We start from the raw sequence: 125074 nt of genomic DNA, 5'->3' as shown, positions 1-125074 counted from the left end.
TATTATCTGTTCAGTGTAACAGTGATCCCACCATCAGAGGTCAGTTTTTATGGTCCTGCTGAGGTCCTGCTTTGACTTAACCTCCTTGGGTGTGCTTCCTCCAACAGTCTTGAAAACCCTGTTGCTGCTGCTGGAGCCCAGTAAGTTGATTGATTACTAAGGCCTGGAATTTGAGGGGTTGAAAAGAAGGTCCCAGATTCTTCATGAAGCCCATAGAGTGACATTAAAGCATTTGCAGTTTGACCTTCAGGTGCCCTTTAGCGTGCTAACTGCAGGACAAAGTTCCCCTTTACAATATGTGTGTGACAAAAACCAATAAATAAGTGGCACTGAGGATTACACAACAATGGGTTTGTTGTAAATTAGGCCAAAGGGCTTTTGTGTCAAAGGCTGGCAGCAAAATGGCACAGGAAGGCACCCAGCCTCTAGTCTTAACACATACTTGGCCCTTGTAATTGAAAGGTAAAGAAATCTGTGAAGCACTGTTTATCTTTTCCAAGGGAAGTGCTTTTCTCTCCTAGTGGCCAGAGGCCATTTTAAATAGAGCCAGGGACACTTGGGTGGCTCAAGAGTTGAGCGTCTGCCTTTGGTTCAGGGTGTGATCCTGGGGTCCTGGGATTAAGTCCCACATCAGGCTCCCTGTGAGGAGCCTGCTTCTCCCTCTGCCTGGGTCTCTGTCTCTCATGAATAAATTAATAAAATCTTTAAAATACATACATACATACCTACAGAGCCAGGGTCTTTGGGCTGAGTAAACTAAGTATTGAGATAGCTTATTCACCCAGGACTTCCACTATTAGTATTCAAGTATGAACAAAAGGAAGAATGAGAGACATCTGAGCATATTGGCTTGCCTTCCATTTACTTCATATTGTTTTATCTTTTTCTTGCTGACCTACAATATTTCCTCTTGGGAATTATTTTCATTCTCCTTTCTTGACAGTATTTAGAACATAGCTAGTCCTTAGTGTATATTTGTCAAACGAGTGAATCTGTGTTCAGTGAGACAAATGAGTGGTCTGTGTTCAGTGAGACTGAGGAAACATACTTGACGCCTTCTAAAGGCAAACATATGGTTTGGTTGCACGTGGTGTTTGTAGAGTCTTCAGGCTGAGCCAAAAATGGCTTCCATTTTACTGCTTTTCCCGTCTTCTCTCAAATTGATGATTGCTTGTCTTCATCTGTCATTGTGTTAGATCCTGAGTAGTTCATTGTCAGTTCCTACAGGCATCACTGCGGTCCTTTCCTCCTGTGCTCCCTCCTCATATTATTGTTGGCCTCTTCATCTTCCTTTCCTTTTCAGTCATACACGGTTTCCATAGTGCCCTTTCTTTCCCATAGTTAATCTCAAGTTGCGTTTTCTTTTGTGACCTCTTTTAAACTCTTAACTTTTGATGTTTGTTTGGGGTGTTCTGTTTGTGTGTGTGTGTGTGTGTGTGTGTGTGTTTTAAATATAGCTGTTTTTATTAATTCAGAGACCTGTGTATTTATGATGGGCCAGGCAAAGAACTGGGTGACAGATCTGGATGATAGGGTTTCTACCCTTGGTTGGCTTACAGTGTCCTTGGGGAGTTAGAGTAAGAACACCTATAACTGCAGAAGAAAGTAGGTGTAGTCTAGGGCAAGTGCTAGTGGAATGGTACCCACACTGCTGCAGGTGGTCAGATGGAGTAATCAAGGTGGTGTGTTTGGGCTGAGTCTTTGACAATAAAAATGAGAAATAGCCTAAACGTTCATCAGTAGGTATGGTATAGATCAGTAGAGTATAATCTATAAAAAATCATATAAAAAGATATTTGGAGGGATGCCTGGGTAGCTCAGCGGTTGAGTGACTGCTTTTGGCTCAGGGCGTGATCCTGGGGTCCCAGGATCGAGTTCCACATCAGGCTACTTGCTCAGCAGAGAGCTTCTCTCTGTCCCTGTGCAGCTCCCCCTGCTTGTGCTCTCTTTTTGTCAAATAAATTAAATCTTCAAAAAAATAACCATCTTAAGTATTTTCTTACTTTTCTAATACCTTGTAATACTTTATTTTTTTTTTGTAAAGATTATTCATTTATTAATGAGAGAGAGAGAGAGGCAGAGACACAGGCAGAGGGAGAAGCAGACTCCATGCAGGGAGTGCGACGCGGGACTCGATCCTGGGACTCCAGGATCACGCCCTGGGCCGAAGGCAGGTGCTAAACCGCTGAGCCACCCAGGTGTCCCCCTTGTAATACTTTAAAGCATTATAACAGTGAAGTAATCTTTGTGAAAAAGTTCATGATAAATGTTAATGTAAAAGTGGATTATATCAGGGTGCTCTGGCTGTGAGTAATAGAAACCCTACCTAATGGCTCAAATGATAGAGAAATTATGTCACAGGTGAAGTCCAGAGTTAGGACGTTTCTAGGTATGGTACAATCAGGCCTTCAGTCTTCTTTCTCTGAAGGTCTCCTTTGTAGGTTGGCTTTGTCCTCAAACTGAAACTAGCTGGCTTCAGCAGTTCTGTGTGTCTCCTCCAGATTTTTCAAGGAGAGAAGACATTGTCTCTTCCAGTGTATCATCTTTAGCAGGGTTTCTTAACCTCAGTACTCTTGATATTTTGGGCCAGATAATTTTGTTGTTGTTATGGGAGACTGTCCTCTGCATTGTAGCATGTTTAGCAGTATAGCAGTATCCCTGGACTTTTGCTTCTAGATACTAGGAGCGCTCCTCAACCACCACCAGTTTTAACAACCAAGAATGTCTCTAGACATTGTCAGATATCCCATGTGGGATAGTATTGCCCTTGATTGAGAATCAAAAGTTCTTTAGGAGTGAAGAAACCTTTATCAGAAACTGCTGCAAGATCTGTCCTCTGCCCCCGCCCCCCGCCACCCCATCTTGTCTTCTTGACCAGTATTTTTCTCGTACCCATGCTTAAATCAGTTGTTGGCATGATTGATTCAGAAATTAACCCACTCCTTCGCCTTAGAGGAGAGTGTAGTATCTTGTCTGAACAAAAATGGATTTATTATTTATTTGTTTGTTGCTTTATTTATTTATTTATTTATTTATTTATTTATTTATTTATTTGAGAGAGAGAGAGAGAGAGAGAGGCAGAGACACAGGCAGAGGGAGAAGCAGGCTCCATGCAGGGAGTCCGACACAGGACTCGATCCCGGGTCTCCAGGATCACACCTTGGGCTGATGGCAGGCATTAAACCACTGAGCCACCCAGGGATCCCTTTTTTAAATTTTATTTTATTTTATTTATTTATTTTTTAAATGGATTTTATTCTGAGGGTAGAGAGGTCTGGATGTTGGATAGGCAATAACATAGTCTGCTTATAGGGCAAAGAACTCTAAAATTGCTTATCTGTGGCAAGGGCCTGTTGAAAGTGCCATGGTGGAAGATGTAGGCAATTTGACTTATTGGGTTGGCAGAAGTGATTGAGAGTGTTAGTAAAGGGGAGGGTGAGCATAATATTAGATGAGGACTGGGGTTATGTTATATTGTTCACCGTTGACTCTCTAGCACTTAGCACTGATCCCAGTGGATAGCAGATGCTTAATGAACATTTTTGAACGAATTTAGAAAAAAATGCTGATCAGAATTCTCTCCTGAGTGAAATGTGTTTTGGATTCAGTAAGCAGTGATGTGATTATAGGTGCAGTTGGCTGAAATAAAGATACTCTTGGAGACCACTCCATTCATTTCTCTCAGATAAACTATATTTAGCTTTTTTTTTGAGTAGCATGTCTCGGTTATATACTGTATTCCTAGAATCTAACTGTGGCACACAACATGCTTTCACTAAAATTTTTTGTCAGGGATCCCTGGGTGGCTCAGCAGTTTGGCACCTGCCTTTGGCACAGGGCGCCATCCTGGAGACCCGGGATCGAATCCCACGTCGGGCTCCTGGTGCATGGAGCCTGCTTCTCCCTCTGCCTGTGTCTCTGCCTCTCTCTCTCTCTCTCTCTGTGTGACTATCATAAATAAATTAAAAAAAAATAAAAATAATTTTTTTTGTCAGATTATTGGAACCCAGATTTTGACAACTTTGTCATTGTTTCATAGTTGAAGCTGTTTATGGTGGCTCAGCTAGATCTTTCTCTCCTCCTTTATAATTTTGGTCAGCCTTATTAGTTTTTTCAGAGGCTAAATATCATCTTCCAGCTTAGCCCTTTTCCTTACTAATATTTGGCATTAGGAAGCTTTGGACAAGGGTGCCTAGGTGGCTCAAACTTCTACCTTTGGCTCAGGTCATGATCCCAGAGTCCCAGGATTGAGTTCCACATTGGGCTCCCTGCTCAGCCAGGTGTCTGCTTCTCCCTCTTCTCTTATCCCTTTCCCTGTTTGCGCTCCATCTCTCAAAAATAAAATCTTCCAAAAAACAAAGACTTGGGATACGAAGTCTGTTTGATCTTTTTCTTTTCTTTTCTCTTTTCTCTTCTTTTCTCTTCTTTCTCCTCTCCCTCTCCCTCTCCCTCTCCCTCTCCCTCTCCCTCTCCCTCTCCCTCTCCCTCTCCCTCTCCTCCTCTTCTTCTTTTTTGAAAGATTTTATTTATTTGACAGAGAGAGTACAAGCAGGGGAGTGGCAGGCAAAGAAGGAGACTCCCTGCTGAGCAGGGAGCCTGATGCAAGGTTCAGTTCCAGGCCCTTGGGATCATAACCTGAGCTGAAGTCAGACACTTAACCGACTGAGCAACCCCGGTGCCCAGTACATACCTTTCAAAGTAATTATTGTAATTGATCTTGCCAGTATTGAAGAGTTTGTTACACAAATGTTTATTGACTGCCTGCTATGTGCTAGGAACTATGCTGGGGTTACAACAGTGAGCATTTTAATTTTTTTTTTTTTTTTTTTAATTTATGATAGAGGGAGAGAGGCAGAGACACAGGACACAGGCAGAGGGAGAAGCAGGCTCCTGTGCACCGGGAGCCTGACGTGGGATTCAATCCCGGATATCCGGGATCGCGCCCTGGGCCAAAGGCAGGCGCTAAACCGCTGCGCCACCCAGGGATCCCGTGAGCATTTTATATACAGGGAAATTGAGAAGTTGGATGACAGGTGTAAGATTATATAACATGTTAAGAAGAACTGCAGCTAGGTCCTAAGTCTCCTGGCTGGTCCATAGGGTAGAAAGGAGTTGCTGTGAGAAGTTAGAGTAGTATAGCTCGAATGGAAATGTGTGAGGGGATTTGTTTGTGATCTTTCTAACCTCTACCTGGGTTTTTTTTTTTTTTTTAATTTTTATTTATGATAGGCACACAGTGAGAGAGAGAGAAGGCAGAGACCTAGGCAGAGGGAGAAGCAGGCTCCATGCACCGGGAGCCGGATGTGGGACTCGATCCTAGGTCTCCAGGATCGCGCCCTGGACCAAAGGCAGGCGCCAAACCGCTGCGCCACCCAGGGATCCCCTCTACCTGAGTATTTTTAATAATTGAGGAGCTTTTAGTCTTTCAAAAGGAAGTACATTACCATATTAGATATTTAAACCATATTGGAGGTTGCATTTGGCATACCAATAACCTGAGATCACCAATAACCTAAGATCAAATAAAAATTAGACAGTAGCTTGCTTGGTAAGCATTGAATTAAAAGCCAGTTGGGTATTCTCTTCTTATGAGCTTCAGGTTACAAAGAGTTGGCCCTGTTTCGCTGTGGGGGTATTTCTCTGTTAACTGCTAGACATTGGCGATCAAACTACCCAGACCTGTGGGAAGAAACGATTCTACTCTTGCTCTTCCACATTTTTGATATTCATTTGTCAAAAAAGCCTCTGTTGACTAATTTCTTCATGAAGGATAGAACTGGTTAAGATTTCCAGGAGTTGTACTTATTTTATATTCACTATTATTAGGTAATATATGAAATCTGTTATTCCATGAAATTTGTGGTGGTTTGTGCTACTTTAATGTGATCTAGAAATAGCTTTTACCATCTTTACTTTGATTCCTATAATGCTCTCTATAAAGGACTAATGTATTTTCCACTTCCCTTGAGTATTTCCTGTGGGCACACTGACCTTAGTCCTTTTTTTTTCTCTAGGGTCATCTAGTAGCAGACATCCAAATCAGGCAACTCCAAAGAAAAGTGGCTTAAAGAATGGCCAAATGAAGAATAAAGATGACGAGTGCTTCGGGGATGATATTGAAGAGATCCCAGATACAGATTTTGATTTTGAAGGGAACCTGGCCCTTTTTGATAAGGCAGCTGTGTTTGAGGAGATTGATACCTACGAGAGGAGAAGTGGTACCCGTTCCCGGGGCATCCCAAATGAAAGACCAACTCGGTACCGCCATGATGAGAACATCTTGGAGTCGGAACCCATTGTCTATCGGCGGATCACAGTGCCCCACAATGTGAGCAAGGAGTTCTGCACGGGTGAGTTGCACCAGGTCTCCATCCTACTGGCTGCTCTCCTGTTTTTGTTTTGCTTGAAAGAGAATGATGTAGATTCTGAATCAGACTCTTGCAGTAGGAATTAACTAAGTGGCTTTGTGGTTGGCACATTCTTATCGTCTCTTGGGAATGGTGGTTAATATGGCATCCTACCTACCATGGTGATGTGGAGGTGTGGGGTAGGGGGCTGATTTCATGTCCATTGGTGTCCTGCATCTGACAGGATCTGGTCTGCTCTTTATTTAGTGTATCATGATTAACAACTAAAGGCATAGGAGCCAACTATGTAGATTCACATAATCAGATCTCTCACTTTTCACTTTGGCTTGCCTCCTACTGCCTATACATTTTACGGGAAGTTCACCTGTTTTACTAGTTATTTATTGGTGTAAAAAACATTCGAAGATAGATGGTTGAAACCACTGGCTAAAATTGGGGTTTCAATAAATCAACATTTGTTACTACATTGTTCTCATCTCCTGCTAGCCCTGGTCGTGGGAGGTTTGGCTGGTCCTGTTTCTCACTTAACAAAGTAGTGTCTTGGTAGTTATGTAGGTCACTGTATAGGATAGTCTGTTACCTCAGTGGTTTTAAGTTTCTTTTTTTGTGACATAAGGATCTTTTCTTCAAACGTGGCAGTTGAGGCACATAAAACCAGCTATAGGAGAGGTGATCTACCTCACCCCTGGCCTTGTCCCTTCCCAGAGTTTCTTCGAATACAATTTGAAAACCATTCTTATTGAATGATCTTAAAGAGCTGAAGGAGGAATCATAATCATTTTAATTAAGTAGAGAAGGAACTAAGTATAATACTCATTTTGGTTTGAGGGTTTGAGTATAAGGAATATAAATTTAGAACAGTAGTAGCAGTTATAGAAAGTATTATGGAAATTTGGAGGAAAATCAGATACAGCATGGCTTTTTTGTAGACAGTAGTAAGGCCGTGTTGTATTTTATTTAGTTTGCTGAGTATAGAAGTTTGCATGCATTTTCCACGTGGGGGGAGAAAAAAGCAGGCTGCCAGACTAAGAGAGACTGCCAGATTATTTTCTGTTGTTCACTGGCGGACTCTGATGGGCATGCCTCTTTACTAAGGTGGTTTCCCTAAGTGGCACTGACAGTGTGACTTACTGAACTCTTGATTTTTACCACTTGTGTGTGGGCAGACAGCCTAGCTCAGAATCAGGCTTCATTTCATTTGCTAGGTGTGAAGCTTTTCAGAGGCAGCCATCATCCTGCAGGTCTGAAAATACAGTCAGCTCTTGCCATTCAGCTGCCCCTACCTGTAGCTTTTCTTTCAGTGCCCACAGCAAAATAAGCTGCCTCTACCTGTAGCTCACTGAGCTGAGGTGATCAGGTCATGCAGCAGGTCCTTTCCCTGAAATTCCTGAGCTTGGGGAGATATGGCCTGCCTTGGAATGAAGTGGCTAAAAGGAAGAAAATAGTAAACTCAGGAAAGATTCTCAGATCTAAAAGAGCCTGAGAAAACATTGCTAAAGTAGGCAAAGGGGAGTGTGAGAATTTTTTACTACTACACACTCAACCTCCCCCAACTTGATTTTCACTCACACTTTAATTTTTTTAATTTTTATTTTTTTGAAGATTCTATTTATTTATTCAGGAGAGACACAGGGAGAGGCAGAGACATAGGCAGAGGGAGAAGCAGGCTCCCCACGGAGAACGCAATGTGGGACTCTATCCCAGGATCCCAGGGTCACACCCTGAGCTGGAGGCAGACGCTCAACCACTGAGCCCACCCAGATGCCGTGTTTAATTTAATGACAAGTAGAAAGTTCTATTCTCTCACATGAAACTATTTTCCAGAATTGCCATTAACAAACCTAAAAGCAAACTATATGAGCTGGTCCTCAGCCAGGAACTCAGATATGGTGGCTGACCAGTTGGACTTCACTGAGGCATGACAGTGAAGGGGCTAAGAAGGCCCACAGCTTCATGCCATCTGGTTTTTCTCTTTGTCCTCAGTAGTGATAAGAGTGGAAATGAAGGGATCCCTGGGTGGCGCAGCGGTTTGGCGCCTGCCTTTGGCTCAGGGCGCGATCCTGGAGACCTGGGATCGAGTCCCGCGTCGGGCTCCCGGTGCATGGAGCCTGCTTCTCCCTCTGCCTGTGTCTCTGCCTCTCTCTCTCTCTGTGTGTGACTATCATAAATAAATAAAAAAATTAAAAAAAAAAAAAAAAGAGTGGAAATGAAGCCCTTTTGCCAAGCCGGGTCTATGCTGGAAATAGCGAGCAAACAAACCGTTGCCTTGTTGAGCAGCTTCTCCTACAGGTGGTTTTTATCTCTGTTCCATCAACAAGGCACAAGTTGGTTTCAGATGGTACCTGGCTGGGGACACTTTTCCACTTGGATCTCTTATGCAGATGTTATGGTCAGAATAAGGCAAACTATCTAGAACATGTGGAGAAACAACAACATAAGACTGTCAAATGTTAGCGTTAGGTTACTTCATCACTTAGTATGATTTTCTTGTTTTACAGATGAGGACATTGAGGTCCAGAGAGATAAAGACTCTAACAAACCTTACATTTTCTTTTCTTTCTTTTTTTTTTTTAAATTTTTATTTATTTATGATAGTCACAGAGAGAGAGAGAGAGAGGCAGAGACATAGGCAGAGGGAGAAGCAGGCTCCATGCACCAGGAGCCCGACATGGGATTCGATCCTGGGTCTCCAGGATCACGCCCTGGGCCAAAGGCAGGTGCCAAACCGCTGCGCCACTCAGGGATCCCACATTTTATTTTCTTTTCGGAAGGTCGCTAAGTTAAAGAGGAGGAAGGATATAGTATCAGAGGAGAAGGGCCGTGTAATGGCGGAATAGACTATAGTCGTTTTTCTTTAGAGTCCGCAGAAGCAGATCAACTTAGATCGGTAGTTGTGGAAGGTGGCTTGGATAGCTCCCCAGCTAGCCTTCTGGCATGTCCTAGATCCCCAAATGCCTTATTTTCTACTAATCTCCAGGGTACAAAAGAACAATGACATGTTACTACCCATTGGTGTGATGGCTTGGGTCTTAGGATTCTGACAGCTTGCTGCTGGTATCCAGCACGTTGACTGTGTGCTGAGTGGTGTCAACAGTTTCTAAGCCATTTTCTGTAATTGCCACACTCCTCTTGGCAGTACAATACCAGCTGTGTGTATGTGTGTGATGGGGTAGTATTATAAAAGGTCTGTCAATTGGAAAAACACATTAAGGAAGCAGCTAAATTTAGCTCTTTGTTCAACCCAGATTTTTTCTCTGGAAAGCCTTTTTGAGTCCTTTGACAGTGTGCCCAGCAGTTGTGGGTGGTCAGACATTTCTCTAGCGTGGACTTAGGCCTGCTAAATAATGATATCTAGTGGTCACATACTTGTGTATTAAGTTTGGCTGTAAAGTGTGAGATGTGTGTGAGCACTCTTCAGTTGTGAGAGGTCCTCAAAGAATACTGGGTAGGAGAGAGGTAAGGCTTTACGGAAGAATATTTGCTCAACATTCATACTGTTCGAAAAGAAATACTGATGACCTTTTGTTCGTCTAAATACTATGCTTATTTTGTGTAAGTCACTCTTAAGACCTTGCATTTGTTATTAAGATGTATTAGGAAGGGGCACTCAGGTGGCTCAGTCGAGTGAGCACTCAGGTGGCTCAAGTGTCCAGCTCTTGATTTTGGCTCAGGTCATGATCTCAGGGTCTTGGGATCAAGCTCTGTGCTCAGTGGGGGGGTGAGGTCTGCTTGAGATCCCTATCCCCACTCCAGCACACGTGCACTCTCTCTCAAATACATCTTTTTTTTTTTTTCCTAAGATTTATTAGGAAATGGAAGGATACCACAAAAAAAAAAAAAAAAAAAGAAATGGAAGGATACCATATTTGCCTGGAGTCCAGTGAGTGTGGACATTAGTTGCGCTGGATGTTGAGAGGCAGGAGAGGTTCTGAAAGGTGGGCTGATCAGGAATAGCCTTACAAAGGGAGCAGGACAGAAGCCTTGAAGCATGGGCAGGATTTCAGCAGGCAGAGAGGAAGAGGAGTATGTGGGTAGGCCTATAGGTGCTGGTGAATAGTGTGAATAAAGGGCCCTGTAGGAGGTTTGGCCAGGGCAGACAGTGTTGGGGAACAAGCAGGAATTAAAAATAGCTTTGGATCACAAGAGCACAGAGCCTTATGTGCATATGCTATCCTTGTCCTATGCCATAGGGAACAACTGAAGGATTCTGAAGAATGAAAGAGATATGATCCCAGATCTCTTTTAGAAAGACTTACAGTCTTGAAGACTGGTCTCATGATAGATTTCAGAGTAGAGTGAGAGGAGAGAGAGCAGAACCAGGAAGACTAGTTAGGCTCATGATGTAACTAATGTACCAGAGGTTTGGACCACTGAATGGGATGGAAGACAAAGGTGTGAGAGAAGTGACAGAGCAGAACTTGATGGCTGAAAGCAGGTGAAAAAGGGTTGAGTGAGCGGGAGGTTTCAAAGGCATTGCACCTGTGGGGCAGGAAGAATGGCAATGAGTGTCTAGCTGTCGTTAGTTTGCCAAGTCTGCGTGGTTATGTGATTTCCCTCCTGTGGTGCTTTGTGGCTGAGCTCAGAAAAAGCAGATAGTAGAGTTATCACACTGAGAGGTCAGGGAGTTATTAAAAGCTTCAATGAGGAGGCTTCTGTAGAGTCGGAGAATGGAGTTATGTAGCCAAATGGGGGATGCTGAGCCTTGCCTTTTCTGTAAAGTGGGATAAAATTGTCAATTAAATGAGATCATGTGGAAAAGCAGCTAGTACAACGCCCAACTTATGATTGTTGGTATTTGACTTCAAATATGAATGTGAAGGCTGCCTCAGGAAGGTAATTTCAAAGCACCTACATTTATACAATTTCTACTATGTGAGAGGTGCCATTCTAGATTCTCTGGGTATTGTTGGTCACCTTATGGAGTAACTAAATGTTACGGATTGATTAGGTTATCGAGTAACCAAATAATAGAAGTGTGTACAAGGTTTGGAGGTGGGAGCCTGGCTCAGGAGAAGCAGCAGCATTATGATCAGTGTCATAGTATTGAAAGTTCATTGGATGTTTACTGTGTCACGGGCACCATTCTAAGCACTTCACATGTTTGTCACAATTTTCATGGAGTGCAATTATGAGATTACACTGTTCTCCCCATTTAAAAAAATTTTTTTTTTAATTTTTATTTATTTATGATAGAGAGAGAGAGAGAGGCAGAGACATAGGCAGAGGGAGAAGCAGGCTCCATGCACCGGGAGCCTGACGTGGGACTCGATCCTGGGTCTCCAGGATCGCGCCCTGGGCCAAAGGCAGGCGCTAAACCGCTGTGCCACCCAGGGATCCCTATTCTCCCCATTTTTGTTATTATCCCCATTTTGTTGGCATTAAGTAATCTGGTAAACCTTTCAAATCAGGAAAGACTAAACTGTCTCGAATTCATTTCCTGAGTGCTAATAAATTCTTCTTTGGCATATTTATTCAAGAACTCTTCCTGTTGGGTAGAATTCTTACTAACTTGTGCCGTTTGTTTTCCACTGTGTAGTCTCCTTCTGCCCTCGAATGTTTAGAAACCCAGATGAGAGGCAGTGGGGTGCTATTGGTGCACACACTGAATCTCTGCAGTTGTCCCATCTGCTTTTCCTGAAGGATGTTCCTGTGCCTCCTTACTATCTGCCTGCTGAGATTTGGTGAGCAGCAAGTGTATGAGGAGGATGACCTGAAGTAGGGTTACTGTTTACTGCAAAAGTCGAAGTTTGAGTGAGGCACTCTGGTCTGGGTTCCCTTTGAGTCCAGCACCACTTACACGTGCCCATTTCTCTTGGTAAAAGCAGTTCTGGTTCCTACTCTGAAGGGGAGCTGCTGGTGAAGCCACAATTAGTTGGTTCTGTTGCTTTATGGCTTGTCTCTTTATACTTCCCACCTCGGCTAGCTAAATCTTTGAGCTTCAGTGGGGATGTGTCTTGCTCTCAGGACAAGCTTGACCTTCACATTTGAGGCTGGCAGTTGTCTTCCACAGCTAGTGTTGCATTTCTGTCTCTGAGCTCTGGCTGCCTTCTTTTGCTTCTTGTCACCAAGAAGTATGCTAATGTTTTCAAGACCAGCAGTGTTCTTATCTCTTGAAGAACAGATAATCAGGAAATCTGTTTTGGGTTTGTATGTATGTTCAACAGGAATTCAGGAAGAAATAAATCTTTGAGTTTAGAAGTGGCCATTGAAGAATTTTACTCTAAGGGTATAGTGAGATCTCCTTCAGCAGTTGTGCTCCTGAGAACCACAGGGACACATCTGGAAGTAGATTCTAGGAGATGTTCTGGATTGGAATGCTGCACTAACACGCTTGTGCTGTAGCAGATGCCACTATGACTCACTGAACAGAGTTAATGAAACTGGTTTTTGGAATTGTGTCTCTGCAAGTGGACTTCCTTGGCAGTGACTTGGTTGGTTTTGGGAACCTCAGGTTCTAAGCAGATCCTCTAGTTGAGAGAGTAGTCAGTCCCCTTAATGTTGTGTCCTTCAGAGTTTCTGGGCCTGGATAAGATGGTGGATACTTGTCATAGACTTGAAGGGCTTGGTTGTAGTCATCGGCAGTCTCATGAAGTTATAGGCCAGTATTGTTAAGACTCGTCCCCCAGCCTGGAGTCCCAGGATCGAGTCCATGTCGGGCTCCTTGCGTGGAGCCTCCTTCTCCCTCTGCCTGTGTCTCTGCCTCTCTCTCTGGGTCTCTCATTAATAAATAAATAAAAACTTAAAAAAAAAAAAAAAGACTCGTCTCCCAGTATCGAACATTTGTGCTTCCTACAGTCTTTGCATGGGACAAGGTCTCATGGCAACTTGTTGCCAGAGTTTTAATTTAAGAATATAAATTCAAACTAAGAGCTGGAGGGTCTGGGGCCTTGGCACATTATAGCCCAGCACTTGAGTTTTTAAATTTTTTTAGAGAGCACTTGAAGGGCAGGGGGAAGGGCAGAGGGAGGGAGAGAGAATCGTAAGCTGGTTCCTCGCTCAGCACCACTGAGCCTGATGCAGGGCTTAATCTCATGACCCTAAGATCATGCATGACCTGAGACAAAAATCAAGAGTCACACACTTAACCAAGTGAGCCACCAGGCGCCCCCTTCCCCTGACACTTGAGTTTTTGCTAAAGCTGCTAGTTGTTTTGTTTTGTTTTATTTTATTTTATTTTATTTTATTTTATTTTATTTATTTTATTCTATTCTATTTATTTATTTATTTATTTATTTATTTATTTATTTATTTATTTATTTATGATAGTCACACAGAGAGAGAGAGAGAGAGAGGCAGAGACATAGGCAGAGGGAGAAGCAGGCTCCATGCACCAGGAGCCCGACGTGGGATTCGATCCCGGGTCTCCAGGATCGCACCCTGGGCCAAAGGCAGGCGCTAAACCACAGCGTCACCCAGGGATCCCTTTATTTATTTTTTAGAGAATGAATTGGTCTCTAAATATGATCACTCTGCCAATATGTATCCTCTTGCCACCATCCAGAGCCACAGGTGTCTAGCCAGTGAGGATGGAGCTTGATTTCATTGTATGCATTATCCACCATCTTCCTTAAATTTGACACACTAATATTCAGGAGTCCTATTCTCCTCCTGCCCAATGTTCTTGCCTCCTTTGCATTCCTGTTTCTTTCACTGCAATCACCATTCTTAAGGTATCTGGCATAAAACTTTGTAACTTACCTTCACCTTTTCCTTCTCATAAAAATTCATGCCATGTGCAGCCCCTCATTTGGATGTGTCCAGAGCCTTGGAAGCTTGACTACCCTGTGTCCTCCTACAACTGGACCTTGAGAGCTTGTTTGGAGGTTCTAGTAGGGGAGCGCAGCTACCTTGACCGAAGAATGGTCTTCCATTGGGGAAGGTCGTCCTCTTTGACCAGTGCATTGCTTTAGGAGGAACACACATAGAGCAGTGAGGAAGGGGACACTCGCCTAGTCAGCCAGACCAGCCAGATGAACCCTGGCGACTAGAGGGGTAACAGATGCCGCACCCAGATTGCCCTTACAGCCCTTTTTCTTATTCAATAGCAGATGTAGTGATTCCTTCTGTAGCAGCCCTGGCAAGGAATTTTCCTTTATCTGCAGTATTCATTCTGGCTTCAGGTTCTCTTCTTATTCATTCAGAATTGCCATTGAAGTGCTCATGACTTTTCAGTTTCTTGTGCTACTCCACGAGTTCCCTGTGTCCCTTGACATCAGTTCTGCTTAGTCTTTCTGTTCATTTTCTAGCCCAGTTACCTTTCCCTGCATAAAACAACTTGGCCTTTAGAGCCTTCAAAAATCTGGGCCTGCCCACTACTCTGAGTCTAAGCCAGCCTTTGTATCAGCCTCTGGGCTCCAGGCAGGGAAGTTTGCATCTGCATGTGTCATGCAGATTCCAGTTTTGGAACTTTGTTCTCGGTTCCTCCCCACTGGAACCTGGAGTGCTCTCTCCCTCCTGTCGTTCTGACTACAGTCTTGCCTGTCTTTTAAGGCAGAGTTCAGTTTGAGAATTTGACACTTCCTGCCTGCAGCTCCTGGTTTGAAATCAATACTTTACACTTGGGGGATCCCTGGGTGGCGCAGCGGTTTGGCGCCTGCCTTTGGCCCAGGGCGCGATCCTGGAGACCTGGGATCAAGTCCCACGTCTGGCTCCCGGTGCATGGAGCCTGCTTCTCCTTCTGCCTGCGTCTCTGCCTCTCTCTCTCCTCTCTGTGCATTCTCATGAATAAATAAATAAAATCTTAAAAAAAAAAAAAAAAAAAACTTTACACTTGTGCTCAGGATAATAGTTTAGTGTGTGTATTCTCTGGTATTTGCACGTCTATTTTCTGTTTTCAGCTAGATTGTAAGACTGGGAACAGGGTCTGTTTATGTATTCTTTTTATTTACTATCTCCTGCCACTCACCACTCCACCACTGGCTTGATGTGTTACTGCTCTGCAAAGATTTACTGATCATCTTTACTCTCTTCCTCTTTTCTCCCAACTAATTATTTAAAAAAACATTTTAGCATTCTTTTTTTTTTTTTTTTTTCCTTTAAAGATTTTATTTGAGAGAGACAGGAGCAGTGGGGAGGGGCAGGAGGGATGGAGAAGTAGATTCCCCATTGAGCAGTGAGCCCTGCCCCGGGGCTGGATCCCAGGACCATGAGATCATGACTTAGATGATGACCTAAGCTGAAGGAAGACGCTCAACCAACTGAGCCACCCAGGCCCTCCCCTTCTAACTTTTAAATAAATACAGCTTCACACGTTAAGTTGCTAGAATAGTATAATGAACGCCATGCACTCTTCATTTAGATTCATCTTTTGGGGCGCCGGAGTGGCTCAGCAGTTGAGCATCTGCCTTTGGCTCAGGTTGTCATTCTGGGGTCCTGGGATCCCAGTCCCGCGTCGGGCTCCCTGCATGGAGCCTGTTCTCCCTCTGCCTGTGTCTCTGCCTCTCTGTGTCTTTCATGAATAAAATCTTTAGATTCACCTCTTAACATTTTGCCACATTTACTTTATAAAAGCAAGAACACACCCAAACCACTTGAGATTTAGTTGCTATCGTTACATTACCCCTACCTACTTCCCTGTACTTTCAGTAGAATGTTGCTCTCTGCAACCAGGTTGTAAGAGTGCTCTCAGGAAACTTAGAGTTAACACAGAAGTATTCTCTAATGTATACTCCATATCCACAGCTTTTTGATTATCCCGGTCATGTCCTTTATAGCTGTATTTTTAGTCAGTGGTTGTGCATTACATTTAGTTGTTGTATCTCTTTTGTTTCCTTTAATAAAACAGGAGACTTCCCACAACTTTTGTTGTCTGTTAGGATACTGTCATTTATGAAGAGTCTAGGCCACTTGATTTGCAGAAATACCCCTTAGTTTAGTTTTTTTTTTTTTTAATGATTTTTATTTATTCATGAGAGACCACACAGAGAGAGGCAGAGACACAGGCAGAGGGAGAAGCAGGCTCCACGCAGGGAGCTGGACACGGGACTCGATCCCGGGATCCCAGGGTCATGCCCTTGGTCGAAGGCAGACACTCAACCGCTGAGCCACCCGGGCGTCCCAGTTTTATAGATTGATTGTTCCTTTGGATTCATGTTCCATGTGATTCATGTTAAACATTTTTTCCAAGATTTTGGTAAGGCCCTGTCTCTCTCAATGGTGAGACAAACCGACATTGGGGCGAGTTAATCACTTGGCAAGGTATTGGCATTTGGGTTTCTTCTTTGTAAAGATACTTCTCTCTTCATAATTAATAAGTCATCTTGTTCAGGAGGTCCTTTACCCCTTTAGTCCAAAGCTTATTCCAGTGGAGCTTTAACCTGAAGGAATGAGGTCCAGGATGGATAGAGTTTGGTCTAGTTTGTTGTAAATGGCGGGAAGGAAAGGGTAGGGAGAGTCAGAAACATGTCACCCACATTTACCTTTGGTTACAGCTGGGCTCTTACCGAGTTGCAGAATGGAAAGTGCTGAGGCTTTTATAGATCTCCTTCCCATTTGTTCATTAGTTGCACACATATTTATGTAGCCCCAGCCAGACCCTGTGCTCACACTGAAGGGACCGTGAAGAACAGGATACAGTAGTGAGCAAGATGAACATGGTCATTGCCTTCATGGAGCTTACAGTCCGACAAAGTAGATGGTCCAGAAAGAAAGAACAGCTAGTACGTGATGTATTCAGTACGGTAAAGGAAATAAACAGAGGCTGAGAGTTATTTAAGCTGAGACCCGAAGAATGAGGAACCAGCCATGAGTGCAGTAGAGCACTGGAAGAGAGAAGAGAGTGAGTCCCAGGAAAGGGGATGTGCTTCCTCCAGCCAGAAGGGACTAGGTGTGTTTAGGAACCAGAAAGCAGCTGAGGTGCCTTGGAGCATGGTGGCCAAGGTAAAGGGGGTGAAGTAAAACAGGGGCGAGATCATGGGAGGCCTGGTGGGCCCTAATAAAGGGCCTTAAGAGTTTTTAGGCTTCTTGTAACAGATCCTTCTTTCAGAGGTACACTTGACACCAAATTTCATTTTGTGTAGCTTTAATGTAAATCTACAGGGGCTCTCTTGTACAGTGTGGGTCTGTGGGTATGAATTTACTGGTTTATACTCCCAAGAAGAACCACTGTGTTTATCTAGAGAATATAAACCAGAGGTCACCAGAGGGGAAGAGGGGGGAATGGGTGAAATAGGTGATGGGGATTAAGAAGTGGCACTTGTTCTGATGAGCACTAGGTGATTAAAATAAAGACTGAAAAAAGAAAAAGAACGAGTATGATGCCGCCCCACGGTTATGTGACCCCCACAGAATGGAATCTGAATTGACAGCTCTGGAGAAATCACCATGCCCTCACTGAGGCATTGAGCATTCAGTGAGCTGTGCTCCTCATTGATAAGACATGGGATGTACATGGCCTTTCTAATTGAAGGGCCATGTCAGCGTGAAGATTGAGTTTTAGCTCTGAGCTGACAACTTTATCGTGGGAGCCTTGTCACACAACCAGAAGGCCGGGAGATTTTGAAGGACAAGGAGGGATGTTCATGCAGAGGCTGCTAGAGAAGGTTTGGACTTGGTGCTTAAGGGTGTGAGAATGTGTAAGTATGTCCCTAGGAGGGGCAGAGGCCGAAAGTCCTATGTACTGGAAGGAGCCATGTGGAAGTGAGGAAGACCTGAAGAGGGGAGGCCACAGCACGCACTGTGGTGGCTGGCCTGTGAGGTTGCGTGGCTCTAGCCTCATGCTGCTGAGTGAGCTGTGTGGAGAGGAGTCATCCGTTTTCCGGGATACCCTAAGGTTAATCAGGCCCTTAGATGTGCTCTGCTTGTCACGAACTGGCTGTAATTACATCTCCCTTTCTTGTTTTACCGACAGCTGTAAAATACATACTGAGAGAAACCCTACCAACTGATTTTACTGCCTTCGTTCCAGAACAATAAGATCCACCTTCCAGCCCAAACATAATTAGGCTTGGCTCATGTTCAGGCTTTGGCAGTGTTATTGTTTGCAGTTTACACGCTATGTTCTTGGTTCCCTTCCTTTGGAGTTTATCTTATTCCCTCTGCCTGTTTCTGATAAGCCAGTCTGACGAGGTTGGCCTGGTTGGCCTTTGTGTGTAAATGTTGAAAAGGAACATTTTGTGGTGCCTGCACATTCCTTTCAGAGAAACTGAGTATGCAAGGTACATTGGAAACCTAGGCCCTGTAACTAGCAGCCTGAGCAGAAAGGATTCCTGGCTTCGTTTTGCCCTAGGCTACAAAGTGTGCCAGTTCATCAACAGTGCTCCCACCACCAGTGAGGGCATGAGCTGTAGCCGCCAGCCAGCCAGGCTGCGGGGTCAGCTCTCCTCTCCCTGTACTGTGCATTTTGTACCCTCCAGAACTGAGGAGAAAGGTAGCAGAAAGTACTTACCTGCCTTCAGAGAGCCCTCAGGAAGGGAGAGGGGGTGCCTGTACACACAGTACAAAATGTAGGTCCAGAAAGCAAGCTTGATTTGTAGGGTGGGCATGCTCAGGACTAGTGAGTCTCGATCTGTTTCAGATTCAACAGAAAGCCGATAAATGGGAAATGGGTGAAGAAATGCACAGGGTTGAGGGAAAGCGCTCTCTTGCGTGACTTCGCAGGTAAAGAGGGTGTTTGAAGTAAGCATGACGTGTCTGACAGGTTTAGGGTTGTTAGTGGCTTAGGACTCCTGAGAATTCATTTGACCTTTTCACACTGCTATCAACGATTCCTAATTAGTTCTGATAATATGTGCGTGTCTGGAGCAGGCTATAAAAATGGCTCTTTTAATCAGCTGCTGACACGCAAGGTCAGGCTGCAGCCTCCAGCATTGGCACCTAGGACTGACATTTCAGAAAGAGTGAGAGAAGAGACAGTGTTCCTAATGGCACTGTTTGTGCCAAGGCAGGAATAGGACTCAGGCAAGTAGAGAGTTCAGTTAACCAACAGGATAGTGTTAATTTTGATGAGTAGACATCTTTTGTTGTCCTCGCTACGTTAAATTATTATTTTGCCTGCCTTTAAGAGGGATATATATATACCTTGGTGCTTGAGGTTCAGTCTTTGTGCTTGGATTCCTGTTTTTCCAATGTACCACCATAGCCTCGTTCTGTGTGGTTTTAAGAATCGATGTAGGCAGGACTGGATATCTCATAGAACTTCAAGAAATTATTCCTGAAATGATCAAGGAGGAAGACGTTTTTGTATACAGGGCTTTGGAACCAATATGGTAATGATGAGCTTCATGAAAAGTTCTACTAGACTTAGGCCAGACCAGAAATAGCACTGGGTTTGCATCATTCTGTGTTTGAGTACTTGATAAAAACTCACCTTTGTTGTTAAATGTGTCTGAGACCAGTTGAGATGGGGGCAAAGAAGTTTATTTCCCTGCTTTGAGGAGTTAATAGTCTAGTATAGATGAAGACCCAGGATCTAAAAATGCGTCTGGCTGGCCAGACAAAGCAAATTATGTGGGATTCCATGATGACTTGCTATTGGGATTTGTGTGTGTTGATCTATCAGCCAGTGAGGCCAAATGGGGCTCTTTGTTTTTTTTTTTTTTTTTTTTAAATGTTTATTTATTTATGATAGTCACAGAGAGAGAAAGAGAGAGAGGCAGAGACACAGGCAGAGGGAGAAGCAGGCTCCATGCACCGGAAGCCCGATGTGGGATTCGATCCCGGGTCTCCAGGATCGCGCCCTGGGCCAAAGGCAGGCGCCAAACCCCTGCGCCACCCAGGGATCCCCAAATGGGGCTCTTTGGCAAAGGTCTGCTCCCTTGGGGGAGCTAGTCCAGTGGCTTCTGGTATTTGTTAAGATGGCATTGGTTGTCAAGACAAGCTGCACATTACAGATCACAATTACTTATTTTGGCATTTATTTCCTGTCCTGGTTTTCTGGGCCCTGAGATGATATCTGATATGTTGGTATTGATGCATGTAAGACTCTTGCAAGTGTACCAGCTGCTGCAGACTTTGGCCTTATAAAACTAAGTATTTTCCATGGTGTACTTTCTTTTTTCTTTTTTTTAATTTTTATTTATTTATGATAGTCACACACACACAGAGAGAGAGGCAGAGACATAGGCAGAGGGAGAAGCAGGCTCCATGCACCGGGAGCCCGACGTGGGATTCGATCCCGGGTCTCCAGGATCGCGCCCTCGGCCAAAGGCAGGCGCTAAACCACTGTGCCACCCAGGGATCCCCCATGGTGTACTTTCAATGACTGATTCTCCCTAACCTTTATAGAGTTCCTTTCTTTATGGCAAATAAAATGTTCAAGATTCTTTGGAGTAGGTTGCTTTCCATGTACTCTTTCCCTGAGATTTGAGTATTAGGTTATATTCACCCCAAATAAGGGGAGAAAATGACAAATTATTTGAGAAAACAAATTGCTCATTGAATTTCTTTTTTTTTTTTTAAGATTCTACTTATTCATGAGAAACAGAGATTGAGAGAGAGAGAGAGAGAGAAGCAGAGACACAGGCAGAGGGAGAAGCAGGCTCCATGTAGGGAGCCCGATGTGGGACTGGATCCCTGGACTCCAGGATCACGCCCTGATGCTCAACTGCTGAGCCACCTAGCATTCCACTCATTGAATTTCTTAAGCAAAGAGGAAGGACTAAGAATAGAGGAGAAAGAAGAGGAAGTGGGGAGCAAATGGAATGGGCAAATCATCCAGCCTAGACCTTGAACACTGGGGAACAGAGGGTCGGGAGGCTTAGCATCCCTTCCATTTGTGGGGAAGGAGGAGGGGTCCATGAGGACAGCCCCACTGCCAGGAACAGCATTTCCCCCATTTTCGGAAAAACATGTTCTCTTCTGCAATGGCCCACAGGTTGCTGTTACATGCTGTGCCAGCCTTTTCTCTGCAATAACCAAGTAGGTCTTGAGAGACTTGGCTTTTGTGGTCTAAAGCTAAACTGTTAAAGGAAGGGCGCCTGCGTGGCTCAGCTGGTTAAGCCTCCGACTTTGGCTCAGGTCATGATCTCAGGGACCTGGGATTTGGGATTGAGCTCTGTGGCTCCTGGCTCAGTGAGGAGTCTGCTCATCCCTCTCCCTCTGCTCTGCCCTCTGCTTCCCTACCTTGGGTGCTTGCGCCTGCCCTCTTGCTCTCAAATAAATAAAAAAAAATTTTTTTTTAAGATTTTTATTTATTTATTTAGGAGAGGCACAGAGGCAGAGACATAGGCAGAGGTAGAAGTAGGCTCCATGCAAGGAGCCCTATGTAGAACTCGATCCCGGAGCCCCAGGATCACGCCCTGAAGGTTTTGCCCGAAGGCAAACCTCAACTGCTGAGCCACTCAGGCACCCCTCAAATAAATTAAGTCTAAAAAATAATAAACTGCTAAGAGTGCTTAAGCTTACACCTGCTCTTTGGTAACATGCACATGTTGTTACTCACTTCTCCATCTGCTACTCTGGAGGGCTGCATACTACACCTCCATCCCAGATCAGGAGGATGGGCCAGCGGAGGGCCAGTCTTAGAGTCTTGGCTTTCCCAGAATCCTGGATCGAGTACACTTATTTGTGGCTCTGGTTTCCTGTCCTCACTTTCCCTTTCTCTGCTCACCTCCTTTTGAACTGCAGACTCTGGCCTGGTTGTCCCAAGTGTTTCCTACGAACTGCATAAAAAGCTGTTGTCTGTGGCTGAGAAGCACGGGTTGACTCTGGAGCGGAGACTGGAGATGACAGGAGTGTGTGCCAGTCAGATGGCCCTGACCCTGCTTGGAGGACCCAACAGGTAAATGCCTCTACACTGGTGAGGGCTGAGGGTGGGGAGGTTCTGCTCTGCTGAGGCACCACCAGTGCGCCACACAGAGTTCATCAGACAGTGTGAGTCCCTCTGTGAAGTCCCTTTCCTGGAGCTCTGAAGGTTTTGTTTGCCCATCTTACCCACCTCCCGGAAATCCTTATTCTTCTCTCAGCAGGCTGCTCTTTGACCCTTTCTTTCCCAATAACAGCTGGCTTTGACACTGCTTGCTGGCTACCAGAGGCCTGCTAGCTAGCTAGCTAGCTATTTATTTATTTATTTATTTATTTATTTATTAATTATTTATTTATTTATTTATTTATGTCACAGACAGAGAAAGAGAGAGAGGCAGAGACATAGGCAGAGGGAGAAGCAGGCTCCATGCACCGGGAGCCCGATGTGGGATTCGATCCCGGGTCTCCAGGATCGCACCCTGGGCCAAAGGCAGGCGCCAAACCGCTGCGCCACCCAGGGATCCCAAGAGGCCTGCTTTTTAAGAACCTTCAGAGACTCAGCCTTTGGCACTTGTATTTCATTTGGAGGGGCTAGGATACAGATCAGCCCCTGAGTTCCATATCTGAGAACTTCTAGAACCACCCTGACAGCTGGGTGGGAGAGCTGGAGTTTGGTGCCTTCCTACCTGCCCTTTGGGCCCTTATGTCAAGAGAAGTGCTTAATTGTATTTGTGTCATTTACTGATCTCCTGTGCCAATCCTTGTGCTGGGGACACACAGGAGAATAAAACCCTGAGCCTGCCATCTGGAAGGCTGTGAGGTCTCCAGAAAATACATTGCCGTGGTTGTCTGGGAAGCTGTGGTAGCCTTCAAGCTGAGTCCTGCAGGGGGTGCGGGGAATCAACAGGCAAGCTGGCCGGGCGAGAAGTCCAGGTCTGGGGAGGAGCCTACGCTGAGGGCAAACAGAAGGGACAGTGTGGATGTGGCAGGGATCTGCGGAGTCATTCTGTGTGGCTGGGAAGTAGGGCTTTGCGACAGCTGCGTGGTAGGGAGCTGCCAAAGGGCTTTCAGAAACAGCAGTGTCGGGGCAGCATATGAACATCCTCACCGAGTCACTTTGCTCTCTAGCCAGCTTCTTGGGGCTGGTTGTCCTTGGGCCTCTTTTCTCGCCACATCTGACCTCTCAGAAGGGCTGTCTCCTGCAGCGCCTTTGAGAAGGATCGCCACGGCTAGTAATCTTTTTCATGTGTGTCCAGTACCATGCAGTTTTTCACTGTGCTTTCACAGCTGTGTTTAATTTGATCCTCATGACTTAGCCTCGAAGGTAAGTCTGGTGTTTGAGGATGAGCCAGCTAAGGCGCAGAGAGCTGAAAGGCTTGCCCACGTTGACTCTGCTGGTACTTGGTAGAGCCAGGTCTCCCATCCAGATAGGTCTGTTTCCAGTGGCTGGACCCTGCCGCCTGCTGTGGGCTGTATGGTACCAGGGTCTGCTTTGGGTCCTCTGATGGGGGGTAGTTCTGAGAGGAAGAGTCTGTTTTAGCAGCAGACATGGGTGAGTCAGATACTATAGCTCAGCGATGTCTGTCTGAAGGAAGAAGTGCTCATCACATTTCCCTAAGATGCAAACATAGTGGGGGTTTGAAATGAATGCTTTGGTATATATGCAGGGTACATTGCTAAATTCCCCCACATTTATTTGGAGCACAGGGGCTTCCTCTCAGACATGAATAGCATCTGTCATCGTCCCCTCTTTGGGAGACTAGTAAGTGACTGTCACTGCTAAGAAGGGACCTAAGCCTGTTTCTTGCTGTCCATCTCCCCCCCCCCCCCCCCCCGCCTTCTGTCCTGGAGACAGACCATACTGGTCTGGAGTTGGGAACAGCTCCAGAGTTATCCCGCACACCTCCTTACTTGTGGCTCGGCTTTGAATGGCAGGAGCTGGAAATGACTTCATTAGGAAGGTGGGTATCCAAGGGAACTGCCAGGGTAGATCAGGAAACCCCTAGCCTGCTGCCTTCTCTGTGACCAATGCTCTAATGTATCGGCCCCGTTCTAGATGCTGTACATGCATTGATCCACACAACATCCTGTGAGTGGAAGAGGTACTATTAGTATCTAGCGTTGCCCTTCTTTTGCTTACTGGCAGCTCAGTAAAGAGAACTTGGTCTGGTAACTGATTGAGGACGATTTAAAACTGCCCCGTTTGGTACTTGCTGTGAGTTTCTTAGGAGGTAAGCTGAGTGATCCTGGAAGAGGTGAGCCTTGAGCTCACCCAAAGGAAAGGTGGGTCAGAGTTTGACAGGTGAGGGGCTTTCTGGGCAGGGGACAGTGTTTGAGGAAAAGCAAGAAAGAGCTTTATAATACAGGAGAGAGAAAAAAAAAATACAGGAGAGAGTGAGGCCAGCCTTACTGCAGTGGAGCAATATGTTGGGGAAGAAGAACAAAGAAGGCTGTAGAGATGGAGAAGTCTCTTTGCTAGTCAGTTTGGACCTCACAGGTCCCACAGAACAGTTAGGTGTTTCCTTTTTTTTTTTTTTAAACTTTTTAAAAATTTTTTATTTATTTATGATAGTCACACACAGAGAGAGAGAGAGAGAGAGAGAGAGAGGCAGAGACACAGGCAGAGGGAGAAGCAGGCTCCATGCAGGGAGCCCGACGTGGGATTCCATCCCGGGTCTCCAGGATCACGCCCTGGGCCAAAGGCAGGTGCCAGACCGCTGCGCCACCCAGGGATCCCAGTTAGGTGTTTCTAGTCAGAGAGCAGTCTTCTTTTTTAAAAATTATTATTAAAGTGTTTAAAAATTTTTATTTATTCATGAGATATAGGGAGAGAGAGAGGCAGAGACACAGGCAGAAGGAAAAGCAGGCTCCCCACAGGGTGCCCAATGTGGGACTCGATCCCAGGACCTCAGGATCATGCCCTAAGCCAGAGGCAGACGCTCAACCATTGAGCCCCTGGGCATCCCAGAGAGCAGTGTTCTGGCAACAGTGTTCTATGGAACAAGATCTGGGTGATCTGCCTAGTGAAAGGACCCAGCAGATGAAGTGATGTGGGCGTGGGACTGCGGGAATGCCACCCGTAGTCTTGGAATGCGGTGGATTTTCACTCTGGGACCTGGGACTGTGGAGAACTCTGAGAGCAACAGGTCCTGAGAGGTACTCGCCTGGTTAGGGTGCAAGACAGATCTGCAGCTGATAAAGCTTATTTACCTTCTGTTCCAGGTTGAACCCCAAAAATGTTCACCAGAGGCCCACGGTGGCCCTGCTGTGTGGCCCCCATGTGAAAGGGGCCCAGGGGATCAGCTGTGGAAGGCACCTGGCCAACCATGATGTCCAGGTCATCCTCTTCCTGCCCAACTTTGTCAAGATGCTGGAGTCCATCACCAACGAGCTGTCTCTCTTCAGCAAGACCCAAGGCCAACAAGTATCTAACCTCAAAGGTGAGCCCTTGCTTGGGGCTGGCCCGGGGCCTCTGGCCACCTCCCTCCTCACAGAATTTGATGGTCTGGTGCTGCCACCCAGTGGCAACAGGTGGAACATCACCACAGATGTAAAGCCTGCTCTGCCTATTAGGAGTCTTGGTACACAAAGGAAATACTTCGGCGGCGTTGACTTGCTTACTTCCCATCCCTTCGCTGTCCTCACTCTCCAGCACAGTCATATAGAGCGGGGGGCCCATTTGTTTATTTTACAAACATTACAGAACAGACACTATTCTTGACACAGGTTGTGACAGTAGTTTTTTTTTTTTTTAATACATTCTTCCATGGATTGTACATTCTACTTAGGACAAAGAGACAAATAAGTAACCTTTCTATTAGGCCAGATGGTGGTGTTATGGAGAAAAGTAGGGGAGGGAGCTAGAAAGGGTTGGAGGGTTGGGTAGGGAGTAGCTAACTTAGGCGTTGAGGGTCAAGTTGTATAGGGCCTGCAGGTCAATGTTAAGGGTTTGAACTTTACCGTGGCTGAGATGGTGGGTCACTGGAGGAATAAGTAGAAGGAAGATAGAATCCAGCTCAGGTCCCAGTGATCATGGGTTGCTGTTTGAGAAGAGACTAGAGGTTTACAAAGAGAAGTGTTGAGAGGCTATTGTGATAAACTGGGAGGAGATGCTGGGGACTGAGACAGTGGTAGTGGTAGAAGAGGTGAAGCAGGGTTAGTTTCTAAGTTTTGGAGCTAGAGGCTGCAGCCTCGTTGTAAGGTATATGACACGGGAGGATTATATGACACTCCAAGGTGTTTGGCCTGAGTCACCAGAAGGATGGAAGTGCCATCCTGAAATGGGAAGATTTGTGGGAGGAGGAGCAGAAAGTCGGAGGTACCTGTTGGATAAGCAGGTATAACTGTTGCCTGATACAGAGAAGTCCACAGGTACGTGAAGGGGTCTGGTCTGGAGTACCGGGTGTGTAGGCAGGAATGAGCCCTAGTGAGCCTGGGTAGGCTATCTCCTAGGAAGGGGTAGGGAAGTTGTTTTTTTTTTTTTTTTTTTTTTTTTTTTTTTAATTTTTATTTATTTATGATAGTCACAGAGAGAGAGAGAGGCACAGAGACACAGGCAGAGGGAGAAGCAGGCTCCATGCACCGGGAGCCCGACGTGGGATTCGATCCCGGGTCTCCAGGATCGCGCCCTGGGCCAAAGGCAGGCGCCAAACCGCTGCGCCACCCAGGGATCCCTGGGTAGGGAAGTTGTGAGACTCAGTTCTTTGTTTAGAAGTCAGGGAGTTGAGAGAGCAACTCAGGAGATGGGGAAGGAAGTGGTCAGTGAGGGAGAAGGAAAAGCAGGAGAGCCGGATACCTGAAGGCAAGTGAAGAGGGTGCGGTCGGCTCTGCCAGCAAGCCGCTCTAGGTTAGGCTTAGGTGAAGTCTGGGAATCGACCACTGGATCTAACTGTGTGGAAGCCCCTGATAATCTGGACCAGAGCAGTTTCAAGGGCCGGCGGGGAAGGGAGGGTAGGGACAACAAAGTGATTGGAATGGGTTTTAGTGAGAGCAGGGCAGGAGGAGAAGAGAGAAGAAATAATGAAGAAGGCCCTTGCTGGGGTTCAGATGGCAGGTTGAGGCCAGACCCTGGGCCATAACTTCTGTCTCCTTCCAGCCAGCCTCCTGTGTGCACGTGGAAGGTAAGACCCTCTCTTACTGTTGAAAGCCTCCTGGCCCCCAGGGACATCCCTGCCCCCTTCTTCATGGTACTCTAAGTAAGGAAGCCATGAGTCCCTAATTAAGAAATCTCATTACTTTAGCCAGGAAGGGGGTCTGGCGTGGGTTCCGTAGCTTGAGATCTGTAACACGATACCGTGTTATAGGCAGTTCATCCTCTGGCTACCCAAAAGCCTTCCTATTTCAATTCCAGGAGCCAAGTCTGAAGATGCTGATCTTGAGTTGGTCTGATTTCTCCTCTTCTCCAATTACCCTCTTAAGCTGGTCAAGACTTACATAGTTGTTGAGACATCTGTTCTTATGCCGCCTGAGAGGCGTGGTTTGATCAGAGAAACTTTTTTAAATGCCTGGAGAAGTGGTCGATTCCTTCCCTATCCCTCAGAGTGGGCTGCAAGGAGAGCCCATTTTCATGAGGTGGGGCGGGGTGCAGCAAAGCCGGGCTGGCTCCTGTCCGGTGAGGCGGCTAGCTCGAGGTAGAGTAAATAGGTGCGTTCTGGCCTGCTTCCAGTTCTTGGGCCAGCCAGCAAATGACAGTCAGCCCATTTCTTCTGGGCTCTGGGCAGGGCTCCCTGTGAGGGCTGATTTGGCAGTCAGCGCCCCATTCTCAGAGCTCATAGTGTACCAGGGAGTTAGTTGGATGTGCATCTGCTGTTCCTGGAGATGGCCTGCATGGCCAGCAGGATGCTACTTCAGCCTGGGGACTCCGTGAGGACAATGGTCCACTGGGCTGACATGCCCTCAGTCTCTGGTGCCTAGGCCAACCGGGCCGCAGAGGTCCAGAGGCCTGGCCCAGCCTTGAGAAAGCCAGCCTGTGGCAAGTCCTTGGAGTGGTGTCAGGACAAGACACCCTTGGGGCCATCTGGGTTCCAGTCCCCACCTGGGCTGCTCTCTGCTTATAGCGATTCCCATATAGTGCTCTTTTCTCCCGCAGATCTGCCCACTAGCCCTGTGGATCTAGTGATCAACTGCCTGGACTGCCCCGAAAATGCCTTCCTGCGGGACCAGCCCTGGTACAAGGCAGCTGTGGCCTGGGCCAACCGGAACCGGGCGCCAGTGCTCAGCATAGACCCTCCTGTGCATGAAGGCGAACAGGGCATCGACGCCAAGTGGTCACTGGCCCTGGGCCTGCCTCTGCCACTGGGGGAGCGTGCAGGCCGCATCTACTTGTGCGACATCGGCCTCCCCCAGCAGGTATTCCAGGAGGTGGGCATCAGCTACCACTCCCCCTTTGGCTGCAAGTTTGTCATTCCATTGCACTCGGCCTAGAGGGGCTCTGGGCAAATTAGACCCTGCGGTCCCCTGCTGCTCCGGACACACTGAACTTGACAACGAACGCCTTAAGGATGTGAAGCTTCATGGACCTTGTTAAATTTTTTCGCTTTTGGATTTGTTACTTCTGTGAGAGAACAGATCATATTTAAAAATGACCTGTCACCTGCCTGTAGCCAGGGCAGGTGTGTGGGTGTGCTGGGTGGGCAGCAGGCTGAGTGGTTCTAGGCATCTCGACCCTTGGCCCCCTGCGTGGCTGGATGGGGCTTTGTTTACAGACTTAGGCAGCTCACTCACGGACTGTGTTTCAGGTTTACAGTCACTGGGGCCTGAGCAAGCACCTTGAGGGGTGGGGCGGGTCCTGTTTGGGGCCCTGTACTTGCTTTGGCTCCGTGTCCCCTGCTTCTGCACCCCCCCACCCCCTTCTGATCATGTCAAACTGGCTGTGCTGCAGCTGCCCCGCTAGAGGGCAGACTCGCACTCCGTTCCTGGCGAGGGCTTGGAGGCGGCCTTCCCAGAGTCCTGTCGCAAGTTGATTTAGGGGCTGATTTGGAGGCTTTTGACCCTTTCTCCTGAGCTGATGCAAGTTTTATGCTGGGATTTTTTTCAAGGGTCTTTCTTCCTTTCCACTCCATCACGCTGAGAGGCAGGAAAGGGGGTGGCATCAGGATGGTTTTACTGTATTGGGATTTTATACTGTTTTTCTGTTTTCTGCATACGTAGTATGAGGTTATGTTACTGTAGAACCACAGTGCCCATCTTGCCAGCAGTGCCCCCCAGCCCCATACCCTCTCTAGCTGGGGCCAGAGCCCTCAGGGTGCAGCTTTAATGTTCAGTATTGGGGAGGTCCCTGGGGGAGCCTGGTGCTGAGCCAGAAGAGGCTCCCTGGTGCTTCTGTGTCTTAGGCCACCACTACCTTGCCCCTACCTCCTTGCCTGCACATATGCCCCCCCTTTCTTCTGCCCCCATTTTCCCCTGAAATGGTCCTCTGCAGCTATTGTCCCAGAGCAGGACACAAGTCCCTCCCATCTAGGCTCTGAACCCTTTTTGATTGTCCACTCTAGATGAGTAGGCTTGGGGCCAGCGCCCTCTCAAAGATGCCAAAATGAGGCTAGTTCTAGATGAGCTAGCTGGTGGGTCTCAGCCATAGGAACACATTGCTGCTCAGATCCTAAGGCAGGAAAGCCCTTGGACCTCACATGATTAGGCCTTGGAGGCTGGTTTCAGAACACGAGCCATACCCTAGAGTACCTGCCAGGGGCCCTTGCAAAAAGCTCATGCTCTAAAGCCGTTTTCAGGGCTTCAGGCTTCTGCTTTCTGCCCACTCACTCTGGTTAAGGGGGTGAGTGGGAGGGCTCGCCAAGGAATATGGACACAGGGTAGGCCCTGGTACCATGGATTGTCGCAGGCTACTTCCCACTTCTCATAGGAGCATAGCCAGGAGCAGATGAGGCAGGGCAGAGGGCTGGTCCCTCTTTTCCTCCCATTCTTCCTCAAATGTTAATTGTCTCCAGCAGTGGGAGGCAGCCAGAGACTGTGAGCTTTGTGTGTATCCTCCCTGAACCTCTGCTCACTCTCAGGGCCAAGAAGCTCCAAGATGGAGCCCTCTCTGTAGAGGCAGGGCCACAGTCTGAGGAGCAGTGCTGGGTTACGGGCATTTTCAGTAAGCAGCCAGTAGACTGTGGGTGCCTGCCTGTTGGTAAGCCTCCCCGCGCTGGGTACAGCGGAAGAGGAGCCTGAGGAGCCTGGCCCAGCGGACTCTGCGCTGCAGTGGGTAAGTTGCAGCAGCCCTGGGAGCGAGGGCCTGGTCAGGGGCCACGGGGAGCTTGTTCCTGGGCCTGTCTTCTCCCTGTGGGAGGCTCTGGAGCCTCCTCCTGCCCCCAGCCTGGGCCTTTCCTGGTGGTCTTAAAGATCAGCATGGTTCCTCTGCCTTCAGCTTTTTTCAGAGGCGTCCCGTCCTGTCCCCCAGTCCCCAGCCAGGTGGTCAGGACTACCACTCCTGCAGCTCTTGGGGAACCAAAAACCAGCACTTAAAATAAAGCTGAATGACGGAGGCCTGGGCTCTGGTAAATTGCTGTGCAGGCTGTGGCCTGGAGCTGCCGCCTGGGCCCAGGAGCCCAGCTGGTCAGGCCCCGTCCGCCAGCCTTCAGTCAGCCACGGCTCTTGGGCAGATACGCCCTGAAGTGCCGGCTGGCGACGGGGCCAGGAGGAGGGGAGACTGGCTACTGCCCAGCCAGGCCCCAGCGGGCCCAGCACCTCAGGGCACTTCCCCAGGGCCTGGGGCGTGGGCGGGGGGGCACCCCGCTCCTCTGGGCAGCCCAGTTCACACTTACTTAGCTCTCCACAAGCTGAACTGCTAAGAAAGACTTTATTAAGAAGGCCGGGAGTGGGGATGGCAAGGAGCCTGGAGACGGACACACTGGTACCAGGGGTTACAAACAGTAAGAAACACTTTATTATAACTTTACAACATATAAATAGCTTGGGGCAAATCTGTGCTTTCTGGCAGCTGGGCGGGCGTCAAGTCTCGTCCCCTGCAGGCTCCTGCCTTCCTTCACATTGCACTGTTCGTTGGGTGGCTCTGGCCCCGGGGCCCGGTGGTGGGGGTTGGAGAAAAGGCCGGGTGGCCCCGTCCCACTCTCCGGCTCCTGCGGTGGCCTACGCCTGTCATCTGCTCGGGTTGCGGCTGGTGTGGAAGGACCGCTCCTCAGGGGTCAGGCCAGCAAAGAAGGGGTGCAGCAGGGCCTCCGCCAGTGTGATGCGCTGGGCAGGGTCAAATTCTAACATCCTCCTCATCAGGTCAAACAGCTGCACGTGCTCCAAGGAGTCCTGGAGCATGTAACTCTGCTCAGGGACACAAGGCGCCTCAGTGTGACGGCAGGCTCGTGGGAAGCCTTGCTGCACGGGTTGAGGCGGCAGTGCCGCCTCCCTGGAGGACGACTATGCCCTCCTGACAGCAAGCGGCTCCTTTCTTTTCACGCCTGTGTAGAGCGTTTGGCGCGGTGCCTCTGCCCCCGCATGCAAAGTCCTGACAGGTGGGTAGAGATCACCTCTGCAGAATTCACAGGTCCGAGCACCGAATGCCGTTGATAGAGGCTTCCGGGCCATGTCTAGGTCCTCCCTCCCCCTCAGCCCCGCCTAGTTCTTCCCAAAACTGAGAGGAGAGAGGGCAGGAGGCAGCAGGTCTCTGACATCTGGCTCTTCTGGTGGTTCCCCAATTACATCCAGAGCCACCCTGTGGGGAGGGGCCCCTCGGCCAGCCCCCGGCAGCCTTTAGCTGCCCGGCCTGTCTCTGCTGTGTCTGCCCAGGGCCTGGGGTCTCCTCGGCAGGAGTTGAGCTGGGGGAAGCCAGGAACTGACCTTCAGAGGTTTGCAGTTCTCCTTCACATACCGGCCATCAGAGCTGTTCTCATCCCAAACCAGGCCCCCTTTGTAGAAATACTTCTGTTTCCTGAAAGTGAAAGAAAAGAAGGGGTTGATGTGGCAGGGCGACAAGTCATGGGTGGAGGTCGCAGAAGACAGTGGCAGTCGGGAGTGGCCGCGAAGCGAGGTGCAGGATCCTAGCTGGCCTGACCGAGCAGGGCGGGAATGTGTGCGCGGGTGGTTTCCCAGGTCACGCAGTGTGGTGCTCGGGAGGGAAGGCTGCTAGGAGTCTGGGGGAGCCACGACGTCCCAGGAAGACTGGCCAGTGGCCTACGGCCAGCCCGGAGGCTGCCACCAGGGCCTTACCTGGTGCGGTGGATCATGTGTGACGGGATGGGCCCTAGGATCTTCTCCATCATCACCAAGTGTTCACGGTTTTCATGGGTCTGTTGGGGTTTCGGGAATAGAGCAAGCAAGGCTCAGTGCGAGCCTCAGCCCCTCACAGGAGGTAAGGGACGGACCAAAAAAAAAAAAAAAAAAGATGGGCAAGTGTCTTCTTGCCCCCCGAGATGGGAACCCATCAGTGAGCAGTAGTCCTGGCCTCTGACCCGGTGGCAGCCGCCAGCCCCTTCTCTCAGGGTCAAGTTCGTGCCCCAGGGCCTCTCAGACCCGTCCATCAGCGAGCACCTGTCTCCAGTTCCCTTGCTCACTCCTCCCGGAACGTGCCCTGCCCTTCTCTGCACCCTCACACAGGCTGTGCCCCCCCGCCCCGTCCTCCATCTGGAGGCCAAGCGCTCCACTACGCCGACCTCAGGAGCCCGGGCATCCCACCTGTGCCGATGGGTGGGTGGTCGCGGGGCTGCCCAACCCAGCCCCTGCAGCCTGCCCAAGCAGGGCCCACGTGCTGCACCAGGGGGGGGGGCCTCACCTGAAAGAGCGTGAAGCCCCGGTAGTACTCAAAGAGAATGCAGCCGATGCTCCAGACGTCACAGGGCTGTGCCCAGCCCAGCTCTGAAAGCCAGCGTGGGGAGAGAACAGGAGACTCCGGTCACAGGTCAGCTGCCCTCCGGCTGGCAGGACTCTTGCCCAAACCCAGAGAAGACCCTTTCCCGGTGAGGTCCAGTCAGCGCCCACAGGGACACAGGCCGCTGGTGGCGGGCACCTCCCTGTCTCCAGTCCTAACCCTCCCAACAAGCCTCCGCGTGGTCAGAGTTGGGGCCACACGGTCACTCACCAAGAATCACCTCAGGTGGGCGATAGTGACGGGTGGCCACGATGGTCGTGTGGTGCTCGTGGTCAAAGGTAGCACTGCCGAAGTCAGCCACTCGGATGCTGGTGTTCTTCACCGACTTCTCCTCGCAGCTCTGAGGCAAGGGAGTCGGGTCAGGAGTCTGACCAGCGGGTGACCCACCCCAGAGCAGGTCTTGCCTCTCCCGACCCGTACCTTGTGCTCATTGTAGAGGGTTTCAAACTCCGAATTCACAAACAAGATGTTCTCTGGCTTCAAGTCTGTGTGGGTCAGTTGGTTTTCGTGTAGAACTGGGGAGGCAAGGGCGGAAGGAGCCGGGCCTTGAGAACCTGGCTGCCCTCGGGCCCCCGCCAGCCGCAGACCAGGCCGGCCGGGCTTCCCTGACTTCTCTGTGCTTGCGGCCCTGCCTGGCTCCGAGTCTTACCAGAGGGGCAGGCACGGACACCCTCCCTTTAGAGAACCTCCCTCCACCTCCTGGGTGGAGGCCCGGCCTCCTCGGCCCGTCTCCCCGAAGCTGCAGCGTCAGCTGGTGGGGGGGGGGGGGCTTCTCTCCCCAGCACCAGCTGCGGTACTGGCGGCGGGCCAGGGGCAAATTGGGAAAAAGTCACTAAGTATCAAGATGACAGAGACAGAACACTCCAGCAACCACCCCAGGGCCAGCCCTGGAGCTGCTCCTCATCCCTCAGCCCGGGGGAGACATCCACCTCTTTCCTCCAGCCCCCGCCCCACCAGTGGTGGCACCTGCCACTTCGTGCTCCTGTCTCCTCCCCGACATCACGTGCCAGGTCCCCTCGGCCAGCTCGGGTGTGCGTCCTGTGCCCTCTGCCTGAGCCGACCCCGTGCAGCCTAGCTCTGAGGCCCGCCCTCCACCTGTGCAGGAGCCCGGCCCGTGCCGACCACCACGTCCTGCAGCGTGGTGTGCGTGGGGCCTACGAGTCGGGCCGCGGCCTTTCCATCCTCCACAGGCATGAGCGGGGCCTAGTGGCTGGGCTGGTTCTGGAGCTGCGCCCCCTTCTGCCTGAGAGCCCAGGGCATGGGAGGGCTCAGGAGCCCCCTACCCCAGAGTCCTACCCGAAGGCCTTTCAGCCCTCGGGGCCCCGCAGGTCGGCTGGCGGGCGCACGTGGCTGGCGCGTGGAGCGTGGACGCTTACATCTGAGGGCGTGGCAGAGCTGGTAGGCCATGTGGCGGACGTGCGGCAGGGGGTAAGGCTGGAAGTTGTTCTCCTTCAGGAACTCGAAGGTGTTCTTGCCCAGGAGCTCGAAGGCGATGCACATGTGACCGTGGAAGTTGAACCAGTCCGACATCAAGACACACAGGCTGGAGGAGAATGGTGCGCGGGGCTCAGCCTCGGTGGCGCTGGCTCCCCGGCCCTCGCTCAAGCTGGTCGCTGCCCCTGGGGCAGCTATGGGCGGGGGGGTCTGACTCGAGCTGTCCTGCCCCAGCCACCATCCCCGCACCTCAGGAAGAGATGGAATGGCGCATCCCTTCTCCAGCCCCCCTGAGCTTCCCGAGTCTGCAGGAAAGGGACTACCCAGCGTGCGTGTGCCAGAGCGGCTCTTGGCTCTCCTTTGGAGCTCTCTGACCATGTGGGGGCCCAACAGTTTGGGGGCGCATCTTGCCTGACCCCTGCCGTGACCCACGGGCCCCTATTTATGGAAGCGGGCCTGGGAGGCCTGCCTCAGTGCACAGGATGGATGGGGGGACCTGGATGGCAACCCCAAGCTCCACCAGCAGGACTCGCTGGCCCAGCTGCCCCGGCTCCATGGGTAGGGAGAGGACACAGCTGGGGGGGTCCAGGCCACGGGGCTGAGGACGCCATCCCCACTGGAAGCTTCCCCCTTGTTCCCTCCTGACACTCACAATTTGTTCTCTTTGTCCTTCTCCTTGATTTTTTTGAGAACGTTGATTTCTAGCCGGGCGGCCTCCCGGTACTTGCCCACGTTGCGGATGATCTTCAGGGCAACCTGAGACTTCCCTCTGGGAGCCGGGAAGGAAGCAGGGGTTCTCACGAGAAGGTCCCTAGCCCCTCCCCCCACCCTCCACCCCAATCCGGCAACTGCTGGCAAACAGCTTTCACAGCTTTCGGGACGGGACTCCAGGAACAGGACCCGCTCAGAAGAGCGCAGACACCCGACACCCGGCCTGCCCGCAGGCAACGCCACACCTCGCTCTCCCAGCAGCAAGGTCCCCTGGCGTCTGTTAGTCCCTGCCAGCCTGGGCTTATCCGATGGCAGCCACCTCGGGCTCCCAGAGGAGAGCGAGAGTGGAGTAGAGGCCTAGCCCGCTCGGTGACCCAGCCTGTATGTAGGCCAGTCACCCTGACCTGGCCAGGCCACCCCAGCCACAACCTCCTTGCGGCACCCCTTGACCTTCCTAAGTGCCTCTCCATGGCTGGGCAAACAGCTCCCCCTGGAGTGGGGGTTCCAGGATGGGATGAAGCCTTGGCCAGAGGGTAAGGGTGCCAGCAGCAGGGTCCTCTCACCGCAAGTCCCCGGGGCCCTTTGCTACACTCCAGCCCCCACCCCAGCCTGCCTACCAACCAGCCACAGCATTTACCCGAGACCACAGAGCGCCAGGAGGCCTCTTCAGTGTCTAGTGAGGACTTTTAAGAATTCCTGCTCCGGGCGTCCCAGCCCCAGCCCCGCCCGGCAGGCCACCGCAGAATGCCAGCAGAGCAGGGGACGACAGCTATCCGTAAGGGACACCCCGGTTTCAGAAGCCCATGGGGAACTAGAGTGAGACAGCTCTGGCTCATAAGGACGTGGCCCCCTGAGGCCTCTGGAAGGCTGGCCCTGGTGCCTAAGAGAAGGCTCACAGGTCCCAGGGCAGAGGCATCTTCTGGAGAACACACTGGTTTTCTCTCCCTATCCCATTTCCCCAGATCCTGAGGGTAGGCAAAGGCCACTTGCTGCAGGCTCCTAGAGCAGGATCCCTCAATGGCAGTCTGATGCTCAACACCGGGAGCGCATCACGTCCCCAGGCAGCCACTGCCAGGGTTCCATGGCTCGGAGGATCCCCCCTTTCCTCTCCGGAAGAATTTACCTCCTCCTCACAACCCCACAGCCAATTCCCTTTGGACCCCCCAGGAACTCCGGGAGCCTTGTGCCTGCCCCTTAGTGACTTCAGACTCTTACCTCCCCTCTATCTACTCAGGGTGGCACAGCCCAGAGAGCTTAGCTGCCCCCATGTGCCCAGCTCGCAGATCTGGCACGTATCTGGTCACAGTATGGCCTACGTGTCCCTATGCCCTCTGGCTCCAGTCCTAACCTGGGCCCACTGGGTCTGAGGGGTTTGTAAACTGGAACTGGGAGCCCAGGAGATTTCCTGTTAGTCGCTGTCACCACCTTATGTGGAGGCCACAGGGTGGCCGTCCTTTCTGAGCCCCGTCTGGGGGTACTCAGCACCACCACTCGACAATCGGGGGATATAGGTAAACCCTGAGCCTCTCTCTTCACCTCTACTACAGCGGAAAGGTCACAACAGGCAGCGTGCAGCTCCAATGAGACAGCACGGTCACACGCGCTTGGGAGCCAGAGCACCAAACCAATGACATTGCCATTAAGGGAGGGAGACGGGGCGCCCAGGAGGCGGTCTCCCAGACTAAGGTGGAGGGGCATGAAATCTGGAAGGCAGCAAGGTTCCCCAGAGGTCCCCAAACACACACAGGTATCACCCCGTTCCACCCAAACACATTCAGAGGACCCACGGTCAACGCTGGCCACCCCGAGGCGGCAGTGGCCGCAAGGTGAGAGCCCAAGTCTTGTTTCTCCCAATAGGGACGGGCCCAGCCTCTCAGGCAGGCCCCAGAGGGCGGGCTCGCGCTTGCTCTCAGCCCAGCAGTGTCCTCAGGCCCCGCAGGGACGGCAGGAAGCCGACCCCGACCACAGAAGAGCCAGGGCCCCAGCCCCGTGCAGATGTCACGGCCACCACAGCAGCGCCCCTGGGCGGGGATGCCGCGTGCCTGTGGAGCCCCGGAACTTCTCCCCATTCCAGGGGAGCAGCAGAAGCCCGACACGCGCGGTCCAGCACCCTGCTATGGCGCCGCCCTTCGGAAAGCACACGGGGGCTCGGACTGCCGCCACCCTCAGGAACCGCAGGCTAGCTCTTCCCAGGACGACCGCTCACCTGGCGTGGTCCAAGCACTCCACCACTTTGCCGAACGTGCCTTCGCCCAGGTTCCCCACGATCTCATCTAGGAGAGAAAAGAAGCAGGGCATGAGGGCCTGGAGGGCAGAGGGCCGGCAGCTCCTGCAAGTTCACAGCATTCAAATTCTCAAAAACAAAAAAGGTTTGTCTCTCACTGCTACACTCTTAAAAACAGAAGTTGCTAGCGTCTGTGTCATTCAGGCAATTACTGGTGGCCCCGCAAAGGCGCCACGCGCACTAGAGGCCCCTCCGGGCAGGAGAGGTCTCGTCTAACAAGGGGGTAGAAAGTAGAGAGGTAAAGTTTTACGAAAGGTGGCTGTACATCGCTCTTGGAGCCAATCGCCGATCCGGCACACCAGGTGGCCCTCCTTGTCATCTTCCACACTCCGGCTGCTGCGCTTACTGCTCTGTTGGCTTCTCTGCATGCACCGCCCCCCGAAACGCCATCCGACCAATCGCATGGTAGGCGGTTCCGATTGACAGATTGAGGTGTCAGTCAAAGGCAGAGGTGGAGACGGTGAGGAGCCGGTGGGTTGGTTGGTTGGATTTTCCAGATCCCAGCATTTCATAAGGCACACAGCATATATAACGATAGGGATATTGCAAGGGACACGTCAAGACACAAACTGACTTCAAAAACAGAAAAGTAAAAACAGCTACAGGTATGTAAAGAAAACTCGGACATTATCTAAGAGAAGGGCGCCGCCAACGCTCAGAAAGACCACCAGCCTCTGCTGCGGAGGGGCCAGGCCACGCGCAGAGCCACGGTCCCAACTCCCTTCTCGCCGAGTGTCCCCCTCCCGGGCCCTCCCGTGATGGATCCAGCCGGGGTGAAGACGCAGTGAGAACGGCGCAAGAAGGTGGCCGGCTCAGCCCAGGCCCGATCGTCCGGAATGGTCAGAGGCCGCTCTGGCTTCCACCGCAGAACGCCCAGCCTGTCGCTGCCTGCCTCCGCTCGCACACGCAGCCCTGCACATGCCCGACAGCTGCCACACAGAGCCAAGCTGCTACCTGCCCCCGACGGCATCCGTGGCCAGACTTCACATCGCCACCAGCAACGGCCTTCCGTCGGCAGCCCTCGTGCCACCGGCCTCGAGCAGGGAAGGAGCTCGGGATCCTCTGGGCCGGTCGCCCTCCTACCACGATGGCCCACACAGGCCCCACACCAGCTCCTGCCCTGGCCTTGGCACTCACCATACTCACAAGCCAGGCCATCCTGAGCCTCGTGATGACACGGGGCACCAAAAAGAGAAGCAGCAGAGCTGCAGACCTGCACCGCCATCCTGCAGCAGAACGTGGCAATGTGCACAGAGGCCACTGGGCCACGCGGGCTGCCCGCAGTCAACTCTCAACCCGTGGCCACTCAAGGAAGTCACAGGAAAGCTGAGCAGAAGAGATGCCTGGCCCCTGCACCGGTTGCACCACTACTCCTCGGGGGGGCCTCCTGGCCGGCGGGAGGGAAGAGGGATGGGGAGGAGAAGAGAAGACAGCACATAACCTGACAGACACACAAGTGGCCTTCCTCGCAGGGGCCCGAGGGCCGTGTGCACTCCCGGGCTCGGCAGAGATCTAGATGACCTGGGCGCTACCACCACTGGCAGGCCCTGCTCCTGGCAGGTGGCCTGCAACTGGACAAGGCCTGGGCCGCAGGCCGCTCAGCCGCCTGGTCAGGTGGCCCGTCGTATGGGGAGCACGTCCTCCTGGTCTCAACCGCCCCTCCCGGGAAGAGGCGAGGCTGAAGAGGGCCTGGCTGCAGGTCAGAGGGCAACTCGCAGTCTGAGCTGCCAGGCAGACCTCCCTACCCGTGTGCGCTCCAGCCTTCAGGCCCCCGGGAAGGGGTGTGGAGAAGAGAGACCTCGGAGGTGGGTGCTGTCCATACCCGAGAGAGCTCGTTGTGCGTGGGCCACGCCGGGGTGGGGAAGGACCAGGCCGCGCAGCTCCAAACCACATACCAGCAGCCCTATCAGGTTCCCTAAGTGTCCCTGGCCACTCGCACCACGTGGCCTGTGCCCAGAGCAGCGTGTAGACAGAGACAGGCCGGGGGCCAGCCAGCGCCGGAACCAGAGCCCCCCGCTGCCACTGCCGACGGGCCAGCAGACGGAGCGGCCGGGCCTCCTACTCAGCCCTGCACCTGGACCAGACGACACAGACACACACACATGAACGCACACCCGATGCGCGTGCGTGGGGCTGGCAGTACTCACCCGGACCAGCCAGCCTGAGAGAAGGCTAGAGAGACAGGAGGCCTTTAAGCCCCAGCCAGCACACTCTGGCCACCACTCACCGAGGAGGCGCTGCTACAAGACCTGGTGCGGCGTTTGTGGCAGTGGTGGGCGTGCTTGCGTGTCCGGTACGGCTCCCTCTCTCGGGACCTCCGACGATGGTGGGAACGTGAAGATCCATAGCAGTCCTCTCCAAAGGATGGGCTCCGCTCTTCACACCGGTACGTGTCACTGTCACGGCGCTCCCGGTATCTCCTCTGGTAGGGCAGGCGGTCGTGGCTGCCAGAGGGAGACGGGAACACTGGTAAGATGGGAGCTTTCCTCCCACGGGCCCGGGGTTTGCTTCTGGGCAAAAGATGTGTGGTGAGGCTCCCAAAAAGAGCTCACAAGGCTTGGAGCAGAGGCATGTAGACCTGGGGGGAGGGGAGGGCGTGTGCATGAGGCCCAACGCTGCCGGCAGGAGGCAGAGCTCCGGGGAAGGTGAGTGGCATGAAGGGCCTCGGGGGTCCCCACGCCCACTGAGACAGGACCAGGGACCCAGCTCTGGAAGGGATGGAGGCTACGTTCTTAACCCCACTGAGGGAAGCTCAGAAGCCAGCAGGGGACATGCTGGCCTAGAAAATGGGGAACACGTCTGGGAAGGAAGGCTCAAGGACAGGGAAACGGGCAGCAGGACAGCAGTGAGCCCCAGGCCCAGGAACACAGCTGAGATGGGGGGCGTGTGTGGCGGGGGACAGGGGCAGAGGCGGCCGGCCCCAAAGCAGCCTCCAGGCTGTCTCCCCAGCCCGCCGAGGGACGGGGCCCCTTCCTCCCACCTAGGCCCCTGTCACCTTCTGGACCGAGATCTCCGGGGCGGAGGCTCCCTTCGAGACGGGTACCGCAGTCTCCCTTCGTGCTCCCGACTGTAAGACCTCCTCCTCTTCCATCGGTAGCTCAGGTACGGGTCTGGCTCAGGGGAGCGGTATCGCTTACAGTGATGCATCTAGGCCACGAGAAAGAGAGCCCTGCTCAGTGGGCAGCAAGGTGTGGGGCTGCTCGGCCGAGGCGCTCCTGGAGAAGAGGCCCATTGTTGTGTTTGGGGGCAGCCCCTCCCAGGGGTTTATGAAGCCAAAAAGAGCTCTGAGGTCACACTGGTCAGACAGCACACAACGGGCAACACCCTTCTCTGCCAGCGAACAAACAGCTGCCTCCCCAGCGCAGCATCGCGGGCCTGGGGGCCTGAGTGCCCGGGGACACCCGGAGGACCGGCACAGGTGCCGAGACAGAAGGGGGGCTGGGGAGCACCTCCCCGGCGACCAAGGCCAAGGGGAGGAGAGCCTCCCGTCGGTGCGGCTCTAAGAAGGGACTGGTCTGTCAAGCCAGAGGCCAGAGTCACAGGCCGGTTGGCAGGGAGCCAACACTCGGGAGCAAAGGGTGAAAGCCCTCAAGTCTGAGGCCAAGTTGCCTGGCCGAGGCCTTGAACTGGACCTCACTCAAGGGAGCAAAGACCACATGTCAGTGTGAGGAGCCACGGGCAGAAACGAGACCTGCCCTTGGAGCAGGCGACGCAAAGGGTCTCACAAACCGGCCCTAGCCCGCGCCGACTGGGGGCCGTCCAGCCCCTGCTACTCCGTACTCCGTCTCAGCACTGGTAAACCGACGCCAGCATCCTCAGAGCCCAAGACCCCCTGGAACCCTCTGACCCGCTGCGGTGCCGCGGCAGGCCGTGCCTCGCCTCTCTGGACGTGCCCCTTGTCTAGACGCCCTGCTCCTGTCCCCTCTCCTGTGCTCCTCTCGGGAGCAGCCGGGGGCGCTGAGCGTGTGGCAAGCTTGTGCGCTTGGAGGCAGGCCAAAAGGGCCCTTACCTCGCCATCCCTGTTCAGTGGGACTTAGACCTGCCACAGAAGATCGCCAGGCTGGATCAGACAGCAGCTGAGGAAGACGGCTGTGAGGCCAACTCCCTGTTCCACCCACACCCAAAACCTAGCCCTGCCTGCGTCGGGAGGCTGGGCCAGAGACTGTCGCCGGCCTTCCTCCCAACCCCTTCCTGGGCCTTAGCCAACCTCCAGTGGTGGTCAGTCCCGGGCTTGCCTGGTCAAGCACATTTGGACAAAGCCACCAGAGCTGCCCCATCTCATGAGAAGGGTCTGAACAAGCTCCTCGTGGGTGAGCAGGGCAACCAGGCGTGTCTGACTAAATCCCTGGGAACTTCTCCAGGACCCTGAGAAAATCGCTGCTTTCGTCTCCCCACCAGCAGGCTCTTCCCCTATCTACCTGGAGGCCCAGGCCCCAGCAACCCCTGGAGGTAAACACTATGTGAAATCACCAACAACTCCCCAAGAGCTTAAATTGCTTTTCTGTTTTGATGACCAGCTGACTAATGTTTCACTGTTTTCCTGCAATTACCCTAGGCCAAGCGCCCAAGTTATGGGGTGAGGGCAGGATCTCACGTCTCCCTGAGTGACGTGGAGCATGCTCTGGTGGCCAGGCGGACAGAAGCACCAGAGCTGGAGGACGCGATCCTCCACACCTGCACCCCGTGGTTACTTTTGGCTGATGCTGCCCCAGCGCTGCGACCTCAAACCTCACCCCCAAGACTGCCTCCTGGGACCTGGAGGATTCGTGTGTCCACCCATGTTCACCACAGTGAACCGAACACAAGTTCAGATCTGCCGGAATCCCAACACTGCCCCTGCCAGCTGTGCGCCTGCCGTCGGGCAAGCTATTCAACTACCCTGACCTTCGACTTCCTCTGGCAACGAGGGAACAGCCATCCCTCCTGGGGCTCTGCGAGGATTTAATTATGCCACTTCGACAATACCTGCTTTTATGTCAAATGGCTTTACTGAAGTCAGCCTTTCATTAGCAAGATTAAAAAAGATTCCAGGTAACACCTCCGAGTCTATGTTAGGACAGAAACAATATATTTTTTAAGCCTCTTCCAAGAGGAGAAAGAGCCCTGGGTAGAAAAACCCCAACTAAATCCTAGTGCTGCCACTCTGTGGCCTCGGGACCTGACACAAGTCACGCTAGGCCTTGGTCACCACACCTGAACCCTGGAGACAACGCCGGCCGGCCCACCTGGCAGGAGGTGACAAGGAGGAGCGCTCCCCGCACCGCACAAGGGATCCAGGGCAGGTGGCCTCTCCTTCAACGCATGCTAGACCCAAGCGCTGGGAGCAAGATGCCCCCGTCTACCGTCCTCATCCACGACCTCGGATGCTCTGAGACCCCAGCAAGCCGGCTACTTAGGGGTCACAGTCAGGTCCAGGAGGCTCTGCTCTTGCAGCGAAGAGGGAGACCACGTAAAGGAAGCCAGGCCGGGCTGGCAAGCGGAGCAGCGGCGGGCGCCTCTGCGCTCCCGGGCCCGCCGCACCAGCGCCCCGGTTGCTTCTGGCCGCCGCCGCCGCACCGCCGCGGCCTCAAACCCGCCGCCTTCCGAGCCGCTGCCACCGAGGGAAACGCTCCTCCTTTTCAAGGGCACGGAGGAGGGAAGCTGGAAGGCCGCCAGCCCCGCCTCGACGGGGGCCCGGCGCAGGCAGCTCCCTCCCCGGCTCCGCAACGGGGCGCCCGCGCCCGGAACCAGCGCGCCCCGAGCCCCCGAGCGCCCCGGCCCGGCCCCTCCCCCGGCCGGAGCGGCTCCCCCCGCGGCTCCCCCGGCGGCTGCATCCGCGGCTCCCCCCGCCGCCGGGCCCCGCTCGCGTCCCTTCCTGGCGCCCCTGCGGCCCCGGGCCCCGGGCCCCTTCCCCGTAACCGCCGCACCGGGCGGGGGGCCGGCCTCAACCGCGATCCAACTCCGGGCGGCGCGGGGAGGAGCCTGCGGGCCTCGCGCAGGGGCCGCGGGAGGGTCCGAGGCCCGCGCAGGCCCCGGGGGGACCCCGCTCCCGGCCGCCCGGCGCTCAGACGCCGCGGCCCGACACCCGCACCGGCTCCGCGGGGCCCGGAGGTCGCGGTCTGCGGCGGCCGCCCCTCCGGAGAAGCCGCGGGTCAGGGGTGAGAGGTCGGGGCCGCGGCCAGGGGCGGGCCGAGGAGGAGGAGGAGGAGGGGCCGGGACCCACCCGGGGCCAGAGGCCCGCGCCCGGCGCGCCCGCCTCACCCCCCGCCGCCGCCGCGGGCCCGCACTCACCGTGGCCCAGGATCCGGCTGCGGCTAGGCCCCACTCCCCGCTCCGAGCGCCTCTTCCGCTTCCGGCTCGGCCTCCGCCGCGCGGCCCCGCCCCTCGCGTGACGCGGCGCTCGGCGGGCCCCGCCCGGCGGCCCGGCCTCTCTAGCCCGTCCGTCGGAGGCTCGGGGGGCGGGGACCGGCCTCTCTAGCCCGTCTCTCGGAGGCTCTGGGGGGCGGGGACGGGCCTCTCTAGCCCTTCTCTCGGAGGCTCTGGGGGACCGGCCTCTCTAGCCCGTCCCTCGAAGGCTCGGAGGAACCGGCCTCTCTAGTCCATCCCTCGGAGGCTCGGGGGGCGGGGACCGGCCTCTCTAGCCCGTCCCTCGGAGGCTCGGAGGAACCGGCCTCTCTAGTCCATCCCTCGGAGGCTCGGGGGGCGGGGACCGGCCTCTCTAGCCCGTCCCTCGGAGGCTCTGGCGGGGGGAACCGGCCTCTCTAGCCCGTCCCTCGGAGGCTCTGGGGGACCGGCCCCGCCGCCGTGCGCACTGGTTCCGGGGGACCGAGAGGCCGCCCCTGGCCGCGGTCCGCCGTCCGCGTGTCGCGACGCACGTAGGCCCCGAGCCTCGACCGGGGAGCCGGCCCGGCGGCGGGCGCTGGGGGCCGGGAGGTGGGGCCCGCCGCGGAGCCCACCCCGCCCCGCCCCGCCCCGCCCGGTTTCGCGGCGGCCCCGGGCCCGAGGGCGCGGACCGGCCCGGCTCTGCGTGTGCCGCGGCACCGGGTGCGGCGGGGCCCTGGGTTCAGGAGGCCGCGGCCGGGCCCTCGACGCCCCCCGTGCCCAGGCCGCGCGGTCGGCCCCGCCGTGAGAGCCTCTTTGCTACGGGGGATGAAGCGTCGCGGGTGCGGGCGAAGGCGGAGTGGGGGGACGTGGCGGGGCGAAGCGCACGGCCCCTCCCGCAGGACGGGCTCCAGCAGCGCCTCTGCGGCCCGCGCCCACCAAGCCTTCTCTGGGTGCGAGAGTGCGGCCTGGCTCAGGGGCTGCGGGGGGACCCGCAGCGGCTCCCGCCCCCGGCTCGGCCCCTGCCTGCCGGGCTGCAGCTCCCGGCCTCCCGCCCCGCCCCCTCGACTCTCCACGGCCGCCTTTGCCTTCCCTGGGCAGTGAATTCCCCTTTGAGCCTGGGCGCGGGGAGCCCGGGAAGCCTCCGTGGGCGCTGCAGGGACAGCCAGGCCCCCTCCCCGTGTCCGGGCCCTGGGCGCTGTGCCTTCGTCCGCTCCGGCTGCACCGGCTCCACCCGGCCGCCGCCACCCGCAGCAAGCAGGCAGGTGCGGGTTCCCAGTAAGCGCTGGGGGCCGTCCTTGGGGCCCGCCTGGTTTTAGCGGGAAGACCGAGCCCACAGCCGTGGTGCAGTGGGTGCTGCCCGCCCCCCCTCCCCGGTGCCAGGGGCCGTCGTCAGGCCCTGCAAGGTGCTGAAACGTGGAGAGAGCGCGGAGGGGCTGCAAGGATGTGGCCTGGCGTCAGGGTGACAGCAGGGAGAGGGCTGGCGGGTGGCGGCGATCCTGAGCCCCAGTCTGGGAACAGGAGCGAGGAGCGAGCAAGTCAGGGGGCGGGGGAGCTCGGCCCGGAGCCTCTCCTCAGTGGGCGCCCTCTCCCGGGCCCACGCAGCTGGGGCAGGGGCTGTGGGTGGAAGGACAGTGGTAGGAACCCGAGGCTCCGGCCCAGAGGTGAAGCGAGGCTGAGCGGTCCCGTTGCCAAGCTGGTGGCTGGTGGCGCCCGGGGCCCCCATCGTACAGCCAAAGCTGTGGAAGCCTGGGGCGTGCCGAGGCGCTAAGCTGGTTTAAGGCCTTCTGACCCCCACGTTAGAGCTAAATCATGGGTCCCGGACACCCGTACTGGGGGGGGCGAGCAGCAGGGCCCAGTTTGCAGCGGTCCCGCTTCCTGACCTGGGGCAACTGGCATCCCCTGCTGAGCTTCGGTTCCGCTGCCCCAGCCGGGGAGGCCCGATGAGCTTGGTGGTCAGCAAGTGGCCGGGCCAGTCAGCCCCACGGCGTTTGGAAGCCGTTGGACGAGAGATCTGCTTAGTGGGCTCGAGGCTGATGTTGGTTTGAAATCTGAAAACGCTGGGCCCCGGGGCCGCCAGGGTTATAGGGGGCCATCAGGGTTATAGGGGGCCGTCAGGGTTATAGGGGGCCATCAGGGTTATAGGAGGCCGCCAGGGTTATAGGGGGCCGCCAGGGTTATAGGGGGCCGTCAGGGCTATAGGGGGCCGCCAGGGTTATAGGGGGCCGTCAGGGTTAGGTGCGCGCTCAGCCCCGGGGCCTCGGAGCCGCTGCTCGGAGGGCAGGACTGCCCCACCCCGGGGCGCACACAGAGGCAGAGCCCGTGGCCCTGGAGGCTGCCCCATGTCCCCCTGGCACGCCTGCTCCTGGAGGCCCACCGAAGGGTGCAGGGGCATCGGGGCCGGGTCGAAGCCTGACCCCCCCCTTTCCTGGCAGGTGCTCAGCCCAGGAGCCAGCCAGAGGCTGTCAGAAGGACCGTGGGTGTGGCCGGCAGGGGCGGCCGTGCAGGCAGCACAGGTGCTGCAGAGGCGGGATGCGAGCTGGGACTCCGCGGGGCCCTGGGGGGCTCCTGGCCCAGCCGTCTCCCGCCCCCCCCCCTGCAGTCTTCCTTGCTTATCCACAGCCCCGGTACGTCCCCTGAGCTAGCAGGGTCCTCTTCCCAGGCTGAGGGCTCCAGAATGCTCAGGGCTGGGGCCCACATCTGGGTCGTGTTCTCACCATGGAAGAAGGCTTGTCAAGGTCTGGGCTTCCAAAGGAGACAGATGGGAATCAGGTCCCCAGCAGGGCTGCTGTGCTGCATGTCGCCTCCGCGAATGGCGCCCCCTGGAGGTGTGTGGTGCACTACCTGGTGTGACTGGGGGCACCCTGGAGGCAAAGGAAGGGCTGGGGTCCCTGCCTTGGGAGACTTGGAGGGAGCAAGGGAGGTGGCTGGCTTTGGCCCAGTGGACAGAAGGATTCCCTTCAAGGCCCAGTTGCCCCTGGTGAAAGCTACGGTCCCCAGGGGAGAGGAGGGTGAAGGTTCATGCAAGCTGAAGGTCCTAGGGGAGGTACCCAGCACCCGTGCCACATGGGAGGGTGTGGGCAGTGCTACCCTGTGACAGCCTAGTGACCTGGGGGTCTCAGCCCGCAGCTGACCCCTCCTAGAGCTCCTGCTCCCTCCCGTGCCTGGGGTCACCCTGGGGAGCCACCTGGCAGCCTGTCTGCTCCTGCCTCCCAGCCCTTATTCCACGACAGCGTCCTGTTGCTGGAGCTCCAAAGCCATCAGCGGCCCGTCCGCCTCAGGTCCGGCTGGCAGTGGAGGGCCACACATCTGGGGCCCGTAGCGATAATAGTTGGGCACCCCCTCCGCACTGTGTCCCTTGTGTGTGAGCCAGGGCACAGGTCCATGCTGGGCTGGCGGCGGGCCCTGGCTGGGCTCATCACAGCAGAGCCAGCCTGCTCCATCGGGGTCCGCAGGCGCGGCTGCGCCCGGGGGCAGGGACGGCCCTCACCAGCGCCCTGGGCAGCACCCCACTCCCGCCCCTGGCCCACCTGGAGCCGGAGAGGCACAGTGGCCAGGGGGCCCAGGGACAGGAGTAGAGGAGGCCAGACCAGGACGCGAAAGACAAGCCAGGGCACCCAGTCCTGGGGCAGATCCTGCTGCTGTGGGCGGGGTGGAGAAGGCGCAGCTGTGTTTGGAGCAGAGGAGCCAACAGCCCCCCCTTGGCCCGGGGCCTCTTCTAAGTGGACGCGGGCACGGCCCTGAACGTGGCCCTGCCTTATACTCTATTCTCTGGCCTTCGTTCTTGGAGCAGCAGCAGGGAAGGAAGAAGGCAAGAAAGAGGCTTCCGTGCAGCCCAGAGAGGGACCCCCTTCCCCCCCCGCCCCCGCCAAGCATTTGGGAAGTCACCCCCGCTCTTCAGGGCCTGGATGGAGTCTGAGTCCCCACCCAGGCTCAGGACGCAACCTTCCTATAGGAGCAGCTGCTCGTGCTTGCCCAGGTTGCCCAAGAGCCCTGGCAGGGCTGGCCCCACAGGGTGTGCAGGGCGCCGACCGAGCAAGCCTGTGCCCACCTGTGCCAGGGGGCAGAGAAGCAGGGGAGTCTAGGCCCCGCCCTTGGGGGATTCCGAAGCCGGGTGACCGTGAGGAAGAGAGAACATCCAGGAGGGACGGACCGGAGCAGGACGTCCCCACAGCACGCTCCAGCACCGCCGCACTCGGGGTCCCACGAAGAGCATCCTTTGTTGACAGCGTGCAGCCTGGTGCCGCCCGGTCCAGAGCCGAGGCCTGGAGCTCGGAGCAGCGTCCGTGGGCTGCGGTCAGGGGGGGCCTCCTGGAGGAGTTGGGTGCTGGGGAGGAGGGAAGCAGGGGCTGCGGTAGGGGCGGGCTGCCCGAGCGCAGGCCTGGCACACGGAGCCACAGCCCTGGTGGAGGTGCAGCTGTTGACTGGGTGGAGTGGGGGGTCCCCCCAGGTGAGCGGGAGGCTGGGGGGAGGCGCCGGTGGCCGCTGCAGTGACTGCCTCGGAGGCGGTGCTGGCAGAGGGCCCTGTGCAGGCCCCAGGGGCTGCGGGGGTGGGGGTGCTGCTCGGTCCCACCCTCCTATTGTCCCCGCTGGACTGGGGGCCCGGCTCTCACGCTGGGCGAGGTGGCCCTGTGGGCAGGAGGTGGGCCAGCCCCGTCTCCTCCGGCTGGAACAGCCCTGAGCCCCAAACCCTGACTCACGTGGCCGAAGCCAGGCTCCCTTCCCCAGGGATCAGTCCCCCTGGTTGTCCCGGTTTGGGCCCTTTCGGGGCAGCGTGTGGGAAATCTTTCAGCTTCAGCAAGTCCTGCCTCTGCCACACGTGGCCAAAGCCCTGCTGCCGGCCCAGGGCCAGGCTGGGGGCAGAGGGGAGAGGACCCTAGCTGCGGGGCTCAAGTCGGGGTGCTCAGCGGTGGAAGTGCCTGGGACCGAGGCTCCCGTGTGTGTAGGGGACCGCAGAGGAGGCATCTCCACCCTAGTCCCCTCCCCAGCCGGTGAGACCTAGCGAGCACATCTGTGCCACTTGGAAAGAAGCCACCGGAAGTGGGTTGGGGTGACCTGGGGCCCCCGCAGTGCCCGGACAGCTCCATTTCTACTAGCACACCCCAGGCCTCGGAGGTACCGCGCCCCCTCACGGGCAGCTGGGGGGCTGAGCACAAGAAGGCTCGGGGCGCCAGGTGGCGGTTGCCCCGACTCCTGCAGGAGAGCTGCAGAGCGGCCGCAGGTGCAGGAGCCCCGGCCTCCCCGGCCTCCCTCCCTGCACGCCCCTCCACCCGCTCTTCCCCGCTGCCCAGTCTCTCCCACTGCAAGCCAGTTAGGCGCCTCCAGCTCTTAGGACGCCCCCTAGCTTGATGCTACACCCCCTCATTCTGCTTCTAACTCCTGTGCCCCGGCGCCCGCCCACCCTTCCTTGCCTGCACCCAACACGACCGCCCGTCGGGCCCCCTGCTGTGCGCCGGAGGACCAAGGTCAGATCAGACCACCCCTCGTCCCCAGAGCTCGTGGTTTGGGGCCACACACCCACTGAGTGGGTAGAAGTTGCCACTGACAATGCCTGGCGCGGGTGCGGGGGGGGAGCCGGTGGGGGAGAGCTGGTGGGGGAGTCCTCCGCATGGGGCGTGTTCCGGAGCCCCGGGCTGGTGCAGCTGGAGATCGGGCTCCACAGGCCAGGCTCCGCACAGACCCAGGAACCTGTACTTACGGGTGTGAGAGGACGGTGTGGGGACCCCCTCCGTGGCCAGCGACAGAGCGAGACACGGGCTTTGGGGAAGGAAAACCCCTGGATGGCTGCCGGGATCCAGAGGCGGGGCGGGGGCTGGAGGCTGCCTGGGGGGCGGTACGGAGCCCACCTGGGATCAGGGCCCTCAAGGAGCCCTTCCTGGTGACCCGAGTCTTTCCCAGACCTGAAATCAGGGGCCTGGTGCAAGAGTGGGGTGCCCGGGCTCTGCCGCAGTCAGCAGCCACTTTTCCTCGACGGCCCAGGCTCTCGGTCTGTGTGGTGAGCCCCGCACGCCCTGCCTGCCCCTCCGTGGGGCTTCAGGGCTCAGGTGCCGCCGTGGGGCGTGGGCAGCCCACGTGTCCAAGTGGACGAGCGCCTTGCACTCGGGGCTGAGCTGGATGCCGGGGAGCAGGGCACGGCTGGCGCTGAGATTGGGTCAGGAACCCCCAGGTCAGCGTGGCCCGGGCCTGCCCACAGCCCCGAATGAGAACGAGAAGCCGGACGGGAGGCGGGTGTCCCTGAGTCCCAGCCCTGGCCCCGTCCCACAGGCGCAGGCCGTGGCAAAGCTCCCCCGCCCCTGAGTCTGCGCAGGGATGAGCTCCCTGCCACACTCCCCCCCTGCGGAGGCCTGGGGCCAGACAAGCCCGCTCCCCTCAGCTCCGGCCACAGTCCCGAGGGACTAGCACCGCGGGGTCTCCTGGGCGCCTCGGGCAGCGGGGGACGGCCCTACGGGGAGTAAAAGTGCCCGGAGTCCTGGCTGTGCTCCCTCAGGTCCGGGTGGGGGCAGAGCTCGAGGTGGGGCCTCCCAGGCAGAGGATGAGGCTCGGATCCGCCTTGGCGGTGTGGACCGGACCCTCTAAGAACACACTGGGCCCTGGTGACCAGGGACCGGAGAGCTAAGACCAAGGCCACTGGGGAGGTGAGGCAGGGGTTGGGTGGGGTGCCTGGCTGTTGGAAGTGGGGAGTTGGGACCATCGGGATGATCCACTGACCCATCCCAGGCTGGAGCCCCAGGCAGCCTCCCCTTTGCCCTGGTGTAGAGGGGCCCGGGCACACGGGCTGGGCTCACCCATCAGTGCAAAGCAAGTGCATCAGGACGAAGGCTTTGCAGGCCGGGCCTGGCACACGGTGGGGGACGGTGGGGGGTCTGGAGATGAGGGCTCGGAGCCCTGGCCTGCTCCCGAGAGCAGTGTAGCGGACGGGGAGCCTGAGGGGTACCTCCATTCTGTTTTAGGATTCAGCGGCCTCTGTGGTCCCGCACGCGTGGAGAGGAGCCGACAGGCCTCCCGCTCGCTCCGCGGGTGCTGTCCTCGCGGCCTCTCCCAGCGTCTCCCAGCCACCAGCCCCACGTTTGGTCAAGGCAGTCCCAGGCGGGCCCCCCATGAGAATGGGCTGCGGGGACCGGGTGGGTGACAGCCTGAAGAGCCAGATGAGGTTAGGAGCCAGTGACCCCCTCCCCGCCTCCCACGCGCACACTTCTCTGCAGGAGCAGCTGGGCCCGGAGGGTGCCCAGAACCCGGCGTTCAGCGCCTCTGCCGGGCCTGCGTGTCCAGGGGCCACGCGGTCCCCTGTGCCAGCCCCTGTGCCCCAGCCTGCCCTTCCCCAGACTCTGTCCTTGCTCCTGGGAGGCCCAGGCCCTGGATAGCGCTCACTGCCCCGGGCCTGCACCCCAGGTGACGGGGAGCCTTGCCAAGAAGCTGGGGTGGGAAAGTGGGGACCGAGGAGTGAGGGGCTCCACGGGAGAAGCCCCCTCTGTCACAGAGGCGCCCCGAGCTCTTCCCCTTCCCCTGAGGCTTTGGGGTAGACAGGAGAGGGCCCTGGAGGACACGCTGGGCGGGGAGACACACTGCCAGGCTGCACCCTGGGGTACTCCCCCGCCTGCCTTGGCCTCTGGGGGACTGGGGACGGAGCAGGAAGGGCGTGGCCAGGTGGCTTTGGGTGGGAGAGGCCTGCAGAGCCAAGGAGGCTGGTGCCCCCGGGCAGCTCGGGCTCCCAGCGGTGAAGCGGGGTACCGGCTGACCTACCTCAGAGGGGCTCACATGAGACGTGCACCTGGTTCCCAGTTCCCAGGCCTGGGGCCGGGGGGCACCCGTGCTAAGGTCGGAAATCCACGGAGGCTCCAGAGCTCCGCCACAGCGTTGTGGGCAAGTGACAGAGTCAGGAAGCCAGATGCTGTCACCGGGAGCTGCCAGGGACCGATAAGGTGGCCGGGCCACCACCCGGGGCGACAGGACCCCTAGCCTTCGCCTCGGCTGCAATCTGGGGACCCCTAAGGGGTGAGGTCGCCTGCCGGTGGGACCTGGGGGACTCAGGGGTTCCGACCCTCAGGCTGAGACAGTGTCCCCAGGGGGCAGAGCCCATGTGGCCCGAGCACCAGGCTCCTGGCGCCCCGCAGGGTACAGCCGGGGACCCTCTGGGGAACGGAGCAACCCCTGCCTCTGCGCAAGCTGAGGGCGGGCGGGCGGGCGCCCGAGGGCCCTTCCCTGGGGAGAGCCGGGTCACCCCCGCCGGCCTGCCATTCGGACAGCTGGTGGCGGGCACTGCCCCAGGCGGGGCGCGGGTCACAGCCTCCTTCTGCCACAGACTGACCGGGACAGTGACTGCGGACCGGGACGGCCAGAAACCAAGACGCAGCCAGGGCTCCCTGGGGAGGGGGAGCCCCGAAGCTCTGAGCCCCCACGCCGGGCGGTGCAGTGGAGGCCTCCCGGTCCCCTGCCCGCCACAGGGCCCGAGGTGCCAAGGTGGCACCAGCTTCCTGCCTTTCGGCGGAGGAGGTCACCTGCCCTTTCCCGGCGGGCCCCGCTGGCTCGGAACGGAGCTGGGCCGGGAGCGGCTGGGGTGCCGGGGTCCTGCTGGGGCCGGTCGGTCCACCCGCTGCTCTGGGGCCAGCCGAACGGTGGCCACGGACATTCCGCTGGACTTGAGCGCCGGGCACCGGGCTTCAGGCTTCAGAGGGAGTTCTGATTCACTTCCGGCCCGGGTCACTCGAGGCCCCGCTCCACAGACCGGGAGGCTGCCCAGAGGACAGTAACGCGCCCGCAGCCACACAGCAAGCCGGCAGCTAAGCCCCGGGGCCCCCCAACCTGTCCCGGAAAGGGGGCTTCTCGCGGTTTCTGAGCTGGACAGATTGGCCATCTCCGCGGCCACGGGCAAGGCCGGCTTGGCGGTGACCCGCAGGAGGCCACCTGGCCAGCTCCCCCTTTCCGACCCCCCCAGCCCGCTGTGCTTCCTGCCCCACAGGGCTCTGCAGCTGGGCCCGACGCCTCTAGAGCTGGAACCCCCGCCCCGCCGGCGAGGACTTCACCGAGGCAGAGTTTTGCAGAGGACAGAACGCGGCTCACGCTGCTCCCCCCGAGTCTCCTGCGGAGGGTTCTCCGCCCGGCGCGGGGCTCTGCGGGGGGGGGGGCTGCGGGGGGCCGAGTTCCGGGGGGTCGAGCCCACCTGGGCTGCGGCTGAAGTCTCCCCAGGGCTGAGACTGGACTCAGAGCGAACCTGGTGGCCGTCAACTGCCCTGTTTCTCATGGTGCAAAAGGCTGCATTTCGGTGACCGCAGGCGCAGCCGACGATTCCCGGGCGGTGCAACCGGATGGGGCGGTTCGGGTCACCCGGGAGGTCCCCGGGAGGACACGCAGACCCGACCTGTCGGGTCCCCCCGTTGCTCGCTGGCCTCAGGCGCCGAGAACCTTCCGCGGAGGCCGCCCCCGCCCGCGTGCCCCTGCACCCCACGCAGGTAAGTCGCTGCCCGGGGCCCCTCCTCCCGCCGCCCCCGCCGCCCCCTCGGCCTTCCCCGCCGTCCCTGGGCCCCCCGGGAGCCCCGCCGGCTTCGGGCTTCCCGCGCGGCGCCCGGCCGCCCCGCCCCCTCGCCCCAATTGGCTGCGTGGAGGGCACGGGGCCAGCGCCGGCCAATGAGAGGGCGGGACGGCGGCTGGGGGCGGGGCGGGGCCCTGCGAGGGCCTGGGTCGCCCCCCCCCCCCCCCCCCCCCGCTGCCCCCGGAGCCCTTTCCCCGCCCTGCGGTCCGCGGCACGTGTGACGCCCTTCAGCCCCTGCCCCTGCGATGTGACCTGAGTCGCCGCCTCGTGGAGGAGCCCTGGGCAGGGCACGGGGCGGGGGGGTGGCTCTGGGAGGAGCCCCTGGTGAGGGCCCCTGCGGCGGGGCAGCGTAGGCCTCAGGCCTCAGTTTCCTCATCTTTAAAATGGGGACAATAGTCCTGTGTCATAAACATGTACCGGGTCCGAGGACTTCATTCACGCGAAGAGCCTAAGCAGCGCACAGCGCGTTCAGAAATCCGCCGTGGAGCCCCGGGGCCGCGGGCAGCTCCCGGATGCGGGCCTCGGCTGCCGGCTGCTGGGCGCAGGTACCCCCCAGCGGCCGGCGAGGGCTCCCGTGGCTCCCCGTCCCCGCCGGGACCTGGTGACAACCTGAAGGCGCCGACCCGCTTTCCGTGCATTTCCCCGCCCGCGGTGAGGTCCAGCCGTTCGTCCTTCCTCTTCTACAAAACACCTGCTCAGGACTTTGCCCCCTTTCCTCAACCCTCCTTTTTGCTTTTAATGAGCATTAACACACACACGCACTTCTGGCTACTGCTGGTTTTGTGTTGCATCTTCTCCCATGTTGTCATTTTTGTTTTTATTTATTTTATTTTAAAAGATTTTATTTATTTACTTGAGGGAGCGAGAGCATGAGTAGGAGGAGCCGCAGAGGGAGAGGGAGTAGCAGGCTCGCCGTGGAGCAGGGAGCCCGATGCGGGACTCGATCCCAGGACTCCAGGATCATGACCTGAGCCGAAGGCAGGCGTCCAATGACGGCCACCTAGGCGTCCCTTCATTTTATTTTTAAAGATTTTATCTATTTGAGAGAGAGAGAGAGAGATTGCGGATGAGCAGGGAGTCTGACTTGGGGTTCGATCCCAGGACCCTGAGACCATGGCCTGAGCCAAAGGCAATGCTCAACTGACTGAGCCCCCAGGCGCGCCCCCTATTTGCCATTTGACGGCGGGTGTCTTTTGGTGAGCTCTTCCGGAGGATCTAGATTGAGAAATTCTTCCTTGCTCAAGGTGTCTAAGTCCGTCTTCTGTGAATTGCCTTGTTCTTCCTAGATTCTCCGGGTCCGTCGGGAGCCCGACTCATCTGCCACGGTCTCCCTCAGCGTCGCCTCCTGCAGTCCCCGTGCACTGTCCCCACCCTGCAGGTCTCCGGCCTCGGCCCTCCTCTCCATGCCCTGTAGACAAGGCCCACCGCTGCTCCATGTGGCAGCCTCCTGCTGTGTCACAGGAAGCTGGGAGGTGTGAGACCAACTATGGGTTAGCGGTTGTTCAAGTCTTAGGAGTGCCCGGCTGGCTTGCTCGGCGGGCAGGCAACTCTGGATGTCGGAGTTGTGCCCTGGAGGCCCACGCCGGGCGTAGATTACGCCGTAAGCAGCACTAAAAGGGCGCCTGAGTGGCTCAGCTGGTGAAGTGTGATCCCAGGTCACACTTGCATCGGGCTCTCTGCTCAGTGGGGAGTCGGCTTCACCCTCTCCCTCCGCCACTCTCCCTGCTTCTGCTCTCTCTTGCTCACTCACTCCGTCTCTCAAATACTTCTTTAAAAAAATGTTATTTATTTATCCATGAGACACAGAGAGAGAGGCAGGGACACAGGCAGAGGGAGAAGCAGGCTCCATGCAGGGAGCCCGACGTGGGGCTCGATCCCGGGACTCCAGGATCACGCCCTGAGCCGAAGGCAGATGCTCAACTGCTGAGCCACCCAGGGGTCCTGTCAAATAAATAAAATCTTAAAAAAAAAAAAAAAAAAAAAGCACAAAGTATTGGCTATTTCTTTCAAAAGGTGTTTAGAAATCAGTGAGAGAGGCTCAAGACTGTCCCAGTGTCTCTCATTTGCCAGCACTTCCAAGTGGCAGAGGTCCCCATTTGCCCGCCTCAGGGGGCTGGGGGCTGCGTGAGGTGTATGTCGTCATGGAGACGGGCAATTACAGGTCCCCCGTGCTCCCCCCACGGCCCATTTCTTTTGGTTGCACCAGAACCGGGTTGGAGCCCTAGGATGTGCGTGTCAGAAAGATAGTCTGAGCACCCTGGAGTCTGTGCCCAGAATGTCTCCCGGCCCCAGAAGACCCTTCCAGAAAAGTCTCTTTCTGAGCCTCCTGGTTGAAAGGTGTTGGCAGTGCCCTGATGCTCAGAGGATGGCACCCAGACCCCCTCGTCTGGGATCCATCCTGGCCCCGGCCACACTTTCCGATTCTCCACCCCTCCACCCCATCAACTCTAGGCCCTGGCCACAGTTCCCCAAGGGCAGGTCCTTTGATGCCACCGAGTTTCCAGATGTGTCACTGCCCTGCTGCGAGTGCTGTTCCTCAGGTCTCCAGCTGACCATCTCCCTCTTCCAGCCTAAATCTCGCCACCTCCGGGGAGCTTTCCGGAGATTCCTCGGGGGGCTGCTCCAGCATCTACCTGCCAGGGGGAGTCACGCTGCACTCTAAAGAATCGGTTTTTGATTGGATGAGTGTGCGCGCCTCCCAGACAAGCCAGGGCTCCGTAGCCCGGGGTCCACGCCCAGCAGGAGCTCGGAGAAGGCTTAGGTGCCCCCCCGCCCCCGCCCTGCACCTGCGGAGCACTGACGTGGCACCACTGGAGTCCGTCCCGCTGGCCAGGCAATAGCCGGGGCGCCCCGCTAAGCCCCAAACAAGAGGAGAGTGAGCACTCGGGGGTGCACGAGCAGTAAAGGACAGCAGGTTCGAAGGCCTGGGGATTCAGAGAGGCAGACCCTTTTCACCCTCCGGGCCCTCCCCGCCCCCTGGGAGAGTCACAGAAAACACCCGAGAGACCCGCTTGTGTGAAGAGGTAGAGGTTTATTGAAATATAAACATTCGAGAACATGTAAGATAGAAAATAACCACAACATATACAGACACTTGCTGCAAGAGGACGTCTGAGGTATTTATCACCGCCTCGGCTACCGTGTGCTAGCACATCTTCCTGGTCGGAGCCTGCGTGGACGGGGCGGGGGCAGAGCGGCCCGGCCCGCGGCCTGCCCTGGGGCCTTTGGGACTGAACCGTCCGGGAAAGCTGCTCTGGCCCAGGCCCGGCCCCTGGAGCACCTGCGGGCATCCCTGCTCTTGGGCTTTCACGCCGAGACCCTGCTTTTGTCCTTGAGGGCAGAGAGGGTTTGCCGAGAGGGCAAGGCCGGGCAGCTGCCTAGGGAAGGGGGATCCAATGACCAGAAAGCCGCAGTGCGTGCCCGTGTCCTCCGGCTGGGAAGAGTCCATCCTTCGTGACCGAACCCCTGAGAAAGACACACTGGCCAAGTGTTCCGACACTTTCAAGTGGGCCCAGCGCCAGCCAACTGGGCTCGTCCCTGGCACCAGACCCCAGACGCCCTTCTCTGCCCGCCGCCTGCGCTTACCCGGTGGGCAAGGTGGGGAGGCTCCCGAGGGCGGAAGAGGGTGAGGCCCCGGGGGACGGGGCTGTGTGAGTGTGACAGCGAGTGTGCGGAAGGCCGGGGGGAGCTGCAGCTTACCGGGCTGAGGTAGCTGTTTTGTGCTCAAGCTTTTGAGCTGCCTTTCCTTGCGCAGACGGGGCCGAGGGCCGGCCGTGCGAGGGCTCCTGCCCGCGTGGCCTGTCCCCGCCAGAGCCTGGTGATGTCACAGTGCTGGCGCTCTAGGAACTCTGCAGGCCGTGCCCAATGAGGTGAGCCTTGTGGGACAATTACCCCATCTTCCCGACACGGGAGCAGCCTGCTCCAGCCCGGGGCCCAGAGAACAGAGGTCCCGGCATCCCCGATTCCCTGGGGCAGCCCCGCCGCTACAAGGCCCGGGGCCTCCCTGGCCTGCCCCTACCCTGAGCTGGGAATGCTGAGTCCAGGACCACCGTTCTGTCCCCACCCTGGAGGGCCGGCAAGGGTGTGGGACAAGCCCTGCTTCGGCAGGAAATGGGTCGGGGCCATCCCCGGGACTGCGTGGCCTCAGGACCCAACCTTTGCCAACACGGGCCTCTCGATCCACTGTCTCCCCCGCCACTCTGATCCCTGAGTCATCCCTCCTGCCTGCCTCCCCGCCTCCTCACTGGGGTCCTAGCGAAGGGCCGGAGGGGCTGGGGTACCAAATGTTTGCTCGGCTCTGGGGGTGATCTGCTTTCATTTCTTTGGTGCTACAATAACAATAAAAATTAAAAACAAAAAAGTCAGCAAAACACATATAAAAAAAGATTTCAGAGATGCAAATACTTCCTGAAGAATCAAAACATCAGCAATTACAAATCTGAGGTATTTCAATGAACCTGACGTCAGCAGGTCTGGGGACGCTGGGGCCGAGGTGGCCCCATGAGACGGGAGGGCCCAAGGGACAAGTGGGCTGTTCTGGGAGAGCCGGCCAGTAAGGGCGAGTGAGGGCGTGAGGTCTGGGAGAGAAGGGTCAGTGTGGAGCGGGTGCCAGGGCCTGCCTGGGCAGCCCCCTTGGCTCTGCCTCTCCCTCAGCAGGTGCTCAGTCAGCCTGGACCTGAGGACTGCCCTCATGTGCCCCTTCCTGGGACTCTAAAGGGGGGGTGTGGGGCCCTGAGGGCTGCTTCAAGACTTGGCTTTGAGGGACCCACACCTCTGGAACCACACCCGGTGGGCAAGGTGGGTTAGGAGGGCCCCATCCCGTGCTCAGCAGAGAAGGGCCACGAAAGCATGGTCTTGGCGCCGAGCAGCCCACGCGGAATTAGTCTGGAGGTCTGAGCAGGGAATGAAGCCAGGGACCCTGGGGTCACGGCAGGAGGCAGGGAAAGGGCAATAAATTAAAGGGGAAAGGCTCTGGAGGGCCTCCAGCCCATGCCGGCTTACCGATTGTCGATACACTGTGCCCGGGACGGGAGGTGGCCTGCGGACCCGGGAGGAAGCCGGGAGCCCGCGGACCCCGCCCGGTTCTCCAGGACAATCCCTGATTGGACAACGCTGCCCTGTCCTGCCCCTGCAGCCTCTCCCTGTCCCCAGAGTACAGCAGGACCTGAATGGAGCCTGGACAGACGGACATGTCCAAACTCTCAACATCTGGCCAAATGGTGTTTGACATGGGCTCCGTGAGATGAGGTAAACTGTGCATCAGCCTCCTTCCCTCTCGGCAGGAGAGCGCGGGGTGGGGAGCCAGGTCCTGGCCGTCAGAGGGACCAGCTGGTGGACGGCTCGGCGCTGGGGGTGCCCCGGGACGAGGTAGGGCTCGGGGAGCAGTGAGAGCTGCTGCTGCCGCTGGCACTGCCGCCCATGCTTGGGGGGGCAGGCCCCGCGAGGAGGTGGACCACGGGCTTCTGGGCGAACAGCACACCTGGGCAGGGGGAGCGGGAGTGAGTGGCTGAGCCAGGCGGGCGCCCTGTCCCCTGTGTGCCCCTGCCGGAGCCCGCACACCTTGCCCTCAGGGGGCCTCCAGGGGCAGGGAGGCACACGGCGCTCCTGAGGAGAGAACCAGGGCCCTGCGGACGCTGCTCCCCTCCCCAGGGCTGGGGGGGTGGATGGGAACAGGAGGGGTGTCAGAGGGCAGGGGCAAGCTGGAGACGTGCCAGGACGGGGCCTCGGAGGGGAGGTGGCAACGTGCTGGAGGCGGTCTGGCCGTGTGGGCTCCTGAGTGGGAGGACGGTGACAAAGGCAGGGTGTGCGGAGGTGAGGCTGCAGAGAAGGGAGGAGGAGGAAGGGAGGCCTGTGTGCCTCCCGGGAGGAAGGCTGGCCCTGCACCGTGGTGACGCCCCAGGAGTTGCTAAGAGGGGGAGGGACATGACGAGATCCGTGTTTTAATTGCCCTCTGTGGAGCTGGAGGACCGCAAGGCCACTACTCCAACAGAGGGGGAGAGGCCCAAGCCAGGGCAGCAGCAGGGTGGGAGGTGCAGGCGGCAGGAGGGGGAGAGAGCAGAGCAGTGGGGACCGCTCGGCCCTGGGGGACCTGTGGGCTCTGAAGGTTCTGGGGGCTCTGGGGAACCTGGAGGCTCTGGGGGTTCTGGGGGCTCTGAAGGTTCTGGGGGCCCTTAGGGGGTCTGGAGGCCCTGGGGGCCCTGGGGAACAGGCTCCTGGTTCCTGACCTATGCAGCTTGCACACCCACTGACAAAGGGCGCAGGTGGGACAGGGGTTGAGGTGGGTGAGGTCCGGGGAGCCTTCACCTCTCTTCTGACTGCTCCCCATTCTGAGAGGAGGCATTATCCTCTCCTTTCTCCTGAGAGAGGGGAGAGGACAGCGGATCCAGGTGCTGATCCCTTCCTTCCCCGTATTCTCCGTGGACCTACTCACGGCCCCCACGCTGCCTAGGCCATCGAACAGCACCACATGGCAAAGGGCACCTGCGCCTTGCCGCTGGCTCGCCTGGTCTCCTCGAGGGCCCCCGGTGTCAGGCAGAGACCTCCGAACATGGCCTCTGAAGCACCGGCTGTGTGGTGACTTGGCATCACATCGCCCCTTCCCTGGCTGCAACCTGATGCCCACGGCCAGTGGCCCAGCAGAGCTTGAGCGCGAGGCCTGCAGCGTGGTGCCCCGAGGGCCCGGCTCCTACCCCCCAGAACGGGAGCGTCCAAAGGGACAGAGCACGGCTCCCCCAAGGTTTGATGGGAGGTGCAGCTTTAAAGCTCCTCCACCCGGCACCTCCCGGGCCGTCCAGGTGACAGGAGGCCAGCACGCCCAGGCTCCCCGGTGCCCCTCATCAGGCTGTGCTGGGCTCGTTCCCAAACTCCCACCTACATCAGAGAAACGGGAGCTGGAAGGGACTGGCTTCCGGCACCTGGGGAGACCTGGTAGAGATGCTAAACCACAGGCGACAAAGCCCCATCCCGCTAGACCCGAGAGACGACTGTGGAGGGCTGGGGAGAGCCGCGCGCACGGGCTGCTTGTGCCGCACTCAGACTCCGCCGCCTGCGGTCAGTCCTCGGTCCATTTTAAAGACAGGGAGCGACAGGGGGTGTTCAGGGGGGCGGGGCTGAGCCGGTCCGAGGAGACCTGTGCCGGCCACGGTGGAGGCGGCTTATGCCACGATGTCTAGGGCGAGGGCACGGAGCCGATTACGGGGCTTCCCGCTAAAGGGCGGCCGCATTAACGAGCCAGCCATGGTCCCAGGGGGTCGGACGAAGGGCTCCTGTCGCTCTGTCAGAGCCGGGGGGTCTGTCATCTGATTAGCAACCCTCTGCTTCCCCTAGGCTGGAAACACCACCTAGCCCTTGGAACCTCGAGACTACATGTAAGGGAGGGGGCCAGCCGGGGCCGTGGGACTCCCTGAGAGTGCCAAGAGCCTCACCTGCGTAGGTGGTGCCATCAATGTCCACGGACATGTTGATGCTCCCGATGCTGCCTGCGGCCAGGTTCAGTGCTGCAGCTGAGGCCTCTGATCGGTCTTCTGCTGGGACGAGGGAGACAGTGGGCCTGGTCAGGTCTCCCGGCACCAGTGTCCTCTCCGAGGCCCTCCCACTTCCCCAGACAGGCCACAGCTGCCCGAGGCCTCCCACTGCTAGACAGCAGCCATATGCGTAAGGTCTGGCACAAGAACCCGGGCTTGCCAATGTTCTCTCGCTTGCTATGTTCTCCTCTGAGCCACTTCTGCCCCCGTGTCCTCTGTTGTCCAAGGAAAGGGATCACAGGCGGCAAGGACCGAGCCAGCTCCTGGCTACACACCGACCCTTGTCACACGATCCAGCAAACCCTGATTCAGCACCCACTACCCATCAGGCTGGGGAACCGGAGATCCGAGGGACGCAGCACTGCCTGAGGACCTGCCTTTCCTCCCCCCACCCCAACCGGGCTAGGACCTCAGGGAGAGGGTCGGCCTGCCCAGCGTGTGGCCCGGCACCTGGCACCCGTTTCACCCTGGTGACCTTGGATTTGCAGAGAGCTGCGTGCGCTGGCACCCAGGCCCTCTGCCTGGCTCACCCCGACTCTGCCCTTTCGTCATGCAGCCAGGAATCCTTCCAGAGGAGCTGCTTTTCTATTAGTGTCTGGCTTGCGCTGGGCCAAGGGCACCGGCCCCGAGAGGGTAAGAGAGCAGAGCTGTGCTGCCAGCGTCCTTCTGCTCCTCACCTGGGGACAGGGCGCAGGGGGTGCGGCCCGCGAATATGCACAGCTCCCTTCACACCTGACTTCTTTCCATCACATGCTTAAGTTTGTTCTGAGGTAGAGTCAAGGGTAAGAACGGCAAAGAAAATGTAGGGGGAGGACGGGAGAAAGGAGGAACAAGGGGCACGGAGTGTGGGATTCAGGAGCCGGATTCAGGAGCCGAGGAGGGAGCCGAGGAGGGAGGGCACCTGAGAAACGAGGAGGGAAGATGGCGGCGATGCTGCCAAACTTGTATTTCCTCTTTCCCTGGGTTCCTGAGGGTCACAAGCGGCCTGGCCTGAGGCACTGGCCTCCTCGGAAGCTTGGGAATGGAGGTGCTGCCTTCCGCCCAGAGCCCAGATCTACATCCGGGGAGGCGCTGGGGGCGGGGGGAGGTGAGCCCTTTCATTTAGACAGATCAAAAGGCTGGTGAGGAAGAGAAGCACAGCAGCCGCCCCCAGGGCCTCTGGCTCCTCCTCCTCGAAGGACTCCTCCCTTCTGCTAGAGAACAGGGCACTGCCTGGGGCAATTTTTGGTGAGCTGAGATCCCAGTGGGCACAGAAGCCCCATGTGACTACCTGACCTTGCGACGGTCCTGGGGACCTGCAGGGCCCCCACCCCAGTCCTGGGACGTGACCAGGCCCTTGAGTGGAGCCCAGGTCGACACCCAGCAGGAGGGGAGGCGCTGCTCTGGCCTGGCACTCACCCCTGCCGTTGATCCTGATCTTCATGGGCAGCTGCCGCGCCATGCTGAACAGGCTGCGCTGGAAGGCCTGCTGTACCAGGCGCTGCTCCTCCTCGGACAGCCTGGACGCCTTCTTCTCAGGGGGCTCCCCCGCCTCCAGCCGCTCCCGCAGCTGCTCCAGCGTGGCCGTCCGGGTACCGGCCTGCTGGCCTGCCAAGGTCACGGGCACAGCCAGGCGATTTGGCACAGGCACCGTCGTCACTGGGACTCCATCACCTGGCAAAGGCACCAGAACTGGACCAAGCGTCCCACCTGACACTGGCCCCACCGTGACCTTCCCTGCCCACCCTCCTCCCTGCTGGGCCCTGCAGACCTTTCCTGAGAGTGCTTGCTGGGGATATCCGAGGGCTGCTGGCATTGGCGCCACTGCTGGAACCCAGCCCGAGGATGGGGAAGCGGATCTTGGGTGGGGAGAGGAGGGCAGGCGCCCCGGCAGTGGCAGCAGCGGCAGCAGCAGGTGAGTAGCCAAGGAGGGAGGAGCTGTAGCTGGGCCGCCGGCCCTCCCTCCGGTTGCCGTCGATGGCTGCCTGGAGCTCGGCTGGGGAGCTCAAGGCTTTCTTCTCACACTCATAGGCATAGAGATACTTCATGTACCTGGAGGGAAGGAAGGGAGGGAGGAGAATAATCCAGAATGGTACCAGAGACCACCCAGTTTAAGCTCATGGGTCTCCGTGGGGCAGGCCTCTGGGACATAGGATCAGTTGGTAGAAGAGAGAGATCAGGGCCCTGGGGTGCCCTGGCCCAGGCCTGTCGAGCTGCTACTCAACACCGCAGCAAACTCTGCTCCAACCGGAGGTACCATTCTTTTTATTTTTTTATTTTAAGATTTTATTTATTTATTCATGAGAAACGAGAGAGAGAGAGAGAGAGAGAGAAGCAGAGACACAGGCAGAGAGAGAAGCAGGCTCCATGCAGGGAGCCCGACACGGGACTCAATCCCGGGACCCCAGGATCACACCCTGGGCCCAAGGCGGCACTAAACCGCTGAGCCACCCAGGCTGCCCTGGAGGTACCATTCATTAAGAGAAATAAAGACCATCTTCACTCATGTTTTGGGTTTGTTTTGGCAGCGTTTTAGGGGTCATTTAGAAATGCTTTGCAATGTCTTCCTGGCTCCTGGATGCCCTAACCATCCTGAGCCAGGCTGGTCCGAGAGGAACAACCTCTCCACAGGCTGTAGGTGAGCGGACCTACGGTGCCATCCCTCGTTGCATCCCACGTCCCAAGAAACAATTCTCTACCCAAGAAGCCTGACAGAAGGACTGCTGTACTGATTACAGTTCCGAAGATAAAACCCTTCTACTTTTTAACAAGGCTGTGACAGCTGCCTGCCTGATGCTCCCTCTGTATGCTCCAGAGTGTGACACCCAGTGTGTTCCAAAGGACAGATTCCCCTCTGCTCCTCACTCTCTGATGCTACTCCTGGTTCTCCTGCTCCTATTAGCCTCATAATTAACTCAGAGGATTACAAAAACAGGTCCCAAATCCCAGGTCCTGTTGCCGGGCATGCTGAGTGCCAGGTAGGAAGAGCTAGGCTCAGGGTGGACGTGCCGTGTGGGAGACACTGCCCTGGAAAGAGCGGCGATGGGGCCGGAGGGCCAGCGGCGAATCTGAGCTCTGTCACTGCCAGCTGGTAGATCAAACCATTTAACCTCTAAGACTCGGTTTCTGTTTTCTGAAAAACGGGATGGCACCTACCTCCCAGGGTTGATGGCGAGGTCTGCAAGAAACAGAATGGCAAAGGAGCCTAGGGAGGCACTTGGGAAATGGCGGCTCTTGTGATCACAGAAAGGGATGCATCTCAGCAAGTTCCTGGCTGCGTCGGGAATCCTCATCCTGCCCACTGTACAGTGGAATTTCCTTCCTTCCCCTCATCTAGGTTAACGCATTCCCTTTCTCCCAGCCTCAGCTTCCTTCCCCCAGGGCCCTGGCCACTCACTGGGTCCTCAGGGTAAAGGCGGCGCTGGTGATCGACGTGGGCAGGTTCAGGCCTTTGGTGATCTCCCGCCAGATCTTCTTGTTGATGATCTCCACCAGGCCTCCCTTCTCTGTCACCAGCTTATACAGCATATACAGGTCCAGGATCTGCTTGGCCATGATGGGGATTCGGTTGATGGGGGTCCCTGTGATTGTCCAAATAGAGAAACAGAGTGTTGTGTCATCAAGCAGAGAAGAAGACGTATGCACGCGCCCAGCTTTTGCTGAGTTGGAAATACATTCGTGAGTCTGCTTTCATCTGACTCAAGCTCCCAAAGCTCGAAGCTATCAGACTTGCTGCCAGTTCTCCTTGGGATGAGCAGAAAGACCGGTCCAACTCACAGGCCCTGTGGTCCTGCTTAAAGCATTAGCCTCCCTGGGCCTGTCTTCCCCTCGGTAAATGAGGGCTGCGCTAGATGGCTTCAGAGCTGTGCTGTGCTGGGTCTGGCTAGCAGGACGAGCCCAGATTCTTTCCTAATGATGTGGCAACTCACACTCCTCTGGGGCCTTCAGAAGCCACTCAAGCCGTCCCACCACCCACCTGCACTGCTCCCGGGGCCGTCATCTGTATCTCTAGGTGCATTTTTTAACAGTGTTTTCATTTGCATACCGCCTGCTTCCTTCTCTCCTGCGGCAGGCAGGGCACAGCAATGTTTTCTCTCCTGTGTCCCCACCAAGTCAAAGGAGCTGCTGGACACACACATCTCCAGGGGGATGAAAAGCTACTGAACGACTCTCTCCCCACTAATCACTCCACCCCTCCCTGGCCTCTGACAGAGGGAGGGTCACAGCAGCTTCCGCCACTGGCCCCGAAGGGAAGTGAGAGGAGCCGGGGACTTGATTAGGAAGCCTGGCACCAGGCAGGAAGGCCCGCTAATGAGCACCAGGGGACGGCAGGGAGGGCGGGCCTGGGGTCCTTTCACAGGCCGCTGGGATGCTCGGCGGGAGGCGTGATGGATGACTGTCATTTGGCAGCCTCAGGATTAATGATTTGGAGGTCAGAGGGGAGAATTCCACAGGGAAGGGTCACCGTCCGGGGCAGGGTATGAGACTTGTTGCCTTTTGATGGCAAACTCCTTTTACTGTACACAGGCTGCTCTCCTCTGCCTCGGCCCCCTCCCACCGCCCCAGACACGCCGATGTCTCGCTGGCTGCCTGCTGGATGGTAAACCAGCTGGATTTTCCAGAAGCGCTGTTTGTTGCAACTCCTTCTGCTTCTTTCCCCTCAAGAAATGGTATTTTCTTCACAGCCCTGAACTGCTGGCCTCATCAACTCTTTCACAGGGTAATTCAAGCGAGAGAATGGAGCAGAGGGTCCCATGAAGAAGAGCGAGCAGCATGAACATGGGGGCGATGTGTGGCAGCACCAGGCCTCTTTCCTAAGTGTGAGGCGGGGCCAGGAGGTCTTCGAGAACCTCATCTTGGTCAGCTGGTCCTTGGAGGGTCAAAGATGAATGGGTCCCAGTGCTAGATCCAAAGATTCACAGGTGAAACTTCAGAGGACTGTGGGTACACTGTCAATACACACAGCCCGTGTTGGTCAACTTTTCCTCCCTGTGCTGCTCTGGACAGTCAACCTGATTGCTGACACAGACAGGAGGGTCTGGTACAGCAGAACTGCTCTAAGGGCCACCTCCTTCTGGAGGCCTGTCTACTCGAGCACACTCACAGCCCAGGCCAGTTCACATCCTCATGGCGTCACCTGGAGACTCTAGAAGGCCCACTCTCAAGGACCCCTCCCATTTCCAGAAGCTTCCGGGACATCTTTACGATGACCTGTTCACTTCCAAGTCAGAATATTCACACTAAGCTCATCCTTATCCCAAAAGCCAGCCCCTCCATTCTCACCACTTCCTCTTCTTCCAGTGACACCACCATACTCTGAGGTATGAGGCACTGGCTCCTCTTTTCTCCCCTGTTGGCCACCTTGAGGTTGTTAGGAGGCTTCACTGATTCTTCCTTGGAGGCGCCTCTCAAATGTGTACTCCGTTCCAGCCCAGAGGCCTCTTACCCCCGTGCAGCACTGCACACCGCTGCCACCCTGGCACTCGCTTCCTTGTTCAACACCCACGGATCCTGATGCCTCCCCAGTCTCGCCACCCGGGTCACCAACACCCCTGGAGACACTGCCTAGGAGGTATTCCAAGCATCCCCACAACGCACTCTCACTCTTCAGCTGCCTCTCGTCACGCCCATCCCCAGCCTAACACGACCTGCCTCTGCTTAAATCCTCTCCGTGCTGGGCTTCAGGAAGAATCTGCTAACTATCCCCGTTCGGAGGGATTTCTTCTCTCTCAGAATTCCTATTATAAGCCCTACAAATTCAGCAGGTGAAAGGTCTCTAATCGTTTCATGTATGTCCTCCAGGTATCCCAGGAGGACTCTGAGCTCTGTGAAGGCAGAGACAGACTGTTTCTCCTTCACTAGGTCTTAAATATTAGAGTGTTTAATAGGTTAAACTGCCGTGCAGATGGGGAAAAAACATGTTTCTCAGAGTCAAAACAACCAGCTATGGGTCACCCAACAGGGACCGTCAGATGCACTTCTGTCATGTGGTGTGCCTGCCAGACCCGTCGCCAACATCACCTGTCTGATGGCAACAGCCCCAAGCAGTCACCCTCTCTTCCCAGACCTCAGCAGGTTCGTTAGGGTCATGACCCTTGGTAAACAGCCTGGGGAAAGGAGGTCCAGGGTGCCTAAGCTCTTTGTGTCCAGGTCCCATGAAAAGCAGACAAGCAGCAGCAGAATGGTTGGAGGCTGGGGCGCCTGGGGACAAAGAATCTATGACCGCACTCAGCGGGGTGGAAGGGAAGGGGACGTAGGGGTAAAAGTGCAGAACGTGGCTGGGTCTGCGCTGTCCATGAACAGGCGCAGCTGAGTGTATAAGCACCAGGCAGGGGACTTGCCCAGGTGATGGAGCACCATTCTCCAGAACAGTCGCCTTGGGGAACAAGCTATGCTGTGGTTTTGGAAATCCATTTGCAAATGGCCTTCTGAGTCGGCACTATTTTCATCGGGATCTCCAATGGTGGTAGATCTTCAAACATAAAAGGTGTGTTTTACATTTAGAAATGGTCATTCATGGAGGCAAGCCAGGACAATAGAAGTGCCCAGGCCATTTAGCACCTCTGGGGGAAACCACAGGTCTGGGGTACACTGGCACCTGGTGGTGGCCCCCATAGTCCTGCTCTGTGGTCTGGCCAGGTACCCTGGTTCAGAGTTCAGTGGATAAGAGGACATGCTCTTCCCAGAGTCTGGCCCTCTGTGAAACTACTAAAAATAGCTCCCAGGGCAGGAAGCCCCCGGGTACTGTCAGAAACAAAGCCAAGACCATCCTGAGCGCTAGCTCTAGATGACCGTACGGTTTTCTCACATTATCCAGACAATCCAGACACAAAACCTGCCCTGGCTTCGATTCTTCTAACAACCAAGAGGCTGGATGTTCAGGCCGGTCTGTCTCTGCATCTGCTCTGTGCCTAACGGACCTGGCAGCCGTCCCCTTGTCCCAAGGAGACTCCGCGACAAAGAGAAGGGAGGCCTTTTAGCTGAGTTTACCTTCTGAACAAGAAAGAGAACCAACAGACCATACTGGGGGGTGGGAATGGGGATTGACATATTCAGGTCTCAGTTTCCCCATCTGTGAAATGAGTAATTTGAACTAGATGACTTTCAGTCCCATGAGTCTAAGAATAAACCTTTAAACAAAAATTGAGGGACGCCTGGGTGGCTCAGTGATTGGACGTTGGCCTTTGATCCTGGAGTCCCAGGATCGAGTCCCACGTCAGGCTCCCTGCGAGGAGCCTGCTTCTCCCTCGGCCCGTGTCTCTGCCTCTCTCTCTCATGAATAAATAAATAAAATCTTTAAAAAAACCTGATAGTTGTGATTATTACCGAAGGGAGGGTGACTTGTCTTTAGGAGCGTGCCTGAATTATGGATAATGTTGCCAAGTGACCTTGAGATGGAAAGGTTTAGGAACCTGTCCTAGGAAGGCCCTTGTGTGACCATGGACCAGATCCATACACTCTCTGCCCAACCTTGCAGGAAAGAGGGGCGTCTCTGGCCTGCTCTCTCTGGACTAGATTCTATCTTCCTCTAAGGAGGCTCCTCATCTGAGAGGTGATAGGTCTCTGTTCACCATAAGTCGAAAAGCAACCTGCGAAGAACCAGGAAGGAGGCAAGCAGCCACTGCAGAGAGCGCTCTGGGGTCACAGTGTGATGCTGTGTTCTCCCATGGGCTGAGTCTCCGCCCCCCTCACCCCTCCCAGGGGGGCCTGAGCACCCAGTGGGGAAGCCTGTGTCCTGTCAGTCACTGCTATCAAAGCAGGAGCTGGGATTGAGGGTAATTAATCATGCTCCCTCTGACAGGAATCCAGGGCCTTATCTGTACCCCAAGAAATGCCGCTGGTCTCCAGTTCCCTCCTCAATAAAGGAGACTGACAGATCCAACAAAAGGGCCCTTATCAGATTTCAGCCAGGAGCCTGAGGCAGCCTGAAGGACGGTGTAGAAAAGACTTTTATGAGGGCCCTGGGCCCAGCATGGACCCAGCTCTGCTGTGGGGCTCCAGGGGCTTTAACCCTTGGGTGGTGGGAATGCTGCTGGGCGCTGGCACCAGTGAAGGCCAAAGCTGTCATCAGAAGCTTCCAGCCAGGGGGAGCCAAACAAAAAAAAAAAAATCCTGTTCCTTGGCACTTTGCTCTCCTTCCTGCCACTCAGACCGCGGAGCCAGAGTTAGGGGTGGGGTGAGGGCAGGCGAAGGAGATGGCCTCTTTGGGCACTGGAGACAAAGATGGGAGGTGGCAGGAGTGTTGGAGGGAGGGCCACTTCCTCCCCACCACAGAGAATGGGACCATTCCAATGACAACCAGATGCAATCGGGGGCAGGGACCCCAGACAGTCACATGGCTGCCTTCCTGCCCACTGATGAGGGGTGAGGGCCCTGGACCCAGGACGTGGCCCTGCCCAGGACGCTCGCTGCTTTTTCCTAGCTTTAAAAAAGATCATTAATCATTTCCATGGCCTGTCAAGAGAGCTGGGCAGCTGAGCAGAGAGCCTAGAAGCATTAGGACCCATGGTAAGTAGGGACTGTGCACAGGCAGACAGACAGGCTTCCTGCTCTTCCTTGCGCATTAATTCTTGCCCTGCTCTGGTCCTGCTGCCCAGGAACAGGCAAAGAAATGACGGGTGATTTTCCTCCTAACTTGTTTACGTAGAAAATACTGCATACTAGGAAACTGTGCAGCCGCGTCTGGCAGCGTGCAGTTTGACGTGTAGCTGACTGTTCCACAAAGCGGAGCGGAGGCAAGACGCACAAATATCCCAATTCTGCACGGACCGGTGTCCTGGAGGCCTCTACCTCTGATTTCCCACTGATAACAGACACATACTACAGTACACCAACCTGAAGTATACAGCTCGCTGGAGTTTCACTTCTGTGTACACCCCTGTAACCATTCCTCAGCTCAAAATACAGAACATTTCCAGCACCCCAGGAAATTCTCACGGTCCTTCCCACTCAATATACATCCTCCACCTCTTCCCTCCTAGGAGGCAGCCATTATCCTGACCTGCTTTTCTTCAACTTTGGATACATGTAATCATGTAGTCTATACTCTTGTGTCTGGCTTCTTTTGTTCAACATGAGGTCTCTGAGAGCCCTCCGCTGTGTACGGCCTTTTTTACTGCTCTGCCGTATTCCAGTCTAGGACTGTGCCACCCTTTATTTGTCCATTCTATCGCTGATGGCCGCTGGGGTTCTTTCCGGAGTTCTGGATCGAATCTGAATACTTTGAGAGGTCTTTCAGTGAGCGCAGCACTCATTTCTGTTGGGTATACACCTAGGAGTGGAGTTGCTGGATAACAGGGCCGGCACATATTTAGCTGTAGCAAATGCTACCACGTACATTTCCAAAGTGCTTATGCCCATTTATATTCCTAGCAGCCATTCTTGGGAGTACTGCACATACCAGCTTGAGAGGTTCACCTTCAACTCCTCACTCTTTTTAATATTGTAGCTCAGACTAACTGCTTTAGGTGAAGGTCAGTGTGATGCTGTGTTCTCCCATGGCTTTATAATCAGGGTGAGGGCTGTGCAGGCTCCTTCCTTAAGAACTGTGTTCAGAGAAGCTGGCCAAGGAGTCAGAAGGAGGTGGACCATCGGGTCTTCTCTGCTTTGACTGTGGCTGATTCAACAGACCTGGCTGGTGTCTCCAAGAGAGGGGGCAGAAAGTTGGCTGGGGAAAGGCAACAACTCAAGGGCTTTTTGGCCTAGACACTGCATAGCTGCCCTTCATTGCCGATCCGTGCCTCTAGCTTCTCAAGACTCAGTAGACTTTCCCACAGGATAAGTGGACCAAACTCTTGCTCTATAGTTTTCCTGCACCAACCCTTGGATGACATACCAAGTATTAGTTCACTTGGAAAAAAGAAGGCAAAACTATCAACTCCATTTTATCAAATACTAAAAGTATCAATTAAAAATTTGAAGGGGGGGGCAGCCCTGGTGGTGCAGCGGTTTAGCGCTGCCTGCAGCCTGGGGTGTGATCCTGGAGACCTGGGATTGAGTCCCATGTCGGGCTCCCTGCATGGAGCCTGCTTCTTCCTCTGCCTGTGTCTCTGCCTCTCTCTCTCTCTCTGAATAAATAAACAAATCTTTAAAAACAAAAATTTGAAGGGGAAGAGGCTGAATTTAATGACAAAAGTGGGCTTTTCAATTTAACCACGCCGTCCAAAAACCAGGATCTCTTCCCATTATTGCAGATAACTGAGTAGAGAGAGAGCATTAAATGACTACTGTAAGTGGAAAAAAGAAACAAGCAGTATATCAATAGTAGTTGGAACACCTGGGGGGGCGAAAAAGATTGGGCCTCAAACAAAGGCTAATTGTGAGACAAAGATTTGCATTTTACATTTTCATCTGGGGATAAAATTAGAAAATGAAGCCCCAAAGCCTATTTCATCTGACAAAGACAACATATTTTAGTCTATCAGGAAGACCGTCCACGGCACAGACCATTTTACTGCAAGATACAAAGAATATATGAGAAACTGCCTCCACCAAAAGGCAAAGCAATATATGTCATGAACATTTCCTTGCCTGAGATGGATAGATAAGCACACAACAGAAGGAAAAACACTCAAATTGCTCTTTGAGGCAGACCAAACCCTTTTCCCACAGTAAATTCTTTGTATATACACATCAAAAACAGATTCAACAATCCATTTGGGAAAACCAAGGTCAGTTTGCAGCCTTGAACAGACCTAGTGGGGGATGGAGGGCAGTTCTCTGGGTGAGGTCTTGACAAAACGTGTCCTCTATGTGACTGAGCAGTTCTTTCACCTGGTGTGTCCAGCTCGGGCAGGGAGAGGAGAGTCTTGTTCGTGGGTGCTCTGGGTGCGTGCATGATGGACCAGGGCTTCCGTCTCCTGTGCCCCCCACCCCCATCGCATCCTGCCTTAACAGATGGCAGCCTCCGTGCTACTGTGAATTGTCACATCTGCCCTTCCCTGAGAGATGGGCCATCTCTTGAGATGAAGACTCCTCTTGCATGAATAGTTCTACATCTGTGTTAACTGCCCTACTGTCAGACCCTACCAGACGCCCTACTGTGGAGACCAGCCAGCATTCTCTGTGAGGCTCAGAAGGCTGAAGGAGAGAGCAGGCCTGCCCACTGCCCGGGCAGGAAGTGAGAGCTGCTGGCGCTAGGGACCATGCTTTTTGAGCGCAGGAGAGGGAAGGAGCCCTGGCCTGGGTGTTAGGGGACAAGTGTTAAATGGGCTCTGTGGCCTTAGGCAAGTCACTTAACCTGGTGACCTTTGCTTTCTCTACCCCTTAGAGCTGGCGCTGTGGGGAGCAGATCAAAAAATGGGTTGAAAGGGTTCTATAAAGTACACAGGATAGTAAAAATAAGAGCAAAATTATTCTCTTCCTCCTCTTTGATGACCTATTTTTCTCTGTTTCACGGCGTAGGGAACAAGAAAACAAGCTTTTCTTCCTCACTGCTGAAGAATCGAATTGTTTATAAGCCTCTGCTTATCAAACTTCCATATCAGTCCCCCTCTGGCCTATCTAGAGATCCCCCTGGAAAATCTATCATGGAATGATCTCTCAGTAACCACCCACAGTCAGTTCAATTAGCCAGAGAATTTTATTTACAACAGTTTGGCTTTATTTTTGGCAAGGAAACACGTGTGGATTTTCTATACACACACACACACACACACACACACACACACACGCCTGCGTGTGCATGCAACCAAAGGTTAAGCAAGAAGGAGCATCAGAACTCTGAAATCTAACCAGTCTTTCTAGAGAAACACAGGTGGGGGGCAGAATCAAAGGCAACTTGTTTACTTCAATTTGGTTTAGGCAAGGGAAGGTGAGAATCACTTGGTCTTGGAGGTTCTTGGTATAGTTTTACACAACTGTTTTGCGAGAAAATTGCTAAAGGGGCTTTTCTTCTCTTTTTGGTCACTGAGGGTGGCTCATTATCTGTTGACAGCAAAAAGACAGAATCATGGACATAATACAGAACACAGAACTTGGAAGAAACTTCCAGATTAACTCTAAATGAACCCTCTCATTTTACATATCAGGAACCTGTGGCCTCCAGAGGGAGAAGGGTTTGCTCCAGATCATGGAGATGGGTGGGATGTGACCCTGGCTTTGCGCTCAGCCTCCAGCTTCCCGAGGCAGGCAGGAGACAGCGAGCCCGATGGGGGAGGGGTCATCAGGGTGCAAGTCACCCTGGTCTGGCCCAGAAACCAAGGTGCCTGGAGCCGAAAGGCCCATCTGTTGTAGTCCATTCACTCAAATGCGTTAACAAGCGAAGGAGACCCCGCCCAAAGCAGCGGTCGCAGCCAGGCCCCTCTCCCGGGGACTGCCTGTATCACCTGCAGCTGTGGTCACTGGGGGGGCCCGCCGGGCCCTGCCTCCCGGGGAGTCCCATCCCTGTCCTCTGTGGTGCAGCCTGCAGTGTCAGAGCTGCCCAGCCCCACCCCTGGCCCAGGCAGGAGTCACCAGGCCTTTGAGACCCAGGCCATTTTCAGTGGTGCCTGTGAAATCTAAGTTTCTCTTCCTGTTAGCTCTGGTGGAAGAGTCGTTGGCCTGCTGCCGGCCTCTCTGAGGCTTTTCCTCAGCCCCAACTGACAATATCTGGCTCCTGAGTGCCCCGGATGCTCCGATTTGGGAGTGATGAATCAGTCACAATTGTCCCGGGGCCCTCGGTCTCACCACTGCGTGAAGCGTGAAAAGGACAAGCTTCACGTCAGTGAGGCTGGGCTCTGTGCCCCCACCGCCCTCCTGGCCGCCCCCTCGACTTCCCACTGGCAGATGCGAGCCAGGGAGATCACCGGGAGTTTTTTTTTTTTTTTTTTCCACCGGGAGTTTAAAGGACAACCTCCACTCTGTCTCTGCCTCACTCTCCCCTCTCTCCCCACAATACAAACTGCTTGCCACAGTGAGCCTCCTGAAGGCCCAGCTCTGGCCACGCTCTCTATGTTCTACGTCCATAGACCAAAGTACTAACGTCTCGGCCAAATAAGGCCTGTCACCGTGTGCTGCCAGCTGACTCAGGGCACAGACGAGGGTCCTTCCAGCTGTGCCTGGGCCATGGGCACGACCACGCTTCTGCCTCTGCCTGTGTGGGTCCTCCACTCCCATTACCTCCTATCCCGGGGAGGCCTCCCCGGCACTCCAGACCGGGACACGGTCCCAGCACCCACTCCTCTGGTACTCAGACACAGGAGGGGCGCTTGTGATACTGCCCAGGACAGGCCCCTGCCGCCCTCGGGTACTGCTACCTGAATGGAGGTAAGAGGAGGATTTCCATAAAAAGTATCTCTACAAACGAAGTTTTAGATCTTTACCTTCTTTCTCATCCTTTTATAGTAGTGGTTCTCAACGGCGGGGGTGGGGGTTTGGGGATACTTTTGTCCCCCAGGGGACATTTACACTATCTAGAGATATTTTTGGTTATCATGAAGGGGGGGTGCCCCCTACAACAAAGGACTGTCCGGTCCCCAAAGTAAATATGTTGAGGCTGAGAAACCTTGTATTTGGGTAACTAACAAGTAGCAAAATGGATTCCTTTGTTTCTCTGGGTGATGCCAGCAAACAGTGAAATACCTAACATAAGTGCTGAGGACAGAAGAAAATTTGTTCAGCCTGAATCACCATGAACTGATATGATCAAAGGATGTCACTTACTCCTGCTTTGGAGTCACTCAGAAACATACTTGATGGCAGTCTAGCAGTGGCTCCCCACCCCCCGCCACTCTACAGTGGTGGGCTTCTCAGCACACACACTGCTTTTTGCTGCCGACTTCCAATTACAGGATGGTTACCTACAGGGGGGCAGCTCAGCCTCCCCGCACAGGGCCTGCTGAGTAAGGGACACCTATAGGACTGTTCCCACAGACAACACCTCTTGAGCACCCCCTTGTCTGGCCCTGTGCTAGCTTTGGGAACACAAAAATATGATAAAGTGGCTGTCCTCAAGGAGCTCCTAGTCTAGTGGGGACACAGAGTAGTAAACAAATAATTTCCGATACTGACTCCTTCCTGGCTAGGCCAATCTAACTTCCGTTTCCCTTTAAAAAGTCCTTTTGGGGAGGGAGACAATAACATAGAAAATAAAGCAGTGGAACCACATCGCTGATTAAAATCTATATTGCTATGGCAGCCCCTCTGAGACGAGATCAGCTCCTGGGTTTGCACCAGCTGGGCTTGTGGAGCTTGTAAATAATTAAAAGGTAATTGGAAGGGAGACCAAAGTATTAAGTGGATTTTTCACTCTCAGGGCAACCAGGGAGTTTCATTGCTGCCAGTCACATTATCTTTCAGGATTATATTCTTGTTCTCTACCGACACACGCAGCTCCAGATAGCAGTTGGAGGAGTAAACTAATTAGGCTGCTTAGACTGCTTTGAGAGGCCTGGAGATGGGAGGACACTGAGACTCAAAACTTTGTCTTTGTAAGCAAACCAGCAGTAATGGGCAGGCTACTGGGACAGCAATGAGGCTTTAGACGGTAAAGGAAGGGGGGGAGGAGAGAAAGGAGTTAACACAGAATAGTACCTGCTGGGGGCTGCCATTATAGCTCAGCCTAAGATAGAGAATTTCATTCCCAGGTCTCAGTAAAGCTGCTGATGCATAAAACCAAGGGATGCATGATCAGACATAAGCTGGATCCCAGGCAAGAGGCTCGTGGGAATAGCTCTCTCGTGCGGCTTTGTCCTGAGGGTGATGAAGGTGGAGCTACGCAGGTTGCTGAGGACCTTCTCCTAGAAAGGCTGGGTTTCTGGCCATGCTTCCTGAGGGGTGACCTGGCTGGTGAACCCACTGCTGTGACAGGATGTAAAGCCAGGAAGTTAAGTCACTGGGCTCAAGACTCAGTCACGCCAGTGTCCAAAGTGGACACGTCTGGGGAAGTGGGGTGGGAGTGAGAAGGAGAGATGGACAGAGAAGTGGGAAGACGCAGATGTCCATGTAACCTACAACAATTTAACTGCAGGAATGCCCCAACCAAGCCAGTGGGTGCAAAAATCAAAGAGCCAATGGATAAAAGAGGCTTTCCTTTTCATGGATCCTTTCAGACCCTCTCAACAAATCCTGAGGGACCTCTATTCTTTTATTGGCCTTTGTCAGTCTCTGTAAGACTAGGTACATCAACAGAAAACCCCACATACTAGTTTAGGTGGTTATGTCCAAGGTTGCTAGAAGGCTATGGAGAAAGTATATTTGAATTTGAAATACCTCCACAGAACAGTTAAATAGAAGAGAGCGTCACAAACAAGGCAAGACCAAATTTGGATGCATCACTCCACTCATTTTCTGCCCAGGTCCTCTCTGCCCATTTCGATCTCATTGTCTGCCAATTACTCTGCTAAGGCCAGAACCAGTTGGCAGGAAGCACCTCTTGTTCTCCTGGGCTAAGATGCTGGCACTCTGCAGTGAGGATGGCTAACAGTGACTTGCACACAGTAGGCACTCAATATTCACCGAGTTGAAAAAACTGAGTAGACTGCACACTCACCCCTCTTCTGCATAAAGATGAAGAGGTCATCCAGGAACTCTTTCCTTTCCGGATCACCGTCCAGTTCATACAGCTGCAGTCCCGGTCCCCCCAGAAAAAAAAAAACAAAAAAAAACACAATGAAAAATTCCATCTAATGCAGGAAGTCTTACACTAGACATACACAACCATCTCTGTATCTCTCTGTATGACTGCAAATGTGACTCACAGACCACTCCTGTCCTTATTCCTTGGGGGGGGGGGGTGTGGATAGATACAACACCCCATGGCAGCACTGCCCCTTTTGTTATCACAGAGGAAACATTACAGACCTTGGCAAAATCTCTAGAGATCTCTCTTCCCCGGCCTCCATCTGCATCATCACTCCAGGTCAAACCACCGTTCTGAAGGGGAACAAAGCACAGAGTTCAGAAGGGAATAGACAGAGCGGCAGAGGGCAAGGCAATCATTCAGGGCAAAGATGAAGACCCTCAGCAACTGGGCTATCCTAGCTTAGTCTACCCCCTCTGCCCCTCCAACAGGGACATCTTTTGCTTTCAGTTACGGTTCCAAAGTAAATGGGAGTCAGGTGGAAAAATCACGCCCATTTGTTGGAAGAGGGCAGGTGTTACTTATCCTTGATAATCCTGGAAGAGGAGGACACAAAGGCCCAACTTTCTGAGAAGCTGCTCATCCCTAGCTGATCTTCCAGAAGCCATTACTGTGAGATGTACCACTTTTCTTCAGGTTCTGTATGGTATATGTGTTTGTATGATTTTTACGGAGTGTTTGTATACTATACAGAGTGTTATAAAGACACTGAGCCCAGCTTCCCTCATGACCCTATAAGTGGAAGGTAAAGGGTAGGAGGGAGCAGGACGCAGGTCCTGAAGTTCTGGCCTCTCAGCCAAGCCCCACTGCTAGAAGCCATTAAGTCTAGTGATATGAGGGCTCTCAGAGCTTGACATTATTCCCAAGGTACAGAGATTGTGCCACTAGGGTGAAATCCATTTCCATTAGAGAAATAATGAAAACCGAATCCTAATTTGATTGATTAGGTTAAACCAACACCATACAGTCAAACAGGAGAAAATGGCACATATGCCTTTGTTTATGTTCTTGGGACCCGCTTCCTGCCTATATTCAGTTGGGTTAACTCTTACTCCTCAAATTAGGCAACATCTTCCGGGGGAGGCCTTCCCTTCACTCTCAGCCGCACTTAGTACTCTGGAAGCAGTCTCTGTACGTTTCAAGTTTAGAATTTAACGTCTTTTGGAATTATCTATCTTCCTCACCACATTGTCAGCTCCTTAAGAATAAAAGTTTCTCATTCATCTTTGTACCTCCAACATACAGCACACTGCCTGGCACTTAATACACCCCAGTGAATGCTTGATGAACTATAATCATTGCTAAAAGTTAGTAATGGGACATTTGAATCACCTCTTCTAAAAATATACACATGTACTGTACAGAAGAGTCCAAAAGGCCCTTCACTAGTGGGGAATATGAACAGTAGACGTCTGCTATTCACTTATGCCACACTGGTCAACAGAGGACCCAGTGGATGGGACTGGATGCACCGAGCCTGTCACTCTCTCAGTTCACACACCCTCCCCCCAAGACAGGCACATGTGCAAGTACTGGGGTGTACGTATGGTTGGAGAGGGACATCTGGAGATGGGGAAAAGAGGTTTCTTGGGAGGACATTCTTTGTATTGCAAAGGGGTCGTGTTGTAAAACCTCGTCCATAAATACAAAAGCCTGGTCCAATTCCCTTCTTTCCTATCTCCCCCTCTAATCAAGCTTGCCTGAAAGCAAGAGGTATTATTCAGTTATATTTTGGGACCATACTTTGCTTCCCCTACTCAAAGAGTGCTCTGAAATGTAGACCTACTTTCTGATAGGAGCAATTTCGCTCACAGGAAAGTAAGTATAACCAAGAAGTGACACTCTGTCAGCTGAAATGAAACAGGCTACACCAAATTGTTTCCCTGCTTATCTCGTAAAAGATGTGTGTAAGGAAGTGCTCAGTAAATGCTATCTGACTGTGCACTCATCATGTCCCCAGGCAGACGTTGTTAGAGATCTCCCTACAGCTCTTCAGCTCAGGGAGGCAGGCCAATAATCAAGCAGGAGAAACATTATTAAAAAAAAAAAAAAAAAGCTAAGATTCACCCCCACATTGTAATTACAGTCAACAGAAATCTGGTGTCATCTGGTGGCAACTAGCACAATGAATAATCAAGATGAATTATGCCTGTCAGGTCAGCAAAACCAGACAGAGTTACAGTCCCCCTTTCAAAGGATGCAGGAGATTGCCCTAATGCCCAGTGATTTTGTTTGAGCCAGTAATTCCTGCTGGAAAGTCAATTATCCTGGGAGCCCCTATCGGCTGAAAGACATTTAATGGGGGATCATTGCCGCTTCTGTTATGTCAGCTGTTTACTGCGGCAGCTCAATTCCCAGCTCTCTCTAGCTGGAGATCAGAAGCAGATTCTGTTCGCAGGAGGATTCTTTCTCTCTCGGTCACCAGGAGAGATGAAAACACAGGTTTTTGCTAATTACAGTAACTTCCAGGCACTCAGAATGCTCCCTGAGAAACGATTTAACACTCAGCTGGGTGGGGAGGACGGAATCCACAACCCCAACCCAGACAGGGCTTCCCACAGCAGGAGAAGAGTGTCAAAACAAGCACACCAGTGCAACCACCGTGTGACTACGTGTGAAAATAAACACCCAGGTGCGAGGGCTCGGCTCAGGAACAGAGGAGGACGCTTGGGGGGGGGGGGGGGGGGGACGGGGAGGAAGGCAGCTGGGGGCTGTCCTGACCCCTTGGCTTTCTCCAGCTCTGCTCCAAAGAGCATCGGAGCCTGAGCAGACCTTGCACTATGGCCCCCTAAATATCAGAGCCTTAAAACGCTGCTTAGTGACAGGATTTTAGCCTGAAGCAGCCCTAGCTCTGTGACTGCGGGGGATGGACAGACCTGCCAGAACAGGACACCCAACTCTTTGGCAATCCCACTATCTGACCCATTCCACAGATAGGAATTTTAGTGATGATTTAAAGAAAACAAAGGGGAGTTTCCTAGGAGTGGAGGTGTTTTCTTTTGTCCAAGGCAAGAATAGGCCATTACTTAATCTAAAATATTCAGCTGGGGCCGATGGGGGAATTGTCCCCTCTCTTTGCGTTACTCTCTTTTGTCTTGGAAAACCCTGCTTCACAGGATTTTCTGGCTGAAGTGAGAGTAATTCCTGGACCCTGCCCACCCTTCGCAGTACAGCTGGAATGCTGTTTCCCGCACGAAGCCTCGACACCTTTCTCCTCTGGCTGTCAGCTGCTGGGTCGGCTGCTTGTGCCCCCGCCCCTGTCCCCAGTCTGCCTGTGGCTTGTCAGGATATCCCCAGCCGCCAGCACATAGAAAACACGGACACGTTCACTGAAAGGCAGGGATGGACTCCCCTACAGGGCCTCGAACCCCACAACTCCTCTCTTCTCCCTCCTCGTTAGGGGAAGGACCGACTACAGGTTTCTGCGGCTATTTTAGTGGTTCTTCACTCTCAACTACTGTAACACACAGCTCACGCAGGCACTTCGAGTTTAGGTGCAGGGTTCTTGGCCTATCGCTGGGCTGTGGGTGTGACTGCTGGAAGCCCACTGATGTTTCTCTTGGATGCCAAGTGTGGCCAACTGAGACTAAGGGTGGGGAGGAAAGTGGGGAGTAGCAGAATGTGGGTGTACGGAACACACGTCCAAAGGGAACCAGCTCGACGGCTTCGAGGGGTCCCCGAGAAAAGCATTTCAGCTGAAGGGCTGCTGCATGCAAGCCTATTGGCCAGGAAACAGACTGCGTGACCAGGAGGGCAGCAGGTAGCAGCACTCAAGAGCCCCGAAATGTGCAGGCGAGTCAACGGGAGCGAGTGGTCACTTAGGGCCATTTACAACCTTTCCAGCCTCTCCTACTTGTGAACTCTCCTATAGGCTTTGATCTCACCAGGAGCTCACAGGAAACTGACAGTTTGTTCCCAAATACCCACCCAAGACTAGCTTTGGCTACTATGTTCACGTTCAGCTTCTTTCCCCTGGGGAAGCCACGGTGCTGTGCCTTTAAATTCCTCAAAACTGGCAGTGGAAAGAAACCTGGGGAAAGGAGAAAGGGCGGTGCCAGGGGCTTAACAGGCATTTTCTCACTGAATAGTGTGATGTAGAGGTGGTTTAGAGATGGGAAAACAGTGGCTCAAAAAGCAAGCTACTTAACTGGCCCAGGGTCTCAGAGCTTCCAAGTGGCAGCACCAGCATGTAACAAACCCAGGCCTGGCTCTCTTTGTCATGCCATCCTGCCTCGTGGGTGGAAAGAACAGCAGAAGGTGTTCTCCTGGGACATCAGGAAAGGAGAGAGGGAGGAGGAAAAGAAGAAAATCCTCTGGCCACAGAATGCCTACAGTGCCAAGCCATGGCCCTCTCAAAGGGAGATTCTTATATTCCCTGAGTCATCTCATCGGTTACATCTGGGAATTACAGCCAACCAGGAAGCCAGCTTTCTCATACATCAAGGGCCTGGGAAACTTAACTAGGAAACTGGTGGGTACTGGAATATGAATTGCTAACCTTTCAACACTACCTGCAAAACAAAACATCCAGGGTAAGATGGGCCCCTGTCTTCCCCCAGTGGCCAAGGGATCAAGGAAAAGAGAAAGAGCGACAAAGCAGGTTATGTCTCTGGGAGGACCAGCGGAATATGGCACCTAGTGCTGTGACTTGCACATAAAAGGCCTTCAAAAAACAATGAGTCAGGGGATCCCTGGGTGGCGCAGCGGTTTGGCGCCTGCCTTAGGCCCGGGGCACGATCCTGGAGACCCAGGATCGAGTCCCACGTCGGGCTCCCGGTGCATGGAGCCTGCTTCTCCCTCTGCCTGTGTCTCTGCCCCTCTCTCTCTCTCTCTCTCTGTGACTATCATAAAATAAATAAAAATTAAAAAAAACAAAAAAAACAATGAGTCAAAGTCTAACCTGACTGCTCCTCAAAATTAAAACAGTACTTCCTCAACACCTCAACCCTGGAAGATCAAGAAGACAGCAGGAAAATGTATTCATTCCTTGAAAATTTAACGGTTGCCTTGCAGAAGAAAAGTGATGGTGTTTTTTCCTTTTCCTTTTTTCTGTACAGAACTAGAGTCACTGTGCAGAAGTTGTCAGGAGAACAATTTCAGGTGGACAGAAGGACTTCTCTAACAATCAGAACTGGCCAGGAATGGAGGGGGCCTTCTTAAGAGGTGGACAGCTTCCTACCCGTGGATGGCCATCTCTCTGGGACGTCACGCCGTGGAATCCAACATGAGACAAGGTTGCATGAGAGGGCCTCTAGAGGCCCTTTCTGTCCTGAGAAGCACAGACTCTATGACAAATTCATTCAACACTGATTTCCTGAGAACCCACCCAGGTAGAGCCTTGTACAAGCTGCTGAGAACACTCCCACCCCGCAAAAACTGGGAGTTTTACTGTGTAGTTGGAAAAACAAGCTGGACACACACAGCATTTAATAGAGCAAGTCAAAGTACCAATACACAAAGTGCCCAGGAGGTGGAAGAAAGGAGGGCAGCTCAGAGGTAGAGATAAAACTGGCCTGGAAGAATGGGTTGAGGGGAGATTTACAGTGTAAATGAGCATGGAGTGGGGGGATAAACAGGGCGTGTTTTGGCAGGGAGGATGCGAGTCTGAATAGTTGAGGTGGAAACAGGCTGTGAGATGCCTTGAATACCAGGAGGAAATTTAAACACTGAACTGTGAACAAGAGGGAAGCAGTGAATGTTTTCTGAACGGAAAAATAAATGATTAAACCAGTGTTTTAGATGATTTTAATGACCCACTTTTGTTGGAAAAAATATAACATAAATATGTAAATATATGTAGATACCTAATTAGATTGAGATGGGGAATTTTTCACTTTTCAGTTTTTCATTATATTCATTTACATACAAACATTTGATCACTTAGGATATACTAGATACTGTGAAGGGTTCTGAGGGAAAAAGAACAAGACTGTTAAGGACCTCTGATCTTGTGGAGCTTAATGGAAAGAGAGACAATTAAAAAAACAATTGCTTATTTTTTTCTAGATTAACTTTGAATCATCTGTCAAGATCTATGACTTGCAAAAAAAAAAAAAAAAAAAAAATCTATGACTTGCTCTCCTGCTTCTCCCTCGCCCCCAAAGAAAATCTGGATTGCACTGAAATTCTAGAATAATTTAGTGAACTAACACCTTCATAATAGGTAATCTTTCAAGTAAGGGAGCAGTATTACTCTTCATTTAACAAAATACACTTTGAATGGCCCTCAGTAATGATCTGCAGTATTAACATACTTTGTAAAATGCACAGAAGACCAGAGAGGGAAAGCCATCACTGGGGCTGGCTGGCTATGCAGGAGCCCATGCAGAATCCAGGGTGGGGCAGCAGGACCAGAGAGATGACTGGATCTGGACTAAGGGGATGAAAGAGAAAGAGGATGAATGTGAATCTATCTTATCCTGTGAAAGGTATGTTCTGATGGAAATGGAGAGACGCTGAGCAAGGAATCAAGCAGGAAGCCTTTGAGCACTAATGAAAATAGACCACTGTCTCCGGTGGATGGGGTGTGTGTGTGTGTGAGAGAGAGAGAGACAGAGACAGAGAGAGACAGAGAGAATATCCCACAACTCTGGAAGAAGCCAAGTTATGGAGGCTGGCAGTGGCAAGAGCCAAGCTTCTGGTGAGGAGAAAGGGAGAAATTCAACTAGTGTTTCCTGACCCAAGAAGGCTACCCTTGGGCCTTTTTTTTACTAGGATTTTGGAAAAGGAAAAAAAAAAAAAAAAAGCCCAACCAGACCACGCCTCCAAGATCTTAGGAGCCAGCACTGCATTCCTTAGAGCTGTACCTCCCCAGAGACAGGAGCGCCTGACTTTAAAAGCAATTAAGTATCTAGGCTATTTTAGGATTACTCCTTGACCACCTGGAATATCTTATTAAAGCACAGCTCAGATGTCCAAAGCAATTTTAGTTCCCATTCCTCACTCCTCCCCAAGGCAAGAGTTAACCCTTTCCTGCAGATTGAAAGCATAGCGGCTAAGCTTCCAACTCTTCACTTGGGCTCCCCATATTCTGGAACCTCTAAGAAAATGTCCTTTAGAATACCATTACACATACTGACAACCTTTATAGAGATCCTTGAATGTTCCCTGAAGACACAGAACAGTAATGATTCCTTTCTGTCTACTCTCTAAAATCTAATAGATTGTGAACCCCAAGGTCAAGGATCTGGGCAAATTCTTGGGGCCTAAATCACAAAGCAGTTATCAGCAAAAGAGGTAGACTTCAAAGGGGCTGATCTCAAACTCATGGATACTATTTAATTGCTCTGAAATATAAAATGTAAACAAAGTATTTGGGCTGAATATTGCTGCTGTTACTATTGTTATTTTTTAAATAAGCAACCCATAAACTACCTTCTCTTTGGTTAGACCTTAACTCTACTGCAGGTATCACCTATACTACACTGTGACTGCTCTACTGCTGGCCAGGCTGATAAGGTTGTGATGTTAAAAATCCAATTCCCAGCGAAGCCTGGGTGGCTCAGTGTCTGCCTTCGACTTAGGGCATGATCCGTGGTCCGGGTATCGAGTCCCACATTGGGCTCCCTGCAAGGACCCTACTTCTCCCTCTATGTCTCTGCCTCTGTGTGTCTCTCATGAATAAATAAATAAAATCTTAAAAAAAAAAAAAAAAGTCCAATTGCCAGATTTTAGTAGGAAGAAAAGAAAAACACCTTTGCCCTCCCACCACTTTTAACTGATTCCAGGAGGTAATGGGACATGCACAACAGGGTAATGGGCAGGATTATAGGAGAATCCTAAGAGGCGGCTGAAGCCCCAGGAAGTAAAACAGATATTGTTATAAGCAACGCTGTTGGACTACAAAACCCTCCTGATAAGATCAGGATTACTGCTCTTAGCTAAATCTCTCAGGCCTTGGAAGCACTAGAGTTATAATTATCAGATGCACACCTTCCGCTGTCAGGTAACTTTAGCAGGAACCAGAAAGTGCCTCCCCACCTCTTACTAGCAGCAAAAATCAATTCAAACTCGGTGGCTTGGAAAAGAGCTAAGGGACACTTTTCTGATTAAGCAGTAGAAAGGAGGAAGAGCGGGGGAGGGGAGAGGACAGCGTCCTACTTTCCCATCTAGGCACACATTCCCTCCAGGCCCTACCCAAGAAGACCGTCCAGAAATGGGGTATTTCTACAAAGGGAGGAAGAAAAACTAAAGGGCAGTGTTGGTGATGAGGATACGCTCTGCCAAAGAGTGAACCAGCCCAGCCAAGTCTAAGTCTGAGCCACAGAGCAGACCCACCCTGCTGAGCAAAGAGCCCAACACGGGGCTCCATCCCAGGACCCTGAGATCATGACCTGGGCCGAAACCAAGAGTAAACAGGACACTTAACCAACTGTGCCACCCAGGTGCCCCAGAAGTAGATTAAAAAAAAAAAAGATTTTTTTTTTAACTGATCTCTACACCCAATGTGGGGCTCAATTCAGAACTCAGAGATCAAGAGTCCATCCATGCTTCATCGACTGAGCTAGCCTGGCACCCCCAAGCTACAGATTATAAGAAGAATACATTTTTAAAAAATGCTATTATGAATTATTTTATAAAGTAAAAAAACAAAACAAAAAACCCTCCTTTCATTTCAACTCTGGTATGTTACAGAGTGGGTTTCCTCATGCAGAAAACAGTTGCACTTTGTGTTTAAAAGTCAGCCCCTGTGATGACTGGGTGGCTCAGTGGGTGAGCGTCTGCCTTTGGCCAGGGCATGATCCTAGGATCTGGGATTGAGTCCCACATTGGGCTCCTTGCATGGAGCCTGCTTCTCCCTCTGCCTAGGTCTGTCTCTCTTTCTCTGTGTCTCACATGAATAAATAAAAAAAAGAAAAGAAAATCATTAAAAAAAAAAAAAAAGGTCAGCCCCTGTTACAATTCTGAGAACTTCTCCTAAGGCTTCTCCCCCCCAACCTGATCCCACAGGTGGCACCACAGTGTGCGTGTCCGGTGTCCCCTGCCCTATGCTGCCTGCCACCTCTCCCAGGCTGTGGTCCCTCATACACAGTGACTTACAGTTCTGTAAGGCCAATGTGCCAGCACAGGGTCTGGCAGATGGCAGGGGCTCAAGTGGACATCAGTACCTGAAGCACAAGCTATGGGCATATACTCAGGAGGATCACCGCAGGCTAAGTAACGAACTGGGGGAAAGCAAACCCTTATAAGAAGGTGGCCTTCTGGGACCGCCTGGTGGCTCAGGGGTTCAGAGCCTCCCTTTGGCCCAGGGTGTGATCCTGGAGTCCTGGGATCGAGTCCCACATCGGGGTCCCTGCATGGAGCCTGCTTCTCCCTCTGCCTGTGTCTCTGCTTCTCTCTCTGTGTGCTCTCATGAATAAATAAATAAAATCTTTAAAAACAACAACAAATAAGGTGGGCTTTAAGTTCCAAAAACATAATTCTATAAAAGGGACTTTGAAGGCAACATAAACCATTTCCTAAAGACAGCAGTTTAATTTTTTAACAAGATTTTATTTATTTGAGACAGAGCGAGCAAGTGAGTACGAGCTAGGGGGAGGAGCAGAGGGAGACGGAGCAGTAGACTGCCAGGCCCTGTTCCAGTATTTTAAGTGTATTAAACACTTAAACTTCAGCACAATTCTGAGGAGTACTATTATTACCTCCATTTTTCAGACAAGAAAACCAAGGCACAAGGAACGCATGAGGGAACATCTGGCAGAAAGGTACAAAACAACTGAACAGAGGAGTCTGAGAATCAAATGCAGGCAGCGCCTTTTCAAGCCCCTGCTTGTAACTGCTTTACTGTCCCAGTCTCCTACTGATCTTGTAACTCTGTCCTATGAATCTACCCTAAGGAAATGATTAGAAATACAGTGCAGTTTTTTTTAAACTTAAGATTTTATTTAAAAAAATAAAATAAAATAAAAAAGATTTTATTATTTATTCATGAGAGACACACAGAGGCAGAGACCTAGGCAGAGGGAGAAGCAGGCTCCACGTAGGGAGCTCGACGTGGGACTCGATCCCGGGACTCCAGGATCATGCCCTGGGCCGAAGGCAGCGCTAAACCACTGAGCCACCCAGGAATCCTCACTTTTATTTATTTATTTTTAAAGATTTATTCATTTATTTGTTTATGATAGACACACACAGAAAGAGAGAGAGAGAGAGAGAGAGAGAGAGGCAGAGACAATGGAGGAGGGAGAAGCAGGCTCCATGCCGGGAGCCCAACGTGGGACTCGATCCTGGGACTCCAGGATTGCACCCTGGGCCAAAGGCAGGTGCCCTAAACCGCTGAGCCACCCAGGGATCCCCCTCACTTTTATTTATAATAGCAAAAAATTAGAAACAGTCCAGATGTCTGACATTAAGGCAACAGACAACACATGACGGTGCCACCTCTGTGACAGAACACTGCTTAGCCAATCAAAGGTAGCCTTGCTTTTATAAAACATTTGATCTCTATTTTGTATTCTTTCCAGATGTAATGAAGATCTATATACAAAAATACAATCATAAAATAATAATAATATATACACTTGGGGTGCCTGGGGGGCTCAGTTAGTTGAGTGTCTACCTTTGGCTTGAGTCACGATCTCGGGGTCTTGGGATGGAGCTGTGAGTTGGGCGCTCCGCTCAGTGGGGAGTCTGCATCTCCCTCTGTGAATGCTCTCTCTCTCTCTCAGATAAATGAATGACATCTTAAAAAAATACACACACACACACACACACACACACACACACACACACACACACACACATAATCCTGGGGAGAGGGGGGCCTTTTAAAATATGAGAGAAACCATAAAGGGAAATATCAATTGATTTAGCTACATCAAAATGTCAACTCCTACTTGATGAAAGGATTACAAGATGAAGGACCAGCAAATGTGAAAAATACTTGCAACATAAAGACAAGGGCCTATGCACAAGTTATTACAGCTCAATAAAACAAAGGTAACCAAATAGAAAAATAGGTAAAGGTAACAAAACACAAACCAAAACTCATGGAATGTAGCAGAAGCAGAACTGAGAGGGAAATTTATAGCAATAAACGCCTACATTAAAAAAGATATCAAACAACCTAACTCTACATATCAAAGAACTAGAAAAAGAACAAACTAAGCCCAAAGTTAGCTGAAGGAAGGAAGTATCAAGATTGGAACAGAAATAAACAAAACAGGCACTAGAAAAACAACAGAAAAACATCAACAAAACTAACAGTTGTTTTTCTAAAAAACTGTTGTTTTTTAACAGTTGTTAAAGGTAACAAAATTGTCAAACCTTGAGCTAAACTAAAAATTCTTAGAAACTTACCACCTACCAAGATGAAATTATGAAGAAATAGAAAACCTGAACAGACTGAATCAGAATCCAAACCTACTAACAAAGAAAAGGCCAGAATCAGATGGTTTCACAAGTAAATTCTACCAAACATTTAAAAAAGAATTAACATCCAATCCTTCCCAAACTCTTCTAAATTCTTTTTTTTTTAAATTTATTTATTTATGATAGTCAGAGAGAGAGAAAGAGAGAGAGAGAGAGAGAGGCAGAGAGACAAGCAGGCTCCATGCACCGGGAGCCCAACGTGGGATTCGATCCCGGGACTCCAGGATCGCGCCCTGGGCCAAAGGCAGGCGCCAAACCGCTGCGCCACCCAGGGATCCCTCTTCTAAATTCTGTTTATGAGCTCAGCATTACCCTGATAACAAAGCCAGAGAAAGACACCACAAGGAAACTACCTGATAAATACTGATGCAAAATCCTTCATAAAACACTGCAAACCACAATCAACAGCACATTAAAAGGATCATATACCGTGATCAAATGGAATTGATGCCCTGGGATGCAAGGATGATTCAACACACAAAAAATTAATCAAGGGGATATACCACATTAACAGGTGGAAGGATGAAAAATCACACGATTATCTCAATAGATGCAAACAAAAATTTGACAAAATTTAACATCCTTTCATGACAAAGATACTCAATAAACTTAGGAACAGAAACATATTACTTCAACATTTTAAAGGCTGTGAATGAAAAGCCCACAGCTAACACCATACTCAATGGTGAAAAACTAAAAGCTTTTATTCTAAGGTCAGGAACAAGGCAAGGATGCCTATTCCTACCATTTCTATTCAACATAGTACTAGAAGTCCTAGCTGGAACAATTAGGCAAGAAAAAGAAATAAAAAGCATCCATACTGGAAAGGAAGAAATAAAATTATCTCTGTTTGCAGATGACATGATCTCCTATGTAGAAAACTAAAGATTCCACATACCAAAAAAACCCATTAGAACTAAAAAGTGAGGGCAGCCCGGGTGGCTCAGCGGTTTAGTGCCGCCTTCAGCCCAGGGCCTGATCCTGGAGACCCGGGATCGAGTCCCACGTCAGGCTCCCTGCATGGAGCCTGCTTCTCCCTCTGCCTGTGTCTCGGCCTCTCTCTCTCTCTGTCTCTCATGAATAAATAAATAAAATCTTAAAAAAAAAAAAAGAACTAAAAAGTGAATTCTGGGAAGTTTCAGGATACAAAATCACACAAAAATCAGTTGTGTCTCTCTACACTGACAACGAACAACCGAAGAAGGAAATTAAGAAAACAATTCCATATTCAACAGCATCAAACAGAATAAAATACTTAGGAATAAACCTAACTAGGAAGGGGAAAGACTTGTGCACTACAAAATACTGGTGAAAAAATTAAAGAAGATACAGAAAAATGGAAAGACATTCCATGGTCATGGATGGGAAGACCTAATATTAGAATATCCATACTACCCAAGGAGATCTATAGGTTCAATCAACCCTCACCAAAAGCCCAGTGGCATTTAAAAAATAGAAATAGAAAAAAACAATTCTAGAATTCATATGGAACCACAAAGGATCCCAAATAGCTGAATTTTTTTTTTTTTTTAAAGATTTTATTTATTTATCAGAGAGAGAGAGACAGACAGGTAGAGGAAGAAGCAGGCTCCATGCAGGGAGCCCGACGTGGGACTCGATCCTCGGTCTCCAGGATCATGCCCCGGGCTGAAGGCGGCGCTAAACTGCTAAGCCACCGGGGCTACCCAGTTGAATCAATCTTGAGAAAGAACAAAGCTGAGGCCTCATACTTCCTAATTTCAAAATATATCTCAAAACTACAGTGATCAAAACAGCGTATCTGGCATAATGACAGATATTACAGACCAACAGAACAGAATGCAGAGTCCAGAAATAAACCCGCATATGTATGGTCAATTGATCTTTGAAGGATATCAAGAATGCACAATGGGGAAAGGATAGTCTCTTCAACAAAAGGTGTCAGGAAAACTGAATATCCACATGCACAGAATGAAAACGGACTCTTAGCTCATACTATACATAAAAGACTTAAATATAATACCTGAAACTACAAAATTCGTGGAAGAAAATATAGAATGAAAGCTGCATGACACAGGTGTTGGCAATGATTTCTTGGATAAGACACAGGCAACAAGAGTAAAAATAGACAAATGGGACTACAACAAAATAAAAAGCTTTTGCACAGCCACGGAAACAATCAACAGAGCAAGAGGCAACATACAGAATGGAAGAAAATATTTGGGTGCTTGGGTGGCTCAGTGGTTGAGCCTTTGGCTCAGGTCATGATCCTGGGGTCGGGTCCCATATAGGGCTCCCTGCAGGGAGCCTGTTTCTCTCTCTGCCTATGTTTCTGCCTTTCTCTGTGTGTCTCTCATGAATAAAATCCTTTAAAAAAATTTCAAAATTAAAGAAAAAAATGGAAGAAAACATTTGCAAATCATCTATCTGATAAGGGGTTAATATCCAAAAGATGTAAGAAACTCCTACAGGGGTGCCTGAGTGGCTCAGTCAGCTAAGCATCCAACTCTTGATTTGGGTTCAGGTCATGATCTCCGGGTCATGAGATAGAGCCCTGTGTTGGGCTCCGCACTGAGCAGGTAGCCTGTTTCTCTCTCTCTTCCTTGTCCCCTGCACTATCCCCCAAATAGATAAATAAACTTTACAAAAAAAAAAAAAAAAAGAAGAAGAAGAAGAAGAAGAAGAAGAAGAACCTCCTACAACTTATGGCAAAAAAAAAAAAAAAAAAAACCTCCCAAATAACTCAATTACAAAGGGAGTAAATACTTGAACAGACACTTCTCCAAAGAAGACATCCAGATGGCCAACAGACACATGAAAAGATGTTCAACAACACTAATCATTAGGAAAATGCAAATCAAAGCCAATGAGATGTCGCTCACATCTGTTAGGATGGCCATTGTAAAAACAAACAGAAAATAACGTATTGGAGAAGATGTGGAGAAACTAGAATCTTTGTGCACTGTTAGTGGGAATGTAAAATGGTACAGCCAATCTGGAGAACAGTATGGAGGTTTCTGAAAAAATAAAAAACAGAACTACCATATGATATAGCAATCCCAATTCTGGATTATTTATCCAAAAGAATCAGGATTGGGGAGGAGGGTGGAGGATTCAGGAGATTAGGTTATGGACACTAAGGAGGGCATTTGATGAGCACTGGGTGTTATACTATATGTTAGCAAATTGAATTTAAATTAAAAATAAACACATAAATACATAAATAAATAATTTGATCATCAAACAACAACAAAAAAAGAATCAAGATCTTAAAGAAATACCTGCACTCTCATGCTCATTGCAGCAGGGTTCACAATAATCAAAATATGGAATCAACCTAAGTGTTCATCGATGGATGAATGAATAATGAAAATGTGGCATACCAGAAATAAACCCATGCTTATATGGTCAATTAACCTATAACAAAGGAGGCAAGAATGAGTACACAATGAGGAAAAGACAATCTCTTCAATAAATGGCACTGGGAAAATTGGACAGCTACATGGAAAAGAATGAAACTGAACCACTTTCTCACACCAGACACAAAAATAAACTCAAAATGGGTCAAAGACCTAAATATGAGACCTCCAACCATAAAAATCCTAGAAGAAAACACAGGTTGTAATTTCTTTCACATTGGCCTTAGCAGCATTTTCCTAGATTTGTCTCAAGAGGCAAGGGAAACAAAAGCAAAAATAAACTACTGAGACTACGTCAAAATGAAAAACTTTTGCACAGCAAAGGAAACCATCAACAAAAGGCCACCTACTGAATGGGAGAAGATATCTGCAAATGATATATTCAAAAGGAATATCCATAATATATAAAGAACTTATACAATTCAACACCAAAAAAAACCCAAATAGTCTGGATTTAAAAATGGGCGGAGGACCTGAACAGATACTTTCCTAGAGACATACAAATGGCTAATAGACACATGAAAAGATGAATCATCAGGGAAATACCAATCAAAATCACAATGAGATACCACCTTACACCTGTTAAAATGGCTAGAATCAAAAAGACAAGGGGTGCCTGGCTTGCTCAGCCACTGGAGCATGTGACTCTTGATCTCAGGTTGTGAGTTTGAGCTCCATATTGGGTGTGGAGATTACCTAAAAATAAAAATCTTAAGAAAAAAAAAAGACAAGAATAACAAGTATCGGTGAGAAAGTGAAGAAAAATAATCCTGGTGCACTGTTTGTGGGAATGTTAACTGGTATAGCCACATTAGTAAGGAGGTTCCTCAAAATTTAAAGATGGAAATATCGTATCATGTAGTAATTCCACTACTGGGTGTTTACCCAAAGAAAATGAAAACACTTAATTAAAAAAGATATGTGCATTCTTATGTTTACTGCAGCAGTATTCATTATTTACAAAAGCCAAGATATGGAAGCAACTAAAGTATCCATTGATAGAAGGATCCATTGATGGATGAATGGATAAAGATGATGTGGTATATATACATAACACATTCACACACATATACACATATGTGTCACCATTATTCAGCCATAAAAAAGAGTAAGATCTTGCTACTGGCAGCAACATGGATGGGCCTAAAGGGTATGATGCTAACCGAAATAAGTCAAACAGAGAAAGACAAGAACCATATGATTTTACTTACCTGTAGAATCTAAACAAATGAGTAAACAAAGAAAAAGCAGAAACAGACCCAGAAACACAAAGAAAGAACTGATGGTTGCCAGAGGGCAAGGAGATAGGAAGATGGGCAAAATGAGTGAAGGGGAGTGGGATGAATAAGCCATGAGGATAAAAGATACAGTATAGAGAACCCAGTCAGTGATATTATAACAGTGTTGCATGGTGACAGGTGGTAGCTACACTTGTGGTGAGCACAGCAGAAAGTAGAGACTTGTGCAATCACTATGTTGTACACCTGCAACTAATGCGTGTCAACTCTATTCAGTTGCAGAATAAGACTGAGTCATTAAAAAGAAGAAAATCCTGCAGGATGTGGTAACATAGATGAACCTGGAGAGCATTATGCTAAATAATGAAAATATTTCAATTAAAAGTTAAATAAATGAAAGTGAATAAGCTAGTCATATAAGGACAGAAACTGCAGGAATACACTTACATACGATATCTAAAGTAGTCAAACTCATCAAGTAGAAAGGAAAATGGTGGTCACTAGGGGCTGATGGGGTAGGAACATGGGGAGTAAGTTTCCATTATGTAAGATGAAAAAGTTCTAGAGATCTGTACAACACTGTTTATAGTTAATAGGTACTGTACACTTAAAATTTTGTTAGGAGGGTAATCTCATGTGTTTTTACAATTAAAAAAAGAAAGAAAAATGGACAAAGGCCACAAGCACAAGCAAGATAAGGCAAGAATAAATACAAAAGGCAAACAGGAAAAGAACAATATACATGTATCTATCCTCTCAGGATAATCTCACCTACCACAGAAATGCAGACACTAAGGCATAGGGTTACACCAGCATCTACAAAGGTAGTTTAATTTATACTAAATGCATACACATAACACACATACTCTTTTCTAACACATTCTGTAACTACACAGTTAAGTAGGTAAATATACAGAAGCAGCCCTAGAAGCTGATTCATGCCAACTGCAGTCTCCTGTGGGATGGGATGAGGTGAGGTGGAAGGGAGCAGGGAAAGCAACAGAACACTGTATATATATATATATATATATATATATATATTTTTTTTTTTTTAAAGTATTTTATTTATTAATGAGAGACGCACAGAGAGAGACAGAGATGTAGGGAGAAGGACAAGCAGGCTCCCTGCAGGGAACCTGATGTGGAACTCGATCCCAAGACTCTGGGATCATGACCTGAGCCAAAGGCAGACACTCAACCACTGAGCCATCTAGATGTCCTGAACACTGTATTTTTTTAAACTATAAATTTTTATTCTGCATTTTCCTATGTGGTTTTAATTATCCTGAGTGTCTATTCATACTACTTGTATAAGTCCGAGATAAACGCTTATAAAATATTAATAAATCATTATGAACACACACGGAAAGACAGCCATAACACCAAGTGAAAGAGTACCTTGTAGAATAATGTGCAGCATTCCTATTTTTGTTAAAAATAAGCAAATGTATTTGTTTTTGTTTTTGTTTTTTTAGTGAAGGATCACCCCTCCAAGGCTATTTTTTTTTAAGATTTTTAAATTATATTTATTCATGAGAGACACATAGAGAGAGACAGAGGTAGAGACACAGGCAAAGGGAGAAGCAGGCTCCAAGCAGGGAGCCCAAGTGGGACTTGATCCTGGGTCTCCAGGATCATGCCCTGGGCCGAAGGCGACACTAAACTGCTGAGCCACCCGGGCTGCCCAAGCAAATGTATTTGTAAAGAGAAAAAAGTTCTGAAAAAATACATAGCATCAAACTGTTCAGAATGACCAATCAAAAGTCAGGTTTTTACTTTATACATTTCTATATTTCTAAAATTAACTGAGTTAATATAACTTCTGTAATACATTATTTTAAACTTTAAACTTTAAAAATAATCCTTTACAATAAATTTTAATGATAAAAATTACTTATAGTCTACTAGGTGATGAAGGTTAGCCATGAAATTATATATAAAATGCATATCATAAGCAGTTTTAAAAAAGATTTATGTATCTATCTGAGAGTGAGCACACGTGCATGCTTGCACAGTGAGGAGGGGCAGAGGGATAGAGAGAATCTCAAGCAGATTTCCTGCTGAGCTTAGAGCCGGGACACAGGGCTTGAGATCATAACTAGAGCAAAACCAAGAAAGTTGGATGCTCAACTGGACTGAGCAACCCAGGCGCCCCTACAGGCATTTTTTTTTTAAAACACAAAGGAAATACAGTTGACCCCAGAACAACACCAGGGTTAGGAACGAGGGATGCTGACCCTACACGCAGTGGAGAATTTGCATATTACTTTTGATTCGCAAAAAACTTAACTACCAATAGCTGACTGTTGACCAGAAGTCTTATCGATAACATAGTCAATTAACACATACTATGTATATGTATTATACGCTGTATTTTTTGTATCTCGATAAACTGAGATAAAGAATAGAAACTGTTATTAAGAAAATCACACGAAGAGAAAACACATCTGCAGTACTGTACTGTATTTATGGAAAAAAAAATACAGATATAAACAGACCCATCCAGGGGTGCCTGGGTAGCACAGTTGGCTAAGCACTGGACTCTTGGTTTCAGCTCAGGTCATGATCTCAGGGTTGTGAGACTGAGCCCCATACTGGGCTCCATGCTCAGCTCTGAGTCAGCTTGAAGCTCTCCCCCAACCCCTGCTCATGCTCTCTCTCTCCCTAAAATAAATAAATAAAACTTTAACATCCAGTTCAAACTTGTGTTGTTCAAGGGTCAACTGCCCAGGAAAATGTTTACAGTTACATCTAAGTTATGTGGTTATGGTGATTATATTTTCTCCTTTACAAATGTTTATATTTTCTATGTTTCTGAAATGAGTCTGATTTACTTTGACAATGAGAAAAAATAAAACAAAATTACTTATAGAGTAATGTGAGCACCAAAAAAAGATCATCATTGCCCTGCTCTATCTAGAATGGCTAAGTGAGAAAGAGCACAGGAAGAGGCTGAAGTCTGACCCTGTGGGTTAATATACCAGCTTCTCAACTGTGAGACTACAAGCAGCATAATTCTTTCCTCATCTGTAAAACAAACATTTAAAGAGAGATAAAATCAGGATCTGACTCACACAACTCAATGAAATAAGGCAAGTACCTGACACACAAGATGTCAAAAAGCCTAAGCTATTAAAAATCAAAAAAAAAACTCAGCAAACAAAATCATGATTAAGGTCAGTCTGAAATAGAAGAAGTCTATTGCCTCCCTCCCTCCCTCTCCAAAGAAGACTTCACTCAGAAATACTAGTAAAATTCAGCACTCCACACCCCTTACACATACAGCTGAGTTTGAAACCAAGACAGAAAGCAGAGTCCACAGTGCTGGAAACATAAAGGAATCAACCAGTAGTGAGCAGGTGCCAAAGCTGTAGGACTCAAGGGAGAAGGGATCTGGATATAGTTCTTAACATCTAAGGGCTGAGGACTGGGGATTTAATTGCAAGAGAGGAGTCCAGGCTGCAGGCGCCTTGCATGCCAGGAACCAGAACTGAGATAAATGCATAAAGCCAGAGGTCACGAAGGACTACACTTCCACCCCCCATGCCCCCATTAACTGGTGCTTAAAAAACTGCCCACCAGCCTGGAGAAGTAAGGAACCTTGTGGTTTGTCCAGGGCCTCGTGGAAGAATAGGGTCCATAAGAAAAGGAAGCCCAGGCTCTCACCAGGCACAGATGGAACTCCAAATTCACATTATCCCAAAGCAATGACAACTAGCTAAACTTGTAGGGCCCCAGCAGAAGAGAAGACAAAACTCCCCTTAGGAATGCTTCCATAATCCAGCACATGGGATTCCCATGGAAACAAATCCCAACTCAAAATGAGCTTCCACGGGGAAAACAAAAAGACCACAAGAGGAAATAAGCCATCGTATGGGAGAGTAACAGGAAACAAGAAATAGTACTCCAAGAAGGAGATAATAATAGAATAATTTAAAAAGAGTCTCTAAAATAAGCATGTTTAAAGAATGGCAGATTGTTGGTAATTGTTGAAAGCTGGGTAAAGGACACAGACAGTTGCTACCATTCTCTCTTCCTTTGTATGCTAGAGATTTCCATAATAAAAAGTTTTAACAATTCTGTAACAAAGTTTTTAAAAAGTTAAAGATGTTCAAAGTGCTTTAAAAAAGGAATAGAAACCAACTGGTAAAAAGAGGCAGATTTTTTTTTTTTTAAGAGGCAGATTTTTTAAAAGTCAAAAAAGTACAGAAATTAAACACAATTTAAGATAAACAATTTTTTAAGTTATTAAGTAGCATAGAAAGAGCTGAAGAGAGAATTCAAAGTTGGAAAATAGAATATGAAAATATTTGGGAGCCTGGGTAGCTTAGCAATTAAGTGTCTGCCTTCAGCTTAGGGCGTGATCCTGGGGCCCTGGGATCGAGTCCCACAATGGGCTCCCTGCACCGAGCCTGCTCCTCCCCCTGCCTGTGTCTCTGCCTCTGTCTCTGTGTCTCTCATAAATAAATAAATAAAATCCTAAGGGCAGCCTGGGTGGCTTGGTAGTTTAGCGCTGCCTTCAGCCCAGGGCCGTATCCCAGAGACCGGGGATTGAGTCCCACATCGGGCTTCCTGCATGGAGCCTGCTTCTCCCTCTGCCTGTGTCTCTGCCTCTCTCTCTCTGTGTCTCTCATGAATAAATAAATAAAATCTTTAAAAACAAAACAAAACAAAACAAAACTAGAATCTCTAAGGTCCTAATATTGTTTGAGAGTAGTACAAAAAGTCAAGAATGCAAGGTAAAATCTAAATGTAATCAAGAAAAGAACAGAAACTGAAATATAACTTCTACCAGTAGAGGAGACAAAGCCTGAGTAAAAACAACACAAAACAAAAACAAAAAACAAAACCTCAAATGAACAAAAGACAGGAAAGGACAAAACAAGAAGCAAAGAGAACCCTTGGTTAAATTGAAAATCCAAATCTAGAGGGCAGAAATAGACCCACATGTATCACCAATCCTAATAATTACAGGGATATGTGGTCTTAAGATATAAAGACTGGTATGTGTAAGGAAAAAAATGTACTAGCACTTGTCAAAAGAAAGCCAGTCCTACCCTGGAATAATTTAATTCACCTCTCTCTGAAACTGATTACACAAATGAAACTTAGTAAGGATAAGGAAGATTTGAGTAACACAACTAATAAGTTTGATCCAGTAGACAGATATGCAACCCCACATCTATCAAAAGAAAAATTTACATTCTTTCCAAGCACACATGGAGAATTTATAGAAACTGACTGCACACAAGGCCAACAAAAAGGACATTGTAACAAATTCTAGAAAGTTATTATCATACCAACTCTCTAACTATAATGGTTAGAGCTTTATTATAAAGCTGCAAGTTGGGGATCCCTGGGTGGCTCAGCAGTTTAGCGCCTGCCTTTGGCCTGGGGCATGATCCTGGAGTCCAGGGATCGAGTCCCACATCGGGCTCCCTGCATGGAGCCTGCTTCTCCCTCTGCCTGTGTCTCTGCCTCTCTCTCTCTCTCTCTGTGTGCCTATCATAAAAAAAAAAAAAAAAAAGCTGCAAGTTAGTATATTTTAAAAACCCACATATTTGGAAACTAAAAAACACTCGAACAATACATGAATTAAAGAAGCAATCACAACTGAAATAATGAAATGTTTAGTATCAACCAATGAAAAATGTTACATATCAACATTTGTGGGATACAGGAAAAATGTGACCTTGAGAGAAATCTACAGCTTCAAATGCACTTATTAATAAGCAAGAAGAATTTCAGAAGATGTATTAAACATACAACTAAATAGGCTTAAAAAAATAGACCCAGAATACATGTAAAATTTGGAAAATGTAATAAGATCAGTGGATAATAACACTGTCAATATTCAGGTTGTAATAGTATACTATAGCTTTGTAAAATGTTACCATTGGGGGTATCTATCTGGGTGGCTCAGTCAGTTAAGTGTCTGACTTGGGCTCAGGTCATGATCTCGAGGTCCTGGGATTCAGCCCTGAGTTGGGCTCCCCACTCAGCAGGAAGTCTGCATCCCCTTTTTACTCTCTCTCTGCCCCTCCCCGTACTGTGTGCTGTCTCTCAATTTCAAATAAATAAATAAAATCTTTAATTAATTAATTAATTAATTAATTAAAAATAAAATGTCACCATTGGAGGAAACTGGGCAAAGTGTACAGGGATCTCTCTAAATTATCCTTTTTATAACAGCATGTGAATCTACAATGATCTCAGTGAAAATTTCAATTAAAAAAAAAGAGGCAAGAATACCAAACATTACCACCACCAGATGCTGGCGAGGATGTTGAATCCTCATTCATTGTCAGTGGGAATGCAAAATAGTACAGCCACTTTGGAAGACAGTTTAGCAGCTTCCTACAAAACTAATCATACTCTTAACATACAACCCAGCAGTTGTGCTCCTTGGTGTTCACCCAAATAAGCTGAAAACTTATGTCTACACAAAAACCTGTACAAAGATGTTGATAGCAGCTTTATTCATATTTGCCAATCAACCAAGATGTTTCTCGATAGGTGAATGGATAAATAAACTGTGGTACATCCAGATTCAATGCTAAAAAGAAATGAGCTATCAAGCCATGAAAAGACATGGAGGGATCTTAAATGTATATTATTAAGTGAAAGAAGCTTATCTGAAAAGGCTATACACTGTATGATTCCAACTATATGGTATTCTGAAGAAGGTAAAACTATGGAGCCAAAAAAAAATCAGGGGTTGCCAGGACTTAAAGAGAAAGCACAGAGGATTTTTAGGGCAGTGAAACTATGTATGATACTACAGCGGTGGATACGTGCCATTTTATATACATTTGTCAAAACTCACAGAACCTACAACATCAAGAGTGACTGGAAGGTAAACTAGAGACTTTCGGGGATAATGATATCTCAGTATAGGTTCATTGACTGCAAAACTGTACCATTCCAGTCGGGTTTTTTTGTTTTTAAATTCATGAGACACACAAACACACAGAGGCGGAGACATAGGCAGAGGCAGAAGCAGGCTCCCTGCGTGGGGCCTGATGCAGACCTCAATCCCAGGACTCTAGGATCATGACCTGAACCAAAGGCAGACAGATGCTCAACCACTGAGCCACCCAGGTGCCCCTAATGGGGGATTTTGATAGTGGGGGAGGCTATGCATACGTGGGGCCAGGGACAATATGGGAAATCACTGTATCTTCCGCTCAGTTTTGCTATGAACCTAAGACTGCTCTAAAAAAATGAAATGGTGCCATTTGCATTAAAGAACAGAAACAAGAACAGGGCAAACCAAAAACAGTGGGAGACACAAATATTTATTCAGTACCTATTATCTGCCATTGCTCTGCTGGGCACCAGGATACAATGATAAGCAAGGCAGATTGTGTTCCTGCTGTCTTAAGAGTTTACCGTCAAGAATAGGAATCAGATACCCAACAAGCCAACCCCACACAAACTCACAGAACCTACAACACCAAGAGTGACTGGAAGGTAAACTAGAGACTTTGGGAATAATGATGTTTCGGTATAAGTTCACTGAACCTATAAAAGTATAGTAATTGAACGTAAAAGTATGATGTTCAATGACAGTCTATAACCTGATCTACACTAAAGGTGAAGACAGTGCCTCTGAGGAAGCGATATTTAAGGTGAGAACTGAAGACTGGGTAAGAGTTAACCTAGAGGAGTGTTCCAGGCAAAAGGACTAGCATATGGAAAGACCAGGGTGGCTGGAGTACAGTGATACATCAGGAGATTCACAAAAATAAGGCTGACAAACTGGCAGGGATCAGATTATGCAGATTGGGCTTTTCCAATTAGAGCAACTGACATCATACTTGGGTGGCATTAAAGGAATGACATAATCTGATTGGTTTTTTAGAAGATCATTCCAGCTACTGTGTAGAGAATGGATTAGAATGGGGGAGGGAAGACACAGACACTTGTTGATAGCGTCGGCAGCCTGGATTAGGGAGGTGACAGTGGAGGAGAAAAGTGGTCTAGACACTTAGGAGAGTTGGTAAGACCTGGTGAGGGACTGGACATCACCAGATGGAGTATGAGAGCGAGTCAACAAGAAGGTCTCTGATACGAATGACCAAAGGGAGAGAAATGTCCTTTAAGAGAAGGAAGAACTAAGGAGGAAATAATCGTAGGGGAGTAGGCTGGAAATCAGGAGTTCGGCTTCACAGGTGTTAGACTTGAGATGCCAGTAAAACATCGAAGTCGAAATGTCAAGAAGGTAGTTGGGAATATGGCAACTGAACTCAGAATGGAAACAAGGGCCAAACGATGCATACTGGAGTCAATGGCTTGTGGACAGTATTTAAAACCCTGAGAGTGAAAGAAATTGCCCAGGGCGGGGTGGGGGTGGGGGTATAGAGAAGAGGCGCTAAGCCCTGAGAACTTGGGGTTCTAGTGGTCACACAGAAGAGACAGAGAAAGGAAAATAAGCTAATGGAGGGGACATGGAGAGCAAAGGAAGAGAATGTTTGGAGGAGAGGAGTCTACTGTATTCGATGCCACTGAGAAATCAAGTGAGGTGAGAGCAGGCTGGGCTTAGCAGCATGGAGGTCACTGGGAGGCCTCACCAAGAGGAACTTCAGGAACATGGAAGAGACAGAGTCTAGACTGCAGTGTGTTGAGGAGTGAGCTGGAGGTGACAAAGTGGAGGTAGGAGTGCAAACAATGCCTCTGGGAAGCTCTGCTGTGGGGACGGAGACAAGAGCTAAGCTGGAAAGAGATGTGTAGTTAAGGGAAGGTTTTTTAAAAATGACTTCTCATTCCCCTATAACAAATGAACCAGACAGATTTATGGATTAAAGGGGCTTATTGTTGTTTTTTAAATCTGGGAGACAGGAGAACACATATGAATGTGGAAAAAGTTTCAGAAGCCAGTGGGTCCAAAGAGTCAGGGAAATAGCCCTTTCTCTGATGAAGCAAGTCCCTGAAAATTAGGAGGGGGATGGGGTCTCAGATGCATGTGGTGGGATCAGTGTTTGGTAAGAAGGGTAAGGACTTCAGTTAAGTCATGACCATGTATCCATAAGAATTCAAAGTAAATTTGGGGCACCTGGGTGGCTAAATCAGGTACTCTGCCTTCGGCTCAGGTCCTGATCTGGGGTCTTGGGATAGAGCCCTGCACAGCAGGCTCCCTGCTCAGCGGGGAGTCTGTTCCTCCCTCTGCTCTCCCCCACTGCTCATGCTCTCTCTGTCAAATAAATAATAAATAAAATCTTTAAAAAAAAGAATTCAACGTAAATAAAGCTTAATTCTACCTAAAGAAGAAACATGCCCATGTCCTTATTTTTAAAGATTTTTTTATTTACTCATGAGAGAGAGAGAGACAGAGACAGAGAGAGACAGAGGCAGAGGGGCTCCCCTGTGGGGAGCCCGACGTGGGGCTTGATCCCAGGACCCTGGGATCACAACCTGAACTGAATGAAGGCAGGCGCTCAACCACTTAGCCACCCAGGTGCCATGCACATGCTCCTATTTTAATGTGGAAAGAAGCAGCTTCAAAAGTACAATGGAAAAAAAAAAAAAAAAGTACAATGGTTTCTCAACAAGGAGAAAAAGAAAAGATTTTTTTTTAAGTGCTGACTAAAGTGCAACAGTTTTAGCTCACATAATCCGGAAATGTTTCAGAGAACTCCAGATTATGAGAGTTTGGTCACAGCTCTGGGAAACTTGAAAAGGAATTGTTTCAAAGCAGTGTCTAGGATTTATGGAGCATCTTACCTACAAAGGTAGTAAAGCCTGAAGAAATACAGCTTCAAGATGTGTATTGGTGCTAACGCCAGTCTGACCTAACCTGCTTGATGGTATAAATTTACAAAGATCTTCCACACTCGTATTCTTCTTCCACTTTGGTAATATTTTTACAGTTGCTCCCTGAGCATGGTGGGAGAGGATTACCATCCTCTGGGATACAAGTATGTATGGGTTCAGAGGGGTAGGTTAGGGCACCTGTCCCGAGTACTACAGCGAGCAAGCAGTGGAGCGAGGATCTAAATCCATGCCTTCTGGCCCCAAAACCAATGTTGATTTAATAATTAAATCTGTTACTAATTAACATGTTTGCTGAGTATTTATACCTTAACCTTTTGGGGTTAATGTCTAAAAGAGCAACCAAGCTGTCTCACAGATCACCACAGACATCTCAGGCATCACAGAATGCTAGGCTGGAAGCACCGCTGGCAGAGCCAAATGAGAGGGCTCAAGTTCTAGGTCCCAATCCTCTCCTGAGTGACAGTTTGGTCACCCAGGTGACTATGCGGAGAGACATGAACTCAACACAGATACTGAAAGGAGATTCAACGAAAACTCAAGGGTACCAAACTCTTCAGTGACCAAGACCGAAACACAAAGAAACAGTCCAGGGCAGTGCCTGACGAAAACATGGCATATGTTCTCTTTCTAATTACACAACGTAAAGCAGGTTTCTCAACCTGGCACTACAGACATCTTGAACCAGGTAATTCTAGGATGTGCACCAGCATCTCCCCCTCCCAGTCAGCACAGCCAAACAACATCCGGGAGCAGGGTGTGTTGGTGGGTTGGGGGGGGGGGGGAAGATGAACCTCAATTAAGAACCACTGATGAGACTCCACTGTGACGGCAGAAGCTAAGGGCATGCAAGACAGACCTACAAATAAAAGTGAGGGACGCTTATGATCTTATTTTTATTCATGCAATAGTTTGCACAATCTTCACGAAAAGCATCAAATGTTCCAAAGACATGCAGTATGTACCTAGAAAAGTAGGACTAGCCCAAGAAACGGCACCTTATTATTTAGACAAACTCTTGGCAATAGATTCCAGAGACCAAGCAGTCAGCCATCCTTCAAGCTTCCCACACTCAGTAACCGTGGAGGCTGCCAAAGTATGAAACACACACACACACACACACACACTTTGGCTCCCCCCATGCCTATCAAGCAATTGCTCATCTTTCTATTCTCTAGAAGTCCACCCCCTTCTGGAAACCTGGCTTCACTAACAGGCTCAAGACAGACAAAGCCTGTATTGCCTGAACTACCCTCTTCCCAGGAAGACAGAGGACTACCCCTAATAGACCAGCAACACCCCCCACTTGGATGTGTGCTGACAGGGCTCTACTGAGCTCCCTCGAGAGAAGGGACACTCAGCTCTTTGTCTGTTGCCTTGTTTTACAATTGTTTACTCTGCCCATCGAAATCTGATGGGCTTTAGAATGCTTGGCTCAATGGCATTATCCATCTTCCCATCACCCTGGTGTCAGAGAATACTATACTCTGTCTAATGATCTGGGCCTTAAGAAACAATTATTTTCTAAGAGTTTCTTTAAAGAGAATCCATAAAATTATTTTGATTTCATATGTTCTAAGAAAGGGATTACAGAACAAAGGAAACTGTGGAGTCCCTAAGCTTTTAAATTTTGCTTTTTGATCAGCAGGTGCCTGCCTACCTGCACCCCCCAAAGTCTTGCAAGATACTTTTGAGTATTCCTGTTGGTTTACCAAGCTATGCTAGCTATGCTGTAGACAAAATTAATGTTTTTACCTTGGTATGTAAATGTCTGAAACAAAACCTTGTTTTTAAAATATCTGCAGCACAGCTAAGACTGGGCAGTTGGGCTTCTGCTGACTTTGGACAGAGTGAAATTACTGCAATTCAAGACCAATGCCCCTTAAGGTTTCCACATGGGTTCTGCTTAAAACGTGAGCTCCTTAGTTCCACGGAGCTCAGGCCTGGCCCAAAGAAGCCTCAGTGAAAGTCTGTTGCATTAAAGAACAAAATGCACACGGCAACACATTGACAGTATTACCTGCAGAAGATCTTTGTAACTGTTGGCCAGAGCAAGGCATATTCCATTTCTGCTCTCTACAAGTTAACTGCCTCAGAAACAAAAGACTGTGAACAATAAAAAAGCTGGCTAGTTTCATGGTCTGTAAGGGTTTCAACAGGCTCTCCCCGAGGGTATTTTTTCAGTCCCCCCCCCCAAGCATAACTTTTAAAAAAAGATGTTTTAATCGGCAAGCATATCATTTACTTCTTTGAAGGAAGGATTAGACAAAGGAGGAGGATACATAATGAAGTAATTTTATAAAATTAAATTCAAAAGCAAAGGGTGACGTGCATCTGAGGTTGTTTTTTAAGATTTTATTTATTTATTCATGAGAGACACAGAGAGAGAGGCAGAGACACAGGCAGAGGGAAAAGCAGGCTCCATGCAGGGAGCCCAGTGTGGGACTCGATCCCAGGACCCCGGGACCCCAGGGTCGCGCCCTGAGCCGAAGGCAGATGCTCAACTGCTGAGCCACCCAGGCGGCCCACGCATCTGAGGTTTTAAAGTCACTGTTACCCAAGGACCCCCTAACCCACTTCTCGATCTCCAAATCCAAGGGGAGGGGGAATTTTAGGGTGTGAGATGAGGCCTCCGCTCTGTTGGTGTTTGTAAAACATCCTAGCAGGTGCTCTGCCGGGCAGTCTATAATTAGTCAAATATGCCTTAGAAACTTAAAATGAACCCAAAGGGTTTCAGAAAACCAACAGCCAGCCCCTGAGCATTGAGCTGTGTCTTCACAGGGCTGCTGTGCCCAGAGCACCAGACTGGGTGCCTGCCGGTGTGCACCCGTGTGTGCATGCACACGCCGCTTCTGAAGAGGCTCTTTTTTCAGAGCTCTAATGGCTTGACCTCAACACCTGCTGCACTTCCTGAAGACAGACAGGCTCTGGAGCTCCACTTGTTCCTCGCACGCGGCTGCACTTTCTAGGAACGACCGCACACACGCAGAGGCTGGCCAGCTGCCAAGGCGGGGGCAGCCCAGCCGCCTCGGGCCTGAACTTTCCCAGTGCCGTCAGGGCGGGAGCCCGCTGCGGGCTGACTCAGCGGCCGCATGGAACTCTGCCAGCCGCAGGCAGCGCGGGGGCTGCAGGCAACTCACAGATGTTTTGCTAAACTAAAGCAATCAGCCAGGAGGCGGGTCCGGGCCGGCGGCCAGGCTGCCGCTGTCGTGGAAGCTGGGACTCTCTGATCCAAGTCCCAGCTCAGCCTCTACCTCCTGGTGATCTGCGGGAAGGCCCAGGTGCCCCCGGGTGCCAGTGGGCACCTCGCCCGCTTCCCAGCCTGTTGGTGTGGCCGCAGCAGAGGACGGCGCTCTGTGCATAAAGGGCACCTGGAGCACTCCGACCTACCGGGTGCTGCTAGCTCAGTCAAACCTCACACCATCCCTGGGAGGTACGCTTCATCATTTTCACTTCCCAGATGAAAGGACACAGGCTCAGAGAGATTGAGAGCCCTACCGACAGATCACAGGGTAATAAATGGAAGAGATGAGAATGGAACCATACTTTGCCAGCTCCGGAATCCACTGGAAACACTGCTGTGGTAAAACTCAGATCAACTACGCAGGGCTCCTTTATACAAAGACACTGTGTTTTCAGGTTCCAAAGGACTTTTCTTAGATGACTTCTCAGTTGCCCTGTGAAAACCCATAGTTCTTCACGACTCATTTCCAAAGAGCACCACTGGGCCACATGAAGAGCACATACTTATGAGTACCTAGAAACTACCGGCTTTGTCACAAACTCCCTAAGCACCAAAGAGTCACTTAACCTGGAACAACTCATCAGCAACTCCCATTCTTTGGGTGAGGAAAAACTGCACTGCAGGTCAGAAAGAGAATAGGAATCAGAAGCCAAAAGCCTGGTTGAGAACACCTTAGAGTCCTGAGACTCCACACCAAGATAATTCTTTAAGATTCCAGAATCTGAATTTTTTTAAAGCTCCCAAGACGACTCTGATGCTCAGCCATGTTTGAAAATCACTTAAGCCTGCCTTGGCTAAACTGGGAATTCTGAGGTCTACCCTTTCCTATTTCAAAGGGGGTGGTGTATGGGTGAAATGATGCAATCATGCAGGCATGATTTGGAAAATATACACAACACAAGAACTTCTTGTCAGCTACACTTAACTATAAACAACAAAACTGTGCTTAAAGAGCACAACGCTGGTTTAGCCTGGAGCTAAGCAATAGTCTTATGCAAAACTGTTATTTTACTAAAAAAAACTGTAATTAGAGTTACAATTGCATTTTTAGATATCCCTCATAACACTGTTGCAACCTCTTCCTTCCTTTAAAAAAAAAAAAAAACAGATTGTACTAACATTCTTTCACATCCCACTTGAAACAATCTATATTCGGAGGAACCTGCACACTTCATTGCTGTAATCAAGAAAACAACTAGGAGAAAAAAAAAATATCACAGTCTATGCATCACTAGGCTGTTGGGTCACTGAGTTGGGTGAGAAGGCCCAGACTGGCAGAGATCCTGACCCTGGCAGTACTCCTCTCAGCTGGCCTTTGGGAAGAATAAATGACCCCCTGCACCATGAAGACTGACCTGCTTGAGCTGCTCATCCAGATTCCAGCTTGGCTGCTCAGCTGTGGAGACTGAAGGTGGGGCCTTGGAAGCATCTTTGGTATGGTCTTCTTTAGCTTGCTGTGCACGCAGTGGAAGCCCTGGTCCTGGAAGCAGACCAGATCCAGGTGCTGCTCTGGGGTCCTGGCGAGCCACTTTCTGCACATGAAAATACTTGGAAGTGGCCTGGGCCTCTTTCTCAGCCACCTCTGCAACTTCATCATCCCCATCCTCATCTTCCAGACCTCCTTCCTCCTCCTCAGGCTCTGAGTTCACGTTGCTCCGTTCAAAAACTCGGGCCACTGCTGAGGCTGGTGGCCCTCTGGCTAAGGAACCCAGGGCAGGGCTGCTAGATGGCCTCCCAGGGGTTGCAGAAAGGAGAGTCTGCTGCGTGACCAGCTTCTGGGCATACAAGAACGGGGCTTCTCTCATCTGCTGTCCCTGCTTCTCTCTGGCATCCATCTGCAGAGGAGCCAGGGGAGAGGCCTGTTGGGGTGGTGGCTGCCGAGGCTGCTTCTGTTGTGCCAGTGGTTCCATCACTGCCTCAAGCTTCACCCGCCAATTGGCATGGCTCTGAACCTGGGTACAGCCCAGCCGGCACACTGGGTCTAAACCTTAAGTGATTAACAGAAACCACAAAGAAGGAGAAACAAGGGGGGGAAAAAGAGTAAAACAGATATTAAAAAACTTTCTTTTTTCTAGTCAAGGGTATGAGTTCTAAACATTAATCATATGCTCTAAGCCCTGGTTCTAAGAGGAGTGGTGGTGGGAGCTTGGGGTCGGGGTGGGGGTGCGGTAGGGAACGGTGTGAAGAACGGGATTTATGAGAGGAAATTCGGGATGGATCTCAGCAGTGGTGGACAAATGTGGGTATAAAAAGTAAATCTGGGATCCCTGGGTGGCGCAGCGGTTTAGCGCCTGCCTTTGGCCCAGGGCACGATCCTGGAGACCCGGGATCAAATCCCACGTCGTGCATGGAGCCTGCTTCTCCCTCTGCCTATGTCTCTGCCTCTCTCTCTCTCTCTCTCTGTGACTATAATAAATAAAAATAAATAAATAAAAAATAAAAAAAAATAAAAAGTAAATCCAGACAGTTTCGAGCCTGCAAAACTCTGTGTTCTGATCTCTCTCTCTCTCGACATTATCAAACATTAGCATGTTTATCACCGAAAAGGCAACCGGGTTTGTACTGTACAAAAGTTGTAAGAAAACCACAATAAAAAGGGAAAGAAGATCCCTGGGTGGCGCAGCGGTTTAGCGCCTGCCTTTGGCCCAGAGCGCGATCCTGGAAACCCGGGATCGAGTCCCACGTCGGGCTCCCAGTGCATGGAGCCTGCTTCTCCCTCTGCCTATGTCTCTGCCTCTCTCTCTCACTGTGTGCCTATCATAAATAAATAAAATAAAATAAATAAAAAAAAAAAAAAAAGGGAAAGAAGGGCCTGTCTACAAAGGAGAGAGCACGGCTTATGTTCCCAGGCCCATCAGAGAAAGAAAGCACCGCCCTAGCTAGGCACAGAGCTATCAGGCAGACAGAATGAGCTCTCTCCTACAAAAGCAGAACACAGCAAACTGCTCTTAGGTTTAAACTTTTCAAATTTCCCCGATCGAATGGCTGGCCTGCTTTTCAAGTGGGCTGAGCCCCGCTAACTGTACATTATAGCTTCAAAAAAGAATCCAATTTCAACAACATGAAAGAAAGAAACATGCAAGGGGGCAAGAGTTTCAAATTGCAATGGTCAGCTCAAACAAACAAACAAAAAAACCCAAAAAACAAACAGGAAGGAATTCCTCTGGAGATTTTAAAGTTAATTAAATTGGAACAGGTATCAGTATTGTGTAAACAACAAGTTAATGCTGCTTTTTCATAAGTGGCCAAGTAAATCTCTTCACATCCCTCTTCTTTCTGATTCACTTCCACTGTGACATTCTATGACAAACGCACACAGAAAAGGCTTTCAGGCCCAAAGTGTTCTGGGGGCAGGTTTATCAGCATTCTTACCAATCAGTCTCCAAACACATCCCCCCTTTCACACCCTCTTCTCCACTCTGGCTTCCCCTTTCCCTTCCTCCTCTCCAGATCTCCACTCCCCCACCCCCACCCCCAAGGAACCTCACTCCAGTTCTGTTTCCTCAGCAAGTCTCCATAACTGAAGGGTGATTACTAGGCACACGCACATTTTAGGTGAACAGGACTTGCAACAATGGCATACAGGGTTGTCATCACATGAAAGAACTCATTGCACAGGTTGAGACTTGATATTTGCGTTGTTTCACTGTTTTCCAACTGAGACTAAAGATTAAAAAAAAAAAAAAAAACAAAAACCGAACGGGGGTGGTGGGTGGGGGGAAGAAGGGGATAGGAATCAGCTTCATAGCAATAAAAACTGCCTGGGTCTATTAATCTCTTAATGGGCAGGGGGAAGGTGCAACCCTTTAAAGCGAGGTGAAAAGAAGTGGAGATGAAAAATTCTCATTGTTTATCTGAGAAGCGCTTGCTTTGGCCTTTCGCGTTCAGGGCAAGACTCAAATCCCAGTCTGCCTCTTTACTTGCCTTTTTAACTTCCTCTCCTGGCGCTTGAGAAAGTGTGACTTTAACGCCCGTAGCGCTTCTTTCAGTCGGCTTTGGCCCTCTTTATAGTGTAACGAAATATGAAAAGATTTTCAATCCAGCATTCAATCCAGCCAGCCGGCAAAGGGATATACATTGAGGATTAAAAAACAACAACAACAACAAAAAAAACTGGCGTCCAAAAAAAAAAAAAAAAAAAAAAATTAAACAAAAGACTACATCAAACGATCGGGTGATCATTTTAACTTTCCTAATAATAATAATAATAATAATAATAATAATAAACTTCCTTTATAATCACTACAATGTATTGCAAAGGGAATCGTTTTTCAGCCGGGCCCTGCCGGGCCCCGAACCCCCGCCTCCCGAGCGGCCGCACCATCTTCCCGGCGCGCTGTCCCCAGCGTGGGGCGGGGGGGGCTGCCTCCTGGGTGAGATGGAGAGGACTCAGTGCCCCAGGTCACACGCCCTCCCCCCGAGACCCCGAGAGCCCACCTACCCCGTCCAGAAGCAGAAAGGTCCAAACAACAATGCCACCTGCCTACATGGAGAAAACTTGTGTCCCTCGCAAATCTAAGCCACTCCGTCCCTAAACCCGGCCCCCTCCCCCATTTCCCCCGAAGCCCCCGGACCGCCGCGCCGGGGCCCCGGGCCCCCCCCCCCCGCCTCCCCCGGCCCCATCACTCCGACCTCCCCCGAGCCCTCCAGCCAATCCGCGGGCGCTCCCCGGCCGCCCCGACCCCATCACCCTCGCCCTAGCAGCTCCCATCTCTTTATCACACCCCCCCCCCGGGTGCGCGGCGCGTGGGGTCCGCTCCCCGCGCCCTCACCTTCCCCCGCACACCTGCCTCCCCTCGCAGCCCTCCGGCCCCTCCACCTGCAGCAGCCCCCGCCCCCGCGCGGCTGAGCGAGCCGGGCCCCACGCGGCTTACCCGAGCGCGGCGCTCCGGGGTCCGCCGGCGTCAGGCCCCGGCTCCAGCCGCTGCGCCTCGGCCTCCTCCGCAGCCGGGGGCCACAGCCGGGGCGGGGCCCGCACCGGAAGCGGCGCCGCGGGGCCGGGGCCGCGAGCCCGGGGCGGGGCCGCACTGGCCGGGGCGGGGCCTGAGGCCGGAAGCGGCCAAAAAGGGAGCGAGGGGCGGGGCCAAGCAGGAAGTGACTTCAGGGACGGCCCCGCCCCGCCGAGTCGGCGGCGGAAGCGGACGGACGCCGGCGGGGACTTCGGCCAATGGGAAGGCGCGCACGCCGCGGACTTCCGGCGTCAGGACTTCCGCGCGGAGTTGAAAAGAGTCGGTCTGCGTTGCTCCTCGTCCGCGCGCCCTGCGGCCGCGGAGGGTGGTGAGGCGCGGCGTCGCGTCGGGAGGCAGGCACGGGAACCACGACGGGTGCCCGCGGGGTTTCTTTCTGCTTCGGTTGCTTTCCCGCGCTGCCTGCTTTCAAGTCGATCTTCCTCTGAGATTCCCGCTTCCAGGTCAGTGTTCCCGTGAACCTCCCGGGCCGAGACCTGGCTGTCCCCTGAGGATGCTTCGTCCCCTGGGCAAGGCGTATCCTCCCTTCCCGGGTCCAGAGGGTGGGGGCGCTCTGTGTGGAAGACGCTCCCCTCTTGGAAAAACCCTCGCTTCCCGACGCTTACTCTTAAGACTTTGCCGCCTGTCGAACCGCCCTTCGAGGTCAGCCGTTCACTGGGGCGGCCAGCTCCCGCTCTTGCTTTCCTCTCGTCTGTCTGCCACCTGGATAATGTCAGGTGGATAATGAGGCCCCGTTACCATCTGGGCCTCATCTCTAGCGACCCTGACAGCAGCCCCCATCTCTAGCGACCCTGACAGCAGCCCCCATCTCTAGCGACCCTGACAGCAGCCCCCCATCTCTAGCGACCCTGACAGCAGCCCCCCCATCTCTAGGGACCCTGACATCACCCCCCTGTCTAGCGACCCTGACAGCAGCCCCCCATCTCTAGCGACCCTGACAGCAGCCCCCCCATCTCTAGGGACCCTGACATCACCCCCCTGTCTAGCGACCCTGACAGCAGCCCCCCCTCTAGCGACCCTGACATCAGCCCCCTATCTCTAGCGACCCTGACATCAGCCCCCCATCTCTAGCGACCCTGACATCAGCCCCTCATCTCTATGGACCCTGACATCAGCCCCCCATCTCTAGCGACCCTGACATCAGCCCCCATCTCTAGCGACCCTGACAGCAGCCCCCCCATCTCTAGGGACCCTGACATCACCCCCCTGTCTAGCGACCCTGACAGCAGCCCCCCCTCTAGCGACCCTGACATCAGCCCCCCATCTCTAGCGACCCTGACATCAGCCCCCCATCTCTAGCGACCCTGACATCAGCCCCTCATCTCTATGGACCCTGACATCAGCCCCCATCTCTATGGACCCTGACATCAGCCCCCCATCTCTATGGACCCTGACATCAGCCCCCCATCTCTAGCGACCCTGACATCAGCCCCCCCATCACTAGCGACCCTGACATCAGCCCCCCATCTCTATGGACCCTGACACCAGCCCCCCATCTCTAGCGACCCTGACATCAGCCCCCTCATCTCTAGCGACCCTGACATCAGCCCCCCATCTCTAGCGACCCTGACATCAGCCCCCCCATCACTAGCGACCCTGACATCAGCCCCCCATCTCTATGGACCCTGACACCAGCCCCCCATCTCTAGCGACCCTGACATCAGCCCCCTCATCTCTAGCGACCCTGACATCAGCCCCCCATCTCTAGGGACCCTGACATCAGCCCCCATCTCTAGCGACCCTAGCATCAGCACCCCCCCATCCTAGTCAAAAATCAGGACTTGTCACCAGAAACGTTATCGCATCACAGATTAGTAATTGGAACAGCCTTCTGTCCAATTACAGCCTGATGTGCTTTCAGCTTGACTGCCTAGGAACTTCTTCCTAACTTCATTGAAAGCCTCCATTAGGGGGATCCCCGGGTGGCTCAGCGGTTTAGCGCCACTTTCAGCCCAGGGCGTGATCCTGGAAGCCCAGGATTGAGTCCCACATCAGGCTCCCTGCATGGGGGCCTGCTTCTCCCTCTGCCTGTGTCTCTGCCTCTCTCTCTCTCTGTGTCTCTCTTGAATAAATAAACAAAATCTAAAAAAAAAAAAAAAAGAAAGAAAGAAAGCCTCCATTAGTCCACATTCTTCACTTCCCTTCTTATGTATCTGAGATACGATGGTACACCATTAGAGTCCTACTCTTGGTCCTAACCATGCCCGCCACTCCCTTTTCCCCACCCAGGTCCTCTGCCCTAGACGGACCTATATGCTTCTCCATGCCTGTATCCTGTAGAAAATTTTCCTGCTGAACAGACTGGCATTCCTAAGTTATTTTTTTTTAAATATATATATATTATTTATTTATTTATTCACGAGAGACACACAAAGGGAGGCAGAGACACAGGCAGAGGGAGAAGCAGGCTCCCTGCAGGGACCCCAATGCGGGACTCGATCCCAGGACCCCGGGATCACGACCTGGGCCGAAGGCAGACGCTCAACCACAGAGCCACCCAGGCGTCCCCCCCTAAGTTATTAATTTCAACCTTAAATGGGCTCTGAACAGTACCTGGAAATTTCATTGTAATATTTTTCTGGTTAACTTGCTTTCCGCTATCTCTGCAAATCTGTAACCCTACACTTCCCATACACCTTCCCCTGATTATCTTACTGTATGTGTAACAAAAAATGCAGAATGCCCTAAACCCCCCAAATATAGAAACAGTAATTAAAAGGAATACATGCCAGTCACCTGGGTGGCTCAGCGGTTGAGTATCTGCCTTCGGCTCAGGGCATGATCCCTGGATCTGGGATCGAGTCCCACATCGGGCTTCCTGCAGGGAGCCTGCTTCTCTCTCTGTGTGTTTCTCATGAAAAAATAAATAAAATCTTAAAAAAAAGGAATACATGCACCCCTATGGTTATTGCAACATTATTTACAATAGCCAAATTAAACAGTCTGAGTGTCCCATCAATAAACGAATGGATAAAGGAGACATGGTATACACACAATGGAATATTATTCAGCCACAAAAAAGAATGATATCTTGCCATTTGCAACTTGGATGGAACTAGGGAGTATAATGGTTAGTTGAATAAGTCAGGCAAAGATAGACAAATACATGATCTCACTCATGTGGAACTTAAATGAGTAAAGTTGGGAGAAAGACGAACTAAGAAATAGATTTTTAACTATAGAGAACAAACATGATTATGAGAGAGGAAGTGGGTGGGGGGAATGGGTGATACAGATGATGGGGATTAAGGATTACACTTGTCTCTTAAGGAGTACCCTTGAGCACTGGGTGGTATATGGAATTATTGACTCAATATATTGTGCACATGAAACTAATATAATCCTGTATGTTAACTATACTGAAATTAAAATGAAATAAATGCAGAATGCCTTAAAATCTAGAAATGTACATGTGTTCCCATTCTGTCTATTCCTCCTATAACTTATTAAATCACAAATATTCATTGAACTCACACTATATGGCAGGCAAGGTGCTTATTAAGCAGTGAACAATAAAAAAGTCCCTATCCTAAAAGATATATTTAGTGTTGAGAGACAGAAAAACAAATATGTGCTATGATGAAGAACAAAGCAGAAAAAGGGTTAGACAGTGGTGTCAGGTAGCTGCTCTTTTAGGTGTTAGAGAAGGACTGATAAGCAGAAAGTGGAACTGATTTGATGGAGTAAGCCATGTGGATATCTAGAGGAGTGTTCCAGGCAGAGAAGACAACCGATTCAAATGCTCTGAGGCAGGAGCATGCTTGGCTTGCTAACAGAATAGCAAGGAAATCCCTATAGCTGATACAGACTGAGTGAGGGGGATGGTGGCAGGAAAAGAGATCGGAGAAGTAGTCAGGGGCCCAGTCACGGGGATCTTTCAGGCCATGGTGACAACTTTGGATTGTTAACACTGAAACCACTGGAGAGTTTTGAGCAGAAGAGTGGCCTTATCCAATTTAAGGCTCTAAAAGACTTATTCTAGCTGTCATGGAGAACAGACTGAAGGTGGAGGTATGATTAGAGGAGAAACACTAGCCCTGGCAAAGGATGATGGTGGCCTGAGCTAGGTGACAGCATTGAAGGTAGTAAGAAGTGGTCAGATTCCAGGTCTATTCTGAAAGTAAAGCCACCAGGATTTACTGATGGATTGGATGTAATGGATTGGAGAAGAGAGTCAAGAGTCAGGGATGAAGCCAAGGTTTTTGGCCTGAGTAACTGGTAGAATGGTGAAACCATCTGCTGACCTGGGGAATGCTATCAGAAGCTGACCCCAATGAAAACTCAGCAATATAAAAGGATGAAGTATTGATATACCCAACGACTTGGCATTACAACAACATAACAATAGAGGCATTACGCTGAATGAAAAGCTAGTCTCAAAGTGACACTCTTGAAAAGATGAACACTGTAGTGATAGACAATAAGTTAGTGGTTGCCCGGAGTTAGGGGTGGAGGAGTGACTGTACAGGGATAGCAAAAAGGAAGGTTTCACAAGGCGAAACTCTTGTATACCCTGATTGTGGGGGCAGTTTCATGAATCGATGCATGTGTTGAAATCCACAGAACTGTACAACAAAAATACAACCAATTTTATTGTATGATATTTTTTTGTAAGCCAAACATTTCATGCATGCATGAGTTCTCTTCCCCATTCCCAGGGCTCCCCTTTAACCTCTTGCAATACTGGATCCTTCCATCAGTATTCTATCAAGTTCTAGTTTCAACCATCTTTTGCTTGAAAAAAAAAAAAAAAAAAGAAACAAAAAATCTTTCCCTTGACCCCATATTCTATAACTAAAGGCTTATCTCACTATTCCCCTTTCTGGAAAAATTTTTAGAATTACTATCCTCACTGCAGCCCAGTTGATCTTATCTTTCCTTAAAATGATGGGATGAGCACTGGGTGTCATTCTATATGTTGGCAAATTGAACACCAATAAAAAACAAATTTATTTAAAAAATAAAAAAAAAATAAAAAAGCATTTTAGTTGCAAAAAAAAAAAAAAAAAAAAAAAAAAAAAGCTCTATGGCTTCCTGTTGCTCTTGGGATCAAGACCGAAATTCCTTCATGCAGCCTGCAGAGCCCTAGTCTCTGCCTACCTCTTTGGTTTTATCTCTTTGCCTCAGGTGCAGTAGCGGACCCAAGAGGGCAGACTGACCCTTCTAACTACTGACCTCAGTAGTTAGAAAAGTCTCAAAAAAAAAAAAAAAAGAAAAAAGAAAAAGAAAAAGAAAAGAAAGAAAGAAAGAAAAAGAAAAGTCTCACCAGAGAAATATGTTTAAACCCTGAGGTAATCACCTATCCTGGTTATAAGGACTATCATTCAATCTCTCTTTTATCTTCTAAGAATAGGAAAGTGAACTGAATAGCCTTGTTATTTTCCAGCTTCTTCCCTCAAGAGGTGTAGTCTTTCCTCTCTCTGAATCTAGGCTTGGCCACGTGACTTGCTTTGTTCTATGGGACATTAGCAAATCTGATATAAGGAGATTCTTTAAAAAGTGCTTAGAAATTGTGGCTTGTTTTCTCTTCCTGGGAACTCTTCCACCTTGTGAAAAACTCATGGATGACCTGAAGGGTGAGGGGAGGCATGTGGCCCACACCTCATCTGACATCTAACCAATTGCCAAACATATGAGTGTGGCCCCTTAGACCAACTAACCTGCCAACCACCAGACATGTGAGCCAGGCCATTGTAGACTATCCAAGTCCAGCTGTGTTGGCCTAGATTAGCTGTGGTCTGGTGAACCCACAGACCAGTGAAAAATAATGTTTATTGTTTTAAAGTTAAAGCAATAAATTTTGAGGTGGTTTGTTTTGCAGTAAAAGGTAAAGGATACCCATGGCATTTCTTTGCATCCATTAGGCTGGATTTGGTTGGGTGTACTTCTTGGAGCTGCTTAGCATCTAAAGACGAGAGCCACCATACATCCCCTTCACATAGTTACTCTATGTTATCTTATGTTCTCCCATCTGATTTCTCACTGTTTTGCTTATTTACAGCAGGGGTAATCTCACAACGCCATGTCTTTTGTACTTCAACTTGTTTGGTAAAACTACTATAATTGACATGGTTTTCACTGATTTTATTGTTTATTTATTTTTAAATTATTTATTCATGAGAGACATGGAGAGAGAGAGGCAGAAACAGGCAGAGGGAGAAGCAGGCTCCATGCAGAGAGTCTGATGTGGGACTCAATCCCAGGAATCCGGGATCACGCCCTGAGCCGAAGGTAGATGCTCAACCGCTGAGCCACACAGGCATCCCTATTCTTTTTTTAAAACCAAAGGTTGAATTGTGTAAGTATTGGGTATCATTTGTATGTATGTTTTGTTATAAATTTAATCTTAAACATATAGGACATAAAAGCAAAGAAACAACAGGGAAAGGGTCATATAATAGAATAATAATGTAATTAGTCATAATTAGAAAAGGGAAAGATGGTTTCCGTTTGTGTTCATGATAGCCAATATTAATTATTAATGTAATTGTGCCTGTCTTTTTTTTTAAGACTTTAAAAAAATTTTATTTATTCGTGAGAGACACAGAAAGAGAGGCAGAGACACACACAGGCAGAGGGAGGAGAAGCAGGCTCCATGCAAGGAGCCCAATGCGGGACTCCATCCCAGGAATCCGGGATCACGCCCTGGCCCAAAGGCAGGCGCTCAACCACTGAGCCACCCAGGCATCCCTAATTGTGGCTGTCTTAACGAGATTTGGTATTTTAGCACGAATGAGTGTCAGTTTGGGAACTCAAGAAACACAAAATGAGAAACATAAAATGGTGATTACATTTTTAGCTTACATTGGTTTCACAAGAGGTTTTGCAGGATTGACTACCCTAGTAAGGCAGGAGAGGACTGTACTGCAGTTACTGTACCTGTGATGCCATGGAAAATTAAAATGTAACCAGATAATTAAGGTTTCCTCTTGTCCTGAGATCAAGGTATAGCCTCCAGAGCCTCTATGAGCATGTGTAAAGCCTCTGCTAAGAAAATGTTAGGAACGTGTGTAGAGAAAGAGTGTGACCATCCAACAGGATATGAAAGGCGGTAGATCAAGTCTACACACGCCTGTGGGGGCCTCATCACAGAGATTGAGGCACCAGTAATGTCTATAGTCTAGTTCACTGTCCAGTGTGTTTTCCCATGGTGGGGGCATGCCCATAAAGACTCTTCAGTCCTTTATTTTACTGAACTGTTCATATTTTGAGAAAAACAATTGTTATTTGGTGTCTGATGTCTTGAGTTACCTGATGTATCAGTTTCCGCAAGCCAGTCAACCCTGGAAAACTGCCAGCACCCAATTACGGAGACCCAAAGCTGAGCTTTAAGAATGTGTTCAAAGGAATGAGGACTTCTGACAGTGGACAGCCAGATTCTTCTGCAGGTAGCTGCTCTCTTGCCACATTCCCTTTTGACCTACTCTCACTGCAAAGGCCCTTTCCAAGCCTGTGGCTCTGGGATTGGCCAACATTCTGATGAACTGCTGTGACTATATTCTAATCTTTACCTAGGAATAAAACAAGTCAGACCTCTAAAGCAAATAAAAAGTGACTCACTGATCCCAAAATGACTCATTTTTGAAAACACTGAATTGTCTCATTCTTCTTGATACTTAATTGAAAGTGTCTTTGCAAACTCCATGCAGATTTCTGTGGTGACTCTAGCACTCAGCAGTCCTGTGTACTGGCAGAGCAAAAGGCAGCAGGAGGCAGTTCAAGCCATCTGTCCCAGAATGAGACATCTGGCCGTAGGTCTGTGTCTCTGGGTGGGGCTTTTTGGAAGCCATCTGGCTCCTCGCCCAGCAGAGCTGTGATAAGCCAAATGCTCTCAAGTGCTGGTCAGTCTAAGTGGAGAAGATCCTGAGCTGAAGTTGGCCTGGCAGTGAGCTTGGTTGATTGGGAGAATCATTTACAATTGATGTAAATGTGTCCATAGACACGTACACATGCCCAGGGGGTTTTACATCAAAAAAAATATTTATTTCTAAGCCCAAGACTGAATGTTCAGTTATCAAGAACAGTAATAGACATTTTCTTTTGTTAAGCTTGGCCAGGACTCATGTCCTCCCTGAATTAAAAAAAAAAAAAATCTGTCAATTTCAGGAGAAAAGAATAGAGAATTTATGATGATAAGTATTTTGGAAACATGGGCTCAGAGGATGCAAGGTGTCCTAGAGAAACTTCAGTAAAAAGGAAGTTTCCCAAATATGGAGTGGAGAAAAGAGTTTCTCAAATACAGCATGGAGAACACTTGCTTTTGGGAGGCTTGAGGTGTTTGGGTCCCTGGCTCATAGCTTTTTTGTCCTCAAAAAAGGACATGACACAGTCAAATTCCCATTGCCAGCTTACTGCTATTTATTTTTATTTTTATTTTTTTATTTTTTTGCTTACTGCTATTTTATCCCTGATTCTTAACTAAAGAAAATGGAGTATAGTAAAATGGGGGTTCCTGGTATTTTATGAAGGTGAAATATATGCACTGCTAGAGGCTGAAAAGGCTGTCTGTACCAGGCCTTAATTTACTACTTCATAGCAAGAGCACACGTTGAGTGCTTTGATTCAAATCAGTCTTAACATAGGCTTTTCACCTGCAATTTCAAGGAATAACAACCTCATTTGGGAATCTGATTCAGAGACTTCATCTTTAAAAACTGACCTGGGGGCTGCCTGGGTGGCTCAGTCAGTTGAGTGTCTGACTCTTGATCTTAGCTCAGGTCTTGATCTCAGGGTCATGAGTTCAAGCCCCGCATTGAAAAAAAAAATTTTTTTTTTAATTAAAAAACTGATCTGGGTTTTCAGGCTGTCCAATTGAAGTGAAAGTTTGATATTATAATGCTTATAACTGCACTGAAATCATGCTGGAAGAGAACAGAGTAGTGAGTGGTGCTAAAGCTAACTGATCTAATAATAATATCCTGACCAGTTCCTTTCCATGCCACCCCTTCAAAAGCAAAATACGGAGCTTAACTGTGTGGTCATCAAGCAACCAGTCATTTCCTAATAAGGACAGTTCAGCCCTCCAGTTTCATTTCTGGAATTTAAGTGCTAGGAGAATGGTATTTACATTTGCATGTGTTTTCTCCAACTCTCTTTCTCACTCCTCAAAGCAATGAAGCCTCTCTGTCATTTGCTTTAACATCAATGATAATTGACAATGACTGAATTTCCTGGACCTGCAATATAGGATCAGCCCTGACCCAATGTAGTTGAACCTAAATAGTTTGATAGAAAACTCATATGAATAGCCACAAGATTTGAGGGCTTTCTCCTTCCTAAAAATGGACCCCCAAAATGCTTATAGCCATTAAAAAAACAATGAAGTCCATAATTTCTCCTATTTGAGAAAATCGGTGGTAGAATTTAAAAAGAAACTACCAAGTTACAGAAGAGCATGTAAAATTAAATCATTTTGAAAAAGAAAAAAAAACTTGAATGATTTAATCGTTTGAAAAACAATTTCCATCTTAAGAATAGAGATACTTGGGACGCCTGGGTGGCTCAGCAGTTGAGCGTCTGCCTTTGGCTCAGGGCGTGATCCTGGAGTCCCGGGATCGAGTCCCGTATAGGGGACTCCTTGCTCCTCCCTCTGCCTGTGTCTCTGCCTCTCTCTGTGTGTGTCTCATGAATAAATAAATAAAATCTTTAAAAGAAAAAAAAAAGAATGGAGATACATATGATGCATGCCCTAATCTGAGACTCAAACTTAACTTTTTTTTCTTTGGTCATTAGAAAAAAAATGCTATATTAAAGAAAAATCTGCAGTACTTATTAACTGATGGTTGTTGTGCGCTAAGCACTTCACTTCTCATTGAATCCTCACAACAATGGCCATTTTACAGGTGAGATAACATGCTCAGAGGAGTTAAGTAACTTGCCTAAGGTTGAGTTACATGTTACAGGGAGCAGAGCTGGGATCTGAACCCAGGCTGTCTGATTATAATTCATGCTGATAATACACCGTGCTGTATTCCTCCCAGCAGTGTCAGTATTTGACTTGTAACCATCGGAGTTCATTTTTCAATATACAGTTTATCATAGTGTGCCATGGAGAATCAATAATGTCACATATTAGCTTTGCAATTTGGCTAAAAGAAGCTAAGTAAAGTCCTGTGTCAGAGAGTACAACTAGAGCATACTGGACGTGAAGCTGACCTGTATCTTGCATTTGTAGAGTCCCAACTGAAAGAATTTGAGCATGAGAGTATTTAGCAAAAGATCAGAAACGGAGGCACCTGGGTGGCTCAGTGGTTGAGCATCTGCCTTTGACTCAGGTCATGATCTTGGGGTCCTGGGATTGAGCCCCGTGTCAAGCTCACTCTCTCTCTGCTCAGCAGGGAGCCTACTTCTGCCTCTCGCTCTCTCTCTCTCTCTCTGTGCCTCTCTCTGTGCTCTCTCTCTAATAAGTTCTTTTTTTCTTTAAAAAAAGAAAACATCAGAAACAGCCTAAATGTCCATCAGTAGGGACCTAGTTAAATAGTGTGGTACTTAAGCTATAAAAAAGTGAAAAAGAGGGGATCCCTGGGTGGCGCAGCGGTTTAGCGCCTGCCTTTGGCCCAGGGCGCGATCCTGGAGACCCGGGATCGAATCCCATGTCGGGCTCCCGGTGCATGGAGCCTGCTTCTCCCTCTGCCTATGTCTCTGCCTCTCTCTCTCTCTCTATCATAAATAAATAAAAACTTAAAAAAAAAAGTGAAAAAGAAAGGAAAGAAAAATGAAGTTTTTAATGTACTGATAGGAAATACTTTCCAATATGTTGAATGAAAAAAAGCAAGGTTGGTTACAGGGTGGTTAGTATGTTACCATTAATAATTGTGCTTAAAAAGGATGTACATATGTAATCATTATGTCGAGCAAGCATGACTCATGGAGTATGTCTCTAAACTGCTGCAACAAATAGATCCAAAATGTGACTCAGCACAATAGATTATTTTTTTGCTCACCTCACAGTCCTGGGCAGACATTCAGGTCAGGGACATGGCTGTCTTTCATTGCTGTTATTCATGATCCTAGGCTCCTTCCATCTTGTGCCGTACCACCCCACAGGTCACAAACTGGTGCACATTGCTTCCACTCACATTACATTGGAGAATACTTTGTCATATGGCCATCCCCAAATTGGAAGCGGATATGGGAATGAGTCTGGCTGTGTGCCTGGCTTTTGGTAGACAGCTCTCTGGTCACCAAATATACTCACCCTTCCCCTAAGGGAGGCCACAAGAAGTCCCATCCCATTATGGCATTCATATCGAAGTCTGGATTGCTATCTCTTCTAATTGGCCTGAATGAATTTTCTTGTGGTCCGGCAACCTATGAACTAAAAGCCAAATTGCTGCTACTTCACTACTACCCTACTACACAGTGACAGAGAAGACAATAAAAATTCTTCGAAAGACAGAGAATGGGAAACATGAGCAGTCACGTCCAGAGCAATCATGAATTCTGTTAGACTCCCTTTCCCAGCAGTGAAAGAAGGTCCTAGATTAGACCTGATTTTGCTCTTTAGGAAAAATTCTCTTGTCCTTGTTTTCCTTCTACCCTGGTTCCACCCTCAGTCATCACTGTCCCTGGTGATCGTGAAGTGGGGAACATGCCCTCCTTGGGGACTATACAACCTTAACAGCCTGCTTCCCAGTGGTGCAACTCTAGAGATCCAAGTGTTGTTTTTGTGGGTCTACTTACTTATTCAGGCCAGATTTGTGGGTTTTTGGCAATTGACCCTCAGTAACTTCAGGTCGATTAGCTTTGAAGCAACTTCTTGTGCCAGAAATCATGCCCAAAAGATTTTTTTTCAGGATAGAAGTATCAACTTTCATTTATTTCTTTAGTCCATGCCTCTCTCTCCCAACTTAGTGGCGGTTACAGTGAAGCCATATGAAACAAAGGCTTGGGTGGAAGGAAAGCCTTGAGACTGTTCTTTGCTCAAGTGCCAAAGTCCTCTGTTTAACTGAAATATCTTAGTGGATCTTTTTTCTCAAAACCTTTTCAGTCTTTTTTTTGCTGTCAGGGTACAAGGCCCCAGTTCTGGGTTCCCTTGATTCCTTTTTTCTGTCTGCTTGCAAACCAGGATGTTCTTGCCTGAGCTTACCATTTACCGTGTCTTGTTAGACGCACCAAGGAGCTACCAACGCACTCTGACAATGTCAGAGTCTGAATGACTCATGTCATTCAGAATGACATGGAAAGAAAGAGGTTTTTTTCTTTTTACCTCCTCAAGTGTCCCTATTGAAAATGGACACCAAATAAGTAAGTTCCTTGATGTCTTGGAAATTACTGTCATTGCCCACATTAAAAAAAAAATTAGATGAAATACTTTGCAGATCATTATGCTAATAGGCTGCTCTCTCTGAAGTCTTTAAACATGGGGATTTCTTTTAAAAACAGAACGAAGGGCACCCGGCTAGCTCAGTCGGTAGAGCGTGAGACTTAAAAACAGAATGAAGAGCCTATGGAGAGGTTCAAGAATGACATCATATATGCAGAAGATTGGTTGCAAGATCCAGGAAGACCAGAAAACGTTCAATGAACAAATTGGCCATGATATTAAACACTGATGGGGAAACTTTTCTGAGACAGAAGAAGACGTGGTCAATGCATGACTCACCTGTGAACAAGGTAATCCAGGAAACCTTAAAAAAGCAGGACACATATTGGAATAATGTCCTAAGACACCCTTGGAATATATCCAAAGAGACCTCACACAATTACCTTCCTATATGAGTTATGAGTGTTTATGGCAATAGTGTGTTTCTTTTCTGGATGAGTCGAAGCATCTATCACCCTGTCAAAAAGCCATACCACTCACCGTGGCTAAGAAACTATTGGACTTTGCATTCCCTCCGTAGGATATTCTGACTTCACATCTAAAGATAAAGGAGTATATTTTACTGGGGCAATTATTCTTGAGCTATGGAAAGTATTGCCTCTTGTGTAGAAGTCTCACTGCCCTGTTCACTCCCAGTCACCTAGAAAAGTGGAGAGAACAAAAGAAATATTGATACTCTAATTAGGTAAATTAGTGGACACCACTTGTGTTCCCACAGCCTTAATGTCCTTGATTCTTAAGACTCGTGTTCTTCCCACTCAGGAACTCCAGTTGTCTCCCTTTGTCACTGGCAGACAGGTCCATATGACTGGGAATCTCTCCACCTACACTGAATTCTAACCGCTTATAGGCAGAGCTGGCTGTATGTTGCAAACGATTAACCTAATCTACTCAGTCTAATCAGAATAGGTCATATTTCCTTGCCAGCCACCTAACCAGCTTCTAAATGCCCACAGACCAGGTGACTGGGTATTTTGGAAATATCCGAGAACTTAAACCTTGCTTGAAAAGGACCTTATAGCAGTCAAACTCCAAAGGATTGGTCTTTGGATTCATGTTATTCAGCTAAGATGACATAATCTGTTATACATCAAAAAATACTGGAAAATTGCACTTCCTGGAAATTTGAAATTGAGATTCCACGAGAGCTTCCAGAAAGCAGATGATCCTTAGAAGTTGCCACTGAATGCAAGAACCTTTGAACAAGCTGATGACTGGATAAGTGCAAAGCCTCTACCCAAGATCCACTCACCCACATGTCCTTCCTTCCATGCATTTGTTCTCTGTCCTATGGGCCATAATTTTCCACTCGGGGTGTCAAGTTTATATAATTAAAAAGTTATTTGGTAATAGTTTCAGATTTAGAGAAAAGTTGCAAAATTGGTACAAAGAGTTCTCATATACAATGTGCATGGAGCCTACTTAATTAAAAAAAAAAAAAGTCCAGCCTGTTTATTTTCCTTTAATTAATCTACAGTCTTTCTTTTATGACTTTGACTTAAAAAATTATCTATTTATTTGAGAGAGGTTGCCTGTGCACATGCGCACATGCCTGTGTGTGGGGAGGGGCAGAGGGAGACGGAATCCCAAGCAGACTCTACTGTGAGCGTGGAGCCTGATGGGGGGCTTGATCTCATGACCCTGAGATCATGACCTGAGCTGAAATCGAAAGTCGGGTCGCTCAACCAACTAAGCTGCCCAGGACCCCAGGCTTTGACATTTTTGAAGAGTACAGGCCCATTATTTTGAGTTTGCCTGATTAGATTTGAGGATATGCATTTCTGGCAGGAACACTGCAGAAGTGGTGTCGTTTATTTTCAGCGCATGATATCAGGAGGCATATGGTATGGTGATGTTAACTTTGATCACTTGGTTGAGGTAGTCGTCTGTCCTCTCCACTCTAAAGTTACTCTCTTTCCTTTTGTAATTAGTGCCTATTTTATCTGGACCCAGGTTCCTTCTGCCTATCATCCTTTGTGTCCTGGTCACCATCTGTATCCAGTTAGCAGAAGAGGAAAGCAAAGAATGTCATGGGAAGGGGGTGGGGGGAGGGGAGATAGTGGTTGCTACTAGGCTAGTTCTGGAAGTGGCACACATCAGATTAACCAACCGTAACTTGTCTCACATTCTATTGGAGAGAACTGAGTCTAAAGATTCTATCTAATTGCTGGGGCACCTGGATGGCTCGGTAGGTTTTGCGTCTGCCTTTGGCTCAGGTCATGATCTCAAGGTCCTGGGATCGAGCCCCACGTTGGCTCTCTGCTCATTGGAGAGTCTGCTTCTCCCTCTCCCTCTCCTCTCTCTCTCTCTCAAATAAATAAATATATAAATCTTTTTTAAAAAGATTCTATCTAATTGTGAGGGACACTGGGAAGCATTGCCTCGCTTTGTGCCTGAAGAAGGGAATGTGCATAATTAGTAGGGAGCTAGAGGTCTCCACTACAGGGTACAACTCTTCCACTGGCCCTTTAATTTATTCTCTGGGGCTCTAGTCTCTTGCCCTCTTAGATGAAATCTTGGTCAGGTCCCTTGACTTTACTGATCACCCTGATGTGTCATAAATCCTCCTGTCACGCTAGTCTC

General features: G+C 51.0%; 3 protein-coding genes and 1 non-coding gene across 23 annotated transcripts in view; 2 read left to right on the top strand and 2 right to left on the bottom strand.

Moving 5' to 3' along the window:
• The window catches only part of EDC3 (enhancer of mRNA decapping 3), a 54069-nt gene extending 20724 nt beyond the window's left edge, over positions 1-33345 (top strand). For 3 of the 4 annotated variants that reach the window (XM_038580985.1, XM_038580984.1, XM_038580983.1), the window contains exons 5-8: positions 6015-6350; positions 21933-22086; positions 25272-25489; positions 28120-33345. In XM_038580985.1, coding sequence (XP_038436913.1) covers positions 6015-6350; positions 21933-22086; positions 25272-25489; positions 28120-28472 — 1061 coding nt within the window. In that variant the 3' untranslated portion in view covers positions 28473-33345. The remainder of the gene's footprint in view (positions 1-6014; positions 6351-21932; positions 22087-25271; positions 25490-28119) is intronic. The other variant, XM_038580986.1, reaches the window with a different exon arrangement.
• CLK3 (CDC like kinase 3) lies at positions 30899-43679 on the bottom strand. Of its 5 annotated transcripts, none has more exons than XM_038580987.1 (13): positions 43562-43679; positions 40287-40438; positions 39519-39735; positions 37557-37653; positions 37214-37280; positions 34949-35065; positions 34239-34405; positions 33283-33377; positions 33073-33202; positions 32767-32849; positions 32205-32284; positions 31836-31926; positions 30899-31319 (listed from the first exon to the last, which is right to left on the bottom strand). In XM_038580987.1, exons 2-13 carry the CDS (start codon positions 40436-40438, stop codon positions 31143-31145), a joined length of 1473 nt encoding a protein of 490 aa, XP_038436915.1. In that variant the 5' UTR covers positions 43562-43679; the 3' UTR covers positions 30899-31142. The 5 variants fall into 5 exon arrangements, with proteins under 5 accessions (XP_038436915.1, XP_038436917.1, XP_038436916.1 ...); XM_038580989.1 differs by lacking the exon at positions 43562-43679 and adding an exon at positions 43494-43540; XM_038580988.1 differs by lacking the exon at positions 43562-43679 and adding an exon at positions 42517-42745.
• A 5497-nt stretch (positions 43680-49176) lies between these two features.
• Positions 49177-54858, top strand: LOC102154979. The gene is made up of 3 exons (XR_005381879.1): positions 49177-50226; positions 50542-53037; positions 54404-54858. It is a non-coding gene; the product is annotated as a collagen alpha-1(I) chain-like (transcript).
• A 1270-nt stretch (positions 54859-56128) lies between these two features.
• On the bottom strand, positions 56129-110166 carry ARID3B (AT-rich interaction domain 3B). 13 transcript variants are annotated; one of them, XR_005381878.1, is made up of 13 exons: positions 110074-110157; positions 109641-109682; positions 109124-109312; positions 108748-108862; positions 106555-107186; positions 76400-76471; positions 76089-76161; positions 64017-64200; positions 62391-62671; positions 62039-62293; positions 60542-60643; positions 56817-58596; positions 56439-56596 (listed from the first exon to the last, which is right to left on the bottom strand). XR_005381878.1 is itself a non-coding variant. In XM_038580974.1 (12 exons), the coding sequence occupies exons 4-12, from the start codon at positions 108791-108793 to the stop codon at positions 56263-56265; spliced, it is 1965 nt and encodes a 654-aa protein (XP_038436902.1). In that variant the 5' UTR covers positions 108794-108862; positions 109124-109202; positions 109641-109682; positions 110074-110164; the 3' UTR covers positions 56129-56262. The 13 variants fall into 13 exon arrangements, 11 of the variants coding, with proteins under 11 accessions (XP_038436902.1, XP_038436900.1, XP_038436905.1 ...); XR_005381877.1 differs by having other exon boundaries at positions 56441-56582; XM_038580974.1 differs by lacking the exon at positions 56817-58596 and having other exon boundaries at positions 56129-56582; positions 109124-109202; positions 110074-110164.
• Between the last annotated feature and the right edge of the window lie 14908 nt (positions 110167-125074).

This window comes from Canis lupus, chromosome 30 (assembly GCF_011100685.1).
Source record: "Canis lupus familiaris isolate Mischka breed German Shepherd chromosome 30, alternate assembly UU_Cfam_GSD_1.0, whole genome shotgun sequence".
NCBI lineage: Eukaryota > Metazoa > Chordata > Mammalia > Carnivora > Canidae > Canis > Canis lupus.
Note: the sequence above shows the minus strand (reverse complement) of the source record. Positions and strands in the feature narration are given on the sequence as shown.

Excerpts from the sequence above, each read along its gene's own strand:
- CLK3 (XM_038580987.1), bottom strand. The coding sequence starts at position 40,438 with ATGCATCACTGTAAGCGATACCGCTCCCCTGAGCCAGACCCGTACCTG. Across the intron at positions 39,736-40,286 it reads CGGAGATCTCGGTCCAGAAG|CCACGACCGCCTGCCCTACC; the intron begins GTGACAGGGGCC and ends TCCCTCTGGCAG. Across the intron at positions 32,285-32,766 it reads GGGGCTTCACGCTCTTTCAG|ACCCATGAAAACCGTGAACA; the intron begins GTGAGGCCCCCC and ends AAACCCCAACAG.
- ARID3B (XM_038580974.1), bottom strand. The coding sequence starts at position 108,793 with ATGACAACCCTGTATGCCATTGTTGCAAGTCCTGTTCACCTAAAAT. Across the intron at positions 62,672-64,016 it reads GCCTTTACCCTGAGGACCCA|GTACATGAAGTATCTCTATG; the intron begins GTGAGTGGCCAG and ends CCTTCCCTCCAG. Across the intron at positions 62,294-62,390 it reads AGCAAGCACTCTCAGGAAAG|GTGATGGAGTCCCAGTGACG; the intron begins GTCTGCAGGGCC and ends TGCCTTTGCCAG.